At 44.6% G+C, this 144,179-nt stretch overlaps 1 protein-coding gene across 4 annotated transcripts; it reads left to right on the top strand.

Moving 5' to 3' along the window:
- The first annotated feature begins 26,957 nt into the window (after positions 1-26,957).
- On the top strand, positions 26,958-112,533 carry KIF20B (kinesin family member 20B). Of its 4 annotated transcripts, XM_038744108.1 has the most exons (31): positions 26,958-26,984; positions 32,557-32,704; positions 34,672-34,758; positions 34,842-34,955; positions 35,698-35,836; positions 40,056-40,240; positions 42,789-42,825; positions 43,855-44,085; positions 44,702-44,813; positions 47,536-47,607; positions 47,689-47,835; positions 49,568-49,730; positions 51,882-52,181; positions 56,442-56,569; positions 56,846-56,969; positions 58,866-58,950; positions 63,228-64,602; positions 71,823-71,949; positions 73,278-73,397; positions 75,633-75,693; positions 80,193-80,318; positions 80,547-80,686; positions 87,187-87,342; positions 90,113-90,283; positions 93,058-93,225; positions 95,967-96,089; positions 98,088-98,288; positions 101,366-101,461; positions 103,757-103,901; positions 104,383-104,525; positions 112,277-112,533. In XM_038744108.1, the coding sequence occupies exons 2-31, from the start codon at positions 32,558-32,560 to the stop codon at positions 112,352-112,354; spliced, it is 5,301 nt and encodes a 1,766-aa protein (XP_038600036.1). In that variant the 5' UTR covers positions 26,958-26,984; position 32,557; the 3' UTR covers positions 112,355-112,533. The 4 variants fall into 4 exon arrangements, with proteins under 4 accessions (XP_038600036.1, XP_038600034.1, XP_038600033.1 ...); XM_038744106.1 differs by lacking the exons at positions 26,958-26,984; positions 32,557-32,704; positions 34,672-34,758; ... (1 more) ...; positions 35,698-35,836; positions 40,056-40,240 and adding an exon at positions 42,511-42,530 and having other exon boundaries at positions 103,799-103,901; XM_038744105.1 differs by lacking the exons at positions 26,958-26,984; positions 32,557-32,704; positions 34,672-34,758; ... (1 more) ...; positions 35,698-35,836; positions 40,056-40,240 and adding an exon at positions 42,511-42,530.
- The last annotated feature ends 31,646 nt before the right edge of the window (positions 112,534-144,179 follow it).

Genomic DNA, 144,179 nt, shown 5'->3' with positions numbered 1-144,179 from the left:
ATCTCCCTTTTCTCCAATCAGTCAATCAATCAATCAGTCAATCGTATTTATTGAGCGCTTAACTGTGTGCACAGCACTGTACTAAGCGCTTGGGAAGTACAAGTTGGCAACCCTTCTTCTCTCCTGCCTCCTTGCCAACCACCTGCCTAGACTTGGATATTTGAAGGAAGTGATGTGGGGAATCTGCTGGGAACAGGCATGAGAGTGAAGAAGAAGGCAGGAATTGGACCAGAAGCCTTCAAAAACTTGGAGTGCCTCACTTTCAAAGGGGCCGTAACAAAAATAGCGGGCTGGTGCCGGCCAAATTTGGTTCCGGTCCACAAATAATTGCGGTATTTGTGAAGCACTTACCATGTGCCAGGCGCTGTACTAAGTGCTGGGGTAGATACAAGCAAATCAGGTTGAACACAGTCCCTGTACCACATGGGGCTCACAGTCTCAATCCCCATTTTACAGATGACGTAGCTGAGGCCCAGAGAATAATAATAATGATGGTATCTGTTAAGTGCTTACTATGTGCCAGGAACTGTACTAAGCTCTGGGGCAGATACAAGCAAATCAGATTGAACACGGTCCTTGTCCCAAGTGGGGCTCACAGTCTCAATCTCCATTTTACAGATGATGATGATGATGATGATGGCTTTTATTCATTGATTCATTCATTCAATCATATTTATTGAGCACTTACTGTGTGCAGAGCACTGTACTAAGCTCTCGGAAAGTTCAATTTGGTAACAGATAGAGACAATACCTACCCAACAGTGGCTCACAGTCATAAATGCTTACTATATGCAAAGCACTGTTCTAAGCGCTGGGGAGGTTACAAGGTGATCAGGTTGTCCCACTGGGGCTCACAACCTTAATTCCCATTTTACAGATGATGTAACTGAGGCCCAGAGAAGTTAAGTGACTTGCCCAAAGTCACGCAGCTGACAATTGGTGGAGCCAAGATTTGAACCCAAGACCTCTGACTCCAAAGCCCGTGCTCTTTCCACTGAGACACACTGCTTCAAAAACTAAAAAAGAAAATGCTGGGGAGCTTACAAGGTGATCAGGTTGTCCCGGGGGGGGGGGGTCACAGTCTTCATCCCCATTTTACAGATGAGGGAACTGAGGCCCAGAGAAGTGAAATTCCGGGCCTGGAATGCCCTCCCTCTGCCCATCCGCCAAGCTAGCTCTCTTCCTCCCTTCAAGGCCCTGCTGAGAGCTCACCTCCTCCAGGATGCCTTCCCAGACTGAGCCCCTTCTTTCCTCTCCCCCTCGTCCCCCTCTCCATCCCCCCGTCTTACCTCCTTCCCTTCCCCACAGCACCTGTATATATGTATATATGGTTGTACATATTTATTACTCTATTTATTTATTTATTTATTTATTTTACTTGTACATTTCTATCCTACTTATTTTATTTTGTTGGTATGTTTGGTTCTGTTCTCTGTCTCCCCCTTTTAGACAGTGAGCCCACTGTTGGGTAGGGACTGTCTCTATGTGATGCCAATTTGTACTTCCCAAGAGCTTAGTACAGTGCTCTGCACATAGTAAGCGCTCAATAAATACGATTGATTGATTGATTGATTGAAATGACTTGCCCAAAGTCACGGAGCTGACAAGTGAGGCCCAGAGAAGTGAAGTGACTTGCTTAAGGTCACACAGCAGATAAGTAGCAGAGCCAGGTTTAGAGCCCATGACCTTCTACCTCCCAGGGCCGTGCTCTATCCACTGTGCCAGGCTGCTTCTCGGCTTCTGCTTCACAAATCTGGGCAAGCTCCTCGTGGAAGTGTCATCCTCCCCTCAAAGCCCTACTGAGAGCTCACCTCCTCCAGGAGGCCTTCCCAGACTGAGCCCCCTCCTTCCTCTCCCCATCCTCCCCCTCCCCATCCCCCACCTTACCTCCTTCCCCTCCCCACAGCACCCATATATATATGTATATACGTTTGTACAGATTTATTACTCTATTTTACTTGCACATATTTATTCTATTTATTTTATTTTGTTAATATGTTTTGTTTTGTTGCCTGTCTCCCCCTTCTAGACTGTGAGCCCACTGTTGGGTAGGAACCGTCTCTATATGTTGCCAACTTGTACTTCCCAAGCGCTTAGGACAGTGCTCTGCGCACAATAAGCGCTCAATAAATACGATTGAATGGATGAATGAATGAATGAATCCATTCTCACAAACTGGTGGCTTTTATAAGAAATTAGAAGCCTCAATGTGTACATTTGCCAGCAATTTTGCAACAGTTGAACGGCATGAGGATCCACACGCAAGAGCCAATGAAAACAGGGAGTGGGGGGCTCTGTGAGATGCCAATCAGTCCTGGGGGCACTGTGTGAGCAGAGATCACCGGGCTGGTTTGATGACCACGGCATTAGGATTGAGAGCGTCTTGCAATGAAACAAGAAATGCACTGCCGGCGATTTCCACCTCCCTGTATAAAGAGCAAGAGGGAAATATATAGGGTAAAAGTCTGCATTGGGACGTGCTTAAGAAGTATAAATAAGCGGTGGTAGGAAGCCAAAAACAGACAAATTCAGGTCCAGAATAATAATAATGATGATGCTATCGTGGCTCAGTGGAAAGAGCACGGGCTTTGGAGTCAAAGGTCATGGGTTCTAATCCCAGCTCCGCCACTAATCGCCTGTGTGACTTTGGGCAAGTCACTTGACTACTAAATGCCTCAGTTACCTCATCTGTAAAATGGGGATTAAGATTGTGAGCCCCACATGGAACAACCAGATCACCTTGCTTAGAACAGTGCTTTGTGCATAGTAAACGCTTAACAAATACCATCATTATTATTAGAGAAGCAGCGTGGCTCAGTGGAAAGAGCCCGGGCTTGGGAGTCAGGGGTCATGGGTTCTAATTCCACCTCCGCCACTTGTGTGCTGGGTGACCTTGGGCAAGTCACTTCTCTGGGCCCCAGTTACCTCATCTGAAAAGTGGGGATTAAGACTGTGAGCCCCATGTGGGACAACCTGATTACCTTGTATCCCCCCCAGTGCTTAGAACAGTGCTTGGCACATAGTAAGCGCTAAACAAAAGCCATTATTATAATTATTATGTGCCAAGCACTGTTCTAAACTCTGGTGTAGATACAAGGTTGTCCCATGTGGGGCTCACAGACTTAATCCCCACTTTACAGATGAGGTAACTGAGACTCAGAGAAGTTAAGTCCATGAAGGCATTTAGACAGTATTGACCCAAACCTTCCCACTTCCTACACACCCACACATACACACAAACACACACAAACACAAAATCAGCTACTGAAAAGCCAAAGCGGCTTTACCGTTCAGAAAGACCGTTCTTTTGACTCTCCATAGCCCGAAAACTGCTAGGATTCCATTGTCCTGGCTACTTTTCAGCATAAAGAATGAATCTTTTCTGGAATCAGTGTGTGGCTTCGTCTCTCAACTGGACCAGTGACTATCCTCTTTGAAGGGAAGCAGCGTGGACCAGTGACTATCCTCTTTGAAGGGAAGCAGCGTGGCTCAGTGGAAACAGCCCGGGATTTGGAGTCAGAGTTCATGGGTTCGAATCCCGGCTCCGCCAATTGTCAGCTGTGTGACTTTGGGCAAGTCACTTCACTTCTCTGGGCCACAGTTACCTCAACTGTAAAATGGGGATTAAGATTGTGAGCCCCCCGTGGGACAACCTGATCACCTTGTAACCTCCCCAGCGCTTAGAACAGTGCTTTGCACATAGTAAGCGCTTAATAAATGCCATCATTATTATTATTATTATTATTAAATATGGGAGAAGTGAAGGGCATGACATCCAGAAGTCTCCATTCCCCTACCTTACGCCAGAGTTCGGGAGATGAACACTTTCTTCACCCCAAACCATCAGTCTTCATCGTCTGTTACCCAAGAGAGAGAACGCAAGTCGAGTCTGCCGTCTCTCATAATTCTGATAGACACTCGGCCAGATGGAGCAAAGGTTAAAGTTTTGCCTCCATGGACGCTGAGATCCCAAATGCATCAAGCTTTGTAACTATCAATAACTAAATCCCTATCAATTCCCTGTGGGGGAAAAGGGGAAGGGGCAAAAGGGCAAGCCGTCCCTCTCCCCCCACCCCCACCTACACACTAGTAGAAAGAGCCGGGGCGTGGGAGTCGGAGGTCGTGGGTTCTAATCCCGGCTCTGCCACTTGTCAGCTGTGTGACTTTGGGCAAGTCACTTAACTTCTCTTTTCCTCAGTTACCTCAACTGCAAAATGGGGATTAAGACTTTGAGCCCCATGTGGGACAACCTGATTACCTTGTATCTGCCCCAGCGCATAGAACAGTGCCTGGCACACAGTAAGTGCTTAACAAATACCATAATTGATTAATTAATTTATCTGGACTCACCTTACCTATCCCTTCTCTTCACCTTCTATTCTCCATCAATCAATCAATCAATCAATCAATAGTATTTATTGAGCGCTTACTGTGTGCAGAGCACGGTACTAAGCGCTTGGGAAGTACAAGTTGGCAACATATAGAGACAGTCCCTACCCAACAGTGGGCTCACAGTCTAGAAGTCTCACTGTCTTCCTCCCAAGCCGACCTTATTCATTCAATCGTATTTATTGAGCGCTTACTGTGTGCAGAGCACTGTAGTAAGCACTTGGGAAGTACAAGTTGGCAGCATATAAGGACGGTCCCAAAAAACAACGGGCTCACAAACCTTACTCTCCACTCTTCAGCCTCTGACCCTCTGACCTCACTCAAACTCTTCCCCTGGCCTAGAACCCACACTCTCCCCACATCCCCTACGTCTCTCCCTAAATTCAAAGTATTCCTGAAATCCCACCTTCCCCAAGAAGTCTTCCCTGATTAATTTCTACTATTAAATAGTATACTATGGTATACTATTGAATAGTATATTACTAGTATGCTATTAGTATATTACTATACTACTCCGTTTATTTTGTTAATGATGTGCACCTAGCTTTACTTCTATTTATTCTGGTGATTTGACACCTGTCCACATGTTTTGTTTTGTTCTCTGTCTCCCCCTTCTAGACTGTGAGCCCATTGTTGGGTAGGGACCGTCCCTATATGCTGCCAACTTGTACTTCCCAAGTGCTTAGTACAGTGCTCTGCACACAGTAAGAGCTCAATAAGTACGATTGAATGAATGAATGCATGAATGAGGCACAGAGAAGTGAAGTGATTTGCCTAAGGTCACACAGTAGCCAACTGGTAGAGCCAGGATTAGAGCCCAGGTCCCTCCAACTTTCCAGTAGGCCACACTGCTTCCCTCTAAGAATAATTGAATCAGAAAGGCAAAAAATGAAAAGAGGGTGAGATGGAGAAACAGGGGTTAGGCACTGTTCTATCCCTCCAGGAAGGCAGGAAATCCTTGATTATGCTAAAGGACAATGAAACGGGGGCAAAAAGTGAGGATTTGGAAGGGAGTCAAAAGGAGGAAGGGGGCAGGGATAGAGCACAGACATGGGAGTCAAAAGGTCATGGGTTCTTATCTCAGCTCTGCCACTTGTCTGCTGTGTGACCTTGGCCAAGTCACTTCACTTCTCTGGGCCTCAATTACCTCATCTGTAAAATGGAGATTAAGACTGTGAGCTCTATATGGGCCAGGGACTGTGTCCAACCTGTCTACCTTGTAACTACCCCAGCACTTAGAACAGTGCTAGGCACATAGTAAGTGTTTAACAAGCGCTTAGTACCATGCTAAGTGCATAGTACGGTGCTCTGCACACAGTAAGTGCTCAATAAATACAATTGAATGAATGAACAAGTATTGTTATCACACCCCTCCGCCTCCCAGACTGTGAGCCCGTTGTGGGCAGGGTTTGTCTCTGCTGCTGAATTGTTCTTCCCAAGAGCTTAGTACAGTGCACTGCACATAGTAAGCGCTCAGTAAATACGATTGAATGAATGAATACTACATCAGCCCAGATTAGTGGGAAAGCTGGAGTGTAATTTGGTTAGAGTTCTCTTCACTGTTAGCAGCTGGTGGGTAGGCTGGAGTCCTCTCCGGAGGGAATGGAAATAAAGCAAGCTGTTTCCAACTCCTGACTCAGCTGATCCCTCCCAGAATTGGCCCTGATACCTAACCTTTTTGTAATCCAGTTTCATCTCCTTTCCCCCACTTCATCATCATCATCATCAATCGTATTTATTGAGCGCTTACCGTGTGCAGAGCACTGTACTAAGCGCTTGGGAAGTACAAGTTGGCAACATATAGAGACGGTCCCTACCCAGCAGTGGGCTCACAGTCTAAAAGGGGGAGACAGAGAACAAAACCAAACATACTAACAAAATAAAATAAATAGAATAGACATTTGTCCACCCAAATCCACCCAATTTTCCTTCTCCACCTGCCCCACATTGCTCTCTGATTTCTTTATTTGCCTACCCCCACCCCGCACCCTTCTTCTTCCCACTTTATTCCGACCCAGCCCTCCTTTCTCTTTCTTCCTTTTGGCTACCAGGGGATGGTGTGGACATTCCTCCCTTGGAGAGGGTGGTGACTATTTTGTGCCCAGAGTGCAACAGGTGTTCTCCTTTTTGGGGGATTGCCACAGCGTGGCTCAGTGGAAAGAGCACGGGCTTTGGAGTCAGAGGTCGTGGGTTCAAATTTTGGCTCTGCCACTTGTCAGCTGGGTGACTGAGCAGGTGACTGGGGATTTTTTTTTTAATGACATTTATTAAGCGCTTACTATGTGCAAAGCACTGTTCTAAGCGCTGGGGAAGTTACAAAGTGATCAGGTTGTCCCACGGGGGGGCTCACAGTCTTAATCCCCATTTTACAGATGAGGTAACTGAGGCCCAGAGAAGTTAAGTGACTTGCCCAAAGTCACACAGCTGGTAATTGGCAGAGCTGGGATTTGAACCCATGACCTCTGACTCCAAAGCCCGTGCTCTTTCCAACTGAGCCACGCTGCTTCTCAATTAAGACTGTGATTAAGACTGTGAGCCCCCCGTGGGACAACCTGATCACCTTGTAACCTCCCCAGTGCTTAGAACAGCCCTTTGCACATAGTAAGCACTTAATAAATGCCATTATTACTATTATTAATGAAAAAAAGTAACTTCTCTGTGCCTCAGTTCCCTCATCTGTAAAATGGGGATGGAGACTATGAGCCCATGTGGGACAACCTGATAACCTTGTATCTACCCCAGCGCTTAGAACAGTGCTCGGCACATAGTAAGCACTTAAATACCAACATTATTATTAAAGTTAGAATTTTACTGTGGGGGGATATTTCTCAACCTCCCCTCTCCCTCCGGTGGGGAAGGGGTGATTTCCTAGAGAAAATCACAAGAACCAACATTAACTTTGCACTAAAAATGTGGAAATGCATACCCTTCTGTCACCTTCCTTCTCCTGGGGTGATAATACTGCTTTGCTTTTCATGAAAACAATAGACTTCCCCCCTCTATCCTGCTGTCTTGGGTCGTTTAGTGAGTCACTTGGGCCACACAGAGGTAACACCAGGTAGCTGTGGAAAGTCTTGTTTTGCATATAATCCCGAATTAATTGGGGGCTTTACGAGTATTTTGACCCCCACCCTCAAGGCCCTAGGGGGATTTTTGAGCTGCTGACTTGCTCTCAGGGACCAATCAGTGATATCGGAGTGCTTACTGCGTGCAAACCACTGTATTAAACATTTGGGAGTGTACAATACAATAAAGTTGGTATTTTCTTGCCTATTAAGAGCATCTCAGAAAGCTCTAGAGCAGGTTTATTTTTTAATGGCATTTGTGAAGCACTTACTATGTGCCAAGCTTTGTATTAAGCACTGGGGTAGATGGCCAATTAGCTTGGGACACAATCCATGTCCCACATGGGGTCACAGTCTTAATCCCCATTTTACAGATGAGGTAACTGAGGCACAGAGACGTGAAATGGCTTAACCAAAGTCATACAGCAGACAAGTGGTGGCGGCTGGGATTAGAACCCCGGGTCCTTCTGATTCCTCGGCCCACTGGGCCACGCACGTCTCTGATTGAAAGTCATCCACAGAGAGGTGGGATTTGAAGCCAAGGAAGCAGAAGAGCTCCCCAAGAGAGGGAGTGCAAAATGAGAAGAAAAAGGGAGTTGGAGTTAGGATTAGAACTCGGGTCCTTTTGACTCCTAGGCCACACTGCTTCTTAGGTGGTACTTCTAAGTGTTGTGCTTCGTGCTTTCCTGTTTGTCTTACAGCTGTGTTTCCTGGTAGCCCACGTGGGCCCGGGACAGTCTCCCAAGTAAAAGACAAGTATAAATAGAGGGAGTTTGGGCCATGTTGTTTTGGGGCAGCGATGGGGGAAATGAAGGTGAAAGTAAGAGACAATAGCTCTGGGCCTGATGGCTCACAATTTGTCCAGAGCTGTTGAATGGAGGGGAGGAAAACTGCTCAGTGTTGCTCTCCCAAGACTCCCCAAAACATTCCAGTTGGATGACAGCCCGTGATCCTCATGTGGACAAGGGACTACATCCAAACTGATTATTCTGTACATGGCCTAGTGCATACAGCATGAGCCTTGGAGTCCGAAGGACCTGGGTTCTAATTCCGGCTCTGCCGCTTATCTGCTGTGTGACTTTCGGCAAGTCACTTCACTTCTCAGTGCCTCAGTTACTTCACCTGTAAAATGGGGGTGAAGAATGTGAGCCCCAGTGGGACAGGGACTGTGTCCAACCTGATTATCTTGTACCTACCCCAGTGCTTAGAACAGTGCGTGGCACCTAGAGAAGCAGCGTGGCTCTGTGGAAAGAGCCCGGGCTTGGGAGTCGGAGGTCATGGGTTCTAATCCCGGCTCCACCACGTGTCTGCTGTGTGACCTTGGGCGACTCACTTCACTTCTCTGAGCCTGTAAAATGGGGATTAAGACTGTGAGCCCCATGTGGGACAACCTGATCACCTTGTATCCCCCGCAGAGCTTAGAACAGTGTTTTGCACATAGTAAGCGCTTAACAAATGCCATCATCATTATTATTACCTAGTGAATGCTTAACAAATATCATTATTATCACCTCAGCACATAGTACACCTGATAATAAGTGCTTAATAAGCACTATTTTTTTAAAAAAGGAGAATGGGGGCAGCTCTGGAGAGCAGGTCTGGCCTGACCTTGTGGCAGCACCCCCGTCCCCTGCAATGGGTGAGAAATGGAGAGTAGATTCTTTCCCTTTCAGTTATTGGCACGAACGACCCTCTCCGCTGGATTAAATGCGGGAATTGAAATTTCCAAGTTTTGGGGGGAAGAAAAATAACATGAAGCCCAGCAGCGCCACCTGGTGTCCTTTTTCAGCAATGCAATTCATTCTTCATTCATTATTTCATTCATACCTTAATTCATTAATAATAATAATAATAATAATAATAATGGTATTTGTTAAGGGTTTACTATGTGCAAAGCACCGTTCTAAGAGCTGGGGGGATACAAGGTGATCAAATTGTCCCACGTGGGGCTCACAATCTTAATCCCCATTTTACAGATGAGGTACCTGAGGCACAGAGAATCAATCAATCGTATTTATTGAGCGCTTACTGTGTGCAGAACACTGTACTAAGCGCTTGGGAAGTACAAATTGGCAACATATAGAGACAGTCCCTACCCAACAGTGGGCTCACAATCAATCAATCAATCGTATTTATTGAGCGCTTACTGTGTGCAGGCCACTGTACTAAACACCTGGGAAGTACAAGTTGGCAACACATACAGTCCCTACCCAACAGTGGGCTCACAGTCTAAAAGGGGGACAGAGAACAAAACCAAACATACTAACAAAATAAATTACATAGAATAGATATGTACAAGTAAAATAAATAAATAAATAAATAAGTAGAGTAATAAATATGTACAAACATATATACATATATACAGGTGCTGTGGGGAAGGGAAGGAAGTGCCCAAAGTCACACAGCTGACAATTGGTGGAGCCGGGATTTGAACCCATGAACTCTGACTCCAAAGCCTGTGCTCTTTCCGCTGAGCCATGCTGCTTCATTCATTCGTATTTATTGAGCACTTACTGTGTGCAGAGCACTGTACTAAGCGCTTAGGAAGTACAAATTGGCACCATATAGAGACGATCCCTACCTAAAAACGGGCTCACAGTCTAGAAGGGGGAGACAGGCAATAAAACAAATAGGTGTCAATACTATCAAAATAAGTAAAATTATAGCCATATACACATCATTAATAAAATAGAGTAATAAATATGTGCAAATATACACAAGTGCTGTGGGGAGGGGAAGGGGAAGGGCAGAGGGAGGGAGGGGGCGATGGGGAGGGGAGGAGGAGAGGAAAAAGGGGGGCTCTGTCTGGGAAGGCCTCCTGGTGGAGGTGAGCTCTCAGTAGGGCTCTGAAGGGAGGAAGAGAGCTAGTTTGGCAAATTTGTGGAAGGAGGGCATTCCAGGCCAGAGGTAGGACATGGGCCGGTGGTCGATGGCGGGACAGGTGAGAACGAGGCCCAGTGAGGAGGTTAGCGGCAGCAGAGGAGCGGAGGGTGCGGGCTGGGCTGGAGAAGGAGAGAAGAGAGGTGAGGTAGGAGGGGGCCAGGTGATGGAGGGCCTTGAAGCCGAGAGTGAGGAGTTTTTGCTTGATTCGGAGGTTGACAGGCAACCACTGCAGATTTTTGAGGAGGGGAGTGACATGCCCAGAGCGTTTCCGTACAGAGATAATCCGGGCAGCAGAGTGAAGTATAGACTGAAACGGGGAGAGACAGGAGGATGGGAGATCAGAGAGGAGGCTGATGCAGTAATCCAGTCGGGATAGGATGAGAGATTGAACCAGCAAGGTAGCGGTTTGGATGGAGAGGAAAGGGCGGATCTTGGCGATGCTGTGGAGGTGAGACTGGCAGGTTTTGGTGATGGATTGGATGTGTGGGGTGAATGAGAGAGCAGAGTCGAGGATGACACCAAGGTTGCGGGCTTGTGAGACGGGAAGGATGGTAGTGCTGTCTACAGTGACAGGCAAGTCAGGGAGAGGACAGGGTTTGGGAGGGCAGAGAAGGACCTCCGTCTTGGACATATTGAGTTTTAGGTGGTGGGCAGACATCCAGATGGAGATGTCCTGAAGGCAGGAGATAGGAGCCTGGAGGGAGGGAGAGAGAACAGGGGAGGAGATGTAGATTTGGGCATCATCATCATAGAGATGATAGTTGAAGCCGTGGGAGCGAATGAGTTCACCAAGGGAGTGAGTGTAGATGGAGAACAGAAGGGGACTGAGAATTGATCCTTGAGGAACCCCTACAGTAAGGGGATAGGAGGGGGAGGAGGAGCCCGCAAAGGAGACTGAGAATGAACGGCTGGAGAGATGAGGAAAACCAGGAGAGGATGGAGTCTGTGAAGCCGAGGTTGGATAAGGGATGGCTGACAATGTCAAGGGCAGCTGAGAGGTCCAGGACAATTAGGATAGAGTAGGAGCCATTGGATTCATTCATTCAATCGTATTTATTGAGTGCTTACTGTGTGCAGAGCATTGTACTAAGCACTTGGAAAGTACAATTTGGCAACAGAGACAATCCCTACACAACAACGGGCTCACAGTCTAGAAGGGGGAGACAGATACCAAAAAAAAACAAGTAGACAGGCGAAGCCGCATGGCTTAGAGGAAAGAGCACGGGCTTGGGAGTCAGAGGATGTGGGTTCTAATCCCGACTCCACCACTTGTCTGCTGTGTGATCCTGGGCAAGTCACTTCACTTCTCAGGGCCTCAGTTACCAGTCTGTAAAATGGGGATTAAGACCGTGAGCCCCATGTGGGACAACTTAATTACCTTGTAACTATCCCAGTGCTTAGAACAGTGCTTGGCATATAGTAAGTACTTAACAAATACCATAATTATCATTATTATTATTATTATTAAATCAGGATGGGCAGAGTCCCTGTCCCCCAAGGGGCTCACATCCTTAATTCCCATTTTACAGATGAGGTAACAGGTTTCTCGCCTATCCTGCCGTCGACCCCAGGCCCACATCCTCTCCCTGGCCTGGAATGCCCTCCCTCCGCACATCCGCCAAGCTAGCTCTCTTCCTCCCTTCAAAGCCCTACTGAGAGCTCACCTCCTCCAGGAGGCCTTCCCAGACTGAGCCCCCTCCTTCCTCTCCCCCTCCTCCCCCTCCCCATCCCCCCCACCTTACCTCCTTCCCCTCCCCACAGCACCTGTATATATGTATATATGTTTGTACATATTTATTACTCTATTTTACTTGTACATATTTATTCTATTTATTTTATTTTGTTAATATGTTTTGTTTTGTTGTCTGTCTCCCCCTTCTACACTGTGAGCCCACTGTTGGGTAGGGACCGTCTCTATATGTTGCCAACTTGTACTTCCCAAGCGCTTAGTACAGTGCTCTGCACACAGTAAGCGCTCAGTAAATACGATTGAATGAACGAATGAAAGTAACCGAGACACAGAGAAGTTAAGTGATTTGCCTGACGTCACACAGCAATGAAGTGGTCAAGTCCGGATTAGAATCCAGGTTCACTCCCGGGCCCATGCTCTATCCACTAGATTTGGGCGTCGTCATCATAGAGATGATGGTTGAGACAGACAACAAAAAAAAAACCAAGAAGACAGGCGAAGCAGCATGGCTTGGAGAAAAGAGCACAGGCTTGGGAGTCAGAAGACGTGGGTTCTAATTCCGACTCTACCACTTATCTGCTGTGTGATCCAGACTGAGCCCCTTCCTTCCTCTCCCCCTCGCCCCCCTCTCCATCCCCCCCATCTTACCTCCTTCCCTTCCCCACAGCACCTGTATATATGTATATATGTTTGTACATATTTATTACTCTATTTATTTATTTATTTTACTTGTACATATCTATTCTATTTATTTTATTTTGTTAGTATGTTTGGTTTTGTTCTCCGTCTCCCCCTTTTAGACTGTGAGCCCACCGTTGGGTAGGGACCGTCTCTAAATGTTGCCAACTTGGACTTCCCAAGCGCTTAGTACAGTGCTCTGCACACAGTAAGCGCTCAATAAATACGATTGATTGATTGATTGATTGATCCTGGGCAAGTCACCCTCCTTTTCAATAGCGGCAGTGTCTTAAGCTAGCGCTTAGTACAGTGCTCTGCACACAGTAAGCGCTCAATAAATACGATTGATTGATTGACTGATTGATTAAGCTGATGATTTTATGATTATGCTGACGATTGGATGTTATGAAAGCACAGTGGTCAAGGCCCTGCATTGCTCCACCTTCTCTCTGAGCCATTTCAGTTCTAGGCCTGTGTGATAATATCGTCCACTCTTCTCCACTCAGAAGAAATGGGTGGCGTCCACTCCACTCAGAAGTACTCTTCTGAGTGCTCCGGCAGAAGAGGCATTGACTGCATTTTCCCTAAAGGCTTAGCATAACCGACTCCATTGTATGCAGGGCTCAACTGCAGGATATGTGAGGAATAAGCGCCAACCTCGAGGAAGATTCTGTAATCTTTATTAAGATTATTAATTAATCTTTATTAAGATTAAGATTATTTATTAATCCTCATTAAAATTTATTAAGCGCTATGAACAGTGCTTTGCACATAGTAAGCGCTTAATAAATGCCATCATCATTATTATTAATCGAGGAGGGCTGATACTGATCAAAGCGGCTAAGCCCTGTCTGAAACAACCCCATCCTTTGTGGGTCCTGCTAACATCTCCTGCTAAAAGCTCCTCACAACGGGGTGCCAAAGTTTCGCAAGCGCGGTAATCCTTTGTGTAGCTCGGGTGGGGAACCAAATAAAAGGGAAGAAGCGGCTGGAATTGGGGCTGTTCGTCCCTCGTATCTCTCGGGAGGTGAACGGGTGACCAGTGAGCTTTCCTACCTCTTCTGCTCCATCTGAAGTCATGTCTCCTAGTCGTTATTCCTCTCCTTGTCACCACCCTGGGTTCTCGAACCCTGCGGCCGACTTAAACCGGCTAACTTATTTTTCCCCCTACTTGTCGATAACAATAATAATAATAATGGTATTCGTTAAGTGCTTACTATGTGCAAAGCAGTGTTCTAAGGACTGGGGGGATACAAGGTGATCAGGTTGTTCGACGTGGGGCCCACAGTCTTAATCCTCATTTTACAGATGAGGTTAACTTATTTTTCCACCTACTTGTCGACAACAATAATGATAATAATAATGGTATTTGTTATGTGCTTACTATGTGCAAAGCACTGTTCTAAGGCCTGGGGGGATACAAGGTGATCAGGTTGTTCCACGTGGGTCCGACAGTCTTAATCCTCATTTTACAGATGAGGTGGTTAACTTATTTTTCCCCCTACTTGTCAATAACAATAATAATGGTATTTGTTAAGTGTTTACTAGGTGCAAAGCACTGTTCTAAGGCCTGGGGGGATACAAGGTGATCAGGTTCTTCGACGTGGGGCCCACAGTCTTAATCCTCATTTTACAGATAAGGTGGTTAACTTATTTTTCCCCCTACTTGTCGATAACAATAATAATAATAATGGTATTTGTTAAGAGCTTACTATGTGCAAAGCACTGTTCTAAGGCCTGGGGGGATACAAGGTGATCAGGTTGTTCCATGTGGGTCCCACAGTCTTAATCCTCATTTTACAGATGAGGTAGTTAATTTATTTTTCCCCCTCCTTATCAATAACAATAATAATAATAATGGTATTTGTTAAGTGCTTACTACGTGCAAAGCACTGTTCTAAGGACTAGGGGGATACAAGGTGATCAAGTTGTCCCACGTGGGGCCCACAGTTTAATCCTCATTTTACAGATGAGGTAACTGAGGCACAGAGAAGTTAAGTGGCTAGCCCAAGGTCACACAGCTGACAAGTGACGGAGCAGGGATTAGAACCCATGACCTCTGACTCCCAAGCCCGGGCTCTTTCCAGTGAGCCACGTTGATCGCCTTTGGGTGTGCTTGATTACCATAGCAAGCACTTCACACCACATGTGCCCTTTGTTCTCTGGTCTTCATGAAAAGAGTAGCTGAAAACAAGATGAAGCTACTCCCTTGAGCTAATCAGGAGCCCTGGTCCTGCTGTCCAGTGGGATTTGATCATCTGGAGAATAATCATAATAATATTAATAAATATGGTATTTGTTATGTGCTCACTATGTGCACTGTACTAGAGAAGAGAAGCAGTGTGGCTAAGAGAAGCAGTGTGGCTCAGTAGAAAGAGCCCAGGCTTTGGAGTCAGAGGTTGTGGGTTCAAATCCCAGCTCTGCCAACTGTCAGCTGTGTGACTTTGGGTAAATCACTTAACTTCTCTGTGCCTTAGTTACTTCATCTGTAAAATGGGGATTAAGACTGTGAGCCCCCTGTGGGACAATCTGATCACTTTGCAACCTCCCCAGGGCTTAGAACAGCGCTTTGCACATAGTAAGTGCATAATAAATGCTATTATTATTTATTATTTTTATTACTAAGTACTGGGTTGGGTACAAGCATTTGGGTTGGATGCAGTCGCTGTTCCACGTGGGGTTCACAGGCTCAATCCCCATTTTACAGATGAGGTAACTGAGGCCCACAGAAGTGAAGTGACTTGCTTAAGGTCACAGAGCAGACAAGTAACAGAGCCATTCATTCATTCAATCGTATTTATTGAGTGCTTACTGTGTGCAGAGCACTGTACTAAGCGCTTGGGAAGTACAAGTTGGCAACATATAGATATGGTCCCTATCCAACAGCGGGCTCACAGTTGAAAAGGGGGAGACAGACAACAAAACAAAACAAGTAGACAGGTGAGTCAGAGGTCATGGATTCTAATCCTGGCTCCGCCACTTGTCAGCTGTGTGACCTTGGGCAAGCCACTTCACTTCTCTGAGCCTCAGTTCCCTCATCTGTAAAATGGGGATGAAGACTGTGAGCCCCACGTGGGACAACCTGATCACCTTGTATCTCCTCCAGCGCTTATGACGGGGACCCCATGAACCATGGAAAATTGCAGATATTGTTTGAATGTACGGGGTCCTGTTCTCATATCTGATATGGGCCTTAGACCCTGCAGCCTAAGGGCTGGGTCCAGGAACTAAACCAGATAAGGAGATAGACTCTGCCCAGCTCTGCACCAAATCTGGTCCTTGCTGTTTTCAAATCTACCAATCACTGTGATCAGCGACAGCAGTATATAAGCTCGTTGCATCGGGCACTCGGGGCCTTTTCCCTTAACGAAATGAGCCCACCGGGTGCGTTACCCCCTATTCGGTCTTCGGCCTTACTAGTAAAACTTTATTAAAACTTTCGGTAGTCACATGCAGTCTGACTAATTCTTTAGTCTCCCGGCAACCTTGGTGGCCATCCGGAATAACCGCCGCCATCATTTTGGTGGCCCGTACGGGGAACCCAGTAGATGTGACTGCTGCCGTCCTGGCTGACCACGGCACAGCCTGAAGCTGTCTTGAGTGGTGATCCCTCTTTTGGATCGTTCTTGTCTGCTCTCGTGGAGGCACCCTCTAGTTCCCCGGTACACTAGGGGGGAAGGAAGGACCGACCGGGTCAGTCCGGGAAAAGGACCGCTCGTCAGGAGGTGGTCCGTGCGAAGGACCTCTTGTCAGGGGACGCCCTGAGGTAGAGGGACCGCAGCTTGAGCCAAGGGGATGCCACACGGAGCATGGGCATAACCCGAGAGACACAGAACCAGAATTGTTCTTGTCTGCACTCACAGAGGCACCCTCTAGGTCCTGGAGGGAACTAGTACACTAGAGGGGAAGGAAGGCCGACCGGGTCAGTCTGGGAAAAGGACCTCTCATCAGGAGACGGTCCAGGCATTTCAGTGCCAGTGGGATGCCATGCAGCGCTTGGACATAGCCCGAGAGAGACACAGAGCCGGAATTGTTCTTGTCTGCTCTGGCGGAGGCACCCTCTAGTTCCTGGGTACACTAAGAGGGAAGGAAGGCCGACCGGATGGGTCATAGCCCAAGACAGACACAAAAAAGGAATGTTTTCCACCCATTATGGGACAAATTTTTTCCATCACCTCAAAAGAGGAACGTTTTCCACCCATTGTGGGACAAGTTTCCTCCATCCCAGGCGACTCCCCACTGGGTTGCCTGCTGGACACCAAGAATAAGGACAAATTTGGTTTGGCCGATTTAAAATGCCAGCAACTGATTTTCTTGTGCACCACAAAATGGCCCCAGTATAAATTAGAGGATCAGGCGTTCTGGCCCGAATATGGGTCCTTAAGTTATAATACCATTCTCCAGCTGGACTTATATTGCAGGCAGTTAGAGAAATGGTCAGAAGTCCCGTATGTCCAAGCTTTTATGGCTTTGTCCCAGAGCCCTGAGGGAAAGAACTGCCACATGTGTTTTTCTTGGGCCCCTCCCGGGGGCCCAGCCCTAATGTCCGATTCCCCAGATGTACTGGATGATCCTCTCCTCGGCCGGGGACCCCGGGAGGATGAATCTCCCCCTCCCTCTGGCTGGGAATCTCAGGTGCCTTTGGCACCCTCTCAGCCCCCTGAGCGGATGGGGAACACCACCACTACCAGGTACAACTCGTTGTTATGTCCTTCTCCATACCAGTCCACCTCCTCCTGGGCCCTAAGCCATTTCAGCACCTGGGGAGGCACACGCTATGCCCCTCCAGAGAGAGAAGAAATGATACTCCCCTTGAGGGAGGTCACAGGGGAGAGGGGACAGATAGTGCGGGTACAGGCACCCTTCTCTTTGAGCGAATTGGAAATGGCAAAACGGAAATTGGGACAATGTTCTGCGGACCCCGCGCGCTTTCGGGACGAATTCCGGAGCCTGACTTTGCAGCACGACCTGTCATGGGAAGATCTTAACCTGTTGCTTTCCTCCTGCCTGACGGTAGAGGAAAAGAGAGTAGTTTGGGATTATGCCGAAAGGGCGGGGGATGAAGCTGCCATGAACAGTCATGGGAGGCACCCACTGGGAGCGATAGCTATCCCTCGCTCCAAACCAGATTGGAATTATCAGGGAGACAGTACCGACAGACAGCTCCGGGATCATATGATTACATGCCTACTGATGGGCATGGAGAAAGGAATTAGGAAGCAAGTTAACTACGATCGGGTCCAAGCTGTGACCCAGGACTCTACCGAGAACCCCGCCATGTTTAGACTCAGACTGGCGGAGGCAATTCGAACGTACACCCAGCTTGATCCCGACTCGGTAGAGGGAAGCGTCTTTCTGAATATGCATTTTATTAATCAGTTGGCTGAAGATATCCGCCGAAAATTACAGAAGGAGCAGCTTGGGCCACAAACCCCCACGAATCAGTTGATAGAGGCTGCCTTTAGAGTTTTTAACAACCGTGACCAGGCAGCCCGTGATGAGAAGGACCGCAGGGCCAAAATGAAGGGCAGAGAGCGGGCCCAGTTTCTTGTGGCGGCCCTGATGAAGGGTCAGTTTCACCCTGGAAGGTCACTTGATGTGGCCACGGCCTGTGGCCCAGGGCCCGGGAAGCCCTGTTTTGCGTGCCACCAGTCCGGCCATTGGGCTCGGGCGTGCCCCCAGGCGCGGAGGCCTGGTCCCAGCTGCCAGCCACCTGGACCGTGCCCCCTCTGCCAGGGACACGGGCACTGGAAGCGGGGCTGCCCACTACTGGAGGTGAGCGCCGACCCTGAGGCTGGCCAGTTTCCGGCTGTTGGCACGTCTAAGAGCCGGGACTGACGGGGCCCAGGGAACAGCCGGGTCCCCGCAGGAACCATCTCCATGGCCGAACCCAGGGTGAGCGTGGAAGTGTCTGGTAAGATTATAAATTTTCTTATCGATACGGGGGCCGCCTACTCTGTCCTTCCCAGTTTTCGCAGTCCTACCCATCCATCTGGCGTAAGGATGGTGGGGATCGAGGGCATCCCGAAATCTTGTCACCAAACTGACCCCCTACCATGTCTATACCAGCAGGAATTGTTTGAACATAGATTCCTTATTATTCCCTCTACCCCCGCACCCTTACTGGGGAGGGATATCATCATCATCATCAATCATATTTATTGAGCGCTTACTATGTGCAGAGCACTGTACTAAGCGCTTGGGAAGTACAAATTGGCAACATATAGAGACAGTCCCTACCCAACAGTGGGCTCACAGTCTAAAAGGGGGGAGACAGAGAACAAAACTAAACATACTAACAAAATAAAATAAGTAGAATAGATATGTACAAAATAAATAAATAAATAAATAGAGTAATAAATATGTACAAACATATATACATATATACAGGTGCTGTGGGGAAGGGAAGGAGGTAAGATGGGGGGATGGAGAGGGGAACGAGGGGGAGAGGAAGGAAGGGGCTCAGTCTGGGAAGGCCTCCTGGAGGAGGTGAGCTCTCAGCAGGGCCTTGAAGGGAGGAAGAGAGTTAGCTTGGCGGAGGGGCAGAGGGAGGGCATTCCAGGCCCGTGGGATGATGTGGGCCGGGGATCGATGGCGGGACAGGCGAGAGCGAGGTACGGTGAGGAGATTAGCGGCAGAGGAGTGGATGGTGCGGGGTGGGCTGGAGAAGGAGAGAAGGGAGGTGAGGTAGGAGGGGGCGAGGGGATGGACAGCCTTGAAGCCCAGGGTAAGGAGTTTCTGCCTGATGCACAGATTGATAGGTAGCCACTGGAGATTTTTGAGGAGGGGAGTGATATGCCCAGAGAGTTTCTGGACAAAGATAATCCAGGCAGCAGCATGAAGTATGGATTGAAGTGGAAAGCTGGGATCGTTCTTTTCATTGGTCCGTCCAGTTGGCATCCATATTGCCACAGCCAATAGGGAGGACTTACCTGAGTACTTTGTGGAAAAAGTTGACCCCCTCGTTTGGGATAAAGGTCTCCCCGGCCGAGCCATTAATGCAATCCCAGTCGAGGGGCGCCTGAAGGATCCCTCCGATTTTCCACACCAACGCCAGTATGCACTCCCAATGGAGGCACGGGCAGGGATCCAACCAATTATCGAGCGATTTCTCGAACACGGGTTACTTGTGCCATGCTGTTCTCCCTGCAACACCTCTGTCCTCCTGGTAAAGAAACCAGATGGGACCTATCGCTTTGTCCAGGACCTGCGGAGGGTGAATGTGGCTACCATCCCTATATACCCGATAGTCACGAACCCTTACACTCTCCTTGCACAGGTACCGGGGGTCACTAACTTGTTCTCGGTAATAGATTTGAAGGACGCCTTCTTTTGTATCACCTTGAGTAAAGGGTCCCATTATATTTTCGCTTTTGAGTGGACCGGACCAAGGGAAAAGTTGGGACGTCAGTACACCTGGATGGTCCTTCCGCAAGGATTCCGGGATAGCCCTCACCTTTTTGGGGAGTGTTTGGACCGAGATTTCCATGACCTTGAATTACATGAGAGCACCCTCATTCAATACGTGGATGATCTCCTCATTTGCAGCCTGACTGAGGAGGGAGCGAAGGAGGACATTGTCCGGACACGTAACCACCTGGCCTGTTGTGGGTACCGAGTCTCCCCTTCGAAATTACAGGCCTGCAAAGAGGTTCGATATCTGGGTCATGTATTAAGCCCTTTAGGGAAGACCCTAAGCCCAGAGAGAAAAGACGCTATCCTGCAAATCCCAGCCCCCCAGACCAAGCGCCAGTTGCATGCCTATTTAGGAATGACCGGTTTCTGCCGCATCTGGATTCCAAACTACGGGATCCTGGCCAAGCCTCTGTACGATGCCCTTGCTGGGCCAGAGGACGAGCCGCTGGAGTGGGGTGGAGAACAGATGGCCGCGTTTCGAACTCTCAAACGGAAACTTTCCTCGGCCCCAGCCTTAGCCTTGCCTGACCTAGCCAAACCCTTTGCCTTATATGTAGACGAGCGGCGACACCACTATGCTGCGGTTCGAGGTCAATCTTTGGGACCAGACTTTCGGGCGGTAGCATATTTTTCCAAGCGGTTGGATAGTGTCGCCTCTGATTGGCCAGCATGTCTCCGTGCGGTTGAGGCCACCGCTGTGGCGGTACAGGAGAGCAGAAAGCTGATTTTGGGCCAACCCCTTACCGTCTATACTCCACATCGAGTTCTAGCGGTGCTAGGAAGTAGGGGTGAGTGTTGGCTCATGGAAAGCCACTTGCTGCAATACCAGGCCCTCCTTCTTGACACCCCTGAGGTTAACTTAAAGACCCGTAACTCTCTGAACCCAGAAACCCTTCTCCCTCTCCCGGAAGATGGGGAAGGGGACTGGCCGGCCCCAGTTCATGATTGCCTAAACGAAATTGACGAGAGTTACTCTAGCAGACCAGACCTTAGGGACTTACCCCTTGAAAACGCAGATGCTAACTGGTTCACGGATGGGTCCAGTTACATGGACTAGGGAATCCGATATGCAGGGTACGCGGTAGTGAGCCGCCATGAGGTCACCGAGGCATGGACCCTCCCTCCAGGGACCTCTGCGCAGAAAGCAGAACTAGTAGCCCTATCTCGAGCTATGGAATTGGGAAAGGGGATGCGTCTTAACATATTTACTGTCTCCAAATATGGCTTCCATGTCTTCCATGCTCATGGGACTATTTGGAAAGAGCTGAGGTCTCCTCACTGCCCGAGGCACCCCTATCAAACATGCAGAGGAAATCCTCCAGCTACTCGCAGCAGTTTGGGAACCCCGGGAGGTGGCTGTAATTCACCGTCGGGGACACCAAAAGGGGAATACAGAAATAATCAAGGGAAATCATTTTGCGGACTCAACTGCTCGACAGGCAGCCCGCATCAGAACCGAGGCAGCCAGCGCGCTGGCTCTTGTACCGACCCTCTCGGAGCTTACGGGTGCCCCAGTCTACTCCGAGTTGGAGTTGGGCAAAGCGGACGAGGAAGGCTGCATCCTCCGGACGGATGGATGGCTAGCAACCCCAGAGGGAAAGCTCCGCATTCCCCAAGCCTCCGCTTGGAAGTTATTGAATGGAATGCATCAGGCTACCCACCTGGGTCAGGACGCCTTACATACCCTCTTAGAACCCATTTTTGTGGGACGAGGTATGCGGGAAACCATTAAGAGGGTTTGCCGCGCTTGCCCAATCTGTGCCAGAGCTAACCCTAAGGGAGCCGTGAGGAAGCCTCCCTTACGGCCAGCTGCCTTGGGGGGACTCGCAAATGGATTTTACCTACATGCCTTCTTGCTCTGGATACCGTTATCTGCTAGTCCTGATCCTTCACGGGATGGATCAAGGCCTTCCCATGCCGCACTGAGCGTGCAGTAGAGGTGGGCAAGTGGCTCCTTAGGGAAATAATCCCTCGCTTTGGACTCCCCCGCTCTCTCCAAAGCGATAACGGACCTGCCTTCACCTCTCAGGTGACCCAGTCCATTGCCCGTGGCTTAGAGATTACCTACTACCTGCATGCCTCCAGGCACCCACAGTCCCCAGGGAAGGTAGAGAAGGCTAATCACACTTTAAACTGGCTAAGCTCCGCCTCGAGACCCGACAATCCTGGGTTCAGTGTTTGCCCTACGGGTCTCCGACTCCATATGGCCTGGGCCTCAGCCCCTTTGAGCCGCTGTACGGCCGCTCCTTTCTCACTTCTGATCTCATGCTGGACCCAGAAGCACAGATTTTAGGGCACTTTGCTTCCCAGCTAGGAGCGGTACACCTGGCCCTTCGCAGGTTTGCGAATTCTCATTTGCCAGCCCTCGATGTAGACGGGGCTCCGGCGGGCACCACCATAACATCAGGCTCGCTTGTTCTCTTGAAAACTTGGCAGACGGCGGGGGGGGAAGGCAGATTAAGAGCCAAAATGGGCAGGTCCTTTCTGGGTGATACTTGCTGCCCCCACTGCTGTGAAACTGGAGGGCCAGTCCTCGTGGACTTATAACTCACGCATTAAACCCTATACACCTCCTGTCCCAGATTTTTCTGATTCCCCCCGGGAGGACACTCCCTCACAATACACCTGGGACTGAATCGGCGACCTCCGGCTCCGCAGGGAAGAGCACCAACCCACGGGACAGAAGCCAACTGAGGAAACTGAGGGGGACGCTGCCCCCATTTTACAGGCTCTACGAGAAATCACCCCAACTGTGACACCACCGCCATCTCGCCCTCGGGCTCATGGCCGGTTTGCGGTACACCCATACGACCCCGAGCGCATCTAGTTATGAGTTCATTGCCCACTGTCAGCATGAAGCCGCTCCAGAAGACGGACCGTCGACCCTCAGCAACCCCTTAGGAATAAGGGTCGTATGTCTTTGAGGGGGGAATGATGGGGGTCCCCATGCACCATGGAAAGGTTGCAGATATTGTTTGAATGTACGCGGTCCTGTTCCCATATTTGGTGTGGGCCTTAGGGGTCCAGGAACCAAACCAGATAAGGAGATAGACTCCGACCAGCTCTGCACCAAATCTGCACCAAATCTGCACCAAATCTGGTCCCCGCTGTTTTCAAATCTACCAATCACTGTGATCAGCAACAGCAATATATAAGCTCGTTGCATCGGGCACTCGGGGCCTTTTCCCTTAAGGAAATGAGCCCGCCGGGTGCGTTACCCCCTATTCAGTCTTCGGCCTTACCAATACAACTTTATTAAAACTTTCGGTAGTCACATGCTATCTGACTAATTCTTTAGTCGCCCGGCGACCTTGGTGGCCATCCGGAACAACTGCTGCCATCAACAGCATTCATTCATTCAATCGTATTTATTGAGCGCTTACTGCGTGCAGAGCACTGTACTAAGCGCTTGGGAAGTACAAGTTGGCAACATATAGAGACGGTCCCTACCCGACAGTGGGCTCACAGTCTAGAAGTGTGTATATGTATATATCTATAATTCTATTTATTTATATTGATGCCTGTCTACTTGTCTTGATGTCTGTCTCCCCCTTTCTAGACTGGTGAGCCAGGTAGCGTGGCTTAGTGGCAAGAGCACGGGCTTTGGAGTCATTCATTCAATCGTATTTATTGAGCGCTTACTGTGTGAAGAGCACTGTACTAAGCTCTTAGGAAGTACAAGTTGGCAACCTATAGAGACGGCCCCTACCCAACAACAGGTTCACAGTCTAAAAGGGGGAGACAGACAACAAAACAAAACAAGTAGGCAGGTGAGTCAGAGATTGTGGATTCTAATCCTGGCTGTGCCACTTGTCAGCGGTGTGACCCTGGGCAAGCCAATTCATTCATTCATTTAATAGTATTTATTGAGTGCTTACTGTGTGCAGAGCACTGGACTAAGTGTTTGGGAAGTACAAGTTGGCAACATATGGAGACGGTCCCTACCCAACAGTGGGCTCACAGTCTAGAAGGGGGTGACAGACAACAAAACAAAACATATAAACCAAATAAAATAGAATAAATATGTACAAGTAAAATAGAGTAATAAATATGTACAAATGTATATACATATATACAGGTGCTGTGGGGACGGGAAGGAGGTAAGGCGGGGGGATGGGGAGGAGGAGGAGAGGAAAGAGGGGGCTCAGTCTGGGAAGGCCTCCTGGAGGAGGTGAGCTCTCAGTAGGGCCTTGAAGGGAGGAAGAGAGCTAGCTTGGCGGATGGGCAGAGGGAGGGCATTCCAGGCCCGGGGGAGGACGTGGGCCGGGAGTCAATGGCGGGACAGGTGAGAACGAGGCACGGTGAGGAGATTAGTGGCAGAGGAGCGGAGGGTGCAGGCTGGGCTGTAGAAGGAGAGAAGGGAGGTGAGGTAGGAGGGGGCGAGGTGATGGACAGCCTTGAAGCTGAGAGTGAGGAGTTTTTGCCCGAAGCGTAGGCTGATTGGCAGCCACTGGAGATTTTTGAGGAGAGGAGTAACATGCCCAGAGCGTTTCTGGACAAAGACAATCCGGGCAGCAGCATGAAGTATGGATTGAAGTGGGGAGAGACACGAGGATGGGAGATCAGAGAGAAGGCTGATGCAGTAGTCCAGATGGGATAGGATGAGAGCTTGAACAAGCAGGGTAGCGGTTTGGATGGAGATGAAGGGTGGATCTTGGCAATGTTGCGGAGCTGAGACCGGCAGGTTTTGGTGACGGCTTGGATGTGAGGGGTGAATGAGAGAGCGGAGTGGAGGATGACACCAAGGTTGCGGGCTTGTGAGACGGGAAGGATGGTAGTGCCGTCAACAGAGATGGGAAAGTCAGGGAGAGGGCAGGGATTGGGAGGGAAGACAAGGAGTTCAGTCTTGGACATGTTGAGTTTTATGTTTGTACATATTTATTACTCTGTTTATTTTACTTCTACATATTTATTCTATTTATTTTGCTAATATGTTTTGTTGTCTGTCTCCCCCTTCTGGACTGTGAGCCTGCTGTCGGGTGGGGACTGTCTCTATGTGTTGCCAACTTGGACTTCCCAAGCGCTTAGTCCAGTGCTCTGCACACAGTAAGCGCTCAATAAATACGATTGAAGGAAGGAAGGAAGAACTTGTACTTCCCTTCTTTCCTCTCCCCCTCGTCCCCCTCTCCATCCCCCCGTCTTACCTCCTTCCCTTCCCCACAGCACCTGTATATATGTATATATGGTTGTACATATTTATTACTCTATTTATTTATTTATTTATTTATTTTACTTGTACATTTCTATCCTACTTATTTTATTTTGTTGGTATGTTTGGTTCTGTTCTCTGTCTCCCCCTTTTAGACTGTGAGCCCACTGTTGGGTAGGGACTGTCTCTATGTGATGCCAATTTGTACTTCCCAAGCGCTTAGTACAGTGCTCTGCACATAGTAAGCGCTCAATAAATACGATTGATTGATTGATTGATTGATTGATTGTACTTCCCAAGCGCTTAGTACAGTGCTCTGCACACAGTGAGCGCTCAATAAATACGACTGACTGACTGCCTGAATGAAAGAATGAATGAATATATATGTATATATTTTTGTACATTTTTATGACTCTGTTTATTTTACTTGTACATATTTATTCTATTCATTTCATTTTGCTAATATGTTTGGTTTTGCTCTCTGTCTCCCCCTTTTAGACTGTGAGCCCACTGTTGGCTGGGGACTGTCTCTATGTGTTGCCAACTTGGACTCCCCAAGCGCTTAGTCCAGTGCTCTGCACGCAGTAAGCGCTCAATAAATACGATTGAATGAATGAATTAATGATTGAATGAATACATGAACGAACGAACGAATGCATGAATGAATACATGAAGGAAGGAAGGAAGGAACGAACGAACGAATGAATGATTGAATGAATACATGAATGAATGAACGAACGAACGAATGCATGAATGAATACATGAAGGAAGGAAGGAAGGAACGAACGAATGAATGATTGAATGAATACATGAATGAATGAACGAACGAACGAATGCATGAATGAATACATGAAGGAAGGAAGGAAGGAACGAACGAACGAATGAACGAATGAATGATTGAATGAATACATGAATGAATGAACGAACGAACGAATGCATGAATGAATACATGAAGGAAGGAAGGAAGGAACGAACGAATGAATGATTGAATGAATACATGAATGAATGAACGAACGAACGAATGCATGAATGAATACATGAAGGAAGGAAGGAAGGAACGAATGAACGAATGAATGATTGAATGAATACATGAATGAATGAACGAACGAACGAATGCATGAATGAATACATGAAGGAAGGAAGGAAGGAACGAACGAACGAATGAACGAATGAATGATTGAATGAATACATGAATGAATGAACGAACGAACGAATGCATGAATGAATACATGAAGGAAGGAAGGAAGGAACGAACGAACGAATGAACGAATGAATGATTGAATGAATACATGAATGAATGAACGAACGAACGAATGCATGAATGAATACATGAAGGAAGGAAGGAACGAACGAACGAATGAACCAATGAACGAATGAATGAATGAATGAATGAATGAATGAATGAATGAATGAATGGCAGCCCTCCGCTAACGCTCCCAAAGCGCCGCCTCCTCCCCCCTCCGGCTCCGCCTCAGGTTCGACTTCCGGTCTCCCGCCCCAAGCCCCGCCCCCTGCCCGCCCTCAGCGCCCTCCCATTGGCCGCCGCGCCCCAGTCCCCGCCCCTGTCCCGCCCTCCGCGCCCTCCCATTGGCCGCCGCCCCCGTCACTCGGGGCTGCGGGCTCCGGCGCGGCCCTCCGCCTCCCATCATGCACCGGGGCCCGGGGCCGCCGGCGTTTGAATTTGAAAGCGGACGGCGAGGCGAGCGCATCGACGGTGAGGGGGACGGGGATAGATAATAATAATAGTAATAACGGCATTTATTAAGCGCTTACTATGTGCAAAGCACTGTTCTAAGCGCTGGGGAGGTGACAAGGTGATCAGGTTGTCCCACGGGGGGGCTCACAGTCTTCATCCCCATTTTACAGGTGAGGGAACTGAGGCCCAGAGAAGTGAAGTGACTTGCCCAAGGTCACACAGCAGACATGTGGAGAAGCCGGGATTAATAATGATAATAATAATAATAATGGCATTTATTAAGCGCTTACTATGTGCCAAGCACTGTTCTAAGCGCCGGGGAGGTGACAAGGTGATCAGGTTGTCCCTCGGGGGGGGCTCACAGTCTTCATCCCCATTTTACTGATGAGGGAACTGAGGCCCAGAGAAGTGAAGTGACTTACCCAAGGTCACACAGCAGACATGTGGAGAAGCCGGGATTGATAATGATAATGATGATGGCATTTATTAAGCGCTTACTATGTGCAAAGCGCTGTTCTAAGCGCTGGGGAGGTTACAAGGTGATGAGGTTGTCCCACGGGGGGCTCACAGTCTTCATCCCCATTTTACAGATGAGGGAACTGAGGCTCAGAGAAGTGAAGTGACTTACCCAAGGTCACACAGCAGACATGTGGAGAAGCCGGGATTGATAATGATAATAATGATGGCATTTATTAAGCGCTTACTATGTGCCAAGCACTGTTTTAAGCGCCGGGGAGGTTACAAGGTGATCAGGTTGTCCCACGGGGGGCTCACAGTCTTCAGCCCCATTTTTCAGATGAGGGAACTGAGGCACCGAGAATCAATCAATCAATCGTATTTATTGAGCGCTTACTGTGTGCAGAGCACCGGACTAAGCGCTTGGGAAGTACAAGTTGGCAACATATAGAGACGGTCCCTACCCAACAGTGGGCTCACAGTCTAGAAGGAAGTGAAGTGACTTGCCCAAGGTCACACAGCAGACATAATAATAATAATAATAATAATAATAATGTTGGTATTTGTTAAGCGCTTACTATGTGCAAAGCACTGTTCTAAGCGCTGGGGGAGATACAAGGTAATCAGGTTGTCCCACGTGGGGCTCACAGTCTTCATCCCCATTTTACAGATGAGGGAACTGAAGCCCAGAGAAGTTAAGTGACTTGCCAGAAATGTGGATAAGACGGGATTATTAACAATAATAATAATAATAATGGCATTTATTAAGCGCTTACTATGTGCAGAGCACTGTTCTAAGCGCTGGGGAGGTTACAAGGTGATCAGGTTGTCCCACGGGGGGCGCATAGTCTTAATCCCCATTTTACAGATGAAGTAACTAAGGCACGGAGAAGTGAAGTGACTTGCCTAAAGTCACACAGCTGACAATTGGCGGAGCCGGGGTTTGAACCCATGACCTCTGCGGAGGGTGGCGGGGCTGGTTCTTACTTGTACTTCCCGAGCGCCTAGTACAGTGCTCTGCACTATATATGTATATATATATATATATATTTGTGCATAGTTATTACTCTATTTTACTTGTACATATTTACTATTCTATTTATTTTATTTTATTATGTTTTGTTTGTCTCCCCTTTCTAGGCTGTGAGCCCGTTGTTGGGTAGGGACCGTCTCTATATGTTGCCAACCTGCCCTTCCCAAGCGCTTAGTACAGTGCTCTGCACACAGTAAGCGCTCAATAAATACGATTGAATGAATGAATGTATATATGTTTGTACATATTTATTACACTATTTTACTTGTACATATTTATTCTTTTTGTTTTATTTTGTTAGTACGTTTTGTTTTGTCTGTCTCCCCCTTCTAGATTGTGAGCCCGTTGTTGGGTAGAGACCGTCTCTATAAGTTGCCAACTTGTACTTCCCAAGCGCTTAGTACAGTGCTCTGCACACAGTAAGCGCTCAATAAATACGATTGAGGCTGTCCATCCCCTCGCCCCCTCCTACCTCACCTCCCTTCCCTCCTTCTCCAGCCCAGCCCGCCCCCTCCGCTCCTCCGCTGCTAATCTCCTCACCGTGCCTCGCTCTCTCCTGTCCCGCCATCGACCCCCGGCCCACGTCATCCCCCGGGCCTGGAATGCCCTCCCTCCGCCCCTCCGCCAAGCTAGCTCTCTTCCTCCCTTCAAGGCCCTACTGAGAGCTCACCTCCTCCAGGAGGCCTTCCCAGACTGAGCCCCTTCCTTCCTCTCCCCCTCGTCCCCCTCTCCATCCCCCCCATCTTACCTCCTTCCCTTCCCCACTGCACCTGTATATATGTATACATGTTTGTACGTATTTGTTACTCTATTTATTTTACTTGTACATATCTATTCTATTTACTTTATTTTGTTAGTATGTTTGGTTTTGTTCTCTGTCTCCCCCTTTTAGACTGTGAGCCCACTGTTGGGTAGGGACTGTCTCTATATGTTGCCAACTTGTACTTCCCAAGCGCTTAGTCCAGTGCTCTGCACACAGTAAGCGCTCAATAAATACGATTGATGATGATGTGTATATATCTATAATTCCATTTATTTACATTGATGCTATTGATGCCTACTTAATTGTTTTGATCTCTGTCTCCCCCTTCTAGACTGTGAGCCCATTGTGGGCAGGGATTGCCTCTCTTTGTTGCCGAACTGTATTTTCCAATTGCTTAGTCCAGTGCTCTGCACACAGTAAGCACTCCATAAATACGATTGAATGGATGAATGAATGAACAGTAAAGTGAGGGGATTAATGAGGCAGCTAATAGGAAGAGCCTGGGCCTTGGAGTCAAAAGGTCGTGGGTTCTAATCCTGGCTCCGACACTTGTCTGCTTTGCGACCTTGGGCAAGCCATTAACTGCTGTGTATCATTCAGTCGTATTTATTGAGTGCTTACTCTGTGTGGTTACCTCATCTGTAGAATGGAGATTGAGACTGTGAGCCCCACATGGGACAGGGACAGTGTCCAACCTGAGTTGCTCGTATCCGCCCCAGCGCTTAGAATGTCGCCTGGCACATAGTAAACGCTTAATACCATTATTATTATTATTATTCTAATCCCTATTATTATTCTAATCAACTTTGTCAGTTGCTTGCTGCGTGACCTTGGGCAAAACACTTAACTTCTCTGCTGTTTCCCCAACTGTAAAATGGTGATTAAATACCTGTTCTCTCTCCTACACACACCCCGAGCACTTAATGCAGTGGTCTGCGCACAGTAAGCGCTCAGTAAATGCGATTGGATAGTTGTAAATTATTTACATTAATGCTTGTCTCCTCCAGACTGCAAGCTCGTTATGGGTAGGGAACGTTTGCTTAATTTTGTTGTATTGTGAAGTGCTTAGTACTGTGCTCTGAACTTTTAGACTGTGAGCCCACTGTTGGGTAGGGACTGTCTCTATACATTGCCAACTTGTACTTCCCAAGCGCTTAGTACAGTGCTCTGCACACAGTAAGCGCTCAATAAATACAATTGATTGATTAACAAATACCATAAAGAAAGAAGCTTGGCTTAATGAACTACTTTAGGATTGGGAGCTCAGTACAATAGAGAAGCAGCGTGGTTCAGTGGAAAGAGCTGAACCCCCCGGGCTTTGGAGTCAGAGGTCATGAGTTCAAATCCCGGCTCCACCAATTGTCAGCTGTGTGACTTTGGGCAAATCACTTCACTTCTCTGTGCCTCAGCTCCCTCATCTGTAAAATGAGGATGAAGACTGTGGGCCCCCAGTGGGACAACCTGATCACCTTGTAACCTCTCTAGCACTTAGAACAGTGCTTTGCACATAGTAAGCGCTTAATAAATGCCATTATTATTATTATTATTACAATGTTCTGCACAGTAGTATTTATTGAGCACTTACTGTGTGCAGAGCACTGTACTAAGAGCTTCGGAGAGTACAATATAATGATATAACAGAATTGGTAGGTACATTCTACATTCTCTGCCCTAAACGAGCTTAGAGTCCCGAGGGGGAGACAGACATTAATATAAATAAGTTACGTCTAAGTGCTGTGGGGATGAGGGAGTGGTGAATAAAGGGAGCAAATCAGAAGGGCGTGGAAGAGGTGGAAATGAGGGCTTAGGGAAGGCCTCTTGAAGATTTGGTTTTCATAAGGCTTTGGAAGGCGAGGAGAGTGGTCACCTGTTGGGTGTGAGGAGGGAGGGTGTTCCAGATGAGATGCTGGACTTGGTGAGGGATCAGTAGCGAGATATACGAAATCTAGGTACAGTGAGTAGGTTGGCATTAGAGAAGCGAAGTGTGAAGGCTGGCTTGTAGTAGGAGAACCGGGATGTAAGATAGGAGGGGACAAGCTGATTGAGTGCTTTAATGCCAGTGATAAGGAGTTTCTATTTTTGGAAGTGGATGGGGCAACCACTGGAGGTTCCTAAGGAGCGGGGAAACACCGACTGGATGGTTTTATAGAAAAATGATCCAGGCAGCAGAGTGAAGTATGGACTGGAGTGGGGAGTGACAGGAGGCTGGGAGGTCAGTAAGGAGGATGATAGAGTAATCAAGGCGGGATAGGATAAGTGCTTGGATGATCAGAGTAGCAATTTGGACGGAAAGGAAAGGGCGGATTTTAGCCATGTTGTGAAGGTTGAACCAAAAGGATTTAGTGGTTGGTTGAATGAGAGAGAGGAGTCAAGGAAAACACCATGGTTGTTTAACAGTGCTTTGCAAATAGAGCTTAATAAATGCCATTATTATTATTAACAGGAATGATAGTGGTACTGTCTCTAGTGATGGGAAAATCAAAGTGAATTGCCCAAGGTCACATAGCAGTCTCATGGTAGTACATGATTAGGACTCCCAGGGGCTTGCTCTTTCTACTAGGCCACACTGCTTCTGCAGAACAATGTTTTAGAAAAAAATGATCTGGGCAACAGAGTCAAGTACAGTCTCCCAAGTGCTTAGTACAGTGTTCTGCATGGAATAAGTGCTCAAGTATGATTGAATGAATGAATGTGGACTGGAGAGGGGAGAGCCTGGAGGCAGGAAGTTCTTTGGAGACACTGATGTGTTAGAGCCAGCATGGTTTGTCATCAGCTGCCCTCCCCCTCGCTCCCTCCCACTTTTAGTTATAGATTTTAAGCCACCTGTGGTCAGGGACTGTCTGAATTTCATCCTTGTACCCTTTCTCAGCTCTTTTTCTTTTTTAATGGTATCTTTAAAGAGCTTACTGTATTCCAGGCACTGTATTAAGAGCTGGAGTAGATACAAGATAATCAGGTTGGACACAGTCCATGTCCTTTGAGGGGCTCACAGTCTTAATCCTCATTTTACAGAGGAGGTAACTAAGGCACAGAAAAGTTAAGTGACTCGCCCAAGGTCACCCAGCAGATGTGGCAGAGCTGGGATTAGAACCCAGGTCCTTGTGACTCCAACCCGTAGGCCACACTGTTTTAATAAAGATATCTGCACAGAGTAGGCACTCAATTTACATGGATGGACGGATGGGCAGACTTCACAGTTCTTGTGCTTAGGACTCCGTGATTGAGGCTTGCTTTCTTTTTAATTCCGCTTCTTTTTTCTGTATTCTGGATACTTGTAGAAAGAGGTGGCTCTTAAGCGGATGAGGTAAGGTTGTCTAAATTGGCTTCATTTCTTGCAGGATGGAATCGTTTTCGGGGGAGGCGGCGGCCCCCAGGCCATCGTATGTTGTTAGTGCTGATCCGGTTGAAAGGCCCGTTGGAATCAACGTTGAAGACATTAAACTTGATCTCTCCCATGAATTTTCCTTTGTTGCATCCAGTTGTAAAGTAAGTTGAAGTAGGACACAGTACCGGTTACTGCTAGACCCGGGCCAGGGTTTTGTTACCAACAGGTGTAGACCCTGTATTTTCACAAAAGGGGCTTTCCTAGCTAATTGTCTGAGGACAAAGAGGATCAACATCAGAAAGGTAGTCCTGTATTCATCTTTTCATCTGGGTAGATTTGGAAGTTCTTGGTTTAGAAAGGCCCTTAAAGAGTAGCCACCCCATGCTTAGTACAGTGCTTGACACAGAGTAAATTCTTAACAAATAGCACAATTCTTATTACCAGAGCTGAGACACCGCACGGAGTTTTCACTGCTCTCTTTGTACAGTTAGAGAAGCAGCCTGGTGTAGTGGATAGAGCATGGGAGTAGAAGGTCATGGGTTCTAATCTTGGCTCTGCCGCTTGTCTGCTGTTTGATTTGGGGTAAGCCACTTAACTTCTCTGTGCCTCAGTTACCTCATCTATAAATGGGAGATTCATTCAATCATATTTATTGAGCGCTTACTGTGTGCAGAGCACTGCACTAAGCGCTTGGGAAGTACAAGTTGGCAACATATAGAGACAGTCCCTACCCAACAGTGGGTTCACAGTCTAGAGATTGAGACTCAGCCCCATGTGGGGCAGGGCCTATGTCCAACTCAATTTGCTTGTATCCACCCTTGTGCTTAATACAGTGCCTGGCACATGGTAAGTGCCTAACAAATACCATAATTATTATTATTAGTACAACTCCCTTCTCCAACTCCTTTCTTGCACAGCCTCCGCCTCTCCCCCTCCCACACACATTGGGGCAAGGAAAATGTCTCTCAACCGCATTGCATTATTCTCTCCCAAGCACATTTGTACATTGCTTGGCATAGAGTAAGTGCTCAGTACAACTGACGGACTGACAATTCAGCCAAGGCAGGATCGTTAGTCTACTAAGCTCACAACCCTCTGCCCTCCATCCTCATTACGGATCTTAGCATCCACAGGCAAAGATGAAAGAACATAAGTAGCGCTGTGCAAACTAGGCAATTCCTTAGCACAGGTTCTCAGTCCTAAAGTTTCCCTGACTGGGCCAAGCCTCTCTTGTTGTTTATAATGACAGACTTTGTCTTGCTTCTTTAGGCCCGTTCTGTCTGAGGCGTGCATTTCCAATAGTTACATCAACTGAATCAACTCCATCATAATTTCTTCCCCAAAATAATAATAATTTGGAATTGAAGTGCTTACTACTGGACTAAGCACTAGGGTATGTACAATACAATCAGGTCAGACAGTCCCTGTCCCTCCTTTTTTTAATGCTATTTGTTAAACTGTACTTATGAAATATTAAATACGGATGAGGCAACTGAGGCCCAGAGAAGAGAAGTGGCCGAGCTGAGATTAGAACCCAGGTCCTCCTGACGCCCAGGCTCTATCCACTGGACCCCCACTGCTCCCTTACTGACTAAGCGGGGAGCGGGGCATCGTCCTAAGGCATTAACAATTATTACATAAACACAGTCCTTTATAGTTCTTTTTCAAAGATCGCCAAAGCAGTTTAGTACCGCTTGGGTTGTGTAGCACTCACTCCATCAATCAGTGGTATATACTGAGTGCTTAGCGTGTACAGAGCACTGTACTAAGCACTTGGGCAAGGTCAGTAAAACAGAATTAGCAGACACATTCCCCACCCACAGCGAGCTTACATCCTTCCCGTTGGCTTGAGGAAAAGTGTGTTAAGTAGTACTTACCTCGAAGAGGAGCTCCCCTTGATTCATTGGGCTTGTACTTCCCAAGCGCTTAGTACAGTGCTCTGCACACAGTAAGCGCTCAATAAATACGATTGATTGGGCCTGTTTTCTCTGTCTCCAAGAAGCAGCAGCAGGGAAGCAACTGGGCTTCCCGTTGTAGTGAGAATTAGAAGCGTGAACTAATAATGGGAAGGTGGAAAAAATACAGGCAACCTTGTGCAACTCTCCCAACGCCCTCTTTCTTTTTTAAGGGAAGCAATTTGGACTCCAAAGAACACCTACAGATTTGCCTTCGAATAAGGCCGTTTACCCAATCAGAAAAGGACAATGATTCTCAGGTTTGTGTTTTGCCCGAGGTTGTAAAATTTGCCATCCTACTAGGAGAAAGATTCAGATACTAATTTTCTTTCTTTGGCTATAGAGCTGTGTGATCATTCTTGACTCGACTAGCATCGCCCTGAAGGATCCCAGAAATGTAATGGGACGGCCGAGTGAAAAAAGTGGACAGATGGCCCAGAAATTCACTTTTTCAAAGGTGAGTGAAGATGTTGACAGGTGGTAGTATCTTTTTTTTTCTTTTTTTCTTTCTTTTCTCTCCCCCTTCTAGACTGTGAGCCCACTGTTGGGTAGGGACTGTCTCTATATGTTGCCAACTTGTACTTCCCAAGCGCCTAGTACAGTGCTCTGCACACAGCGCTCAATAAATTGATTGATTGATTTTTTTGAAGAGGACAAATTAAATCCGCGTTTTGGATTTAAACGAAGTAGATTCATGGCAATTAGTAGTGTTTAGAGTGTGATGCCTGAAGGGTTTATTTAGTTCCTTCTCCTCCTCTCCACCCTGATGTGCCTTCAAAGGATGTATTTTTCCACTAACAGCAGCATCTTAAGACTGAGAGGACCCTTTGTTGTTTGCATGAAAGAGGGGAGGAAAAGGTCACCGGTCCCAATTTTCCAGTCTGGGGGAGTGGTGGAGGCCTGGATTAGTGGTGTGGGTGGCAGCAAGTAAGCAAATGTACCAGGTGAAGTACCCAAAGTGTCGGACACTGTTCTAGACTTACTAGACTTCTTGGTACCACATTCAACACAACACTCTGCACAACTGGCCATTTACAAACAAATAGCTTCCTAGTTCTTAAGTGACTTCCAGTTTTACTTTGAAGTCATTTAATAGTGGAGGCATTTAATGATTCCTAAATAAGTGACGAAGCTTCTTCATCATTAATGACTGAAAACCTTTTTTTTTTTTTTGGTGGTGGCGTGGAATGATCATATAGGTTTTCGGCCCAGAAACTACACAGAAAGAATTCTTTGAAGGTAGTGTGATTCAACCGGTGAGGGATTTCTTGAAGGGACAGAGTCGTCTGATTTTCACTTACGGAGTAACGAACGCGGGAAAGACATTCACCTTCCAAGGTAAGGTGCCATTGTTTGCTTTATTATTGTTTATTATTTATTTGTTATTGTTGCTGTTCTTCCTCCATAGATTTGCAGCCCATTCATCATTGTGTTCTTGTTAAGCCGGGTTGGGTGCCCAGAAAGGAAACAATTTTCCAAAACTCATCTATATATGGTTGTGCCGAAGTAAAGACCACATTACAGTCATTAATTTTCTAGGCTAGGGGTTGTGCCCTCGATGATTTCCAAATTATGGAAAATTCCCTTTACAATATGCAGAGCGGTTTCTTGAGAAATCTCACCTCGTTCTTTCCAAACAGGTGCGCTGTAAGTAAGAACGTTCCTAATCCTCCAACAGCGTTTAATCCTCAATAAGAGGTAAAAACACACATTGTGGAAGAACTGAGTGTATATTCTCTTTAAAGTTAAGTAGGGAGGAAAATTATTCATTCATTTATTGAGCGCTTACTGTGTGCAGAGCACTGTACTAAGCACTTGGAAAGTACAATTCGGCAACAGATGGAGACAGTCCCTACCCAACAACGGACTCACAGTCAATTTTCCATTTCATTTAAGTCCATTTTATGATTAAACTGGTCATGAATGATCCTTCAATAAATCTTGAATTGGATCAGCAGCTGAAGTGGTGAATGAAACGTTGGAGAGTGCAATTTTCTTTTAAATCATTTTTTTCAACCCGGGGAAGCCTCAGATTTGTGCAACAACTGTAGACTCTACAGGATCCCTTGCACCAGAGAAGCAGTGAGGTCTAGTGGGGTTAGGGGATTTGGATTCTAATCCTTGCTCCACCACTTGCCAACTGTGTGACCTTAGGCAAGCCACTTCTCTGTGCCTCAGTTTCCTCATCTAAATTGGGGATAAAATACTTGTTCTCCTTTCTCCTTAGACCGTGATCCCCATGGGAGACAGGGACAGTGATTGAAGCTGATTGCATTGTCACTATCCAAGTGCTTAGTACAGTGCCTGGCACTTAGTAAGCACTTAGCAAACACCACAGTTGTTATTATCAATCATTCGTATTGAGCGCTTACTATGTGCAGAGCACTGTACTAAGTGCTTGAGAGAGTACAACACTCATTCAATCTTATTGAGCGCTTACTGTGTACAGAGCACTGTACTAAGCTCTTGGAAAGTACCGTACAGCAATAAAGAGAGACAATCCTTACCCACAATGGGTTTACAGACTGTGAGCCCCCTGTGGGATAACCTGATCACCTTGTAACCTCCCCAGCGCTTAGAACAGTGCTTTGCACATAGTAAGTGCTTAATAAATGCCATTATTATTATTATTATTATTGTGAGCCCCCCGTGGGATAACCTGATCACCTTGTAACCTCCCCAGCGCTTAGAACAGTGCTTTGCACATAGTAAGCACTTAATAAATGCCATTATTATTATTATTATTATTATTATTGTGAGCCCCCCGTGGGATAACCTGATCACCTTGTAACCTCCCCAGCGCTTAGAACAGTGCTTTGCACATAGTAAGCACTTAATAAATGCCATTATTATTATTATTACAGTCTAGAGGGATTATTAACAGATACATTCCCTGCCCACAATGAGCTTATGATGATTATTTTGATATAGCACTTTTTGCCAAATCTGGAAAAGGTCAGTGCTAGCTGTTATGACCATTAAGCACTTAAACCACTCCACTCTTTCTAGAGAATTGTCATTAGCTCTACAAAACAAGGTCTCTCTCTCTCTCTCTCTCTCTCTCTCTCTCTCTCTCTCTCTCTCTCTCTCTCTCTCTCTCTCTCTCTCACACACACACACACACACACACACACACACAACCCCCCCCCCCCCCCCCCCATACCCCCCTGCCCTCTATTTGGGAAATATTGATATAGGGCTACGTGGTCTTTGGGATCTTGGCCTAGCATAGAGGAAGACTTTCTATGAAGGCTAAACTAAACTGACAGTGAAGGTTTTCTGCTTTATTCTAATCTAGTCAGCCTCAGAGATTTTATTGCCTAATAATAATAATTACGGCATTTAAGTGCTTACTCTGTGCCAGGCACTTGACTAAGCTCTGGGCTGGGTACAAGCAAATCGGGTTGGACACAGTCCCTGTCTCAAGTGGAGCTCACAGCCTCAATCCCCATTTTCCAGATGAGGTAACTGAGGCACGAGCAGTTAACTGTGATAAGTAGCAGAGCTGGGATTAGAACCCATGACCTTCTGACTCCCATGCCCTACTCTATCCACTACGCCATGCTGCTACCCATATCCATCCAATGAAAGATCGCAGGAGATCTTTCCATTTTCCTAATACGATGTCTCGCATGCCATTGGAGAGTGGCTGAAAAATAGTTTACTCCTCAGACATAGAACTTGTCTTTTTCAAATCTCCCCCAGTGAACGGCATTCCCTCCTACTCCCCTAATCCTATCCTGTACACTCCACCCTACACAAATGGCCAGACCTCTAAATTGCAACGGTGATCCCTATGCAAAACTATGTGCTGATGGTGGACTCAATCAGTGGTATTTATTGAGTGCTTGCTGCCTACAGAGCACTGTACTAAGTACTTGGTAGAGTACAATATAGCACTTGGTAGACTAAGCGTGTAGGGACAGGGAACGGGCCTGCTAATTCTCTTGTACTTTCCCAAGCACTTAGAACAGTGCTCTACATGTATTAAGCACTCAATAAAGACCATTGATTGATCAATCACTAGACACGTTCCCTGCCCACAATGAGTTTACAATCTAGAGAACTTATTAAGCGCTTACAATGTGCTAAGTATTAATGAAAGATCAAGCTGATCAGATCAGGCGGTGGCATTGTCTCACTCAAGGTTCTCAACTCCACGTCTAAACCCTTCACAGCCTGAAATAATAATAATGATAATTGTGGTATTTAAGCGCTTCTTATGTGCCAAGCACTGTTCTAAGCACTGGGGTAGATACAAGGTAATCAGGTTGGACACAGGCCCTGTCCCACATGGGGCTCACGGTCTTGATCATCATTTTACAAATGAAGTAGCTGAGGCACAGAGAAGTTAAATGACTTACCCAAGGTCACACAGCAGACATGTGGCATCGTCGGGATTAGAGCCCCCATCCTCCGACTCCCAGGCCTGTGGTTTTTCCACTAGGCCATGCCCGCTGTCTCCTGTGGCAGATTTGGGGGTCTTGAATGAGGGTGGCCTCCCTGCTGGCATTCAGCTTCTTCTTGATCGTAAGCTCACTGTGGACAGGGAACGTGCCTGCCAACTCTGTTGTGTTGTACTTTCCCAAGTGTTTAGTCCAGTGCCCTGCAGTATTCCTTAACTATTTTGTAATACTTTTACAAAACCCGTGGAAAACTATTCGGTTCAGTCAGTTCTCGGGGAACCCAGGGGGGACGTTCTCGATGAAGCCCATGTTAATAGGAGCTGGCGTGGTGAGCCGCCCATCGAGGCCGACAGCACCAGCATTCCGTCCACCGTCGCTCCGTGTTGGGATTCAGGTAGGCCCATGTTGTGGGAGAACGCTCCCTAATTCTTTCACCATGGGCTATTGAAAGTATGTAATGAAAACTTTCCTCCACTCCCCATTTCCCAAACTCCAGCGACCCCCTCAACACTTAGGGCCCTCCCCGCCACGGCTTCTTGGCCGGACCGTAACCAACCGCTGCTCCGAAGGATCCCCGAGGAGAACAGAGGGCCTGAGTTATGACCTGTGGAGAACTGGGGATGCAGGGCTGATGAGAGAGGGGCGGGAGGAGGAAATGAAACCAGAAAGCAAAAGTAAAATCTGCACCCGTCAAATGGAAACCTAATATAAAGCCTTGTGGGTTCCCAAGATGAAGAACAATAAAACTACAGGGTAGTTGGTGATACTTCATTGACCCGGCACAGGTTGGACCCTGTTAAAGACTTTGTCAAAGGTTTCTGAAGCCTAAGTATGTCCTTAGTTGGGCAGAGGAGGGTCAAGGCCAAGCCAACGAATGTGTCCTCACCAAAGGTACCCTCTGTTCTGGGATAGACCTTTCCCGGCTCGCTGCGGTTTATGCTCAGCAGGCCTGGAGTTGCGCTAAAGGAGCGTGACTTTTCTCCAACCGACAATGCATTGGCCTCTTAGGTGCGAATGCCAAAATGAGGTGGCGGCGGGCTCTCGCCTCATCACGAGCCTGACGACGGAGCGTCAAGTTGGGGCAGATTCCGTACCCGAACATTCTTCTGGCACTACGATTTATTTGTTTTTTTTAATGCTTTTGTTGATAGGTACAGAAGAGAATCTTGGCGTCTTGCCTAGGACAATGAACATGTTGTTTAATAGCCTCCAAGGTAAACTGTATCAAAAGATGGACTTCAAGCCACATAGAAGTCGAGATTACTTGCGGTTGACTCCGGCCCAGGTGAAAGAAGAAGCTGCCCTTAAAAGCGCACTGCTTCAACAAATTAAAGAGGTACGGTCCAGAGTGAGTACAACCTGCATAAGACTCTGAGTCCGTGAAACTCCTCAGTTACACCCAGAATCCTGGAACCCACGAGGGGCCGAGAGCGGAAGATGCAAACCGTACCCTTAAGCGTTAACCGGTAAGCGTGGCTCAGTGGAAAGAGCCCGGGCTTTGGAGTCAGAGGTTATGGGTTCAAATCCCAGCTCCGTCAATTGTCAGCTGTGTGACTTTGGGCAAGTCACTTCACTTCTCTGGGCCTCAGTGACCTCATCTGTAAAATGGGGATTAAGACCGTGAGCCCCCGTGGGACAACCTGATCACCTTGTAACCACCCCAGCGCTTAAAACAGTGCTTTGCACATAGTAAGCGCTTAATAAATGCCATTATTATTTTAAAAGGTAACAGCCAGTGCAGTTATGAGATTCCTAGGATGCAAGTGGAGGATTGGTGAAAAACCTTATTCTTGGGGCGCAATTTGATAGGCAAAACTTTTTCAGTGATGTAAAGTTATTCCTTCAGTGTGAGGCATTCATTCATTCAGTCGTATTTATTGAGTGCATACTGTGTGCGGAGCACTGTACTAAGCGCTTAAGGCAATACAATCCTACTCTAAACTGTAAAGTCGTTGTGGGCAGGGAACGTTTCTACCAACACTGAAATTGTAAGCTCATCTCTAAACTGTAAGCTCATTGTGAGCAAGGAATGTGCCTGTTTATTGTACTGTACTCTCCCAAGCCCTTAGTTCAGTGTTTTGTACACAGTAAGCTCTCAAGAAATTCAGTTGAATGAATATCGTACCAAGAGCTTAGTATAGTGCTCTCTACATAGTAGGTGTTCAATAAATACAGTTTTTGGAGGCTTGAATTGGAAATAACATATTTAGGAGGTTAGAGGATGGCAAGCTTACGTGGGATAGACGTGTAAACCTTTGTGCCTAATAATAATAATAATAATAATAATGGTATTAAATTCTTATTATGTGCCAAGCACTGTTCTAAGCACTGGGGTAGATACAAGGTAAGCAGGTTGTTCCACATGGGACTCACAGTTTTAATTCCCATTTTACAGACAAGGGAACTGAGGCACAGAGAAGTTAAGTGACTTGCCCAAAGTCACACAGCTGACAAGTGGCAGAGGCGGGATTAGAACCCATGACCTTTGACTCCCAAGCCTGTGCTCTTTCCACTGAGCCACGCTTCTTAAGAAAAAGGCCTATTGAATGTCTTTGTATTTTAGTCATGAACATTCCCACAGAGCTTTTTTTTCCCCTTTTTTACCCTGAAAACCATTCCAGGGATTGTTAATTATTTACTGTTCAGTAGGATTGGTTGGAGAACCATTATTTTTGAAAATAAAAATAACATCTTTCGTTGAAGATGTGAAGTTCCTGCTGCAGAGTTTCTTTTCATTGGAAAAGTCAATTCCTTCATGAAAATAGAATAATTGTATTTTTCCTTGTGAAATTAGGGGAAAGCACAGCTCTTTTTTTATGGCATTTGTTAAGCACTTACTATGTCAAGCACAGTTCTAAGCGCTGGGATAGTTACAGGATAATCAGGTTGGGCACAGTCCTTGTTCGAGAGTGTAAGTAGGAGTCGGGGAGAAGCAGCATGGCTCAGTGGAAAGAGCCTGGGCTTTGGAGTCAGAGGTCATGGGTTCAAATCCTGGCTCCGCCAATTGTCAGCTGTGTGTCTTTGGGCAAGTCACTTCACTTCTCTGAGCCACAGTTACCTCATCTGTAAAATGGGGGATTAAGACTGTGAGCCCCCTGTGGGACAACTTGATCACCTTGTAACCTCCCAGCGCTTAGAACAGTGCTTTGTACGTAGTAAGCACTTAATAAATGCCATCGTTATTATTTTACAGTTAGGGAAACTGAGGCCCAGAGAAGTTGTGACTTGCCTAAGGTCACAGAACAGGCAAGTGGTGGAGCCGGGATTAATAACTGTGGTATTTGTTAAGCGCTTACTAGGTACCAGGCACTGTACTAAGCTTTGGAGCGGATACAAGCAAATTAGAACCCAGGTCCTCTGGCTCCCAGGTCTGTGGTCTTTCCACTAGACCACGCTGCTTTTTTTACTCCCACTACCCACATATATATATATATATATGGTATAGCTAGGGCTGATGAGATCTCTGCTTTCCTCTTCTCCCATCTTCTCATTTCGACCATTAGCCCGGTGAGATTAAAATGGTGACCTGCATTGGGCTCATGTTGACTTCCCACCGTCACGGATCTGAGTCCCGTGGAAAGGACCTTAAATTAATTAAAAGATAATAATGATGATGATAATTGGAGGTGTGAAGAACTGCAGTCCATTATCTTCGAGGGCAGGGAACAAGTCTAAATCTGTTGTACACTCCAAAGTGCTTAGTGTAGTGCTAAATGTGGTAAGCACTCAGTAAATACCATTAATTGATTATCTCCACATCACAAGTGTCCCAGCTTGGGTGGGTGAACAGATGCTGACTGACCACCAGGTCAACAGCTGTCGTTTTTTTAATTATTATTAAAAGTTGGTAAAATTACAACTTTTTGTCCTGGTTCAATTTTTAGGTAGATACTCAGAACAGCAGTTGGAATACCTCTGAGGGTAAGATTTTCTATCTCCTTGCTACCTTCCTGTCATTTCTGCACACACTGAACATTTAGAATAGAAAGGCAAGAATCTCTAAGTCTGAGGCCTAGACCTGTCAAAACAGGAAGACATAACTGCTGATTCCTCTTCTGTGAGAAATTGGAGACAAATGTCCAAATCACACTCACACCATCACCAACAACTTTCTTGAACAAATTCTGAGAAGACAAATCCTTGGTCGCTGTAGGAATCACTTAGTTTGGGAGTACGCTCTTCACTTGTTCCTCCAGATGCCATTTAGTAATAATAATAATAAGGATGGCATTTGTTAAGCGCTTACTATGTGCAAAGCACTGTTCCACCACCACCAGTGGAAGAGCAGGGAAGGGATTTTAGGTAAAATATTAATCAGTGGATTTTGGCCCCGTATATTTGCCCTAGTATTGGAGGCAGCAGCAAGCTTCTTGGTTAAACTGAGTTTTTTTGTTATCCCGCACTCTTAGCCTCATTACATTGAGCGTTGCCCGCCTTGGTTTTAGAGGCGGTTTTCAAAAATCTCTATGGAGTGCTTCTGCAGCAAATGTTAGTGTTTGGCACTTTCTCACTACTGAAAGTGTGCTACCTTTCAGAAGCACCTGAACAATAAAATAAAATAAGCACCTGAACAATACTAGAACTTTGTTCAGTATTGTTTCAGGAGAAAGATCAAGTAGCGGTGAGAGGTTTGGCATTTTGTTCTAGTGTCTTATGAGCTTTGCCCTGAAATACCTTAAACAACCATTTGTCCTAAAGTCTTGGGTAGCAGTGACTAGTTTATGGGTGAAAACATGTGGGTGGATTTTCCAGAAATGGGTTTTTCTCAGCAGCATACCATTATAGTAGTTTCTCCTGCTAAATATGCTAGGTATTAGACTGTCAAACTCTAAAATGCCAGAACTTGTTCCAAAAAGCCTGGCTTCAGTTCATTTATCAGATTTTCATGAAACGGTCTCATATTTTATTCAACTCTTAACTAATTAAAATCTTTCCTGTTTTTCTGTGTAGGAAACTTAATGAACTCCGTGAATGTCTCAACAGATCTCGAATCCGTGAAAGATTGTGAACAGCACAGTTTGAATGCAGAAAATTATGTCAAATTTTCTGTCTGGGTTTCTTTTTGTGAGATTTATAACGACTGTATTTATGACTTATTTGTTCCCGTGTCAAATGACAAGTTCCAAAAGAGAAAGGTGTTACGCCTTTCTCAAGACATAAAAGGCTGCTCTTTTATAAAAGGTAATAGCACATGAATCTCCAAGTCATTTTTATTTCAGTTTGAAATCTGACACATCATCTCCCCACTTTGGGTACCTACCCAGCGGTTAATGCATAATAGCGTATTTGTATAGTTGTATAGCTGTCAGCTTGGGAATTTTTTTTGATGTTCTTAATGATACTTTTTATATAGCTGAGTCAGTGGCATAGAAAGAAAATGTTTTGGCTCCAGTAATTAAGCAGTAGAGGAGATTATGGTTTTGTTGTGTAATTGCTCTTTTTTTTTAAGTTAACGTGCAATCTACCTAGGCTAGCAGGGATTATTTTACAAACCTACATGCATTGGTTAGGCGGGGTCAGCTAATTGCTTGTAATTTTAGTTGTGGTGCTGTGCTGTATCTTAGAAATGTCTAGGAGCTGATGAATAGGGTGGCAACAGCTATTTAGTAGGAGGCCCAGCTAGTAGGTATTATAATAAAATCTTTCCTTTTCTCTTACTGCTCTTCTCAGAGAGCTTGCCTTACTGACTCCTTTTTCTTCTTGAGGGATTTCCTTCACAGTACTTGGGAGGATTGTATGACTTTTTGGCGTGTATTTACAAGTCATCTCCTTACTACCCCCTCTTTTTTCCTTAAAGATCTCCAATGGATTCAAGTTTCTGATTCCAAGGAAGCATACAGACTTTTAAAATTAGGAATAAAACACCAGAGCGTTGCCTACACCAAGCTAAACAGTGTCTCCAGTAGAAGGTAAGGGCTGAATGGTACTCTTTCCCTCTTCCAGGCCCAGACTAGTCAATGATTTGGGTTCCATTTTGGCAGGTGACTCGTTTTAGGGTGGAATCAGCAGCCCAGCTCTTTCACATAGTGAAAGATAATCAGGTCCCTTGTAGGACTCACAGTCTAAATAGGAGGGAGAAGCAGTGAAAGAAGCCACAGAGAAGTTAAGTGACTTGCCCAAGGTCACGCAGCAGACAGGTGGCGGACCTGGGGTTAGTACTTTCAGGCCCAGACTCTTTCCAGAAGGCCATGCTGCTTCTCTAGGGATTTGCTTCAGTTAACTTCATGGATTTGTAGTTGTACTAAGTGCTTCATTGGCTCATTGGCGACAGGCTGCGTGTGACCTGTGATAGACTTGAGAGTGGCAAGAATGCTCACAGAAATCTGTCAGAAAAACATTTGTGTCTTGTTTCTGTTCTTTCCCAAGCACAGAGAGGTAGCAGAGCTGCTAACTAACTAGCCCCCACTGAATTCTCACCTCTAGGTGCCCCAGACATGAGAAAATCATGGGTGAAGTCGACGTTACCTTTTTAGTTGAAATGCATTAAAGCATGCCTTTGCACACAGTAATAATAATAATAATAATTGTGGTATTTGCTAAGCACTTTCTATGGGCCAGGCACCGTACTAAGTGTTGGGGTGGATACAAGCAAGTCAGATTGGACACAGTCCCTGTCCCACAGGGGGCTCGCAGTCTTAACCCCCATTTTACAGATGAAGTAACTGAGGCACAGAGAAATTAAGTGACTTGCCCATGGTCACACAATAGAAAAGTGTCAAAGTCAAGATTAGAACCCAGGTCCTTCTGACTCCGAGGCCCATGCTTTATCCACTAGAGAACACTACTTCTTAATGCAAGCAATCAATAATTTAATAATAATAATAATGGTATTTAAGCGCTTACCATGCACTGTACTAAATATTGGGGTAGAGACAAGATAACAAGGAGGGGTATAGTCCCTGTCTCACATGGGGCTCATGAGCTAAGTAGAGGGATAACAGGTAACCAGAATTATCACCATTTTTCTGTTTCTAATGAACTTTTTATGTAGCTGAATGATTTTTCCTCTAAATAATAACAGTACTGATACATTAAGCACTTAGTATGTCAGTCCGCAGCCGGTTAGAGCTCCACAAAGAAAAGAGGAATAATAATCGTGGTAGTTGTTAAATACTATGTGCCATACACTGGACTAAGTGCTGGGGTAGATGCAAGATAATCAGGTTGAATACAATCCCTGCCCCACAAGGGGCTCACAGTCTAATTAGAAGGGAGGACGGATATTTAATCTCTATTTTCAGATGAAGAAACTAAAACACAGAGAAGTTAAGCGACGTGCCCAAAGTCACCCAGCAGGCAGACGTTGGAATTGGAATGATTTTCTGACACCCAGGCCTGTGCTCTTTCCACTAGGTCATGCTGCTGTCAAAGCATTTTTAGGAAGCATTTGTTTTTTTGAAATTCCCTGGCTAGTACCCCGGAGCTGTCTTTTTGACTTAAAGCAAACATTTGAGAGCTGCTAGTAATAATAATAATAACTGTTGTATTTAAGCGCTTATTAAATGTCAAGCACTGAGCTAAGGACCAGATAATCGGGTCCCTCATGAGGCTCACAGTCTTGCCAACTTGTACTTCCCAAGTGCTTAGTACAGTGCTCTGCACACAGTAAGCGCTCAATAAATATGATTGAATGAAATGAATGAATAAGTAGGAGGGAGAAGAAGCAGGTGAGTGAGCGAAGCCACCGAGAAGTTAAATGACTTGCCCAAGGTTACGCAGCCGACAAGTGGCAGACGCGGGATTAGAACCCAGGTCCACTGACTTGCAGGGCCAGACTGCTTCCAGTAGGCCACGGTGCTTCTCTTGGGGATTTGCTTCAGTTAATTTAATGGATTTATAGTTTTAATAAGTGCTTCATTTGGCTCAGTGGTGACAGGCTATGTATGACTTGTGATAGGCCTGAGAGTGGCAAGAATGCTCACAGAAACCTAACTTCAGAAACATTTGTGTCTCGTTTGTGTTCTTCCCCAAGCACTTAGTACAGTGCTTCCTACTCAGGTGCTCAAGTAATATTCTCCCAAGTGCTTAGGACAGTGTTCTGCACACAGTAAACCCTCAATAAATGCGGTTGAATGACTTTTAATCACGTTTACTGAGGGCTTATGTGTGCAGAGCACTGTACTTAGCGCTTGGGAGAGGACAGTGCAATAACGGATACATTCCCTGTCTACAGCAGTCTCACAGTCTAGTCATTCAATCTAGTCTGATTGAGTAATATTGAAGATTTCATTAATACTGGCAACAGAAGTCAGTTCTTGAGTAGAGAAGGCTCAGTAGTGAACCGTTTGTGGATCAAGTGTGTGCGTGTTGCGTCCTACACATGGGCTGAATAGAATTTAAAAAGCCTGGACATTTAAGCTTAAAATTACAATTTGAAGCTTAAAAGTTTGAAACTTAAAATCCTTGGCAGTTCCCTGTTTCACCTTTCCAGTGGGGTCCTTTCACTGTGGTCAGGGTACGTGTTTACCAACTCTGTTGTGCCGTACCCTCCCAAGTGCTTAGTACAGTGCTCTGCACACGGTAAGTGCTCAGTAAATACGATTGATCATATCTTGCAGGAATTGGTAGGGTGCGTTGCGGGGTATCGACCTTAGAATGTAGTGACCAAATGTGTTCTGTTTTTGTTTTTAGTCACAGCATATTCACTATCAGAACATTACAGATTGAAGATTCGGCTGTGCCTCGGGTAGCACGAGTCAGTGAGTAAGTGTTCTTAATGGTGACCGGCTTTTACAATTCTTTTAAAGACAAAATCACCACCCAAAAATGTTCCTTTTCTTTTAGATTATCCTTGTGTGATCTCGCCGGTTCAGAACGTTGTACGAAGACCCAGAATGAAGGCGACAGATTAAGAGAAACAGGAAACATTAACATTTCTTTACTGACGCTGGGCAAGTGCATTAATGCCTTAAAGAATAGTCAGCAGTCAAAGTAAGTACTTCCGTCTGTGGATCTTTGTGAAGTCTTTCCCGAAGCTAAGTATATAAGAAATGCAGTCTGAAATCCTTGTCCCAGTGTCCCTATTAATTCAAGTATTTCTTAACTTACTGTTCGTTTTGAACCTCGGTGCTTTTTGTCACAACCCTGTGAAGGCTGTGGTTCAAATGTTTTGATATCTTGAATGAAAAGTGCTGTTTAAAGGCAATATCAGTTCCATTATCGTCTTAACTTGCACAGAGTAACCAAGGAACCAAATTGTAAATTCTAGGATTTCTTGTGCAGACTGGCTATACCGATTGAGATGTGCGCGCGTTCAGGTTTGAAGCAACTTCGTCTGTACGATTGAGCAAATCACTGGAATTTCTTGGCTTTTGTCGTCTGAATTGTTGGAGATACTTCCCCGTGTACACTAGAGGCTCTTCTAGAGCCCCTGTCAGGATCAGGTCTACTTACTAATTGTTGTACTTTTCCGAGCCCCTGTCCTCTCCCAACCTATATGCGGTCGATTGATGGCACGGTCCCCTGGTGCCTGCTAATCACCCCACCCAAACCTTTGGGATTTGGGATTTCTTTCTAGTAATGGTAGCAGCCGAGGAAGGCCCAGCCACCGGGCCAGTGGGCCGGGTCACTTGAGCCCAGTTGGAGTCGATCAGCCCTGCTGTAGCCTCTAGTGACTGCTATCACTTGCCATCATTCTCGGTCTTCCCATGGCTCAAGCTCTCAATGACCATGAGCCCCTCAAAGCACTTACCCCGGACGGCTGTGCCCCTGGCAATGAGGGCCAAACTTGATTCAGTTCAGGCTCCCTCGTGGACCCCGATTAGATATTCATTCAATCAATCAATCAATCAATCAATCAATCGTATTTATTGAGCGCTTACTATGTGCAGAGCACTGTACTAAGCGCTTGGGAAGTACAAATTGGCAGCACATAGAGACAGTCCCTACCCAACAGTGGGCTCACAGTCTAAAAGGGGGAGACAGAGAACAGAACAAAACATACCAACAAAATAAAATAAATAGGATAGAAATGTACAAGTAAAATAAATAAATAGAGTAATAAATATGTACAACCATATATACATATATACAGGTGCTGTGGGGAAGGGAAGGAGGTAAGATGGGAGCCCCTCAAAGCACTTACCCCGGACGGCTGTGCCCCTGGCAATGAGGGCCAAACTTGATTCAGTTCAGGCTCCCTTGTGGACCCCGATTAGATATTCATTCAATCAATCAATCAATCAATCATATTTATTGAGCGCTTACTGTGTGCAGAGCACTGTATGGATGTTGCGGTCTGGGCAGGTGGGTTGCCAGGGCTGAGGTGAGGTTTTTGGCCCGTATCAGGGAGCAGATAGATGCGACCGCTTTAATGGACTGCCTAGCATGGCAAGCCAGTGGCCCCGGAGGGCCTATCGGATAACCAGGAGTGGTTCGGGGGTTCCCGAGGCCACTGGATTCTAGCCCTGGCTCCCTGGATGGATTCTGTATCGCCTCACCTGGTTTCTCAGTGCATCCCAGAATTCAAATAATGGCTTCGGTTGCATGCCTGCGTTGCAGAGCGTCTAGTTAGTGCCGGAAAGAGCATTTTATAATTGGCCCAAAGTCCCTACAGTCAGCCTTGGTACAGGACTTTTATCGTTATTATTCTAATTATCATTTGTCACTATTATCATTGTTCAGATTTTCTTTTAAGCAATCACTCCTTGAATCCTCCTTTTAGGTTGCAACAACACGTGCCTTTTCGGGAGAGTAAACTCACTCACTACCTTCAAGGCTTTTTCAGTGGTAAAGGGAAGATATTCATGATCGTGAACATCAGCCAGAGTTGCTCTGCCTATGATGAAACCCTCAATGTGTTGAAGTTCTCAGCAGTTGCACAGAAAGTATGTGAACTTAAAGCTAAAAAGTCTCCTTTTTCTGCTAGGCTATTTTCTTCAGACTAGTGATGGTTAATATAAACACTCAGCTCTTTCCTTGGGTGAATACCCTTAAAACACCTGCCGTGATGTATTTGTTCCCCATCAGCAATTCTTTGTTCCTGGCTTCTCTTCTCCCCTCTCCTTTTATACAAATAGGAAAATAGCCCGACTTCATCATTTGTGATGAAGCGTTACTGAAATAAAATCAAATAATTCCCGGCATGTCAGGTGGCTGACTCAGCCAGAAGTCACTGCAGTCGGCTTTATGATTTCTTCAGAATCACCAGGACAGCACTGGACCTTTCAATAGCGCTTCACTTTCACTCCTGGGATCGAAGCGGCTTTAGTGGATGCGGCTGAAAAGCGAGCAAGCTTTCAAAAGAAGAAAATCAAAGTTTTGGGATTCATTGTGTAAACTGCCTAACTTTCTTTTGACTAATGCCATGAAAAATATAAGATTATTCTTTTAGACTATTTTTCAAATCAAATCTGAAACCTTTTTTTAATTTTTTATTTGAAGAAAAAACCGAAAAGGGATAACATTATCCCCTCCTCTAGGCTATAAGCTCCTTGTGGGCAGGGAACAGATTTACCGACTCTGTTACATTGAACTTTCCCAAGCGCTTACTTCCCCACTGCACCTGTATATATGTATATATGTTTGTACATATTTGTTACTCTATTTGTTTATTTTACTTGTACATATCTATTCTATTTATTTTATTTGGTTAGCATGTTTGGTTTTGTTCTCTGTCTCCCCTTTTAGACTGTGAGCCCACTGTTGGGTAGGGATTGTCTCTATATGTTCCCAACTTGTACTTCCCAAGCGCATAGTACAGTGCTCTGCACACAGTAAGCGCTCAGTAAATACGATTGATGATGATGATGATTTGCACATAGTAAGCACTCAGTATTGATCCTTAATACTAAACCTGAATTAAATGGCAAGTGCTGGTAAACATTCATGTGGTTCTGCACCACAGGAACATTCCTGAAGAAGAACCTTATGTCCTCACCCCACATCTGGCCGCGCGCAGTGTAGAACCGTTTCTTCCAACCTCCCATTGTTATAAGTGCTTAGTACAGTGCTTTGCACGCAGTAAGTGCAGAATAAATATGAATGAATGAATATGTAGCCTACCCACACTTGGCCTCCCAGCTGGAGGAAGAATTAGTCAATCCAACAGTATTGATTTAGCACTTACTGTGTGCAGAACACTGTACTAAGCGCTTGGGAGAGTACACTGTAACAGGAGTCGGTAGACACATTCCCTAAGCCCTTTAGCCAACTTAAGCATTTATGAACTTTGCATCCTTTTCAGTACTTATAAAGATATATTTATTTTGACGGCTGTAGTCATAAATATTTTAAGGTTTGTCTTTCTCTTTTAGAGTGTAAGGTACTGGGCAGAGCACATGGTGCTGTGATATTATGTACTTGAGAGAAGCAGTTCCTGCTTAGTGGATACAGCACAGACCATGGAGTCATAAGGTCATGGCTGTGTGACCTTGGGCAAGTCACTTCACTTCTCTGGGCATCAGTTACCTCATCTGTAAAATGGGGATTGAGTGAGCCCTATGTGGGGAAGGGACCTGTGTCCAACCTGACTAACTTGTATCGACCCCAGTACTTAGAACAGTGCCAGACACATAGTAAGTGCTTAACAAATATCATAATTATTATTATTATAATTCCCAAGTACCTACTGTGTACCAAGTAGAAGCTCAATCAAGTACTGCTGCTGCTGCTCCTACTAAGCTCCTTGAGGGCAGGGATATTGTATCAAACTCTCCCAAGTGCTCAGTACAGCATTCTGCATAGAATTAAGCACTCAAAAAATGCCACTGGTTACTATTCCACAGTAAGGCTCTCTCCAAAATGTGTAGTGGAGAACACATGTTTTGGGAACACTGAACGTTAGAAGTGTTTGCTTAGGTTTCCCCCAGGTGAATTTCAATCTTCATAAGTTAAAGCCTTCCCAGTCTTTTGAGTTGGAAAAAATGAGTTCCTCAAAATTGTGAGGGGTGGGGGTGGGGGGCTGGGGCCCAGGGGAGTGTTTGTGTGTGTATATATATTGTTTTTTTTAAAAATATTGACACTGTATTTCTTAACAGGTATTTGTTCCAGACCCCATACAATATTCTCAAGAGAAACTGGTCAGTCAGATCAAATCTTCCAGAGACGTGTCATTCATCATTAACAACGCCAAGAGTAAAATGTCATTGGCAAATACGAGAAACTCCATAGAATGGGAGAGGAGTCTTGAGGATGTCTGGGAAGATGACGATCTGGAAGCAGATGTAGGTGAAACTGAAGAAAGCCATATGGAAACGGAGATCCAAGAAGAGGAGTTAGAAGAAAATTTGGAAGAGGGGAGCGATGATGACTTTATCATTAGCAAAGAGAAATACAAGGTAAGTACATTTGGTTCTGCTAAAACCCAAAGGGTTACATTATTGACAAACCTCACGTAAAGGCAAAGATGCATTATGGTTTGTGTGTTTTCCCACAACTATTACATGCTACAATCCCAAAACATTTTATCCAGTAGAAGTGCTTTTTCAGAAGACAGTTTCCTGATTTTCCCTAACCGTATTCCACCCAAAATACATAGTGTAGAGGCGTGGCCTACTGGAAAGAGCCTGGGCTGGCTCTGATCCCGGCTCTGCCACTAGTCTGCTGTGTGGCCTTGGGCAAGTCACTTAACTTCACTGTGTCTCAGTTCCTTCTGCAAAATGGGGATTCAATACCTATTCTTCCACCTACTTAAACTGTGAGCTCCATATAGGACCTGATGCTCTTGTATCTATCCTGGCATTTAGTTCAATGCTTGGCACATAGAAAGTGATTATCAAATACCACAGGTGTGATTGTTAATGAAATTATGCCTTGTGGAAGAAAGAACTGGGCGAAACACAAATAAAGGATGTATGTACGTGATGTCAGAGTATATTTTACAGATTCAGTGGAGCTCAGGGAACGTCTTCCGAGCCACAAAAATATCCACCAACTCCCGAAATATTTCAAGTCCAAGCAATTGTATACCTTCTAATTTGAGGTAATTCCTGCATTAATGTGTTAACTGACTGCTCTCGCATGGGAAAAGAAGGCTTGGTTGTTTTGGTCTCTAACCTCGTGTGATTCACAAAGGGGATATTTTTATTTGTAAACAACCTTCCAGCATTGAAAACTCAGGGCTGTCGGGGATGGTAGCGTGAGGAATCTTTCTCTGCCTCTAGTCTAAACTGTCAACCAGCATAGGACTGTCCATCCTACCAACCTCCCTGATTCACATGGGGTGGCGTATGCTTGGGTCTGGAGCAGTCTTCCCTGTGTCGGAACGAGTTGGAAGTTTTGGGATGGGCTCACCATGTTATTTGAATAACTGGAATTGTGTCTGATCAGAGAAATGTAGGAAAACAGACTTTATAAAGCTTTCAAGAATTGAAAACCTGAATAATGTTAATTCTTTCAATTGTATTTACTAAGTGCTTACTGTGTGCAGGGCACTGCACTAAGTACTGGGAAGAGTACAGTATAACAGTAAACAGGCACATTCCCTGCCCACAGTGAGCTTACAGACTAGCAGGAGAGACAGACATTACCATAAATAAATTACAGATACGTACATAAGTGCTGAGGGGCTGGCGGGGGTGGAGAATAAGGGGAGCAAGTCAGGGCAGTGCAGAAGAGATGGGAGAAAAGGAAAGGCCTCTTGGAGGAGATGTGCCTTCAATAAAGTTTTGAAGGCGGGAAGAGTAATTGTCTGTCAGATTTGAGGAGGGAGGGCTTTCCAGGACAGAGGGAGGACACGAGTGAGGGGTCGGTGGCGAGATAGACGAGATGGGGCTACAGCTAGAAGGTTAGCACCAGAGGAATGAAGTGTGCGGGCTGGGTTGTAGGAGAGAAGCGAGGTGAGGTAGGAGGGGCGAGGTGATTGAGTGCTTTGAAGTCAATGGTGAGGAGTATTTGTTTGTGGAGGTGCTGCTGGAGTTTCTTGAGTAGGGAAAATGCCCTGAATTTTTTTTGTAGAATAATGATCTGGGCAGCAGAATGAAGTATGGACTGGAGTGGGGAGAGGGAGGTCAGCAAGGAGACTGTTACAGTAATCAAGGTGGTTTAGGAGAAATGATTGTATCAGCTTGGATGGAGAGGAAAGGTGATGTTGAAAAGGTAGAATCAACAGGATTGAGGGATGGATTGAATATGTGGGTTAAGTGAGAGAGAGGAGTCAAGGATAACGCCAAGGTTATGGGCTTGACGGACAGGAAGAGGGGTGGGAAAGTCATGGGGAGGACGGGTTTTGGAGGGAGGGTAAGTTCTGTTTTGGACCTGTTAAGCTTTGAAGTGATGGGAGGACATCCAAGTAGAGATCTTTTGAAGTCGGGAGGAAACACGAGGCTGCAGAGAGGGAGGGGGACCAGGGCTGGAGATGGCGATTTGGATGTCAACTGCAAAGAGGTGGTAGTTGAAGCCATAGGAGCGAGTGAGTTCTCCAAGGGAGTGGGTATAGATGGAGAATAGAAGGGGACCCAGAACTGAACTGAGCCTACAGTTATTGAGGTAATTAAGATAATGCTCCACCCCAATCAACCCCACAGCACTTATGCACGTATCTGTAATTTATTTATTTATATTAATGTCTGTCTCCCCATCTAGTCTGTAAATTGGATCTAATTTGTCACCTTAATTACCTCAATGACTGTGGGGGTGCCTCAAGGTTCAGTTTTTTGGCCCCCTTCTATTCTCCATCTACACCCACTCCCTTGGAGAACTCACTCTCATAGCTTCAACTACCACCTCTATGCGGTAGTTGAAATTAAGGTAATTTTTAGACAGATTGAATCTAATTTGTCACCCCCTCCCAAAAAAGCTGTTTACTCTTAAAAAATTGATTTTTAAATCTTCATATATAAAAATGCCTTTCAACCTCAAAGTTCCATGAAGCATGCCCCTGTGCTATAGCTTTTCTCAAAAAGATACAAAAGCCGAAATGGAAATCTTGCAGCCTACGCATGATGAATTCAAATCTCAGATTTCAGCATGCCGCTAGTCCTGCCGGCCAGATTAAATGTTCATTTAATCAAGTGAATGTTTTATTTGGCCAGTGTCGTTTTAAGAGGTATCAGACTGGCAAAAGGGAAACTGGAGAATAAGGTGAATTGGGTTGAAGACACATCTCAGTGGGCCTGCAGTGCTGTGGAGCTGAACACGCTTATTATGGGTGGGGAAAGCTTCCACCAACTCAGTTTTATTGAATGCTCCCAAGCGTTTAGTACAGTGCATGGTAAAGTGCTCAAATATGATTAAATGAATGAATAATAGATCCAATAACAGGTGATCCAAGTTAGGGATCTATGAGAACGAGCATTAAGGAAGACCGCTGTTCTACTGAGCTTCTTTTGGTGCCACTGATAGGGAGAAAATCCTGGGCGTGCAAGATGGGGGGTGGTTTTTTGAGTGGTTTTTCAAAGAATAATTGTAGAATTCATGTTATGGTAAAGTAGGATTTTTTTGTTCGTTTCAAGTGCTGTAATTTAAAATGTAAGTTGTGTTGAAAAAGCAGCCACAAAAATTATTTTTTGCTTTAATTAACTGTAGAATGTAAACCTAATAATTTTGTCATGGTTTTTCAGTTTCGCATATTTGTTTTACTTTTCTGCTGCTTATCCTTTATTTACTGACTTTGCAAGATTTGTTTTATCAAAGCACTAATGTGGTGAGTTACCCCTATCATGAATTATTTAAGATTTTTTTAGGTCTTCTGATTTGTGATTCTGATGACTAATTACAGTAGCATTGCTTATGCTTTAATGACTCCTTATTTGGTAAAGCCCAAATTGATTTCCAACGTCAACCATCAATGACCTGGCTCTATTGGTATTAAATGCCAGGTGGGCTTCTGTGGTGAATTGACACTGATTGTCACCATTGGTTGTCTCTCCTTCCGTGACATTTTGTTGCTTTAAGGGTTTTTTGGAGCTGGAGCCCAAGAAGTGAGAGATCTAATGGGGTGTGACCCAAATTTCTAAAAACTTTTTAGTTCTAAGAAAGGGCCTCACCTTTGTCGGTAACTGGGGAGTGAGCTGTACTAGCTAGTGCTGGTTGGTGTTGGGCTAATTTTATTTTTACCAATCTGAAAATTGGATTATTTTTGCTGAACTGTGCTGGGGTTTGACTGACACCTGGATGGCAGTTGGTATATCAGCTATCGGAGTCAGTCAGTGGTATCGATTGATTGCTTACTGTGTGCAGAGCACTGTACTAAGTGCATGGGAGAGCACAATTTAGCAAAGTTGGTACATATGTTCCCTGCCCACAGTGAGTTTACTGTCTAGAGGAAAACCTCTCCCTGCAATCTGGGATTCATTCAATCATATTTATTGAGCACTTACCATGTGCAGAGCAGTGAATGCAGGAAAGCCCATCGGCAGGGTGAGGAAAGTGGATTCTTCTACCTGTTTCCTGATGGGTTTTGGACTTCTTGAGACTGTGGCTAGGGTAGCAGGGAAAATTATCTTTTTCCCTCTTCCCTTCCCCTCATTCTCTGTGGGTTAAGCTGGAAGATGCAGACATATCACTGATGAATGTCCAGTTTAGACACTGCCATTTTATTTTAAAATGTATTCTTTCAAGGAGTTTTTAACAATATATGCTGCCTTTGCCTATTTTAGAAACTAATTGATGTAATAGAAGACCTGAAAAACAAGTTAATAATGGAAAAAAGGGAAAAATTAATTATGGAACTGCAAATCCGTGATGAAGTCATCCAGTATTTTTCTCAGCGAGAAACTGATTTTAAGTAAGTGTTTTGGATTTTTTTTTAACTATGGTATTTTCTTGCCATTTTGGTAGATTTTGTGAATTGTCCTACGTTATAGTTCCAAGCATTATCCCTGTGAACCTTTTAAATGTCTTTTCTTTCTAAATATTTTTTTGGGAATTAGAAAAGAATACAGTGACAGAAATATTCCCTGGGAATAGATTGCACCCAGGGATTTATGGAGTGCAATTTTCAATGCGAATCAATTCTGCTCATTTGAGAGAAGCTGTAAATGAGATTTGTTTGCCCTCTCAGGGAATGCCTTCTTCAAGAAAGAGAGCTGCTCGAAGAAAGTTCTGAACGGCGCTTGGCAATCTTAAAGGATTTGGTTGACAAGTCTAGAGCCTCAGAAGATGTGGCTACGACATCTGATGTAGAGGTAAGACTTTTCTTTATGAGAGAAGTTATTACATGTGGGAATTCTGGGGGCTAAGAAATCATAAATAATAAAGGATTGAAAACCAATGAGCCTAATGTTCACAAACATCTAAAATTCAGAGCCCCAGGCATCCCCAAGCACCACCTGGTACAGTTTTGCATTTATTATCCATCCTTCCATGTATCCATCCCTTCCTCCCTCCCTCCCTCCATCCATCCCCAGGTGGTTCTCCCTATGTCCTTTCTTCTATGGTCAGCACCAACTCAACCACCACAGGCCTTTGCCCTCCACACAAAAGAGCTGCAGAGTCTCTTAGGGATGGGGCAACCGTGATAATAATAATAATAATAATAATAATAGTTTTTGTTAAGCTCTTACTCTGTGCCAGGCACTGTACTAAGAATTGGGGACGATACAACCAAATCAGCTTGCACAAAGTCTCTGTCCCACGTGGGGCTCACAGTTTCAATCCCCGTTTTACAGATGAGGTAACTGAAGCATGGTGAAGTAAGGTGACTTGCCCAAGGTCACACAGTAGACAAGTGGCAGAGGTGGGATTAGAACCCATGATCATTTTTATTCTTTCTCCCATGCCCGAGCTCAATCCAGTACACAAGGCTGCTGATCTCCAGCCTTGGGTATTCTCTGTTTTTTGCCGTGCCTCTTGAAGATTTTCTCAGTGGGAGGTGCTTAAGCTTCCAGACACATGCGTAATGCTTGGAAAACTTAGCTTTCTAATTTGAAATTATGGATTTTAAGTTATATTTCTTAAAAAACCAAGGCACCTTCAGGCTATTTCCTTGATACTCTTGTATCAGTCCAGATTTCTGTCCTCTAATATTTAGAATGCCCACTGAAATACATAATTCAAGCGCTTAGTACAGTGCTTTGCACATAGCGCTCAATAAATACGATTGATGATGATTTACTGTTTGGAAAGGATTTCCACAGATGTGAAGCTTTATTTGACAACATTTTTTTTTAAAAAGCATGTGCTTGTATCCAGAATACTGTATGTCACAAATCCTTTTGTATATGAAGACAGCTTCACCAAGTGCCAATTTTCTAGGGCAGCGGAACTCTAGCATGCTGTTTGAAATCCTGTCCAAAAGAACCATAAAATACTATTGCCACAGATGGCCAAGTTTTTGATCGTGGAAGCCACTGTTAAGTGTATTTCAGATGACAGCTCAGGGAGTTTTCCTCAAGTACAGCAGGGATGTGTTCCGGAGGAACTTGGAGTTAAAAAAGAATCCTATAATAGCCACTGGTTTGATGGGTTGGGGGCAGATGTTTTGAAAATCCCTCCCTACTGATATTTTTCCCCAAGTATTACTCAACTGGGAAGGCCATCAGTGATCGAGTGCTTTATACCTTAGCCCTCGTGGTCGTCTTCCTGTATGAAAATAACAACTGTGAAGTGGCAGAAACACAGCAGAAAAAGTATTGAATGGTGCAGTAAGACAGGTAGGAGCTGAGATAGTAGAGGGGCATCCCAGCTAGGTAGCCGCAGCTGTTTCTTTCCTCATTAAACCTACTTACTCTAGTTTGCGGAGCATGATATACTACAGCAGACTCACACCTATTGAGCTATATCTAAGTTGTCTAGTGAAAACACATGTTACGACAGAACTGAGTGTACATGGCTCATTTTAGAGGCCAGTAACTGCATAGAAACTGGAGGCCTTGTTGAGTTCCAAAGTAGCACAGATGTTAAAAAGTGAACAGAAGCCGCCTCCCTCTAGGATATAAACTTGTTGTGGGCGAGGAATGCATCTACTGATTCCGTTGTGTTGTACTCTCCCAAGCGCTTAGTCCAGTGCTCTGCGCGTAGGAAGTGCTCAATAAATACCATTGATTGATTTACCTCTTATGTCATCTCTTGCTAACCCTCAGGAAACTTCTGCTTGTTCGGAACAAAAGCCTCATCAGATGACACCTAAGTTAAATGCAGCCCAAGAATTGACAGAGAGACCAAACGGTGAGTTGAAATAGGCCTTTTTTTTTGAAGTATAAAAATGTACACTGCCAGCAGTTCCATTCTTTACCCAGGTAGACCATGTGGTCTTCTTCTTTCTCCCTGTTTCTCTTCCTTTCCTCAAATTGCCTTTTTTTAAACGGTCTTCCTTTAGCACCTCTCCTTGTTTTTTCCCTTTCCCTCTCCTTTTTTAAAAAATGGTATTTATCAAGTATTTACTGTGTGCCAGGCATTGTGCTAAATCAGGTTGGGCATAGTCCATGTCCCACATGGAGCTCACAGTCTTAATCCCATTTTACAGACGAAGTAACGGAGGCACAGCAAACAAGTGCCGGAGCCAGGATTAGAACCCAGGTCCTCTGACTCCCAAGTCTGGGCTCTTTCCCCACACTACTTCTGTTTGTTCTCCTCTCAATCTGTACTTTTGTGATTCTCTCTCTCTCTCTCTCTCTCTCTCTCTCTCTCTCTCTCTCTCTCTCTCTCTCTCTCTCTCTCTCTCTCTCTCTCTCTCTCTCTCTCTCTCTCTCTCTCTCTCTCTCTCTCTCTCTCTCTCTCTCTCTCTCTCTCTCTCTCTCTCTCTCTCTCTCTCTCTCTCTCTCTCTCTCTCTCTCTCTCTCTCTCTCTCTTTTTCCTTTAACTTTCCTTTTTCCTCTCTCCTAACTTGGTTAGTCGGGGTGGTTCAGAAGTGGTGTCTTCTGCTTCTCTTTCCCAGGCTTTGCTCATCCCCGGTTTTCTGCAAGGGGCAGATTGCATTTAGTAGTAGGCCGGACGCGAGTCTGAATGAATCAAGCACATGGTACAGTGCTTTGCACACAGTAAGCGCTCAATAAATGCAAATGAATGAATCAGGGTGGGCCCAATCCAAACCTGGAATGGTTTGGAGTTGGACGTAACGCTTCCCAACTTCTTGCAGCTTCCGCCTTTCAGGAGAGTAGCAGCCTGGCCTAGTGGATAGAGCCCGGGCTTGGGAATCTGAAGATCATGGGTTCTAATCCCGTCTCCACCACTTGTCTGCTGTGTGACCTTGGGCAAGTCACTTTACTTCTGGGCCTCCATTTCCTCATCTATAAAATGGGTATTGAGACTGAGCCCCACGTGGGACAGGGACTGTGTCCAACCCGATTTGATCGTATCTGCCCCAGCTCTTAGTACAGTGTCTGGCACATAGTAAGCGCCTAACAAATACCACATTTATTACCCCTGGGGGCTCCTGGGCATGTATGGCTTTTTATATTTGTGTGAGCTTGCATTACGGAGGACCGCTGGACATAATTAATAATGGTATTTGTTAAGCACTTATTATGTGCCAAGCACGGTTCGAACTCAGCACTGGAGCAGATACAAGGTTATCAGGTTCGACACAAGTGCCCGTCCCGCGTGAGTCTCCCTGTCTAGGTAGGAGGAACTAGGATTTATTCCCCATTTTGCAGGTGAGGGAACTGAGGCACAGAGAAGTGAAGTGACCTGCCCAAGGTCACAGAGACGAGAGGTGGCGGAGTGGAGATTGGAACCCAGTCCCATACTCTTTCCACTAGCCCCACTGCTTCTCAAATTACCAAAAGAAAGGGGAGGGAAATAGTCCATCAACCCACGGCACTAGTTCTCTCCGTCGCTTGGGACACTCCTCTCTGCTGAGATTCACACTGCCCACAGATGCCACATCCTACGCCTTTCCCAATTCCACAGCATTACAGGCTACAGTCAGTGTGCTACACGCTTAGTACAGTGCTCTGCACACTAGAAGCACTCAGTAAATACCATTGATTTGACTGAATGGCTGGACAGGCTCACCACACACAAGGTCAGTCACCCGTGATTAAAATTATGCTTATCTCCAGACAGCTATTTTGGGTAGTAGTTGTAGCATTTACTGAACACCCACACGGTGTGTAGGGCACTGTGTTAGATGCTTGGGAAGTCCAGAGGCACTTTTCCTGCTAACACGCAGCTAACACTCTAACCGGGGAGACAGACATAAACATATTCATAAGTGGTCAAAATGAATGTTGAGCAGACATCTATGCATGAGCCTTAAAATAGGTGTAAAAAATTCATGTGGGCCAAAGAGATGATTCTGCCTCCAACATGGGGCAGGTGAAGAGAAAAGATGACAGGATGCCCCGACAACTGCTGAATGGTGACCTGAGATTAGAAGCAAGGGGGATAGAGGACACACTTGAAAGATACAGTAAAACCAAACCTTCTGGTAATGCTGCATCCCTGCTGAAAATAATGATGACATTTATTAAGTGCTTACTATGTTCAAAGCACTGTTCTAAGTGCTGGGGAGGATACAAGATTATCAGGTTGTCCCACGTGGGGCTCACAGTCTTCATCCCCGTTTTACAGATGAGGTAACTGAGGCACAAAGAAGTCAAGTGACTTGCCTAAGGTCACACAATTTTGTTTTCTGTTTTTAAATGGTATTTGTTGAGCAGTTATTATGTACCAGGCAGTGTAATAATTGCTGGGGTAGATACACATCAGTCAGGATGGACACAGTCAGTCCCTGTCCTGCCATCCCCCCCAGCGTGCCCAGGCGGGATGTCCTCACAACTCCCACCACCCCCCGAATGCTGCCCATCGCCGCGGCGGGCACGGGTTAGCCCCACCGCGGGCCCCCTGGACCCGAATTGAGACGTGGCCCGGCCCGGAGGTTAAAACCTGGGCCTGGGAGTGCTTAGAACAGTGCTTGGCATGTAGTAAAGCCTTACTGGGCAAGTCACTTCACTTCTCTGGGCCTCAGTTCCCTCATCTGTAAAATGGGGATGAAGACTGTGAGCCCCCCGTGGGACAACCTGATCACCTTGGAACCTCCCCGGCACATAGAACAGGGCTTGGCACACAGTAAGCGCTTAATAAATGCCATCATTATTATTATTCTCTGGACATCAGTGACCTCATCTGTCAAATGGGGATGAAGATTGTGAGCCCCCCGTGGGACAACCTGATCACCTTGTAACCTCCCCAGCGCTTAGAACAGGGCTTGGCACATAGTAAGTGCTTAATAAATGCCATCATTACTATTATTATTATTCTCTGGACATCAGTGACCTCATCTGTCAAATGGGGATGAAGACTGTGAGCCCCATGTGGGACAACCTGATCACCTTGTAACCTCCCCAGCACTTAGAACAGGGCTTGGCACATAGTAAGCGCTTAATAAATGCCATTATTATTATTCTCTGAACATCAGTGACCTCATCTGTCAAATGGCGATGAAGACTGTGAGCCCCCCGTGGGACAACCTGATCACCTTGTAACCTCCCCAGTGCTGAGAACAGTGCTTGGCACATAGTAAACGCTTAATAAATGCCATTATTATTATTAAGAGAAGCAGCGTGGCTCAGCGGAGAGAGCCCGGGCTTTGGAGTGGAGGTCATGGGTTCATCATCATCATCATCAATTGTATTTATTGAGCGCTTACTGTGTGCAGAGCACTGTACTAAGCGATTGGGAAGTACAATTCCGGCTCCGCCCATTGTCAGCTGGGTGACTTTGGGCGACTCACTTCACTTCTCTGGGCCTCAGTTACCCCCTCTGGAAAATGGGGATGAAGACTGTGAGCCCCCCGTGGGACAACCCGATCACCTTGTAACCTCCCCAGCGCTTAGAACAGTGCTTTGCACATAGTAAGCGCTTAATAAATGCCATTATCATCATCATCATAAGGGGTTGACGGTCTTAATCCCCATTTTCCAGACCAGGGAACTAAGGACCAGATAAATTAAGTGACTTGCCCAGGGTCGCACAGCAGACAAGTAGCAGAGCCGGATTAGAACCCAGACCCCCAGACTCCCAGGCCTGTGTTCTTTCCACTAAGCCATACTGCATCTCAGTACTTCCCCCGTAGTTCCCAGTAGCTCCCAACTTCCCAGTAAGTTGTTGGAGGTAAAAGAGTGGGGCACTCTGCCACCAAGAAAAGAGCATCTCTCTTCGAGCAGAAGCAGCATAAGGATTCTGAAACAGAGGCAATAGTGTAAATAGCGTCAGACATCGAGCATAGACGTGCAAGAACCCACCTTTGTGTGTGCACAGTGTAGTTAGGACTTTGGTCCCGTATTGACTTGTTCAGCCACATGGACCTCGTGGTTCAGTTTCACAGTCAACAGAGCCGTCTTCTGAATACCAAGTATATGCATAATTAAAAAAAACCCATTCTTCTAGAATAAATGATTATAAAAGGTTTTAGACTTCCATATGTTTCTTTCTTGTATGTAGTTGTGTGATTTTTTTGCCTTTTGGCTGGAGTAATCAGAACAACGATTGTATTTTTACAGAGTCTGCTGATGTTCACACCTTTCCTGAAGAAATGCAAACCAGACTTTCTGAAAAAGAGACCGAAATTAGAGCTCTGCAAGAAAAAAACAAAGCACTTGAAAGTCATTTAATGGTGCTCGAAAGCGAACTTAAAAGTGAAAAGACAGCGAAAGCAGAATTGGGGGAGCAAATGGCAAATTTACAAGAGGAACTCTCTTCCTCAGAAGACAGGGCCTTTAAGTTAAGAGAAGAGATGCAGCAAATTCAGTCTAATTATGAGAGAGCAGTTTCTGAATCTCACCTCCAGAAAGTTACAATGGAAGAACAGGAAGAAAAAATTATGAAACTCTCCGAAGAGGTAACCGCTTCCAGGCAAAGTATCACGGACCAAGTGTCAGCAGTCAAAGCAATACAGGCCAAAATAGACCAGCTGTGTATGTTGGGTTCAGTGGCGCAAACTGTAAAGGGAGATTTTACCAGTCTAAAGGACCCTCCAGAAGATTCGATGAAAACCAACGACCCTTGTTCCAACACACAGGATGAAGACTCTAATGTTGGAGGTATAAGACGAGCGAGTTCTTTCCACTGTAGTATTGAAGCCATTTGGGAAGAGTGCAAGGAGATGGTGAAGACCGCCTCCCAGAAAAGACAACAGATCCGGGAATTGGAACAGCAGATGGAAAAACTGCTCAGAGAAGTGAGAAACCATGAAGATGAGAACAACCAACTCAAATTGAAAATAAGAGAGACTTTGAATCAGGAGAGCCTTCTAAAGGAAAAAGAAAGGCTTGTTAACCAGTTAAGAGAACAGTTAACAAACCAGGAGGCCCTTCTAGCGGAAAAAGAAAGTCTCGTTAACCAACTTAAAGAAAAAAATACGAATCAGGAGAGCCTTCTGAAGGAAAGAGAAGGTCACCTTAACCAACTAAAGGAAAAATATACAAATCAGGAGGTCCTTCTAAAGGAAAAAGAATGTCTTATTAACCAACAAAAAGGACAAATTCAAGAAAAAGGAGACAATCTTGACATTGAAATCCAGAATGCGCTTAGAGAAAAGCAAGCATTTTCAGACCTTGAAAAACAAGTTACCAGCTACAAGGCAAAAATAGAAGAAATGGAAAATATTTTAGGAACCAGGAGAGCTAATGAAAGCCATCTAGCCAGGTTAGAACAATTGGTTCAGGAAAAGGAATCTCACATTTTAAAGGTGGAGACGCATCTGAAAGATTTGCAAGAAAACCATCAGAATTCAATCAAAGCCATCAAAGAGCTAAATGACAGAGAAATCAAGTTGAAAGAGGAAATCAACCAATTGACAAATAATTTGCGATCTGCTAATGACTCACTTCAGTTAAAGGATAGAGAAAATGAAACCAGGATGCAGAAAACACAAAAGTAAGTATTTTAAAATATGAAGAAAATAACCACGATAGGAATTTTAAAAATTTAACAACTCTTTTTGGAAGAAAGGCTACATCAGCAATAGCTAAGTGTTCATCTTATTCACTCAAGCTATGAATTTATTTGAAGTCTCTTTTAGTATCCAATACAGATGGATATCTAACCAAATGAAAATATTTTAGAGTAGTTGTCCTGTTTCATTTGCAAATGCACACATGAAAAAGTTTACAAGACAACCAAGAGCCTTCAAAACTATATAAATTTACTCGCCTAGCGAGCATTCAATTTTTTTTTAATGTAAAGATTTAAAAATAATCCTGTTCCGGTTTTCCCATGGTTATGAGTCCTGAGTGCACAGGCAAATACTTTTATCATCTGTTGTCTGACAGGTAAGAAGCAGGATTGTGTATTAAGTGGTAAAGTCAATCTTTGCTAGTTATTGATATTGGCGTTACCATTCAATGAGACATTCACTGAGATTTTAGCATTAGGTTTTCATCAATCAATCAGTGATATTTATTGAGTGCTTACTGTGTGTACTGTACTAAGCACCTGGAAGAGAGTTGATGGGCACATTCCCTGCCCACCAGGAGCTTACAATTTTGAGGGGCAGACATTAATATAAATAAATGAACTATGGAATTTGTACATAAAATGCTCTGGGGGTGAGGATGGGGTGAATATCGAGTGCTTAAAGGGTGCAGTTCCAGGTACATAGGTAATGTACAAGAGAGGGAGGAGGGGAAAAGAAGTCTTAATTGGGGAAGGTCTCTTGGAGGAAGATGTGATTTTAATAAGGTTTTGAAGCTGAGGAGAGTAATGGCCTGTCATCTACGGAGGAGAAGAAAATTCCAGGTCAGAAGGAGGTTGTTTGCAGGGGATTGGTGGTGAGATAGATGAAATTGAGGTAGAGTGACTAGGTTGGTGTTCGAAGAGCAAAGCGTGCAGACCGGGTTTTAGTAGGAAATCAGCCAGGTAAGGTGGGGAGATCAAGTTGATTGAGTGCTTTAAAGCCAGTGGTAAGGAGTTTCTGTTAGATGGGGAGGCAGATGGGCAGCCACTGGAGGTTCTTGAGCAGGGAGAAGTGGACTGAACGGTTTTCTTGAAAAAATGTGATCCGTGCAGCAGTGTGAACTATGGACCGGGGTTAGGGGACACAGGAGGCAGGGAAGTCAGCGAGGAGAGTGATGCGTAATCAAGGCAGGAGAGGATGATGATAACGATGATGGTATTTGTTAAACACTTACTATGTGCCAGGCACTGTTCTATGCGCTGGGATAGATACAAGCTTATCAGGTTGGACACAGTCCCTGTCCCTCTTGGGGCTCACAGTCTTAATCCCCATTTTACAGATGAGGGAACTGAGACACAGAGAAATTAAGTGACTTGCCCAAGGTCACGCATCAGGCAAGTGGCTGAGCCGGATAAGTGCTTGGGTCAACACATTGATAGAAAGGAAAGGGAGGATTTTAGCGATGTTTTGAAAGTAGAACACACCAAATTTGGTGACATTGAATACGTAGGTTGAATGAGCGAATCGAGGATGATGCCTTGGTTATGGGCTTGTGAGACAGGGAAGATAAGTGGTGATGTATACAGGGATAGATTTCATCTATCAAATAATTACCTGTTGCTTTGTGGAACTCCATCAAAATGTTAATAGTAAAGCATCAGACATGTACTTATAGCATTAGGAGAGCCAGGGAAGGAGAAGAAAAAATATAAACATACTGAAGTCAGGATTCAGATCAAAAAAAGAAGACAGTCATCAATAATTTCTGCAGGCACTTCAAAGGTGAACCGAGAGCAGAAAATACTGAGATAAAAGGGAAGATACCAAGAAAATAAAAAGATACCACTGGGACTAGGAAGAGAAGGGGTCAGTTGCGAAATGATGAAAAACCACCAGCACAGAAGAGAAGATTAAAGAACAACATGAGAGTCCATGCTGGGAAGCAGCTTGGTATAGTGGATAGACCTTCTAATCCCAGCTCTGCCACTTGTCTGCTGTGTGACCTTGGGCATATCACTTCACTTCTCTGTGTGTCAGTTACCTCATCTGTAAAATGGGGATTGAGACTGTGAGCCCCAAGCGGGACAGGGACTGTATCCAACCTGATTTGATTGTATACACCCCAGCGCTTAGTATAGTGTCTGGCACATAGCAAGCACTTAACAAATGTTATTATTATTATTATTATTAATAAAACTGGGAGTGTTGGAGGGGGTAGGTCAAGGAACGAGGAGAGATTGTCATAGTGGAAAGCCAGGGAGACCAGAGCCCTTACAGAGAGATTATTAGCTCCCTGAGGAGCGTTGGAATCGTGTCTACCCACCCTTTTGTTCTTTGTGGTAGGATATTAGGTGAGGTAGGATGGGGGAAGCTGATTGACTGCTTTAAATCAATCTATCAATCAATCGTATTTATTGAGCGCTTACTTTGTGCAGAGCACTGTACTAAGCGCTTGGGAAGTACAAGTTGGCAACATATAGAGACAGTCCCTACCCAACAGTGGGTCCCACAGTCTAAAAGTGGGCTCACAGTCACAGTTTAAAGCCAGTGGTAAGGAGTTTCTGTCTGATGCAGAGGTAGATGTATAGCTTTAATTCTATTCTGACGATTTTGACACCTGTCTCCATGTTTTGTTTTGTTGTCTGTCTCCCCCTTCTAGACTGTGAACCCGTTGTTGGGTAGGGACCGGCTCTATATGTTACCGACTTGTACTTCCCAAGCGCTTAGTAGAGTGCTGTGCACACAGTAAGCGCTCAATAAATATGAATGAATGGGCAGCCTCTGGAGGTTCTTGAGGAATGGGCAGATGTAATTGGCCTAGGAAGCGCTTAGTACAGTGCTCTGCACACAGTAAGCGCTCAATAAATACGATTGATTGATAGGAAGCATAGCCTAGTGGAAAGGGCCCGGGGCCTGGGAATCAGAGGGCCTGGGTTCTCACCCTGGCTGTCCCAGTTGCCTGCTGTGTGACCTGGGGTAAGTCAGTTCACTTCTCTGTGCCTCCCTTTCCTCATCTATATAATGAGGAGTCAATGCCCAGTCTCTCTTCTACTTAAACTGTGAGCCCCATGTGGGGCAAGGACTGAGTCCGACCTGCTTACCGTCCACCTACCCCAGCACTTAGAACAGAGCTTGACACATTGGAAGCAGCATGGCCTAGTGGGAGTCAGAAGGTCATGGGTTCCAATCCCCGCTCCTCCACTGTCTGCTCTGTGTCCTTGGGCAAGGCATTTCAATTCTCTGTGCCTCAGGTACCTCATTTGGAAAACGGGGATTGAGACTGTGAACTCCACATGGGACAGGGACTGTGTTCAACCCTCTTTGCTTGGATCCACCCCAGCGCTTAGTACAGTGCCTGGCACATAGTAAGTGCTTCACAAATACCATCAGTATTATTACTATATAGTAAATAACATAATCATGATAATGTTAAATAAAACCTCACCGATTCTTCCACTCATTTAAATTAACTAATTGCTAATAACTAACTGCTAGCCCTTCATATGCAAGGAAATGCTAGAAATGTGGCTCCTCCTTTGAAGAATTCATTAAAATTCAAAGGTGTATATTTTGCATAATGTCTCATTGAATGGTAACTCCTTTATCAACGATTAGCAACAGTGTGGCTCAGTGGAAAGAGCAGGGGTTTTGGAGTCAGAGGTCATGGGTTCAAATCCCGGCTCCGCCAGTTGTCAGCTGTGTGACAAGTCCCTTCACTTCTCTGGGCCTCTGTTACCTCATCTGTAAATTGGGGATGAAGACTTTGAGCCCCCCGTGGGACAACCTGATCACTTTGTAACCTCCCCAGCGCTTTGAACAGTGCTTTGCACATAGTAAGCACTTAAGTATCCTTGGACCATCTTTGAAATGCATGTGCGCACAGGTTACAAGATGGTCAGCACTGCCTTGTACAAGCGTGGCCTAGTGGAAATATCTACAGTGTGGTCTACTGAAAGCTCACCTCCTCCGGGAGGTCTTCCCAGCCTGAGCCCCCCTTTTCCTCTGCTCCTCCTCCCCTCCCCATCACCCTGACTCCCTCCCTCTGCTCTACCCCCTTCCCCACCCCACAGCACTTGTGTATATATGTACATATTTATTACTCTGTTTTATTAATGATGTGTACATATCAGTACTTCTATTAATTTATTTTGATGCCGTTGATGCCTATTTGCTACGTTTCGTTGTCTTTCTCCCCACTTCTAGACTGTGAGCCCATTGTTGGGTAGGGATTGTCTCTGTTGCCGAATTGTACTTCCCAAGCGCTTAGTACAGTGCTCTGCACACAGTAAGCATTCAATAAATACGATTGAATGAATGAATGTAAGAGCATGGGCCTGGGAGTTGGAGGATCTGGGTTCTAATTCTGGCTCTACCACCTGCTTGCTACCTGCCCTTAGGCAAGTCACTTAATTTCTCGGTGCTTCTGTTTCCTCAACTGTAAAATAAGGATTAAATACCTGTAATACTGACTCCTTAGGCTGTGAGCCCCATGCAGGACAGGGACTGTGCCCGACCTAATTAACTATTCCAGTGCTTAGAACAGTGTTTGACACATAGTAAGTGCTTAACAAATACCATAAAAATTATAAAAAGTCAGATATTGAAATAAGTTCTTAAGGGATACTTGGAAAACTGGTATCAAACAATATCAGTTATAATAGAGTTGCTAAACCTGATTGGTTCCTTCAAGGAGCTTACAGTCTACCCCGGGAGGCAGACATTGAAATACACTCCAGATAGGGGGAAAGGACAGCGTATCGGGATTTGTGCACAAGTGCTGTGGGTTCAGGATTGTGATGGATATCCAGGATTTAAGGGGGACAGATCCACGTACATATGTGATGCAGTAAGGAGGAGAAGGCAGGCTTAGGGTTAAAAGCAGTGTGGCTTCGGGGAAAGAGCATGATTTTGGGGAGTCAGTGGATCTGGGTTTTAATCCTGGCTCCACCACTTTGCCTGTTGTATGACCATGGGCACATCACTTCTTGGGGCCTCAGTTTCCTCATCTGTAAAGTGAGGATTCAATACTCGTTCTCCCTTTCATTCATTCATTCAATTGTATTTATTGAGCACTTACTGTGTGCAGAGCACTGTACTAAGCGCTTGGGAAGTACAAGTTGGCAACATATAGAGACGGTCCCTACCCAACAGTGGGCTCACAGTCTAGAAGTCCCTTCTGAGACTGTGAGCCCCAAGTGGGACAGTTTCTGACCTGATTATTTTGTATCTACCCCAGTTCTTTGAGCAGTGCTTGTCACATAATAATAATAATAATAATGTTAGCATTTGCTAAGCGCTTACTTAACAAAGCACTGGTCTGAGCGCTGGGGAGGATACAAGGTGATCAGGTTGTCCCCCTTGGGGCTCAAAGTCATAATCCCCATTTTTACAGATGAGGTAACTGAGGCCCAGAGAAGTGAAGTGACTTGCCCAAAGTCACACAGCTGACAAGTGGCGGAGCCGGGATTTGACCCCATGACCTCTGACTCCTAAGTCCGTGCTCTTTCCACTGAACCACGCTGCTTCTCATGCGCTTAACAGATGCGATCAACATTTTTCTTGGTGGAGATGTGATTTGAAAGTGGAGAGAACGGTGGTCTGTCGGATTTGCGGAGCGAGGAAGGAACTCTGACCCCATCCCTTCAGAACTTATTAAATCACTTGCCCTCTCCCTTCTTTCCACCCCGACCTCCCTGATCTTCAGTCACTCGTTTTCTAATAGGTCTCCCCTATCTTAAAAAAAAAAAAGCCTCCTTTGAGGAACTCCAGTTAACACCCCGTCTCCGTCCTACCTTTCCTCTTCAAGCTCCTTGAATGAGCTGTCTACCTCATCTGGTTTCTGCCCCCTCCACTATATGAACACTGCCCTTTCTGTGCCAACGAATGACCTCCTTCAAGCCAAATCTTAGTAGCCTCTACTCCATCCTAATCCTCCTCAAACTCTCTGCTGCCTTTAACACTGGACCACCCCCATCTCCTGAAAACATTATCTAATCTTGGCATCAGTGACAGTGCACAGTAGAGTAAGTGGACGTGATCCCTCACTCAAGGAGGTTGCAGTCTAGCAGGAGAGATGATTGCGAAAATAAATTGCAAGTTGGAGAAGTAACCAAGTGTAAAGAAATCTGCGAAAATGCTATGGGGATGGGAGAGGGCCGAGTACCTACTGCTTAAGGGTTCAGACTCAACCAGCAGGATTGGGCGATTGGCTGGTTGAAAGAGAGGAGGTGTGTTAAGGACAAGAATAAGATTGTGGGCTTAGTCATTTATTAATTCAGTCGTATTTATTGAGCACTTACTGCGTGCAGAGTACTGTGAGACAGGAGGATAGTGGCGTCAAAGGTGATGGGAAGTCTTGGGGAGGAGAGGGCTCAGGGAAGTTGAGTTCAGTTTGGGAAATGTCAAGCGTGAGGTGCTGGTGGGAAATCATTGTAGAAATGTCCCGAAGGCGGGAGAAAAGGATATCAACTTGAATGGTATGTACAGCACTTGTATACGTATGCTTACATTCTGCCATTTCCCCTATATGTAATTCATTTTAATGTCCATCGCCCCTTCTAGGCCATAAACATGTATATATGTTTGTACATATTACTCTATTTATTTATTTTACTTGTACATATCTATTCTATTTATTTTATTTTGTTAGCATGTTTGGTTTTTTTCCCTGTCTCCCCCTTTTAGACTGTGAGCCCACTGTTGGGTAGGGACTGTCTCTATATGTTGCCAATTTGTACTTCCCAAGCGCTTAGTACAGTGCTCTGCACATAGTAAGCGCTCAATAAATACGATTGATGATGATGATAAACCCTTTGCGGGCAAGGATCATGCCTCTACTAACTCTGTTGCATTATACTCTCTCAAGCACTTACTACAGCGCACCACACACAGTAAACGCTCAATAAAGACCATCGATCAATCAAATGATTGGAAGAGGAGAGCAAAACAGGAACAAAATGCTAATCACGCTTTCAATAGTCTGAATTATTTCTGTGCAATATCAGAAGCGTTCCTAATCATGACTCATCAGTGTGTAAAATTACCGAACCGTAAATGTGATTAAATTGCACATTGCGTAATCATGCTCTAGAGATTTGTCAAGAGTATTAAGAGGCTTACACTGTTTTGAAATACAAATATTGCATATGTTCTGTATGGAAAACCAATTTTCGTAATGGTGGTCACTTCTGATGTTTTGAAGGTTGGAGGAGGAACTCTCTGCTAGCTGCGCTGTTGCCCAGAATTTGAAAGCGGATCTTCAGAGGAAAGAAGACGAATATGAAGATCTGAAAGAGAAACTGGCTGATGCCAAAAAGCAGATTCAACAGGTACAGAATGGGGCAATAGCTTCCCCTCTACCTTTTGCCACACTAGCCTTCCTATTGTAAATCACTCTGTAGCAACCAGTGTGTGAAAACAATATGGTCTTTGTCCTTAATTAATCAATGGTATATATTGAGTGCTTACTATGTGTGTAGCACTGTACTTGGGAGAGTATGATACAACAGAATTAGCAGACCCCCTGCCCGTGATGGGTTTAAATGGCTTATATTCTAAAGTTTTATTAGGGAAAGAAGGGTAGTCCTCACAATAATGTTTTTATTGATTCTGACTCAAAAATGTAGTAGTCGGATTTATTGAGTGCTCAACAAAGTTACAGCTAGACTGTGAGCCCGTTGTTGGGTAGGGACCATCTCTATATGTTGCCAACCTGTACTTCCCAAGTGCTTAGTACAGTGCTCTGCAAACAGTAAGCGCTCAATAAATACGATTGAATGAATGAATCTCCCCTGGCCATATAGAATTTGCATGTCATGGGCACCAAATGGAAAAATTAGTTCTGTCATTGCTTCAGCCGGTGAAATGTTCCGAAGGAGAGGCCTCAGGTTAGAAATTGTATATGCCTCAAAATGATTTAAGAAGGGGAAATGGAATCATTTTTATCCACGTGAACAGAAAAGCCTATAGAAACCGTCAGCAGCTTGCTTGAGGAATTGGTTTAAACCCATGTCTTGAGTTCTTTAGCTGCATTTTGAGAATAAGACTAAATGGTACCTTACATTTGCAGTTTCACTAAATTTGGGAGTTGCCTAAATTTGATCCAGACAAATGAACTTAATTTGGAACTTTCACCCATGCTGATGAGAATTTTCCCCGATTTTTTTCCTTGATTTTTGTCTTCATTTTCTAATTACTCAAACTTCACTGCATATAGTAGTATAGTGTTGAAATTCCTGAGCACAAAAGTGTCTCCGATTATTCCTCTGATATTCCTTGTCATTCTGGAATGTACTATTATTATTGTTGCTAATAGTAATAGTAACGATCATATTTATTGAGCACTTACTGGGTGCAAACACTTTCCTTGCCCACATTGAGCTCACAAGCTAGAGGAGGGCAACTACTTGACAGTCTTTTGTTTATCCACCATGGACCATCTCTACAGGGAGAAGAAACTTCTTAAAATCGTGTAAGATTAAAGTATAGTTGGCTTCAACTGATCATTTAGAGTAAAGGAAAATGACCTGATAATTTGAAACCCCAGCAAATAATTTTGCAGTCTGTGCTTTTCTTTTAATGGCTTTGAAAGAAATGCTCAAATCTCCTAAAACAGCCAAAATCTCTAGGAAGATTTGTTTTTAATGTTTCTCCGCAGGTATCTGCAGTATGTGAAGAGGAGAAATTATTGAGGAGCAAAGTTAATGATCTAGAGAAAATTAAAAAACAATTTGCTCAGGAACTTATTGTCAAACAACAAGTCATTCAACAACTTAAGGTAATTAAAAAAAATTCTTTTTAAGATCTCCTTGGGGATACGTGGGCAGGTTCTTTGGCCCTTTGTATCTCTCACCCACTTGGTCATGCTGTTTTTCTGAAGGGGGAAGAAAAAGAGGATTTTTATCCCTCAGCACTTTTGAGAGTGTTTTCTATTGTCAGTCAGTCGGTGTTACCTTAAACAGAGCTCAAAACTAAATGACTGGAAAAATACAATAAAGTAGATATAATAATAATGATGGTATTTGTTAAGTGCTTACTATATCAATCAATCAATCAATTGTATTTGTTGAGCGCTTACTGTGTGCAGAACACTGTACTAAGCGCTTGGGAAGTACAAGTTGGCAACATATAGAGACAGTCCCTACCCAACAGTGGGCTCACAGTCTAAAAGCGGGAGACAGAGAACAAAACCAAACATACTAACAAAATAAAATAAATAGAATAGATATGCACAAATAAAGTAAATAAATAAATAGAGTAATATGTACAAACATATATACATATATACAGGTACCGTGGGGAAGGGAAGGAGGTAAGATGGGGGGGGATGGAGAGGGGACGAGGGGGAGAGGAAGGAAGGGGCTCAGTCTGGGAAGGCCTCCTGGAGGAGGTGAGCTCTCAGTAGGGCCTTGAAGGGAGGAAGAGAGCTAGCTTGGCGGATGGGCAGAGGGAGGGCATTCCAGGCCCGGGGGATGACTTCTAAGCGCTGGTGGGGGGTGGGGGGTGGTACAAAGTGATCAGGTTGTCCCACGTGGGGCTCACAGTCTTCATCCCCATTTGACAGATGAGGTAACTGAGGCCCAGAGAAGTGAAGTGACTTGCCCAAAGTCAGACAGCAGACAAGTGGCGGAGCCAGGATTAGAACCCACGACCTCTGACCCCCAAGCCCAGGCTCTTTCCACTCAGCCACGCTGCTTCCCTAGCCACGCTGCTTCACTAATCTCCTAGTCCAGCCAAGCCCGCACACTCCGCTCCGCTCTAGCGCTGCCTCAGTGTGCCCCCATCTCATCTATCTATCCAGCGCTTAGAACAGTGCTTTGCACATAGTAAGCGCTTAATAAATGCTATCCTTATTATTACCTATCTCACCGCGGACCCCTTTCTCACGTCCTCCCCCCAGCCTGAAATTCCCTCTCCCTCCATATACGCCAGACCCCAACTCTCTCCACCTTCAAAGCATTACTGAGGTCACATCTCCTCCAAGAGGCCTTCCCCGATTAAACCCTCTGTTCCCCCGCTCGCTCCTCCCATCTGTGTCATCTATGCACCTCAACCTGTGACCTTTAGATACTTGCCATTTGCCCCACCTCCAACCCCACAGCACTTATGTACATGGCTTTAAATTATATATTTAAAATTATTGATTCATATTAATTGAGAAGCTGCGTGGCTCATTGGAAAGAGCCCGGGCTTGGGAGTCAGAGGTCATGGGTTCTAATCCCGGCTCCGCCACTTGTCAGCTGCGGGACCTTGGGCAAGCCACTTAAACGTCTCTGTGCCTCAGTTCCCTCATCTGTAAAATGGGGATTAAGACTGTGAGCCCCACGTGGGACAATCTTGATTACCTTGTATTCCCCCAGCACTTAGAACAGTGCTTGGCACATAGCGCTTAACAAATACCAACATTATTATCATGATTATTAATGTCTGTCTCCCTCTCTAGACCATACGCTTGTTTAATGGGCAGGGAGTGTACCTGCTAATGCTTTCGTACTCTCCCGAGCGCTTAGTACAGTGCTCTGCACATAGTGACCACTCAATAAATACCATTGATTGATTGACAGTGTTGAATGACTCAAGCTAATGAATTACTTTTAGCTCTGTGGTAATTGGTCTCTCCCCCATCCAAACCCTCCATGCTTAAGTCAACCTTAAGCTTGTTGTGAGCAGGGAATGCATGTTGTTTGTTGTATTGTACTCTCCTAAGCACTTAGTAGAGTGCTCTGCACACCGTAAGTGCTCAATAAATATGATTGAGTGAATGAATGATTCCCTTTTGGCACCAGGGTTGCGTCAGCCATAGAGGTAACACATCCCGCAGTCCCAGATCTTATTCCTAGTATTATTCCTATGTGATTGGCATAGGATTATAACAAATACCGCAATTATTATTATTATTGTTATTATTAACCACCATCCAACCCAGTTTTCCAGCTTTAGGCTCAAATGATGCCGCCCATGTTTCTGAGGAGGTTATGGAATATATTTAATCTGTTTTTGTGGATCTTTGTAGGATCAGCTGAAGAACGAGAAGGCGGAAGAGACCGTCGAGCAGTACCGCAGCGCATGCAAAGGTTAGGAGCATCCCTTTCTCCCCGTTTAGGAGAATGCAGTGAAATGGGGGCCACAGATGAGCTTCGGTTAGACATTGCTAGGGTAAAAGAGGGAAACCCAGAGTAGCTGCTTTTAAAAGTGGGGGGAAATTCTTGAAAGGATTGACTTGGGCACCCAAATCGAGGGACTAAATTGAGAACCAATCATGGAAATATTGAGAAGGGCTTCAACATAGGTCAGTGAAAAACTAAGCCCTGTCACACTGATCTGGGAAGAGTGAAGGGACCAATAGATCAAGAGGAAACAGAAAATAAGATTTCTTGGAACTGTTAGCAGCCTTAAAAGATAATAATAATGTTGGTATTTGTTAAGCGCTTACTACGTGCCGAGCACTTTTCTAAGCGCTGGGGTACGTACAAGATCATCAGGTTGTCCCCCATGGGGCTCACGGTCTTCATCCCCATTTTACAGATGAGGGAACCGAGGCACAGAGAAGTGAAGTGACTTGCCCAAGGTCACCCAGCAGACAGGTGGCGGAGCCGGGATTGGACCCCGCGACCTCTGCCTCCCAAGCCCAGGCTCTTTCCATATCTGAGTCTGAGCCCAGCTTTCCCACCCTCTTCCTTTTCTTCTTATGGTATTTATTATTCATTCATTCATTCAGTGGTATCAATCAATCAATCAATAAATTGTATTTGTTGAGCGCTTACTGTGTGCAGAGCACTGTATGTATTTATTGAGCGCTTCTAGACTGTAAGCCCAGTGGGGGCAAGGATTGAATTGAACTTTCCAAGCGCTTAGTGCAGTGCTCTGCACACAGTAAGCGCTCAGTAAATGCCATTGAATGAATTCATTCATTCACTCGTATTTATTGAGCGCTTGCTGTGTGCAGAGCACTGTACTAAGCGTTTGGGAAGTATAAGTTGGCAACATAATGAATCCTACACACACATGTGCGTGCGCACGCGCGCGCACGCACACACACACACACACACACACACACGACCACCCCCTGCCACTGTCTGCAGGATCCCTCTGGATCCCTCTTAGAGAAGCAGCGTGGCTCAGTGGAAAGAGCGCGGGCTTTGGAGTCAGGGGTCATGGGTTCGAATCCCGGCTCTGCCATATGTCTGTTGTGTGACCTTGGGCAAGTCACTTAACTTCTCTGAGCCTCAGTTACCTCATCTGTAAAATGGGGATTAAGACTGTGAGCCCCACGTGGGACAACTTAATCACCTTGTATCCCCCCCAGCGCTTAGAACAGTGCTTTGCACAGAGTAAGCACTTAACAAATGTCATCATCATCACCTCTAAAGCGTGGTCTGCTACCTGGTCTAGTGGATGGAGCGCGAATCTGGGATTAAGAAGGACCCTGGTTCTAATGCGGGCTCTGCCACTTGTCTGCTGTGTGACCTTGGGCAAGTCACTTCACCTCTCCGTGCCTCAGTTACCTCATCTATAAAATAGGTTTAAGACTGAGCCATATTTGGGACAGGGACTGTTGAATCTGATTATCTTGTATCTACCCCAGCGCTTAGAACAGTGCCTGGCACATAGTAAGTACTTATCAATACCACAAGTATTATTATGATTATTCCTCCTTGAGCTGCTGTCCTCAGCAGCTTAGTTTTAAGTTTTAAAACCCAATCTGCAGCCATCTGAGCAACATATTTGTTCCTCTCTGACTTAGCCCAAGTTAAAGTGTCATTTTGTAGGCCGGCCCTTCTTCACTTCTATTGCCGATTTGTACTTCCCAAGTGCTTAGTACAGTGATCTGCACACAGTAAGCGCTCAATAAAGACGATTGAATGAATGAATGAACTTCCTTTGGTACAACTTGCAAATGTGTTTTAGAAGCCAAGTTTTCGATCTCTACAGAATGCAATGCATGTGCCCTTTCTTCTTTTAGAACAGCAGCCAGGAAGTCATCAGCCAGTGATATTTATTGGGCAAGCTTTAGGTGACGAGCACTGTACTAAGCAACCGGAAGAGTAAAATAGAGGTAATGAACATGATCCCTGCCTTAAGGAGTCTGGAGTCTAGTGAGGGTGACCAACGCTAAAATAATTACCAGGTAGGAGGATAAAGGAAAAGTAGTTTTTCGGTCAGGGACTGTGCTCAACCCAATTTGCTTGTATCTGTCCCAGCGCTTAGTACAGTGCCTGGCACATAGTAAACACGTAACAAATACTATGAAAAACCCTCACTACAATCGGCTTAACGAGATTCTACTTTGGCAGTCTCCTGCCAAGAGTCATAAGCACATTACAACTCCTCATTTACTTAATATGATTACGTTCTGTAATTTACTTTAATAAAGGTTAACCAATTGTTTAGTACTGTCTATCATTGCAGTATTCATTCATTCAGTCGTATTTATTGAGCACGTACTGTCTGCAGAGCACTGTACTAAGCGCTTGGGAAGTATAAGTTGTATAGAGACGGCCCCTACCCAACAACGGGCTCACAGTCTAGGAGGGGGAGACAGACAACAAAACAAAACATGTAGACAGGTGTCAAGTCGTCAGAACAAATAGAATTAAAGCTAAATGCATATCATTAACAGTATATAGTTGTAATGGAGTTTCATAATGCTTTTCTAGAGTTTCTGGTACTGATTTAGTATAGTGGTGAGTCTCCCCACCTGTCACGCGGGAGACCGGGGTTCGATTCCCCGACGGGGAGGCTTCATATATTTTCTTTTAGACTGTGAGCCCAATGTTGGGTAGGGACTGTCTCTATATGTTGCCAATTTGTACTTCCCAAGCGCTTAGTACAGTGCTGTGCACATAGTAAGCGCTCAATAAATACGATTGATGATGATGATTTAATAAAATGGAAATCCACTGGAAAAGGTAGTTCAGGGTACAATCACATTTTCAAAGAGCATAACCCAGGTGTATCAACTGGTATGCTTTCATTCATCTATACATCTGTATCTATCCTTGAGGTTTTTGACGGAAAGTTGCAGTTCAGCTCTTAATATGGGTGCGTGGTTCTTTTTAAAAAGCATCCATGAATATTGAATTTTCAGCTTAGCACAGTGCATCTCTTCCCTAATCTTGAAGGGAGAAAAAAGCTTATCAAACACCAACTTTCCTGGGTGTGTTGCAAATTTGAAAATGCCATTTTCCAGAGAACCATACCTTCGTATTTGCACTGGATCGTTAGCTCCTATAGGACAGGGAGCCCGCCTATTAACCAGACCTGTATTGTGTTCAGCAACAGTGTGAGAGCAGAAGAAATGGTAGTTGGAGGGGAGAGAGAGAGAGTGCCTAAACCCGTTTTCTATGGAGAATTGTACTAATGGAATAAGCATTACCATCGTTTTTAAGTTCAAGCTCTCCCCCTGGAATTCCAAGCCGAAGTCTGGAATGACTTCTGCCGTTGCCTGTAGGTTGAGCGGGGGACTCAGTCTGGGGCAATGCAGACTCTGGAAATGTTGGCGTCTACACTGAAGTGCAGCCAAAAGGGCAGAGGACGCAGGGCTGGTCGCAGCAAACCGGGGCTAGAGAGTCGGACGTGTCAGCCCCGAGATTGTGGCACTCCAGTCTGACATGTATGTTCTGATTCAGCATTGTTTCATTGTCCTCAGGGCTTCTACTCAAAATAAATGCTGTGTGTTATTGTTAAGTGTCTTATAAAGAGGAACCCTTCCTAGCCAGGAAGGAACACTCCATAGGTTTGCTTGGGTTAGAGTAGACTTGCCGCCTAGTGTGTTCAGGCTAGACTGTAAACTCATCCTCCAGACGGTAAGCTCGCTGTGGGCAGGGAATGTCTGTTATAGTCTTATTTTGTACTCTCCCTCGCGCTTTAGTACAGTGCTCTGCACTCAGTAAGCGCTTAATAAATACCATTGCTTGATAGAAGAGTTGAATTAAGAATAGAAGATAGTCTTATTCTGTATTCAGATTTTTCTCTTCAATGGGTTGAACAGACCAGTTGAGAAGAGATAACCATGGAGTAGCAATTTTTTTTTTTAGCTTCATCTCGGGCCCAAGTTGAAGTATTGTATCAACATTGCACCTAAGATTGTTTTTAGAAATGAGCAGTAAGATACTGAAGACAGAATTTTGTTGTGTTAAATATGGGTGTTTTAAGGAGTTTCGGTAATAGCTTTTGAATAGATACATTGATGTCGGCAAGGGCCTACATTATTCATCTCAAAATTTTAGAATTTTGATGAGTCAAAATGTTTAAAATATAGATTTCATTTGAAATTTACAAGGCGTTGCCGCAGTTAAAACTCTTTTCTGGGGTATTTGGTGTTTGATTGTTGGACCAAATGTATTCATTCATTCAATTGTATTTATTGAGCTCTTCCTGTGTGCAGAGCACTGTACTAAGCGCATGGGAAATACAAGTTGGCAACATATAGAGACAGTCCCTACACAACAACGGGTATTCGAAGGTGTTCATTTTCCTAAGAACGCTTATTTCCCAGAGCATTTAGGTCTGCAGGACTAGAGGAAAAAGAAACAATGCTAATGGCATAGAGAATGTCTGCCTGCGTTTTCAGATTTGAAAATTAAGGAGAAGATTATCGAAGACATGCGAATGACGTTGGAAGAACAGGAGCAGACCCAGCTGGAACAGGATCGAGTGCTGGAGGCTAGAATGGAAGAAGCCGAAAGGCTGGCGGCAGGTAACGGATGTGAAAGTCGCTCAGCATCTCAACCACACTGCTTAGTTTTCTTTTGTTTCCCATTTCTTTTGTATATTCATTGATACTGTAGTTTTAAAAATATTGGACACTCTTGCTTCCTATCTGGAGAACTTTGGAATAGGGACAAATTAGGGAAATGGAGTACTTATGGTTGCAATTAGAAAATGAAAAAAATATTATTTATAGCCCCCTTATTTTTATGAACAGAACTGGAAAAGTGGCAGCAAAAATATAAGGAGTTGGAGACCAAGAGCAGAGATGAACAGCGAAAGACATATCAAAACTGCGAGGAGACGAACACCGCGACACTCAGTGAAGAGCTTATCAAGTTAAAAGAGCAGTTGGAGGTAAGACCGCTTTAAAATTTGTTTATTTTAAATTTTATAACCACCGTCTTTACCGCTGAGATTTTGAGGCCTGTGTGGTCCAGGGACTGGGTTCGATCTGATGATGAGGTATGTATCGCAGTGCTTGACACATATTAAGTGCTTTACAAGTACCACACTTTTTAAGCTCCTCAAGCAATCGTATTTGTTGAGCGCTTATTGGTACAAAATACTGTGGTAAGCTTTTGAGAGAGTAATAATAGTATGTATCGCAGTGCTTGACACATATTAAGTGCTTTACAAATACCACACTTTTTAAGCTCCTCAATCAATCGTATTTATTGAGCGCATATTGGTACAGAATACTGTGGTAAGCTTTTGAGAGAGTAATAATAATAATAATGATGGTATTTAAGTGCTTACTATGTGCCAAGCACTGTTCTAAGTGCTGAAGAAGATACAAGATAATCAGGTTGTCCCACGTGGGGAGCTCAGTCTTAATCCCCATTTTTCAGATGAGGGAACCGAGGCACAGAGAAGTTTAAGTGACTTGCCCAAAGTCACACTGCTGACAAGTGGCAGAGCCGGGATTAGAACCCACGTCCTCTGGCAACCAAGCCCATGCTCTTTCCACTAAGCCATGCTGAGCCCCTTCCTTCCTGTCCCCCTCATCCCCCTCTCCATCCCCCCATCCTACCTCCTTCCCTTCCCCACAGCACCTGTATATATGTATATATGTTTGTACATATTTATTACTCTATTTATTTATTTATTTATTTATTTATTTTACTTGTACATATCTATTCTATTTATTTTATTTTGTTAGTATGTTTGTTTTGTTCTCTGTCTTCCCCTTTTAGATTGTGAGCCCACTGTTGGGTAGGGACTGTCTCTATATGTTGCCAATTTGTACTTCCCAAGCGCTTAGTACAGTGCTCTGCACATAGTAAGCGCTCAATAAATACAATTGATGATGATGATGATGAGTACAATACAGCAGAGCTGGTAGACACATTCCCTGGCCACAACGAGCTTACAGTCTAGCGGGGATTCCTCAAAGGCAGCAATCTTGTCTACCAACCCATTGTATTGTATTGTCCCAAGGCCTTAGTACCCTGCTCTGCCCAGAGAGAGGGCTCAGTTCCTCGGATAGATTCATCCAAGTGACATAGAATTTAATAAAATGCAAGCAAATTAAGGATGGATGGATTTACAAACGGCCTATTTACTAAGGGAGAACTCGGAAAAAAAGGTTCCTATCATTACATCGTGTAAAAATGATCAGGGAAATGTGAGTGTAGTTATAAAACTACAGAGAAGCAGCGTGGCTCAGTGGAAAGAGCACGGGCTTGGGAGTCGGAGGTCATGGGTTCAAATTCCGGCTCAGCCGCTTGTCAGCTGTGTGATTTTGGGCGAGTCACTTCACTTCTCAGTGCCTCAGTTCCCTCATCTGTAAAATGGGGATTAAGACTGTGAGCACCACGTGGGACAACTTAATCACCTTGTATCCTCCCCAGCTCTTAGAACAGTGCTTTGCATGTAGTAAGTGCTTAACAAATGCCATAATTATTATAAAATGATGAAAAGAAATCTCAAAGTGGAATATAAAAGTAGGCTGCAGCTACCAAAACCTGGAAATTGAGATTCTTGTTGGCTCCACGAATGATGCAAATGGTTTTGTCCAGGCAGCTACTACCCTCCCCTTCCTTTGTTTCTACACTCCTGTGGTACTCTTTTTAAACAATTTTTCTCCAAGAACTTCTATGGAAGGTGCCACCTGTGGAATTGAATGTGTGTTTATTTTCACATTCATTTTAGAGGGAATTTTGAGAAAAATAAAATTGCAGCAATTTCCATGTAATCTGAACCCTGGAGTCTAAATGTGGTTTTCCTGTTCAATGTGCTATTTTGGGCAATTCTATTAAATGATAAACATAACTCTAAATTGGTGTAGCTGAAGATTGCTTAGCTACAGAAGCTTTGGAAACATTTTGCTTCCCGAATTCTGACTGCCATCTGTCAGAAAAAATGGGAAATCACTTATTCTGTAAAGGAGAATTATTTTATATAAAACTACTTTTCACTGTCCTGTGTCTGTTTCCACATTATATTGTAGTAATTAGATAAATCAAGTGTAAGAATCAAGTGTTTTGGAATTACGCTGAGATAATACTCCAGTGTTTTGATTAGCCAAATAAAATATTTTCAAAGTGCTTATTTCTAAGTAAAGTACTATTTTAAACACTTTCTATTGCAGTACTATTCATAGTTGTAAATCAGATACCTTGGTTAGAATAATAGTAGTGACAGCATTTACTGAGTGTCATGCACTTAGCCGTTGCAAAGTATAAAACAAATGACCTCTAATAATTATAATAATTGTGGTATTGTTCAAGCACTTACTATGTGTTATGTACTAAGCACTGGGGTAGACATGAGCAAATCGGGTCGGAAACAATTCCTGTCCCGCATGGGGCTCACAGTCTCAATCCCCATTTTACAGATGAAGTGACTGAGGCACAGAGAAGTTATGTAACTTGCCCAAGGCCACACAGCAGACAGGTGGTGGCTCTGAGATTAGAGCCCATGTCCTTCTGACTCTCACGCCTGTGCTCTATCCATTAGGCTACACTGCTTCTCTCATTCTCTGCCCACAAGGAGCTTATACTTTCTAATTAGACCCACTTCCAATTCCACTTACCTAAAGTCATCTAATATAGCACTTTTTCTTATCCTAAGTAGGGCTATACCAAGCTAACTGCAACAGTTAAAAATATTTACAGCTCTCCAGTATTTAATGTCCCTTCTAATCAGGAACTTTTTGTAACCAACGGTCTGGAAAGAACCTCAAGAAGCCAGTTATTCATGTTTCAGGAGACTTCAGTGAAAGGAGAGGGAAGCTCAGATTTGCCGGTGGACTGAATTTTTTTTTCTTTGAAGAGCTGGAGGTCAGACTGATTTGTGCTGAACTTAGGGGAGGACTAGGGAAAGGATGGCAGAGCTAACTCTTGGATGCTATGTTTTGGTCTTATTTATTCATTCAATTGTATATATTGAGCACTTACTGTGTACTGAGCACTTGGGAGAGTGCAATACAACAGCAGACACATTCCCTGCCTACAACGAGCTCGCGGTCTAGAGGGGCCGCACAGTCTCCAGAGCATCCAACCACTATTTGTCCCCTGTGCTTCTGCTTTTCTTAGAATGGGTTCAGAGCTATTGGAATAATTCGGAAGGGGAGAATACCTGGGTCCAAGTGTTGCACACACTTGATAGACCGAACCACGGAGTGAACATTGTCCAAAATACTAGGGAAGCAGCATTTCCTAGTGGAAGGAACACAGGCTTGGAAGTCAGAGGACCTGGGTTCTGATCCCAGTTTCGCCTCTTACCTGCTGTGTGACCTTGGTCAAGTCACTTAGCTTCTCTTTGCCTCAGTTCCCTCATGGTGTGTGGTGTATCTGCCCCGGTGCTTAGTAATAATAATAATAATGATAATGGCATTTATTAAGCGCTTACTATGTGCAAAGCACTGTTCTAAGCGCTGGGGAGGCTACAAGATTATCAGGTTGTCCCTCATGGGGCTCACAGTCTCAATCCCCATTTTACAGATGAGGTAACTGAGGCACAGAGAAGTTAAGTTACTTGTCCAAAGTCACAAAGCTGACAATTGGCGGAGCCGGGATTTGAACCCATGACCTCTGACCCCAAAGCCCGGACTCTTTCCTACTGAGCCACGAGTACAGTGCTTGGCTTATAGTAAATGCTTAACACATACCACAAATTATTATTTGGTTTACCTGCTTTGCTGTCTCGTGTCTCCCACGCTGAGAAGCAGCATGGCTTAGTGGAAAGAGCATGGGTTTGGGAGTCAGAGGACGTGGGTTCTAATTCTGGCTTCGCCACCTGTCTGCTGTGTGACCTTGGACAAGCCACTTAACTGCTCTGTGCCTCAGTTACTTCATCTGGAAAATGGGGATTAAGATTGTGAGCCCCACGTGGGACAACCTGATTACCTTGTATATACCCCAGCGCTTAGAACAGTCCTTGGCACATATTAAGTGTTTAAATACCATACAGACCAAATGCCATAATTGTTATTATTGCTCTGATCTCCCTCAGCTTGCTCCTTTACCCTGGACAGACTGTAACCCAACCGCCTTCACCCCACTCATGTCATGGTTCCTTTCTCCCTGCGCTGTGGGGAGGCAGCTTGGCCTAGTGGATTGGGAGCCAATAATAATAATAATAATGATGAAGATAGTGTTTAAGTGCTTACTGTGCCAAGCACTGTAAGACCTGGGTTCTAGATCTAGCTCCGTTGCTTACCTGCCCTGTGACCTTAACCTCTCTGTGCCTCCATTTCATCATCTGTAAAATGAGGATTACATACTTTTTTCCCCCCCATACATTTTCAAAGGAAGGGCGAACTCTTAGACTGTAAGCCTCATGTTGAACAGGTTCTGTATCTGATTTGATTACCTTGTGTGTACCCCAGTGCTTAACACTGTCTTGGCACACTGTACGCACTTAGTAAATAATAATAATAATAATAATTATGGTATGCACTGTAATGAGCGCTGGGGTTGATACAAGTGAATCGGGTTGGACACAGTCCCTGTCCCACATGGGCTCGCAGTCTCAATCCCCATTTTACAGATGAGGGAACTGAGGCCCAGGGAAGTGAAGTGACTCACCCAAGATCACACAGCAGGCAAGTGATGCTTGCACATAGTAAGCGCTCAATAAATACGATTGATGATGAAGTGGTGGAGCTGAGATTAGAACCCATGACCTTCTGACTCCCGGGCCTGAGCTCTATCCACTATGCCATGCTGCTTCTCCGATACCATCTGTAGTGGGAGGCAAGGGTGAAGGTTCAGTCTCAACTCCTCTATGGAATCCAGAAGCTCTGCCAGTGTCCAGTTACTTCTTTGGGATAGGTTAAGCCCATTTCCACAATTCCACACCCCGAGAAGGAGAAAAGGAAGGAGGTTGGAGGAGGGGGATTTTACCATTTTCCTTTCTCGTCAATCCTTCCGTCTCGCTTTTCTTAAAGGTAACAGTGCCCTTTCTCCATGTGCTTATTAGCCACCTTTCCGTCCATCAGAGTCACTGTGGCCACTCTCACTCTTAGTCCCGATTTACCAGGGAGGGCAAGATCTAGCTCGAGTCAGCTGGGGTGAGCAGTGACACAGAGTGTGGGACAGCTGGGCATGGAGCCACGATGGGGAGAGGTCCCTCAGGATGGAAGGACCTAGGCCGTCAGCTCCTCGTGGGCAGGCAATGTGACTATTTATTTTATTTTGTTAATATGTTTTGTTCTCTTTCTCCCCCTTCTAGACTGTGAGCCCACTGTTGGGTAGGGACTGTCTCTACACGCTGCCAACTTGTACTTCCCAAGCGCTTAGTACAGTGCTCTGCACACAGTAAGCGCTCAATAAATATGATTGAATGAATGAACACTCTGTTGTTCTCTCCCTAGTAAGTACGGCACCCGACACACAGGAGATGCTCAAAAAATACCACTGATTGAAAGAGCCTGGCGGGCCGCAGCAGGAACGGAGTTGAGCTAGAGGGGCGGCAGCATGGAAGGGCAGTCAGCATAGAAGAGTGGAGTTCGGATGGCGACCGGGGGTCGGGAACAGCGCAGGCTGCGACTGCAGGATGGAGCCAGTCGAGCCAAGTTGTTGTAGGGAAGGGTAATCCCAGCCCGAGAATCGGTTAGCCCAGGATGGATCTCGGCTGCTGGGCTGGACCCCTGGCCTGAGGGAAAACTGAATGAAAACGTTGGAGATATACTGCTTAGTATAGTGCCTGGCACATAGTAAGCGCTTAACAAATACCATTAAAAAAAGAAAAAAAATGAGAGCGAGGCAAGGGCATGCTTGGCGTTCCTGACTCTCTTGTTCTTGAACCTCTCCAATGAAGGAAATTTCATGAAATCCTTCTCTGTAATTAATCAGTGGTGCTTATTGAGCGATTATTGTGAGCATTGGTAGACACATTCCGTGCCCACATGAGCTTAGTGTCTAGGGGAGGGGAATGTATCAATCAGTGGTATTTACTGAGTACTTACTGTGTGCAGAGCACTGTACTAAGCGTGTTGGGAAGTGTAGTATAACCAAGTTGGTAGACATGCTTTCTGCCCACTACAACCTTAGTTTAGAGGTGGAGACAGACATTAATATAAATAAAAAATTATGGATATGTGCCTAAGTGCTGTGGGGCTAGGGGTGTGGTGATCTATTCATTCTGTAGAGCTGAACTAACTTGGAACAGTAGAAAGCTGTTGAAAATGGGAACTAATTATGGAAAATGCTGTCCAGAGAAGCAGGCTAGCCTTCAGTTTCTTAAACTGCCCATCTGGTAATCACTCTTTCTGCCAACGCAAGGGCCAGAGTGGCACAATTTTTCCTGCCCACTGGTTTCTTTGCATTTATCTTCGTTGAAAACCCAATAGGTACATGATAGAATACTAAACATATCACGTGCTTAGCACTTCTTTTGGATCATCTTAGGAATCTGAAAAGAAGCATACGGCCGATAGAAGGAAATGGGCAGAAGAAAAAATGGGGCTTATCACTCAAGCAAAAGAAGCTGAAAACCACCGAAACAGAGAAATGAAAAAATATGCCGAAGATCGAGAGCGCCATGCGAAACAACAGACTGAAGTGGTAGGTCACCGCTCTCTGAACCTGATTTATTCTACTGTTGAAATCGTACTCTCCCAAGTGCTTAGTACAGTGTTCTGCACATCGTAAGAGTGCAGAGTTATTTGGGCTTGTTATTTCAGAACCTTGCTGAACCATTTTGCCCCCATCCCAGATATTTATAGATGGCTGTGGAATATGTTCACTTAGAGTGAGTGTTTTTATCTAAATTTGCCACATCTTAAGTACTCTAAAGCCTCTGAAAAATAATTCTGTGCCCCGCCTCGCAAAAAAAATGCTGTAAGGTAGAGAATCTGTATATCCAAGAACAAAGTGTCGAAATCAAATCCACCTGTTAAAATAGCTCATAATTTCAAATTATCATGCTTCAAGGGAAGGAGCAGTCAAGCATCACCTCTTGAAAATGCTTGTATTTTTCTATCTTGGCTACTTCAGATTTTAGATTCTCCCCCCTCTGCCTCCATTTTACTTGATTCCGTATCCCCTGTGGAGGAGGAAATGAGCAAGATGGAACAGCATGAGCAAGGAGTCGGAGCTGAGTGAGTGAAACTAGGCACAGTGGGAAGGTTACTGATGTATAGCTCCTTATACTCTGTTGTTTCCCCCCTACCTGAGCCTTATTTTACTATCTGCCTTCTTTGCTAGATTGCAAGGTCCTTTAGGGCAGGATCATGTCTATTTATTCTCCCATGTGCTAAGTTCAGTGCTCCACACACATTAAGTGCTTAATAAATATCGCTGAAGCTGAAGAGGGTATTGACAAGATGTTTTTGACACCCAGGGTGGCTTTCTAATAAGCAAATCGAAAGTGATCATAGCTCTGTTCCAGGAAAACTGGAGTAATAGCTAGAATTGAATATCCAGCAAAGATGGCTCTTACCTTGGTTCCTTGATCAATCAATTCTATTTTTTGAGCACTTACTGTGTGCCGAGCACTGTACTAAGTGCTTGGGAGTGAGCCCACCTTCTAGACTGTGAGCCCACTGTTGGGTAGGGACCGTCTCGATATGTTGCCAACTTGTACTTCCCAAGCGCTTAGTACAGTGCTCTGCACACAGTAAGTGCTCAATAAATACGATTAATTGATTGGGAGAGTACAGTACAACAGAATTATTCGTTCATTCAGTTGTTTTTAAGCACCCGATAATAATAATATTAATTATGGTACCTATTAAGTGCTTACTGTGTGCTAAGCACTGGGGTAGATACAAATCCCGGTTCCGCCTCTTAGCTGTGTGATTTTGGGCAAGTCACTTAACTTCTCTGTTCCTCAGTTCCCTCATCTGTAAAATGGGGATTAAGACTGTGAGCCCCACGTGGGACAACTTGATCACCTTGTAACCTTCCCAGTGCTTAGAACAGTGCTTTGCACATAGTAAGCGCTAATAAATGCCATTTTAAAAAAAAAAAGTTAATCAGGCTGGACACAGTCCCTGTCCCACATTGGGGCTCACACTCTTATCCCCATTTTACAGATGAGGGAACTGAGGCCCAGAGAAGGGAAGTGACGTGCTCAAGGTCACAAAGCGGATATGTGACGGAGTCGGGATTAGAACCCACGTCCTTCTGACTCCCGGATCTGTGCTCTATCCACTAATCCACGCTGCTTCTCAGCATATTTTAGCAGACCATCTGACATACGGCAGAGCTGGGATTAAAACTCAGGTCCTTCTGACTCTCAGGCCCATCCTCTGTTGGTCTGGCAATTTAGCTAAGAGCCTTAACAGTGCTTATTACTAAATCTATACATAGTTTACAGCAGTTTTCGAAGACTGAAGACGGTTAGGCACACTGAAGATCTCATGGAGATTTTGCGATCAGGCTCAGTGGTGGCACACCCGTTTTCTTCAGTGGCAGCAGAGATCCAAAAATAATATGGCATCCGAAGCCCAGTGGAATTCTAAGCTTTCCTCCCATTTGAGTCATGTCCTTTTAAGAAAGAAAAATCTCATTTTCTTTTGGGCATGACAAATTTTTGACTGAAGTAATGCTTCTCTGAGAAGTGTTGGAGGAGGCCAGCGACCCAGTGCTTTCGGGAAGCTGCCAAACTTTATAGCTGGGCCGCTGAATTCGTATACAAAGTCAGTTCAGATTCTTGTTCCAGGTAGCGGGAAGAAGGCAGAGCACCAAAGATGTTGCAAAGAAGGCAAACGGCCCGATTTTCGACCTCCTTCTCCAGACTGAGCATAGGGTCAAGTGGGCAGTTCCTTGCAACTCTGCTTCTGCCCTCACTCAGTCTTGTGGCCTCACTGTTTTCTTCCAGGAATCATAACACTGGTGATTTACGTCCTATAATTTTACAGACAGTGTCTTTCCAGACTTGGTATCTAAACTATTAATTCTTTCCAAATACTTACCAGAATCCAAATTGTACTTTGTGTGATTTAACTTCAGTGTACTAGACACCTAAAATTGTAATGGAGTCCAGGTTTCGTTCCCCCCCACCAGAAAATCAAAGCAAAATAGTTTAATCTATTTGGGAAAGTAAGAGAGTTACTATTAAACCACTGGAAGTAAACTGAAAATGAAAAAAAAAAATCCATATTCCGGTCCTTGATTTCTTCTTATGGATTAACTTGAAAAAGTGACATTTTAGTCAGTTTAAGTGAATTCAAGTTCTTGGTGCAGGCGAAGGTGGTGTTCTGTTTTTTAGTGAAAGTATTTAAGTGGACTTGATTGCCTTACCCGTATTTCTTTCTGAGGTGTCCAAAGTATGTTTCAACCCAAGCAGTTTCAGAATATTTTGTCCTAACTGCTGCACGTTTTTGTTTAGGAAAGGCTTACTGCTCAGCTGGCAGAGAAGGAGACCGACCTTCAGAAGTGGCGTGAAGAGCGAGATCAATTGGTTGCAGCCTTAGAAATACAGCTCAAAACTCTGGTATCCAGTAACGTGGAGAAAGATAGTGAAATCGAGCAACTCAAAAAGACAATATCAGAGAACCTGGTAAATCCTTTATTGCCATTCACCGTACTAAGCGCTGGAGTAGGTGGTAGATATTTGGGTTGGACACAGTCCCTGGGGCTCACAGTTTTGATCCCTATTTTACAGGCGAGGTAACTAAGGCCCAGAGAATTGAAGTGGGCAACTCAGCAGACAAGTAGAGGAGCCGGGATGAGAGCCCAGGTCGTCCGACTCCAAGGCCCGTGCTCTTTCCTCTAGGCCACGCCACTTCCAGCTAAGTGGGGAATGCCTCCTGGAGGAAGTGCTAATGCTGCTTCACCTTATTCCCTCGTCAGTGAGACCTGAGCTCCCATTTTTAAAACCTTCTTAAAAACACACCTCTTCCAGGTGGTATTCCCCAAATGGCTGCACCTTCACAGGTCAAGCCAATTCAAGAGCAAACCTCGCTAATCATGGCTCTGCCGCTCCCCTGCAGCGTGACCTTCACTGGCCTCAGCTTCCTCATCTGTAAAGTGGGGATTCAGTACCTTGTTAAGCGCTTAGTACAGTGCTCTGCACATAGTAAGCGCTCAATAAATACGATTGATTGATTGATTGATTGAGCCCCTTCCTTCCTCTCCCCCTCGTCCCCCTCTCCATCCCCCCATCTTACCTCCTTCCCTTCCCCACAGCACCTGTATATATGTATATATGGTTGTACATATTTATTACTCTATTTATTTATTTTACTTGTGCATTTCTATCCTATTTATTTTATTTTGTTGGTATGTTTGGTTCTGTTCTCTGTCTGCCCCTTTTAGACTGTGAGCCCACTGTTGGGTAGGGACTGTCTCTATGTGTTGCCAATTTGTATTTCCCAAGCGCTTAGTACAGTGCTCTGCACATAGTAAGCGCTCAATAAATACGATTGATTGATTGATTGATTGTCTCCCTCCCACTTAGACTGTGAGCCCCATATGGGACAAGATTTCTAGGGTGGAATATGTAAAATGGACTCATCTGCCTTAAAACTGCTTCCCGGTTATCCCTTGTTTCTGGGAGACTTGTGTCTACTCCAGCAGGGTATAGAATGAGGTGGGAAAGAGACTTAAGAATCTTCTTATGCCATTTTGCCCATTGTAAGCAAAATGGTCTTTGCCTGGTTGTGGGTTGTTGGATTGCCAAATTACAGAAATTTGTCCTCGGGGGTGGAGAAAAATATTAGTCTAGGCATTATAATAGAAAATGTCCCAAGGATTTAAAACCGAGTGTAAATGCTCCTTGTAAACAAGGAAGTCCAGTGGGGGCTGAATTTGGGAGCTGCACCTCACCTGAGCTAAGCCCCGGGACAAGTTATATGCTCCAAAGCTCAGGTAGGGCCCTGCCTGGCATGGTCACAATAATTTACATGGGAAGTAGAGCATATGGGCTTGACTGTCCCTGGAGGCATGTGAAATCGTTCTGTGCACGTGTCATGACGTGACACTGTTAGACTTGCAAGGAATCGTGCTTCCTAATTCTGGCCTGAGCCCGGCTTCATTCCACGGCTCAGCCTGTTCGGAATTCTATTGTCTTGGCAAATCTGCTTTATTGGTGTCTAAATTGTCAGACGAAAACTCCTGACCATCCATTTTAAGCCTCTCAGTTAGCTCTCTCTCCCTCCTACCTTGCCTCACTCCTTTCCCGCTACAACCCAGCCCACCCACTTCACTTCTCAAACACTAACCTACACACTGTACCATCTCTTCTGTCTCACTGCTGACCCTTCTCTTCAATGGTTCCTTTGACTTGGAACACCCTCTCCCTATCTGACAGACCACCACTCTCCCCACTCCTTGATTTATAATAATAATGGTATTTGTTAAGCGCTTACTATATGCCAGGTATTGAACTAAGCACTGGGGTGGATGGATACCCGCAACCTGGGTTGAACACAGTCTCCGTCCCATGTGGTACTCACAGTCGCAACCCCCACTTTACAGATGAGGTGACTGAGGCCAAGAGAAATAAAGTGACTTGCCGAAGGTCACACAGTAAACAGGTGGTGGAGCAGGGATTAGAACCCATGACATTCTGAGTCCCAGGCCCGTGCTCTATCCACAACCTCTCATTTCCCCATTACCACAACATCTCAACTCATCACCTATGCTCTGGATCCATACCCCCTAAGCACTTTGATACTCACCCCACTCCCATCAGCGCTTAATACAGTGTCCAGCATTTAGTATAGTGTCTGGCACAAAGAAAATGCTTAACAAATACAATTATTATTATAGCACTTCTACTCTGGCCCATCCCTTATCCATAACTAATTTTAACTCTCTCTCCCCCACTAGATCATAAACTCCCTGAGTACTGTTGCATTTTACTCTCCCAAGCACTTAATACACTGTTCCGTACCTAGTGAGCACTCAATTCCATCGATTGATAGCTTTACAAATTAAGTTAAGATCAATATAGTATTGCTATCAATCATATTTATTGAGCGCTTACTGTATGTAAAGCACTGTACTAAATCATCATCAATCGTACTTATTGAGCGCTTACTGTGTGCAGAGCACTGTACTAAGCACTTGGGAAGTACAAGTTGGCAACATATAGAGACAGTCCCTACCCAGCAGTGGGCTCACAGTCTAAAAGGAGTGGGCTCACAGTCTAAAAGGACTAAATACTAATACTAAATACTAAGTACTAAATGCTTGGAGAATAAAATATAATAGAGTTGATGACCTGTTCCCTGCTCACAGTGAGCTTACAGTCTAGTGGACTGTAAGTTTCTGTATGTAAACACTTGATTAACGGATTTAAAATTCTCTCTGTATGTTGGATCTTAACAGGGTGATGCAAATAGAACGAAAGAACTGAGTACACAGTTGGCTGAGAGAGAAAATGACATTAAGAAGCCCGAAGAACTAATTTGTCGGGAGAAATCTAATTCTAGAAAAGTAACAGCATTGACAGAAGTAGAGCAGAATAATATGGAAGAGCTCCGTTGCCCTCAACAGGTAATTTGATGTTTGGTGGGTTTCCCTGCTTTCAATTAGTGAAATTGCTATGAAATGGTTTTACTTCCTTCCCTGAACTTCCAATTATAATGTCAAATTGTCCTTCGTGTGGGGGACGCGGGGTGAAATGTTTAGCTGAGTGTTAATGTGGAATGCCTTTTACAACTCCACCAGATACATTCTGGTCGTATCTTCGAAAAGCAAGTGTTTTCAAACTGCACCTGCGAGTGTGCCTATCTATAATATGCCTCCCTTCTCTGTAGGTAATGCTAGCCCCATGTGGACAGGGATTAACCTGATTATCTTATACCTACCCCAGTGCTTAGTACAGTGCTTGGCACATTGTGCTTAACGAGAACCTTTAAAAGAAAATATAATGCTACTGACTGAGATTGCACTCCGGAGTGTGACTGTGGCCAGAAAGGTCATCTGAACTCACATTAAATATATAAAGCTAGTAGGGCACCCTTTCTGGTTCCTTGTCCATTTGTCACGAATAGAAGTGCAGTAGGGCCGACCAGACCGTCACAGGACTGATTCTTCATCTGCAACTCGGGGATAATCAGTGGTATATTTTGAGCGCTTACTATGTGCAGAGCACGATACTAAGCACTTGGGAGAGTACCATACAACAGAATTAGTAGACACATTCTGTGCTCATAATGAACTTACTTTCTAGAGGGTAATATTGGGTGCCTGTTTATATGGGACTTTGGGTTGGGTCATTAATCAATCAGCCAATAGTAATTAATTCATTCAATTCATTCATTCATTCAGTTGTATTGAGTGCTTACTGTGTGCAGAGCACTGTACTAAGCGCTTGGGAAGTACAAGTTGACAACGTATAGAGACGGTCCCTACCCAACAGTGGGCTCACAGTCTAGAAGGGGCAGACAGACAACAAAACAAAACATATTAACAAAATAAAATAAATAGAATAAATATGTACAAATAAAATAGAGTAATAAATGCGTACAAACATATATACATATATACAGGTGCTGTGGGGAGGGGAAGGAGGTAAGGCGGGGGGGATGGGGAGGGGGAGGAGGGGGAGAGGAAAGCGGGGGCTCAGTCTGGGAAGGCCTCCTGGAGGAGGTGAGCTCTCAGTAGGGCCTTGAAGGGAGGAAGAGAGCTAGCTTGGCGGATGTGCGGAGGGAGGGCATTCCAGGCCAGGGGGATGATGTGGGCCGGGGGTAATTTCAGTAATGAGCTAAGAAAAAATTGCCTGGGTTCACAAGATGGAGAGAGATTTTTTTGGCAGTAGAATGGAACTGGATGCAGCGTATCCTAGTGGAAAGATCCTGGGCTTGGGAGTCAGAGGACGTGGGTTCTAATCCTGCTCCACCATTTGTCTGCTCTGTGGCCTTGGACAAATCACTCCACTGGGCCTCAGTTCCCTCATCCATAAAATGGGGATGGAGACTGTGAGTCCCTTGAGAGACAGGAACTATATCCATCCTCATTAGCTTGTATCTACCCTAGCACTTAGTACAGTGCCTGACACATAGTAAGTGCTTAAATCTCACTTTAAAGAAATGTTGGAAAAAGTGGGAATTTCTTAAAATTTCTTAAAATTATTGAGCATTTTCTGTGTACAGAGCACTGCCCTAAGCACTTGGGGGAAAGTACAATATAACAGAGTCGGCGGACGTGACCCTGCCCACAAGGAGCCTACAATCCTTCCCCAGGGTGCTGGCCCGCCACTGCAGCCCTGAGCCTCACACAGTCCCACGGGGGTTTCTTACCGTACTATACCATAACCATACTTTTTCTTCCGTATTGTTTTGTCCCCGAGAATTGTAAGAATTCATAAATAAGGGAGAGTGTTAACCTAACCAATCGAAAGGTAATCATCAGGAGACTTCTGTATAAAGAAGCAAGAAATAGCTCTGAGTAAAGGTTGGAATAAAATGGAGCTGTTGAATGTTAAGACAGTACATCCTGTCTAGTTGCTTTTGGTGGAGGTAATCATCACCGTTCTCTTTCTTTTAATTTGAATTAAAATTAGTATCTGTTAGTGGCAAGATGCAAAGGTTGAAATTGCCAGCAATGCAGTTTGTCTCTGGGACTCGGATTCCAATTCTCTGGGCCTGGAGACTCCTGATATCGGGGGGCCGTTTCACATCCCGGGTTTGGAGCAACATGCTGCTGCTGCTCGCCCAGGAACAGCGGCAGGGGGAAACCAGAAAAAATCAGAAAAGAGGAAATCCTGGCAGTAGTGAGGTTCAGTTTTCAACTACACGGTGTCCTGTGGGGGTTTGGCTTGGCTTCGGCAAGATGTTAAAAAGCCCGTTTGGGCAAGGCGATGTTCTGGATCTGGACGTTAACCTGCACACCCTGAAAACTCAGCAAGTTGGGTATCTCCAACACGCATTTCAGAGGACAAATGGTTTTAAGTATTCTATACCAAGCATGATTTATCTATAGTAAGATGCATGTTTCCTATTCGTATGTTTTTTTGTATACAAATTATTTGGATTCATTTGCATTTCCTTACTGATGAAACTCCGCTTTGTTATAATTGCTGGTGGTGCTGGTAGCCCTACTGATTTAAATTTAATTCTTAAAATAAGAATGAATGCTGAAGTAGAAATGACGGCAATCAGATTGAAATACTCAATATCGGCCCATGCTTTGTTCATAGTTTGTGCCTGTAAATCTTCACTTAGAAATTTTTTCAGCCGTTGAAATATGTACGTGAACTTTAAAAGTTTCATTGTTTTAATCTTTGACTTGAGGAAAAGCAAACCGCGGATGACGATAAAGCCGGACAGACTATTCCTATTAGCTGCGACACAGTTGAAAACTCAACTAAATCATTACAGTGTCCAAGTAATGCATCTTCCCTGGATGAAACTGGGGTGCGTAGAGCAATTATCTTTATCTTAGAAATTATACTTGAAGGCGCAATGTAGTTGAGGCCTAGATGAAAGAAACATTAGTGTTGAATCATACCATGTTGCGAATAATTTGGGACCACGGTGTAGAGCCATGTAATAAGGAAATGACCAGCCTAAACGAATGTCATCAAAGCTCTCTTGTTCTAGACTTTTCCTTCTCTTCCCTTTGTTCTTTGTATCTTTTTTCGTGGAGAAGAACAGCATCTCTGACAAGGGTTGAGGAATTTGTGGATGGTGTTGAGTAAAAGGCCCCAGGGAAATCAACATCATCATTAAAGGTATTTATTGAGCAAGTACTGTGTGTAGAGCACTGCACTAAGCACTTGGGTGGGTACAATGCAGCCGAGTTGGTAAACACAGTCCCTGCCCACAGTGAGCTTACAGTCGAGAGGAGGATTCGGACATTAATATAAATAAAAATTCATAACAGAGAGCCACGTAGTCAAATCAACTCCCTTCTGCTGTTGATTGTCCAACCTCAGTGGCCTGTCTTGTTCCTAAGGGTGACAAACTGAGAGCCCACTGTTGGGTAGGGACTGTCTCTATATGTTGCCAACTTGTACTTCCCAAGTGCTTTGTACAGTGCACTGCACACAGTAAGTGCTCAATAAATACGATTGATTGATTGACATTGTTGTTTCCGAATATTCCCAGTGGGGTCAGGCGCTCCCACAGCCTTTTGAGCTTGACTCCCGGAGTTGCTCATCCCAGGCCGGTGTCAAGATCTGAGAGAAGTTGAGTGACTTGCGTGAGCGTTCAGTAAAATAGTAGCCAGTCAATCACTTAGTGGTATTTACTGAGTCCTTACTATGTGCAGAGCACTGTATTGAAAATTTCGTCTAGACTGTGAGCTTACTGTGGGCAGTGAATATGTCTACCATCTCTGTTATATTGTACTCTCCCAAGAGCTTAGTACCATGTCCTGCACATAGTAAGCACTCAGTAAATACCTTTGATTGTATTAAGTGCTTGGGAGAACTGAGTACAGTACAGTTTATAGACACAATCTCTTCCCTCAAGAGGAGCGTACAGTCTAGGGGGGAGATAGACATTAAAATTAAATTATGGGTATGTACATCAGGGCTGGGAAGCTGAATGAGGGGTGAATATCAAATGCTCAAAGGATACAGCTCCAACTGCATACGAAACGCAAAAGGGAGGAGTGGGGGAAATGAGGGATTAATTGGGGAAGGCCTCTTGGAGGAGGTGTGATTTTAGTAGGACTTTAAAGGTGGGAAGAGCAAGGCCCCAGCACTGGTGGTCTGAGCAGGAGAGAAGGTAGTGGAAGGAAATGTTCTGACCACTTGCCACCTGTCCACATGTTTTGTTTTGTCTGTCTCCCCCTTCTAGACTGAGAGCCCGTTGTTGGGTAGGGACCGTCTCTATATGTTGCCGACTTGTACTTCCCAAGTGCTTAGTACAGTGCTCTGCACACAGTAAGCACTCAATGAATACAGTTGAATGAATGAATGAATGAAATTTATTTTCAATTTTCTTTCTCCTTTCTTTTGCCTTTCCCACTTCGACTCCTAATTTGGCAGCAGATTCTAGTTATGCAGAAGAGCACTGTCTGTGCTTTTACTTTGAGGAAATGAGTTCGTGATTTGTTCTGTCTTTTGGTAGGTTTTTTTTTTTTATAACATCCTCCCCCTCGGCTCATTGACCGTGTGGTCAGAGCCTCCCGTAGAGTCTGGATGGGTAGCTGCCCAAAGGATGCAAGCTGTGGGATATCATCCCTGCTTATAGAGCAAAATTGTCTCTCTCCCTTGGCCCATATGTAGTTAATTTTTAGATGGTTTTCAAAATATTGCTGTTACGATGGCAGTTTCACGACATGAGCCTGAGGGCATAAGGAACGTACTCAGGAAACATTAGAAATAGTATCTTGTGCTGTAAATAAGGTTTTAATATGTGTGTGTGTTTGTGTGTGTCTTTTTAACTCAAACTCTGAAACTACAGGACAGTCCAGATTTAGTTCTTGAGTCTTCTGAAGTGTCTACTGAAAATGGGAAAACTAGCCGGTTTCCAAAACCAGAATTAGAAATTCAGTTTACGCCTTTACAACCTAATAGAATGGAAGTGAAGCACTCCAGTAGCACTTTGCCAGTAACGGTTAAGATCACCAGATCAAAGAAGAGGAAGAGTCACGAGATGGATGAGGTAAATCCGTACTTAACTGATGGCTAAAAAAAAAAAAAAAGCCCCAAATTCAATCACCCTTTTTAAACTGTCTGATTCTTATTTCATTGAACTTGATTGTTGATTTAATTACATTTTTCGAACTAAAATGTCAGAAAATCCCTGATTTTAAGGGTTTTTTTCCAGGTGGGGTTCTCATGGCTCTTAATATCTCTTAATTCAGATAAATTCTGCCTTGAGCTCAGGAAAAAAGGTCCTGACTATCAAGGTTCAATATACTTGAATACGTTAAGGTGATGTTGTGAGGTTTCCAACTTCAAGAAACGGTTAGATGCCCATACTGTTCTGTGTAGTTCAAGCATTCACCTGCTTGGGAACAAGAAACTGAGTCAAATGATCTCTTGGTCCTTTCTAGCCTTATGATTCTTTGTCTTAAAACAAAATCCGTCACTGTAATGCCTAGACCTTCATACACATTTGAGCTGGAAATAGAACTTCAGAAAGGCTATTATGGAAACATTCACTTATCTAAACCAAATAAATGTGGGTAGCCAAACAAAATGGAGCTTGTTCCTGTCCAAAATTTCCATTATCCAAATTATGCCAGTAGTGTTTTCTGGTAATTGGCTTTCTACTGAAATTCAATCCTTCCTTGAGTTTGGAGTCGCACATAGTCAAATGACGGAGCTGGTGGGCAGCCGTGATCAGTCGTCTCTTGCTGTGATAAACATAAAACCGATGTCTTTCTAGGCATAAATTTCTGTTTAACAGTTTCCTAGCCTTTTGGCAAATTTAAAAAAGTAAAAGTTCTCACTGATTCCTTTCCCTCCCCTAATTCCCTAACCCCTCTCCACCCCTCTCTCCGTAATGTGAAATTAAATTGTGGTACTTGTAAAACGTTTACTATGTGCCAAGCACTGTTCTAAGCACAGGGGTAGATACAAGTTAATCGGGTTGGATACAGTCCCTGTTCTACGTGGGGCTCACACTCTTAAACCCCATTTTACAGATGAGGTAACTGAGGCTCAGAGAAGCGAAGTGACTTGCCCAAGGTCACCCAGTAGACATGTGGCGAAGCTGGGATTAGAAACCAGGTCCTTCTGACGCCCAGGCTCTATCCACTAAGCCATGCTGCTTCTCATTGTACTCACCAAGTACCACGTCTTGAAGATGTACAGTGGTGGGGACGGGCAGGAAGTAAACCGTGGGAGAGGGGTACTGTGTGCAGAGTATTTGGGTGGAAATTAGACATGGACCCTATTCATCGAAGGGGCTCACGGGCTATATTCTAGACTGTGAGCCCACTGTTGGGTAGGGACCGTCTCTATATGTTGCCAACTTGTACTTCCCAAGCGCTTAGTACAGTGCTCTGCACACAGTAAGCGCTCAATAAATACGATTGAATGAATGAATATATGAAGTGGGACGTGTTCTTCCTTCCCATTCCCGGAGAGGTGACTAAGAGATACTGTCTGTGTTGGAGGTCAAAGAGGATGCCAAGCAATTTCCTTGCTTCCTACTATAAACAAGCCTTCTGGGAAGGCAGGAAAATGGCTGTTTTCATGGCTAGTCCAAAGTCTCCTACAGTTCATTTAGGACTTTGAGGGGCTTTGTTGTTCTGTATCTGCAAAACTGATATTCTACTTGCTCAACTCCTCAGCAGTTCTCTTTTTTTTTCATTTCAAACACACTTGCAGGCATCCTCTGACCTCCAAGTGTGCTCTGAAGTTGAGTATTCACTGAACTATGACTCTGTCTTTAAAAGTTCCACAGTTAAATAATAATAATGATGGTATTTTCTAAGCGCTTAGTATGTGCAAATCACTGTTCTAAGCGCTGGAGGGGATGCAAGGTGATCAGGTTGCCCCACGTGGGGCTCACCATCTTAATCCCCATTTTACAGATGAGGTAACTGAGGCACAGAGAAGTTAAGTGATTTGCCCAAGGATACACAGCTGACAAATGGAGGAGCTGGGATTAGAACCCATGACCTCTGACTCCCAAGCCCCTGGGCTCTTTCCACTGAGCACGGTTTTATTATTAAATGATGAAACTGACCAAAATTGTCACTTAAGCGTGCCCCTCCTGCCCTTTCCCCCCCAAAAAACCAAACCTCTTGAGCTGCATGTACATTTTAACAAACCAGCTCCATCTGCCATTCATTAATTTTCCTCACACTGCAAGTGCCTTTCAGTTCAGTTCATTTTGACCCCTGAAGACAAGTCATATATTTCACCTGTTGGATTGTGCATGTCCCCACTCTTCAGCTCCTCTGGTCAGTCACGTCTCCTTGCTGCTCCCAATTCTCAAGAACCACAGTTGTTCTGGCCTCTTGTGTGAGTAACCAGGGATTTTCCAGTCGCTTACATGGGAGACAATGGATTCTCCCAACACTTCCAGACAAGTCGGGTCTCTCCAAGCGTCCCTCAATAAGGGGTTGGACGGAAGACGATTCTGTGAGGGAGTATTGGAATGGTTGCTAGTCTGCTTCTTTTTCCAATATTTCCAACCCCCCGACATGGACCCAAGAAGCCGGTCACATTTCCAGATGACCATGGGGTCATGGGGGCTTCAAAAGTGGCTATAATTAGGCAATGGGACCCCTTCATGCTGGGACTGTTGGGATGATTGAGGAAAGTAAAGCTTCAGGAAAGCTACCACCTTGGTTCAAGAGGGAATGCAGCAGAGAGTCGAGCTTGTGAAGAACTCAGTAGTTGCGACCGTGACACCTAATCAACTTTCAAGACCGTCTTCTCTTTCTCTGTGTGGACTGCCCATGGAGGCTTGTGTCCCCAGCCACGGTATTAGCTATACAACCCAATCTGCTGCAGCACAGTTGACTGGGGTAGATTAGCCGTTGGCTTGGATTTTTTCCATTTGTCTTTCGAACTACCTTTTCTGAAGAGTAATACTTTTCAGTGGTCATTCCTTGTGAAATGTCTCTCCTCAAGTCTGTACTTGATGTTAGTGATGCAGTAGTGACTAAAATTGGGGACTTCTTGTACTTCGTTAGTTTTAAGGGGAAATATCTTTTTCCTAGGAGAAAGAGAGGTATGCCCTATGAACCTAACTGGCGTGGGAATTGTTTGTATTTTCAGGAATTTGTTAAAAGTGAAAATAAGAAGAATACTTCTGGAACTAATTTGAACTCTCCTTTCTCAAAGTTCAGTTCTCCTGTCCAGAGGGAGCAAAAGGTTTGTGGGTGGTTCACTTGTGGTAATAATAATAATGGCATTTGTTAAGTGCTTACTATGTGCAAAGCACTGTTCTAAGCGCTGGCACTGTTCTGGTATGGTGAGGGTGGAGTGGTGCCTTGTTTTTTGTAACCTTGACTCACCCAGGTCCCAATAAAAGATAAAGCCCCAGAAAAGATCCCTAGACCCCCTGTGCATGTTGAGTAAAATGGTTGGTGGATTCACTGATAGCAAGAACAGAATTCCAAGCAAAAATTCCTCCCAAGTCCAATTAAAGAATAATAATTGTGGTGTTTAGGCACTTACTGTATGGCAGGCACAGCCATAAGCCATAAACTCTGGGGTAGATTTAAAATAATTGGATTGAACAATAATCCCTATCCTTAATAGGCCTCACAGTCTTAATCCCCATTTTACAGATGAGGTAACTGAGGCCCGGAGAAGTGACTTGCCTGAGGTCACATAGCAAACAAGTGACTTCCAGTCCTGCACTCTATCCACTGGACCACATCTCCCATTTGTGGATTTATCATTTAACGGACAAAGCCAAGATCTCTGGCTTGATTTGAACTAAGCCACCCGCATGATTTGGAGGGAGAAATCTACCTGGCCCAGCCCATAAGTGTGTCTTATCTTTTCCCAAGAGGGCAAAATTCCCAGATTGGCAAATCCCTAAAAGGCGTCAGAGGTTCCAAGTGTTTGTAGAATATGCAAACTTTCTAGTCCTGGGGCTATTCTTCAGCCCTAAGAAATTGGAGGAGTTTCTTTTCAATAAAAACACCTGTGTTTCTCACCATTTTATGTGAGGAAATGTAAAAGGGATGTATTTCTAAAGGCGTACAGTTAGAAATAATTATAGAGTGCTTACTTGGTGCAAAACCCTGAAATAAGTGCTTTGGGAGACTACAATAGGTTTAATAGACTCCTCCCTGGCCTCAAGGAACTTAAAGTCTAGCAAACTGTAAAAACCTAATTACCCCAATGCACTGGCCATGATCAATCTGACCATATTAATCGTATTTCAGTTAATCAGTGGTATTTATTGAGTGCCAACAGTGTGCAGAGCACTGTACTAAGGGCCTGGGAGAAAACAGGATAACAGAGTTGGTAGACACATTCCCTGCCCACAACGAGCTTACAGCCTAGAGGCTATAGGATCATTCTGGGTAACCAAATGTTCTACTTTTGTTAAATGCCATGGCATTTACTTGTCCCTAGAGAATGAGGCGATGACATTTCAAAGTAAAGTGGTAGAAAAGAATCCATGCAGTGTTTTGTTCTTGATCCACTTACCGGGTTTCCAGGCATGGAATTATCTGTTCTTGTTTTATCTTAGAGCATTTGTCCGGCAATTACGGGGACCCCAGAAAGACCTGAGTTCTAATGCGGGCTTTGCTACTTGTCTGTTGTTTGACCTTGCAAGTCACTTCACTTATGTGTGCCTCAGTTACCTCATCTTTAAAATGGAGAGGAAGACTTTGAGCCCCATGTGGGACGAGGGACTCGGTCCAGCCTGATTAGCTTGTATCTACCCCAGCGCTTACAGCAGTGTCTCTTGCTGAATAGTGCTTCCCAAGCACTTAGTACAGTGCTCTGCACACTGTAAGCGCTCAATAAGCATGATTGAATGAATGAACAGTGCTTGACACAGAGTAAGCAAGCCCTTAACAAATATTATTAAGATGGAATTGGACTGGCTCAGATTTCCACCACACAGGGCTCTACTACCTTGTGTTAGTAGTAATGGCACTTATTAAATGCTCGCTGTGGGCAGAGCACTGAACTAAGCGCTGGGAGAGAACACACAGGTGGGCATATACTACAGTGCCCTTAGTCCCAACAGCAGGGATCCCATACTTTTTACATGCCCATTCAGCACTTGGGCTTTTACACTTATTATGCAGTCTGTGATTTATTTTGAATACTTTATTCACTAGTAGTTTTATGTCCGTGTCCTCCATTTGAGTGGAATTTCACTCCCTATGAGCAGGGACTGTGACGCTTTCTTGTTTTGTACTGCCCAAATCCGTAGTGGTCTGATCTCCACCCGGCCCTAAGCACGGTGCTCCTCACACAGTAAGCGCTTAATAGATACTATTATTACAGTACCATCAATGCATTCATTTTCATATTGAGCTTAAAACATCACAGTCCAGATCTATTGGGCAAGCAAAGATATCCTGGAAAAAATCTAGATATGATAGCAGATGTTTTTTTTAAAGTATAACTTCAATTGTTGCTGTTAAATGTATCTAAATAATTTTTGCTAAGAAATGTTTTCTGTCTGCTTATTAGAGTACCACTGCACTCTCATCAAAAAAGGGGCATTCTTTACAGAAACAAACTACTCTCCGCACCGACTCAGCGTCCGTGAAAAAAGATGGAGCACTACAAAAGCTTGGAAGCTTCTTGCATAGTTCTCCAGCACTTCACTCGAAGGGTATGCAGAGAACTAACGGATAATGAAATTGTTGTGGGAATTGGGATTTTTCTCCTCGATTGGGAATTAATCTCTTCTTTCTCTCGCACTTTTCCCAGTTTTTAGTGCAGTGCTCTACAAATAACATTTGCAGCCTAGGAATTCCCTCCTTTTGCTTCCATTTCTCTCCAAATTACACCCCGGTCCTGGATTTTGGCCTCTTCCCCTCTTGACCAGCACTACTGCCCACAGAAGTGGAGTCTGTCTTTTGAGGTTAGGTTTGCTCTAGCAATCGGTAGCCAGAGCAGAAAGAACCGCAGTACTCCTCTGTGATTGATTTAGAGTTATCAGGTTTAAAATCAAGTTCCTTCCCCACTTCCACAAGGAAAAATTTGAAACCAAAGCAAAAAGAACCCATTTTGGAATTGTTGCAGAAGTCATCTACTCATTGTGACCTCTACTGTTTTTTGAGAATTTTGATGAAGCCAATTTTTCTGTCTAGCCAAGAAACTGATTGAAACAATAAGCTCTCCGAAGTCTACAGAAGTGGAACCGAGTAGCAGAAATAAACCCAGGACAAAGAGAGCCAAACGAAAGCTGTATTCAACGAATATTTCCTCTCCTTTAGATATTCCTGGTCAGGTGGTAAGTAATGCTTCAATATCTTTGCCAATTGTCAGCTGTGTGATTTTGGGCAAGTCACTTAACTTCTCTGTGCCTCAGTTACCTCATCTGTAAAATGGGGATTAAGACTGTGAGCCCCTCATGGGACAACCTAATCACCTTGTATCCCCCCCAGCGCTTAGAACAGTTCTTTGCACATCGTAAGCGCTTAACAAATACCACCATTATTATTATTATCTGTGGTTTTATAGCTGCGGGAGTGTCAGTGTTCTTGAAGCAGTTCACATTTTCATTCTTCCAATGGGAAAAAGGCCCATGTTGTTAAAGGTTGTGACTTGTGGCTCAGGTCTATTCATTTTATGGTATGGAAATTTTAAAAAAAGCCTGAACCTGGGCCACCAGCCATTCCCCGCTGTCTCTTATAAGCATAATGGCGACCAGTTGGTTCTCCAGGTGCCCCAGGTCGTAGCAGGCAGGGGATATCTCCTCACAACCACAGCCCTGCTGCCTTCCACCTACCCCCTTGTCCTCTTCTGATGCCTTTCACCTTCCCCGCAACACCCTCCTTGGTCAACTTGCCCTCCAACCCCCGCCCGCCAGCCTGCGTGTCCTCCCATTTCCATTTCCATCCTCCAGGCCCAGCATCACTGCCATGTTCCAAACCTAACTCCACTCCTGCCCCGGTATTAAGGAGTGTTGGGTGGGTGTAGGGCGTGGAGGGGACGTGGGGGAGAGTTGGCTTCCAGAAATAGGATGTCAGTTGTGGGCTGGCAGAGGCTTGGTGCAGAAGCCCACTGTGGTGACGAGAGAGGAAGCTGTAATGAACCCATGTACTTCTTTTCACTCACTCCCTCAATCAATCGTATTTATTGAGCGCTTACTGTGTGCAGAGCACTGTACTAAGCGCTTGGGAAGTACAAGTTGGCAACATATAGAGACAGTCCCTACCCAACAGTGGGCTCACAGTCTAGAAGGGATCAATGATCGCATTCAGACGTAAGCGTGGCTTAGTGGATAGAGCACGGTCCTGGGAGTCAGAAGGATTCTAATCCCACCTCTGCCACATCATCATCAATCGTATTTATTGAGCGCTTACTGTGTGCAGAGCACTGTACTACCACATGTACTGCCACATGTCTGCTGTGTGACCTTGGGCAAGTCACTTTACTTCTCTGGGCCTCAGCTCGTCTGTAAAGTGGGGATAAGAATGAGCCCCATGTTTCCAACCTGATTAACTTGTATCCACCCCAGCACTTAGAACTGTGCTCAACACATAGTAAGTGCTTAACGATTACCATAATTGTTATAATAAGATAATAATGATGGCATTTGTTAAGCGCTTACTATGCACAAAGCACTGTTCTAAGCGCTGGGGGGGGATACAGGGTGATCAGGTTGTCCCACGTGGGGCTCACAGTCTTAATCCCCATTTTACAGATGAGGTAACTGAGGCTCAGAGAAGTTAAGTAACTTGCCCAAGGTCACACAGCAGACATGTGGCGGAGCTGGGATTAGAACCCATGACCTCTGGCTCCCAAGCCCATGCTCTTTCTACTGAGCCACGCTGCTTATTTAATGAGAGAGATGTGCTCTAAGGCCGTGGAAATCCCGGGGAGATATTCCGGGGAGCCACTTGGGACAGTTGTAACGACGGCCCGGGCCGCTCCCATGCGACTAGCCCGGTTACCAGGGCCACGACAAGTTAGCAGGAGGTAGCCACCTCTCAGCCTGCCTTAGAGTTTAGTCTTTTAGACAGTCTTTTGGACTGTGAGCCCACTATTGGGTAGGGACTGTCTCTATATGTTGCCAACTTGTACTTCCCAAGCGCTTAGTACAGTGCTCTGCACACAGTAAGCGCTCAATAAATACGATTGATGATTAGAGTGGCCTTGGTGGCCAGCTTCTGCAATTTTTTGACTTGTCAGTCTCAGTGCAGGGTTTAATTTTTATATAAAGGAGAAAGGTCTCTAGAGGGCCAGGAAGGTTTATTAGAGGAGTGAGGGTAGATTCCAGAACCCATGATCGCCAAGCAGATAAGAGGATACTGGTGTCCCCGCAAGAAGGGGAGGCTGACAAATGGAGAATGCAGCTTTTTCTTTTCTTCCTTTTTTTAATTAAGCACCTGCAATGCGCTGCGCTAAGTGCTGGGATAGATACAAACTAATCAGGTTGGACAACGTCCCTGTCCCACATAGGGCTCCCAGTCTTCATCCCCATTTTACAGATGAGGTAACTGAGGCCCAGAGAAGTGAAGTGACTTGCTCAAGGTCACACCGCGGACACATGGTGGAGCCGAGATTAGAACCCAGTTCCTTCCGACTCCCAAGCCGGCGCTCTATCCAATAGGCCTCGCTGCCTTCTTTTTATAGTGGCAGGATTAACTCTGCAGCCCCCGTTGGGCCAACACGCCTCCATCACAGGCAGCAGGCTGTGCTAGGTTCAAGGGACCCCTGGGAAAAGTACCTCCCTGCCATTGTAATCCCTGGGATTTCCCCAAGGAGAGTGTAATAATCCCTGGGATTACCCCAAGGAGAGTGTAACAAGAGAAGCAGTGTGGCTTAGTGGAAAGAGCAGGGGCTTGGGAATCAGAAGTCCTGGGTTCTAATCCCGGCTCCGCTACTTATCAGCCATGCGACTTTGGGTAAATCACTTCACTTCTCCATGCCTGTTACCTCATCTGTAAAATGGGGATTAATAATAATAATGATAATAATGATGGCAAGTGCTTACTATGTGCAAAGCACTGTTCTTAGTGCTGGGGAGGATACAAGGTGATCAGATTGCCCCAAGTGGGGCTCACAGCCTTCATCCCCATTTTACAGATGTAATTGAGGCACATAGAAGTTAAGTGACATGCCCAAAGTCACACAGCTGACAATTGGTGGAACCAGGATTTGAACCCATGACCTCCGACTCCCAAGCCTGTGCTCTTTCCACTGAACCGCACTGCTTCTCTGATTGAGACTGTGAGCCCCACATGGGACAACTTAATTACCTTACATTTCCCCAGAGCTTAGAACAGTGCTTGGCACATAGTAAGCACTTAAATACTGGTATTATCATTAGTATTGTCGTATTTAAGCATTTACTATATGCCAAACACTGTGCTAAGTGCTGGAGTGGATATAAGGTAATAAGGTTGGATACAGTCCCTCTCCCACACGGTTCCAGTCTTGGTAGGAGGGAAAACAGGTAATTCATCCCCGTTTTGCAGATTCATTCATTCAATCGTTTTTATTATTATTAGTAGTAACAATAATGATGGTACTTGTTAAGCACTTACTATGTGCCAAGCACTGTTCTAAGCGCTAACTGTGCAGAGCACTTTACTAAGCACTTGGAAAGTACAATTCAGCAATAGAGACAATCCCTGCTCACAACAGGTTTACAGGCTAGAAGGGGGGAGACAGACATCAAAACAAGTAAACAGGCATCATCATCATCATCAATCGTATTTATTGAGCGCTTACTGTGTGCAGAGCACTGTACTAAGCGCTTGGGAAGTACAAATTGGCAACATATAGAGACAGTCCCTCCCCGACAGTGGGCTCACAGTCTAAAACATCAATAGCATCAATATAAATAGAATTGTAGACATATGCATATCAAAAAAAGTAAACAGGTCTTAATATAAATAGAATTCTAGATATGTACATATATGCACACGTGCTGTGGGGGCGGGGTTTATTTTTGTTTTTTTAGTGGCATTTATTAAACGCTTACTATGTGCAAAGCACTGTTCTAAGCGCTGGGTGGGGGGTGTTACAAGATGATCAGGTTGTCCCACGGGGGGCTCACAGTCTTAATCCCCCATTTTACAGATGAGGTAACTGAGGCACAGTGAAGTGATTTGTCCAAAGTCACACAGCTGACAATTGGCGGAGCCGGAATTTGAACCCATGACCTCTGACTCCAAAGCCCGGGCTCTTTCCACTGAGCCTTGCTGCTGCCGGTTAGAGCAAAGGGAGGGAGTTGGGGTGATCGGGAGGAGAGGGGGAGCTGAGGAAAAGGGGGGCTTAGTCTGGGAAGGCCTCTTGGAGGAGGTGAGCCTTCAGTAGGGCTTTGAAGGGGGGAAGTGTGATTAGCGGATTTGAGGAGGGAGGGCATTCCAGGCCCAGGGGATGACGTGGGCCGGGGTCGATGGCGGGACAGGTGAGAACGTGGTACGGTGAGGAGATTAGCGGCGGAGGAACGGAGGGTGCGGGCTGGGCTGGAGAAGGACAGAAGGGAGGTGAGGTAGGAGGGGGCGAGGGGTTGGAGAACTTTGAAGCCGATAGGAGTTTTTGCTTGATGCAGAGGTTGAGTTTCAGAGAATAATAATAATAATCTTGGTATTTGTTAAGCTATTACTATGTGCCAAGCGCTGTTCTAAGCGCAGAGGAAGATAGAAGATAATCAGGTTGTCCCACGTGGCGCTCACAATCTTAATCCCCATTTTACATTCATTCATTCAATCGTATTTATTGAGCGCTTACTGTGTGCAGAGCACTGGACTAAGCACCTGGGCAGTACAGATGAAGTAACTGGGGCACGGAGAAGTTAAGTGTCTTGCCTAGGGTCACACAGCAGACAAGCGGCGGAGATGGGATTAGAACCCACGTCCTCTGACTCCCAAGCCCGGGCTCTTTCCACTGAGCCACGCTGCTTCCAAATTGTGACGTGCCAAGGGCACACAGCAGGCAACTGGTGGAGCCAGGATTAGAATCCAGGTCCTCCTCCCCTGGGGCCTGTGCTCTTTCCATTAGAAAGTCACACTCTTCTAGACTGTGAGCCCACTGTTGGGTAGGGACCGTCTCTATATGTTGCCAACTTGGACTTCCCAAGCGCTTAGTACAGTGCTCTGCACACAGTAAGCGCTCAATAAATGCGATTGAATGAATGAGTATAGAAGGATAACTATCTGACAGGGAGACCCCTGCACCTGTGGGAGGGTGAGGCGGGTAGAGAAGCACCCGCTTGTTTTCCAGGCCAACCCTCTCCTTCCCCGCTACTGAGAAGCAGCGTGGCTCGGTGGAAAGAGGCCGGGCTTCGGAGTCGGAGGTCATGGGTTCAAATTCCAGCTCCGCCACTTGTCAGCTGTGTGACTTCGGGCAAGTCACTTTTTCATTCATTCATTCAATCGTATTTACTGAGCGCTTACTGTGTGCAAAGCACTGTACTAAGCCCTTGGGAAGTACAAGTCGGCAACATATAGAGATGGTCCCTAACCAACAACGGGCTCACAGTCTCCATCCCCATTTTACAGATGAGGGAACTGAGGATCAGAAGAGTGAAGTCCTCTCCCCCTCGTCCCCCTCTCCATCCCCCCCATCTTACCTCCTTCCGTTCCCCACAGCACCTGTACATATGTATATATGTTTGTACATATTTATTACTCTATTTATTTATTTATTTTATTTGTACATATCTATTCTATTTATTTTATTTTGTTAGTATGTTTGGTTTTGTTCTCTGTCTCCCCCCTTTTGGACTGTGAGCCCACTGTTGGGTAGGGACTGTCTCGATATGTTGCCAATTTGTACTTCCCAAGCGCTTAGTACAGTGCTCTGCACATAGTAAGCGCTCAATAAATACAATTGATTGATTGATTGATTGGTTGAAGTGACTCGCCCAAGAACACACAACAGACAAGGGACAGAACTGCCCCAGCACTGGGCATAATAATAATAATAATAATGGCATTTATTAAACGCTTACTATGTGCAAAGCACCGTTCTTTGTGCTTCACTTCTCTGTGCCTCAGTTTCCTCACCTGTAAAATGGGGATTAAGACTGGGAGCCCCACGTGGGACAACCTGATCACCTTGTATCCCCCCAGCGCTTAGAACAGTGCTTTGCGTATAGTAAGCTTTTAACAAATACCATCATTATTATTATTATCATCACTGCCATCAATAGCAGCTTTTCTCCCCCGCCAACTAGATCCAGTCAATCAATCAATCAATCGTATTTATTGAGCGCTTACTGTGTGCAGAGCACTGTACTAAGCGCTTGGGAAGTACAAGTTGGCAACATATAGAGACGTTCTCACCCGTGCTGGGACAAACCCTGGTTTGTTCAATAAGAGAAGCAGCAGGGCCTAGTGGATAGAACCCAAGTCCTGAGAGTCAGAAGGTCATGGGTTCTCATCCTGGCTCTGCCACAGGCCAGCTGTGTGACCTTGGGCAGGTCACTTCCCTTCCCTGAGCCTCAGTGACCTCATCTGTAAAATGGGGATTGAAACCATGAGGCCCCATGTGGGACAGGGACTGTGTCCAACCCAATTTGCTTGTGTCCACCCCAGCGCTTAGTACAGTGCCTGACACATAGTAAGCGCTTAACAAATAATAAGTGCTTAACAAATACCAAAATTATTATTGTTATTGTTAAATCTTTCCTCATTCCTAGCATGGAAATGCACTTCTGTACCCCGGGAAGCACAGTTTTTACGAAGTACGTTCCCTGCCTCAAGTGTTGGCTCAATTTGAGGTACCATGTTAATTATAGAGTCCCAGCTATATCATATTCAGCATTCACTTTGCATCCTCTACTTTCTTGAAACTGTGAGCCCACTGTTGGGTAGGGACTGTCTTTATATGTTGCCAACTTGTACTTTCCCAAGTGCTTAGTACAGTGCTGTGCACACAGTGCTCTGCTTAGTACAGTGCTCTGCTCAATAAATACGATTGATTGATTGATGATGCCAGAGAAACCTGAAGTGCAATGCAGGAAGCACTTGCCAACTTGGTTCTCGGAGGCCTTCCCAGACTGAGCCCCCTCCTTCCTCTCCCCCTCGTCCCCCTCTCCATCCCCCCCGCCTTACCTCCTTCCCCTCCCCACAGCACCTGTATATATGTATATATGTTTGTACATATTTATTACTCTATTTTACTTGTACATATTTATTCCATTCATTTTATTTTGTTAATGTGTTTGGTTTTGTTGTCTGTCTCCCCCTTCTAGACTGTGAACCCGCTGTTGGGTAGGGACCATCTCTTTATGTTGCCAACTTGTACTTCCCAAGCACTTAGTACAGTGCTGTGCACACAGTAAGTGCTCAATAAATACGATCGAATGAATGAATGAATGAATGAATCCAGTTGTGGGGAGGATATTTTAGGGACCAAGGTGGCAGATCCAGACAGGGAACCCCAGAAATCATCATACCTTTGAGTTTAGTACTCTAATACCTCCCCTGACTGAGCCCCTTCCTTCCTCTCCCCCTCGTCCCCCCTCCATCCCCCCCATCTTACCTCCTTCCCTTCCCCACAGCACCTGTATATATGTATATATGTTTGTACATATTTATTATTCTATTTATTTTACTTGTACATATCTATTCTATTTATTTTATTTTGTTAGTATGTTTGGTTTTGTTCTCTGTCTCCCCCTTTTAGACTGTGAGCCCACTGTTGGGTAGGGACTGTCTCTATATGTTGCCAATTTGTACTTCCCAAGCGGTTAGTACAGTGCTCTGCACATAGTAAGCGCTCAATAAATACGATTGATGATGATGATGATGATGCACAGTTCAACCCTATTTTAATCTGTTCTGGATTGCAGCGGTTAACAGAGTATACCCTTCATCTGTAGTGCAGGTTGACTAAATTCTACCGGTCCGGGCCCATTCAAACTAAGAATTGGTCCAATAAGACATGAGAAAATTGGGGGAGATTGCATTGTCGCGTGTTTAGTAATTTGAGATAAGACACTTGTTATTCAGAACCTGAAAGTCGGCTTTTCCTCTGAGGTTTCGTAAGTTAATTTCATATGATATGTGATTTCTATTTCAGATAATTTGGGATCAGAAGAACAAAGAAAGTGATCACCAGACCCTCAAACGACAACTCCGGCCCAGGCTAGCCAAATAACTTTGAAGTGGATAACATTTTAAATTCAATTCTTAGTGTGATTGATTGGGTCAGTTTTCTCTGGCTTTATCATTGTAAGTTGTATAATAATTTGATCATGCTTTAACTATCTTTGTAAAGGTGCCTTTTATACATGTACATATAAATATACTGCAATTAAAGAGGAATGTTTCAAGAAACATTTTATTGTAATTTTTAGGGGTGTGTTTGTGTATGAGGTTCAATGAGGGACCACAGTCAATCAATCAATCAATTGTATTTATTGAGCGCTTACTGTGTGCAGAGCACTGTACTAAGTGCTTGGGAAGTACAGATTGGCAATATATAGAGACAGTCCCTACCCAACAGTGGGCTCACAGTCTAAAAGGGGGAGACAAAACCAAACATACTAACAAAATAAAATAACTAGAATAGATATGTACAAGTAAAATAAATAGAGTAATAAATATGTACAAACATATATACATATATACAGGTGCTGTGGGGAAGGGAAGGAGGTAAGATGGGGGGATGGAGAGGGGGACAAGGGGGGGGAGGAAGGAAGGGGCTCAGTCTGGGAAGGCCTCCTGGAGGAGGTGAGCTCTCAGCAGGGCCTTGAAGGGAGGAAGAGAGCTAGCTTGGCGGATGGGCAGAAGGAGGGCATTCCAGGCCTGGGGGATGACGTGGGCCGGGGGTCGATGACGGGACAGGCGAGAACGAGGTACGCTGAGGAGATTAGCAGCAGAGGAGTGGAGGGTGCGGGGTGGGCTGGAGAAGGAGAGAAGGGAGGTGAGGTAGGAGGGGGCGAGGGGATGGACAGCCTTGAAGCCCAGGTTGAGGAGTTTCTGCCTGATGCGCAGATTGATTGGTAGCCACTGGAGAGTTTTGAGGAGGGGAGTAATATGCCCAGAGCGTTTCTGGACAAAAATAATCCGGGCAGCAGCATGAAGTATGGATTGAAGTGGGGAGAGACACGAGGATCGGAGATCAGAGAGAAGGCTGATGCAGTAGTCCAGACAGGATAGGATGAGAGCTTGAATAAGCAGGGTAGCGGTATGGATGGAGAGGAAAGGGCGGATCTTGGCAATATTGCGGAGCTGAGACCGGCAGGTTTTGGTGACTTCTTGGATGTGAGGGGTGAATGAGAGAGCGGAGTCGAGGATGACACCAAGTTTGCGGGCTTGTGAGACGGGAAGGATGGTAGTGCCGTCAACAGTACTTTCTCAAGAGCTTAGAACAGTGCTCTGCACAAAGTAGATGCTTAAAAAATGTGAATGAATGAATGAAAAAATCCCTCCTTCCAGGCCCCACCCCTCCCCTATTGGTTCCTTCCATCCAGGCTAGACCCCTGACCCTCCCCACCCTGGCTCCTCCCCTTGACCCACCCCATCTGCCCCTTCTGGCTCCGCCCCGCAGACCAGATGGATCTTAATAATAATGATGATGGTATTTGTTAAATGCTTACTATGTGCCAAGCACTGTTCTACACACTGGGGGTGATACAAGGTAATCAGGCTGTCCCATGTGGGGCTCACAGTCTTCATTCCCATTTTCCAGATAAGGTCAGTGAGACACAGAGAAGTAAAGAGACTTGGCCAAAGTCACATAGCTGACAAGTGGTGGATTTGGGATTAGAACTCGGGTCCTCTGACTCCCAAGCCCGTGCTTGTGATGTTATTTGTTAAGCGCTTACTCTGTGCCAATCTCCATTTTAAGCCCTGGGGTAGATACAAGGTAATCAGGTTGTCCCATGTGAGGCTCACAGTCTTAATCCCCATCTTACAGATGAGGTGACTGAGGCACAGAGAAGTTCATTCATTCAATCATATTTATTGAGCACTTGCTGTGTGTGTTTCCAAGTACCAAGCACTTGGAAAGTACAAATCGGCAATATATAGTGATGGTCCCTACCCAACAATGGGCTCACAGTCTAGAAAGGGGAGACAGACAACAAAACAAAACAAGTAGACAGGTGTCAATGTCATCAGAATAAATAGAATTACAGCTGTATACTCGTCATTAATAAAATAGAGTAATCAATATGTACAAATATACACAAGTGCGGTGGGGAGGGGAAGGGGGAGGGCAGAAGGAGGGAGTGGGGGTGATTGGGAGGGGAGGAGGAGCAGAGGAAAAGGGGGGGCTCAGTCTGGGAAGGTCTCCTGGAGGAGGTGAGCTCTCAGTAGGGCTTTGAAGGGGGGAAGAGAATTAATTTGGCAGATGTGAGGAGGGAGGGCATTCCAGGCCAGAGATAAGATGTGGGCCAGGGGTTGACAGTGGGACAGGCGAGAACGAGGCACAGTGAGGAGGTCAGCGGCAAAGGAGTGGAGAGTTCTGGCTGGGCTGGAGAAGGAGAGAAGGGAGGTGAGTTAGGAGGGGGCGAGGTGATGGAGAGCTTTGAAGCCAATAGTGAGGACCTTTAGCTTCAAGCGAAGGTTGACAGGCTACCACTGGAGATTTTTGAAGAGGCAAGTGACATGCCCAGAATGTTTCTGTACAAAGATAATCCAGGCAACAGAGTGAAGAATAGACTGAAGCGGGGAGAGACAGGAGGATGGGAGATAAGAAATTGATTGATTGATTGATTGATAAGAAAGGAGGCCGATGCAGTAATCCAGTCAGGATAGGATGAGAGATTGAACCAACAAGGTAGCTGTTTGGAGTGAGAGGAAAGGGCGGGTCTTGGCGATGTTGCAGAGGTGAGATCGGCAGATTTTGGTAACAGATTGGATGTGAGGGGTGAATGAGAGAGCGGAGTCAAGGATTCATTCATTCATTCAATCGTATTCATTGAGCATTTACTGTGTGCAGAGCACTGTACTAAGCGCTTGGGAAGTACAAATTGGCAACAAATAGAGACGGTCCCTACCCAACAGTGGGCTCACAGTCTAGAAGGGGGACTGTGGAGCACTGTACTAAGTGCTTGGGACAGTACATCAGAACAATATAACGTTCACATTCCTTGCCCATAACGAGCTCACAGTCTAGAGGGGAAAAAATTTAAGGCCCCACTGAGATTTGAACCTGGATCATAGGATTTAGAGTCCAGCATGCTAACCATTCCACCACAGGGCCCTTAATCCTATGAGCACCATGTGGGAATGGATGGAGTCCAACCTGATTAGTTTTATCTTCCCCAGTGCTTAGTACAGTGAGAAGCAGCGTGGCTCAGTGGAAAGAGCCCGGTCTTGGGAGTCAGAGGACATGGGTTCCAATCCAGACTCCGCCACTTGTCTGCCGCGTGGCCCTGGGCAAGCCACTTCACCCCTCTGGATCTCAGTCCCCCCATCTGCAAAACGGGGACTAAGACTGACACCAAGGTTGCAGATTTGTGAGATGGGAAGGATGGTAGTGTTGTCCACAGTAACGGGAAAGTCAGGGAGAGGACGGGGTTTGGGAGGGAAGATAAGGAGCTCAGTCTTGGACTTGTTGAGCTTTAGGTGGCGGGTGGACATCCAGGTGGAAATGTCCTGAAAGCAGGAGGAGATGATACGAGGTTGGAGGGAGGGAGAGAGAACAGGAGAGGAGATGTAGATTTGGGTGTAGATTTGGATGTAGATGTAGATTTAGGTGTAGTTAGGTGATTTGCCCAAAGTCACATTCATTTATTCATTCAGTCATATTTATTGGGTGCTTACTGTATGCAGAGCACTGCACCAAGCTCTTGGGAAGCACAATTCAAGAACAAATAGAGACGATCCCTGCCCACAAAGGGCTCACGGTCCATAGTCTATATATGCAGATTGTTGGAACGACCCTGTTAACATGCAGTCTGTTTTCTGGTACATAGTCCCTTTATTCATTCATTCAATCATATTTATTGAGTGTTTACTGTGTGCAGAGCACTGTATTAAGTGCTTGTCACACAGCTGACAAGTGGCAGAGGCAGGATTAGAACCCACATCCTCTGACTCTCAAGCCCGTGCTCTTTCCACTAAGTCAGAAGAGTTGGGCTGCTCTGAATCAACTGACTTTCTTGGCCTCCAAGTTGCAGGAACGGATCAGCTTCTTCACCACCTCCCGTAGCCCCCAACCCTGATTCTGCTTTCTAGTTCTGGGCTTTGCACTCAACAAATGCTCACCAAGTTCTATCATTACAGCATCTTTAGAATCCACCCCTTCCTCACCATCCCAAACTGGTCCAAGCACTTGTTATGTCCCTTTTTTTCTTATCGTTGTTATTAAGCACTTACTATATGCCAAGCACTGTACTAAGCGCTTGGGGTACCTACAAGCTAATGATGTTGCTCACAGTCCCTGTCCCACATGGGGCTCACAGCCTTAATCCCCATTTTAGAGATGAGGCACAGAGAGAAGTGACTTGCCCAAATCACACCGCAAAGAAGTGATGGAGCAGAGATTAGAACCCAGGTCCTTCTGACTCCGAATGACCTTGGCCAAGTCACTTAACTTCTCCGGGCCCTCAGTTCCCTCATCTGTAACAAGGGGATTAAGACTGGGAGTCCTCTAGGGAACGTGGGACTGTGTCCAACCTAATTAGCTTGTATCTACCCCAGTACTTGGTACAGTGCTTGTCACATAGTAAGTGCTTTATAAATACCATTAAAAAAAAGCTTCACAATCAATGGTATTTGAGGACTTACTGTATGCAAAGCACTGTACTACGCACTTAGGAGAGTACAGCACAACAGAGTTGGTAATAATGATGGCATTTATTAAGTGCTTACTATGTGCAAAGCACTGTTCTAAGCACTGGGGAGGTTACAAGGTGATCAGCTTCTAGACTGTGAGCCCGCTGTTGGGTAGGGACTGTATGTGTTGCTGACTTGTACTTCCTAAGCGCTTAGTACAGTGCTCTGCACACAGTAAGCGCTCAATAAATACGATTGATTGATCAGCTTGTCCCACGGGGGCTCACAGTCTTAATCCCCGTTTGACAGATGAGGGAACTGAGGCCCAGAGAAGTGAAGTGACTTGCCCAAAGTCACACAGCTGACAAGTGTGGAGCCGGGATTTGAACCCATGACCTCTGACTCCAAAGTCCGTGCTCTTTCCACTGAGCCACGCTGCTTCTCTGGTAGACACATTGTCTGCCTGTCGACAAAAATCTTCTGGTCTATGAGGAATAAGCAGGATGGAGCCCATTCTGAGGCATTGTTCACCAGAGATAGTTTTGCGGCAGGGCAGTGTGCTTCCATGGAATCATTGGGGAGCAAGAAGCGGTGGTGCCTTTCATTTCTCTTCCGGCGCTTAGAACAGTGTCCGGCACATAGTTAAGCGCTCAATAAATAGCTCAGTGAAAAGAGCACAGGCTTGGGAGTCAGAGGTCAATCAATCAATCGTATTTATTGAGCGCTTACTGTGTGCAGAGCTCTGTACTAAGCGCTTAGGAAGTCCAAGTTGGCAACATATAGAGACGGTCCCTACCCAACAGTGGGCTCACAGTCGGAAGGTCATGGGTTCTAATCCCAGCTCCACCACGTATCGGCTGTGTGACTTTGGGCAACTCACTTAACTTCTCTGTGCCTCAGTTACCTCATCTGTAAAAGGGCTTAGTACAGTGCTAAGCGCTTACTACAGTGCCAAACGCTTAGTACAGTGCTCTGCACACAGTAAGCGCTCAATAAATATGATTGAATGAATGAATGAATAAAATGGGGATTAAGATTGTGAGCCCCATGTGAGACAACCTGATCATCTTGTATCTCCCCAGTGCTTAGAACAGTGCTTTGCACATAGTAAGCGCTTAACAAATACCATCATTATTATTATCATTGTTAGCTCTCTCATTCCAGACAAATTTCATTCTTGAATCTGTGAACATCGGTCATTTATGTAGTTTTATAATAATGATGGCATTTATTAAGCACTTACTATGTGCAAAGCACTGTTCTAAGCTCCGGGGAGGTTACAAGGTGATCAGGTTGCAGTCTTAATCCCCATTTTACAGATGTGGTAACTGAGGCACAGAGAAGTGCAGTGACTTATCCAAAGTCACACAGCTGACAATTGGCAGAGTTGGGATTTGAACCCATGACCTCTGACTCCAAAGCCCATGCTCTTTCCATTGAGCCACACTGCTTCTCTATAAGTTGGGTTGTGTTTATGGGCAATGATGAAGATGATGGGAGGACCTGGGTTCTAATCCCGGCATTGCCACCTGGCAGCTCTATGACCTTTGGCCAATCATTTCTCTGTGCCTCAGTTACCTCATCTATAAAATGAGAATTAAAACTGCAAGCGCCATGTGGGTCATGGACTGTGTCCAACCTGAGTACCCCAGTGCTTAGTACAGTGACTGGCACATAGTAAATGTATAAATAATTAGCTCTCTTCCTCCCTTCAAGGCCCTACTGAGAGCTCACCTCCTCCAGGAGGCCTTCCCAGACTGAGTCCCTTCCTTCCTCTCCCCCTCGGCCCCTCACCTTCCCCCATTTTACCTCCTTCCCTTCCCCACAGCACCTGTATATATGTATATGTGTTTGTACATATTTATTACCCTATTTATTTATTTATTTTACTTGTACATATCTGTTCTATTTATTTTATTGTGTTAGTATGTTTGGTTTTGTTCTCTGTCTCCCCCTTTCAGACTGTGAGCCCACTGTTGGGTAGGGACCGTCTCTATATGTTGCCAACTTGTACTTCCCAAGCGCTTAGTACAGTGCTCTGCACACAGTAAGCGCTCAATAAATACGATTGATTGATTGATTGAAATAATAACATAAAGAAAGGATGTACACTGTGAAGTAGTATAAGTATAATAACAATGATGGTATTTGTTAAGAGCTTACTCTATGCCAAGCACTGTTCTAAAACACTGGGGTAGATACAAGGTAATCAGGTCATCCCACGTGGGGCTCACAGTCTTCATCCCCATTTTACAGATGAGGTAACTGAGGCCCAGGGAAGTGAAGTGACTTGCCCAAGGTCACACAGCAGACAAGTGGCGGAGCTGGGATCAAAACCCACGACCTCTTACTCCCCAGCCCGGCTCTTTCCACTAAGCCATGCTGCTGCTCCTCGTGTGCGAGTCTGTCTTGAAACAGAATAGTTGGAAAGGTTGGGGAATCTGCAGTATTTACAGCACCTGCAGATATACAGCACCTGTATATATGTTTGTACATATTTATTACTCTATATTTATTTATTTTACTTGTACATATCTATTCTATTTATTTTATTTTGTTAATATGTTTGGTTTTGTTGTCTGTCTCCCCCTTCTAGACTGTGAGCCCACTGTTGGGTAGGGACTGTCTCTATATGTTGTCAACTTGGACTTCCCAAGCGCTTAGTACTGTGCTCTGCACACAGTAAGCGCTCAATAAATACGATTGATTGATTGATTGATTGATTGATTGATTGATTATTTATTGAGCAACGACTGTGTGCAGAGCAGTGCTAAGCGCTTGGGAAAGTACTCTACGACTGACTTAGACACGGTCCTTGTCCTCATCAGGCTTATGGTCCGGCGGGGAACTCGATCCTGGGAAAAGGCGAAAAGTGGCTTCTGAAGGCGGTATGGATCCTCAAGTTGAATTTAGAACCTAGGGGATTCTTGGCGCCGTACTGAAGTGTTTGGATTTTCCCAGGGACCCAGCAGAGGGAGTCCAAAGACTGCATCCCTTATTGCAAAGGGTCTCAGGCCGCAGCCAGACTGCACAAGCAGAAAGGAATAAATGATCAATCAATCAATCATACTTATTGAGCGCTTACTGTGTGCAGAGCACTGTACTAAGCGCTTGGGAAGTACAAGTTGGCAACGTATAGAGACAGTCCTGACCCAACAGTGGGCTCACAGTCTAAAAGGGGGAGACAGAGAACAAAACGAAGCATACTAACAAAATAAAATAAATAGAATAGCTATGTACAAGTAAATAAATAAATAGAGTAATAAATATGTGCAAACGTATATACATATATACAGGTGATGGGGGAAGGGAAGGAGGTAAGATGGGGGGATGGAGAGGGGGACGAGCGGGAGAGGAAGGAAGGGGCTCAGTCTGGGAAGGCCAATCTGGGAACGATCATCCAATTATATTTACTAAGCGCTTACTGTGTGCAGACCACTGTACTAAATGCTTGTCTCCCCCTTCTAGACTGTGCGCCCGCTGTTCGGTAGGGACTGTCTCTATGTGTTGCCGACTTGTACTTCCCTAGCGCTTAGTATAGTGCTCTGCACACAGTAAGCGCTCAATAAATACGATTGATTGATTGATTGATTACAGTATAACAGAGTTGGTAGCCATATTCCCAAGTTGTCCTTCCGCAGGTAAGTTCCTGCTCCCAATCAGTAGTATCTCTTGAACTCCTACTGTGGTCAGAATGTTCATTCATTTATTCATTCATTCAATCGTATTTATTGAGCGCTGACTGTGTGCAGAGCGCTGTTCTAAGTGCTTGGGAAGTACAAGTTGGCAATGTATAGAGATGGTCCCTACCCAACAGCGGGCTCACAGTCTAGAAGGGGGAGACACAGAGGTGCTCCAAGATATAGTTTATTATGCCCTTGCTAAAGTACTCGGATCAGCGTAGTATGTATAATAATAATAGCAATGGCATTTATTTTTATTTATTATTATTATTAATGGCTTACTGTGCGCAAAGCACTGTTCTAAGTGTTGAGTGTGTAGTTGGATGGAGAGGAAAGGGCAGATTTTAGCGATGTTGTGAAGGTAGAACCAACAGGATTTGTTGATGGAACATGTGGGTTGAATAGGAGAAGAGTCTAGGATAATGAACATGTGGGTTGAGTAGGAGAAGAGTCTAGGATAATGAACATGTGGGTTGAGTAGGAGAAGAGTCTAGGATAATGTCAAGGTTTACAGCTTGTGAGACATGGAGGGTAGCAGTGTTGTCTCTGGTGATGGGAAAGACGTGGGGAGGAAAGGAATTGAGTGGAAAGGATGAGGATTTTGAGTGTGTTAAGTTCGAAGCATCCGTGGGACATACGAATAGAGGTGTCCTGAAGACAGGAGGTAAGGTGAGACTGCAGAGGAAAGAGATCAGGGCTGGAGAGGTAGATTTGGGAATTATTCATGCAGAGATGGTAGTTGAAACTATGGGAGTGAATTCATTCATTCAATCGTATTTATTGAGCGCTTACTATGTGCAAAGTACTGTACTAAGTACAAGTTGGCAACACATAGAGATGGTCTCTACCCGACAACGGGCTCACAGGAAGGGAGAGACAGACAACAAAACAAAACGTCTACAGGTGTCAAGTCGTCAGAACAAATAGAAATAAAGCTAGATGCACATCATTAATAAATAGAATAATGAATATGTACAGTAAAATAAATAGAGTAATAAGTCTGTACAAACATATATACAGGTGCTGTGGGGAGGGGAAGGAGGTAGGGCGGGGGGGATGAGGAGGAGGAGAGGAAAAAGGGGGCTCATTCTCTATGGGAATGGGTATAGATGGAGAATAGAAGGGGACCCAGAACTGAACCTTGAGGGACTCCCACAGGAGGAGAGGTTTTGGATAGGGAAGTTGAATAATTTAGCATCAGGCATTTTGTGTTTTAATTGTCAGCTTGACATCCACGTACAGCTGTAAACAACTCCTTGAGCAAATTGTTTTCACCAGCTGCTTCCACTTCCTCTCCAATTCTGTCCTTCACCCCTTACAATCTGACTTCTGCCCCCTTCACTCCACATTCCTTCATTCATTCATCCAATCGTATTTATTGAGCACTTACTGTGTGCAGAGCACTGTACTAAGCGCTTGGGAAGTACAAGTTGGCAACATATAGACGGTCCCTACCCAACAGTGGGCTCCACAGCCACTGCCCTCTCACCATATACATCCTGGCAAAAGCCAATGGCTTCTACTCCACCGGAGTCCTCCTCGACCTCAGCTGCCATCAACACTGTGGACTCTTCTCCTGGAAATAATGATGAAGATGGCATTTATTAAGCACTTACTATGTGCAAAGCACTGTTCTAAGCGCTGGAGAGGTTACGAGGTGATCAGGTTGTCCCACAAGTGGCTCACAGTCTTAATCCCCATTTTACAGATGAGGTAACTGAAGCCCAGATAAGTTAAGTAACTTGCCCAAAGTCACACAGCTGACAATTGGCAGAGCTGGGATTTGAACCCATGACATCTGACTCCAAAGCCTTTGCCCTTTCCACTGAGCCACACGATCCTTGGCTTCACTGACACTGTCTTCTCCGGGCTCCCATCCTGTCTCTGGCAACTCTTTCAGTTTCTTAACTGTGGGAGTTCCTCAAGGATTCGTTCTGGATCCTCTTCTCCATCTACATCCACTTGGAGAACTCATTCACTCCCATAGCTTCGACTCTCATCTTTACACGGATGATTCCCTAATCTACTTCTCCAGCCCTGACTACTAATTGGAAGATCCCTGAAGGCTGAAGTATGGGTTCATTCATTCATTCAATTGTATTTATTGAGCACTTACTGTGTGCAAAACACAGTACTAAGCACTTGGGAGAGTACAATACAACAGACATATTCCTGCCCACAGTGAACTTACATTACAGTTTAGAGGGGGAGACAGACATTAATATAAATAAATAACTGAATAAATAAATAACTGAATAAATAAATGGGTCTTTTGACATCTTTGTACTCAGATCTTACCCACTCAGCTATCCCCTCCATAAAGATGAACATGCAGCATGGCCTAGTGGATAGAGCAGGGTCCTGGGAGTCCGAAGGTCATGGGTTCTAATCCCGGCTCCGCCACTTGTCTGCTGTGTGACCTTGGGCAAATCTCTTCACTTCTCTGGGCCTCAGTTACCTCATCCGTAAAATGGGGATTGAGACTGTGAGTCCCATGTGGGACAGGGACTGTGACCAATCTGATTTACTTGTATCCACCCCAGTGCTTCATACAGTGCCTGGCATATAGTAAGCACTTAACAAATACTATTATTATTATTATTATTATTGCTAGGGCTGATCTCTCACATGTTCTTCAGTCTGGCATTTCCTTAGGGCGCCAAGAGATCGTCCCTTGAATTTCTTGTCACCGTATCAATCTCCATAGGCCAAAAGGTGAACTCCATCTTCCCCTTGCCCCTGGTGCCTGAAATATTGGAATCATCTCTTGTCTCACTCACCCCCACATCCAGTCTGTTGCTAAACCATGTTCATGTTTTTTTTCAGAATATTGCACAGATTCACCCATTCCTCTTCACTCCTATAGACAGATAGCTCTTTGTCGGCGGGGAATGTGCCTGCTATACTGGTATATTGTATTCTCCCAAACTCCTAGTAAGTGCTCTGCACACAGTAAGCGCTCAATAAATACGACTGATTGATGGCTAAAAGCCACATCTCCTCATGTTCAGGCTACTGTAAGAGCTCCTTTGTTGATCAGCCTGCTTCTAGGCTCTTTCTCCTCTACTCCACACAATATGCAGCAGCATAAGGCCTGTTTCTCAAGTTATTTAAGGGACGACACCAGCCCAAAATGTCAGGATGTGGTTTGCCCTCACTCTGACTGATCAGTGCTGCTTGGATTTGGGCCCTTTAAAAAGCTGCTCTGTGTGTGTATGTATGCTTGTGCATGCATGCATGCATGCATGTGTGTGAATAAGCATGTGCATATGCAGCCAGCCAATCAGGATCCCAGGATCCCATTGCCCAGCAGCAGCAGGGCAATGATATAATAATAATAATGGCATTTATTAAGCGCTTATGATATGCAAATCACCGTTCTAAGCACTGGGGAGGTTACAAGGTGATCAGGTTGTCCCACGGGGGGCTCACAGTCTTCATCCCCCGTTTTACAGATGAGGTACCTGAGGCACAGAGAAGTCAAGTGACTTGCCCAAAGCCACACAGCTGACAATTGGCAGAGCTGGGATTTGAACCCATGGCCATTGACTCCAAAGCCTGGGCTCTTCCCACTGAGCCACGCTGCTGCTCTATAAGCAGCGTGATCGTTATTGGATTTGGTTTGTTTCCCAAGGGCCTAATTCAGAGAGCAAGTGAGATAGGCAGCCATCTCAGGGCAGCATATGGGGGAAGCAGAAGGACTTGGGTTCTAATCCCAGCTCTGCCATGTGTGTGCTGTGGGAACTTGGGCAAGTCACTTAACTTCTCTGGGCTTCAGTTCCCTCATCTGGAAATTGGGGACTGTGAACCCCATGAGGGACAGGGATTGGGTCCAAACTGATTAGCTTGTACCTACCCCAGGGCTTAGTACAATACCTGGTATGTAGTAAGCACTTAACAAATACCATAAAAAAAGCAGATGTGAACCACCCCCCCCCCCCCGTAAAGATAATAATAATGATGATGGTATTTTTTGAGTACTTACTATGTGCCAAGCACCGTTCTAAGCGCTGGGATAGATACAAGGTTATCAGGTTGTCCCACGTGGGGCTTACAGCCTTAATCCCCATTTTACAGATGAGGCAACTGAGGCATAGAGAAGCTAGGTGACTTGCCCAAAGTCACACAGCTGACAAGTGGTGGAGCGGGGATTAGAACCCACACCCTCTTACTCCCAAGCCCGTGTTCTTTCCACTAAGCCACGCTGCTTCTCAACATAAAGATGATGTTGGTGCTCTTAACTCACAAAGACGGCAGCAGGGCAGAAGTGATTTTTTTTTTTTAGCAGGGTTGGAGTCAGACGCTTGAAGAAGCCCACCCTGGGGGCTCAATAGGTGAGGGGCATCACCGACCCCTGGGCGGGCATTGTAATGTACTGGACGTCATACAGAATGGGTGCTACAGCGAGGCTTCCTCATCACAAGGCGACCAGGTGCCTGAGCCCTGGTTCTCCCCTGGAGATTGAGAGATAAAATCGAAGAATGATGTGATATAATAGTTATAGTAATAACAGTACTGTTTATTAAGTGCTTAGTATGTACCAAGCACAGTCCTAAGTGCTGGCGTAAATGCAAAATGCATAGATTGGACCCAGTCTTTATCCCACCCAGGGCTTCCTGTCAGAGGGTGAAGGAGAACAGATATTTAATTCCCATTTTACAGGTCAGGAACGGGGAAGTGACATTTTTATGATATTTGTTAAGCCCTTAATTTGTGCCAGGTACTGCCCTAAGCACTGTGGTGGATACAGGCTAATGAGGTTGGGCGCAGTCCATGTTCCACATGAGGCTCACAATTTTAATCCCCATTTGACAGATGAGGTAACTGAGGCACAGAGAAGTTAAGCAATTTGTCCACGGTCACAAAGCAGACAAGGGGCACAGCTGGGATTAGAACCCAGGTTCTTCTGAATCCCAGGCCCGTGTTCTACCCACTAGGATACACCGACTTGCCCAAGGTTACAGAGCCCACAACTGTCTTCCCAAGAGCTTACTACAGTGCTCTGCACACAGTAAGCGCTCAATAAATACGATTGAATGAATGAATGAATGGAAAGAGCACCGGCTTGGGAGGCAGAGGACGTGGGTTCTAAACCTGGCTCCGCAATCTGTCTGCTGTGTGACCTTGGGCAAACCAATTAATTTCTCTGTGCCTCAGTTACCTCACCGGCTAAATGGGGATTAAAGCTGTGGGCCCCGCCTGATTACCTTGTATCTACCCCAGCTTTGTTTGGCACATAGTAAGCGCTTAACTATCATTTGAAAAAAAAAGTGGCAGAGTCAGAATTAGAATTTAGGTGTCCTGACATCCAGGCCGGTGTTCTTTCCATTAGGCCACGCTGCTTCTCAAAGTAGGGATCAGATCGGCCAACTTGCAGCTTAGCTCTGGCAAAGAAATATGAGCAAATGAACTGTGGGCAGGGTTGTAGATAGGCAGCCCACCCCCTGTCACGCCAACCTGCCCTTCTAGCACCTTGCCAAGCTGCAGGGCCCCACGACGAGCTCGATCTTCAGCTGCTCAAGTGCTTCTGTGTATCTTATTAAATTAGTTCTACTGTTTGTCCAATTCAGTCCACCTGCCTTTTGAAATGGCTTGTTCTCATTGGAGTGTTTTGTCCCGTCTTCCCCGGTAACCGAAAGCTCCCCGAGGGCAACGGACCGTTCGTCGTTCCCTTCAGAGCCCAGGAAGGACCGTTCCAAGCAGACAATCAATCCATCCAGGCTGCTGGCGATGAAGATGAGGGTCAGGGAGTGGGAGTGTCTTTATTTGGAATTTCCCAAAAGATGCGACCGTGTTTCTCAGAACAGATTAGCATTTCTCACTTTTCAAAGACCATATGCTTTCAGCCTGAAGAATGGAAACTCTTCCAGAGAAGATATTCTAAATGGTGTGAGTTTGGGAAATTCAGAAACTTGAATTCCTGTGGCTTGGCCTTGATACTATTTCCCATCATGCTTAACGCAGGAATTTTCCATCCCAGACTCTGTTGCCACTGCCATCGAAGCAGGCGGGGAGGCAGCATAGCCTGGTGGAAATAACACGCTTCTGGGAGTCAGAGGACCTGGGTTCTCATCCTGGCTCCTCCAGTTACCTGCTGAGTGACCTTGGGCAAGTCACTTTTCTGTGCCTCAGTTTCCTCATCTGCAAAATGGGGATTCAATACCCATTCTTCCTCCAACTTAAACTGGGAGCCCCAAGCAAGCCCTGATGATCTCATATCTATCCCAACATTTGGTGTAGTGTTTGGCACATAGTAAGTGCTTCACAAAATACCATTATTATTGTTATTATTATTATTAGTAGTAGTAATAGTAGTTCTAGACTGTGAGCCCACTGTTGGGTAGGGACCGTCTCTATATGTTGCCAACTTGTACTTCCCAAGTGCTTAGTACAGTGCTCTGCACACAGTAAGCACTCAATAAATACGATTGATTGATTGATTGATAGTAGTAGTAGTATTGACCTCTTGCTCCTATCTTCCTCTGCCTGGAGATTTTTCCACTTTCATATGTGATAGACCACAGCTCTTCCCATCATCAGAGTCATTCTAAATTCACATCTCCTCCAAGAGAACTCCTGATATATTGTCTAATCTCCTCCACATATTCCTCAACTGCCACTTGAGCCTTTCCGTGACATCAAAGCACTTAAATATACACAACTCCCGGTAACACTTATGTGCATATCTTATCAAGCAATGGTATTTATTGAGTGCTTAATTTATGCACAACACTGTACTGTGTGTATAATAATAATAATAATAATTGTGGTCTTTGTTAAGTGCTTACTACGTTCATTCATTCATCATTCAATCATATTTATTGAGCACTTACTGTGTGCAGAGCACTGGACTATGAGCTTGGGAAGTACAAGTTGGCAACATATAGAGACGGACCCTACCCAACAGTGGGCTCACAGTCTAGAAGGGGATGACAAACATGTGCCAGACACTGTATTAAGTGCTGGGGTAGATATAAAATGCCCACTGTTGGGTAGGGACCGTCTCTATATGTTGCCAACTTGTACTTCCCAAGCGCTTAGTACAGTGCTCTGCACACAGTAAGTGCTCAATAAATACGATTGATTGATTGATTGATTGATATAAAATAATCGGATTGGACATAGTCCCTGTCATTCATTCATTCATTCAATCATTTATTGAGCAACAACAACAACAATCGTATTTATTGAGCACTTACTATGTGCAGAGCACTGTACTAAGCACTTGGGAAGTACAAGTTGGCAACATATAGAGACGGTCCCAAACCAACAGTGGGGCTCACGGTCTAAAAGGGGGAGACAGAGAACAAAACCAAACATACTAACAAAATAATATAAATAGAATAGATATGTACAAGTAAAATAAATAAATAAATGGAGTAATAAATATGTACAAACATTTATACTTATATACAGGTGCTGTGGGGAAGGGAAGGAGGTAAGATGGGGGGATGGAGAGGGGGACGAGGGGGAGAGGAAGGAAGGGGCTCAGTCTGGGAAGGCCTCCTGGAGGAGGTGAGCTCTCAGTAGGGCCTTGAAGGGAGGAAGAGAGCTAGCTTGGCGGATGGGCAGAGGGAGGGCATTCCGGGCCCGGGGGATGACGTGGGCCGGGGTTCGATGGCGGGACAGGCGAGAATGAGGCACGGTGAGGAGATTAGCGGTGGCAGAGGAGCGGAGGGTGCGGGCTGGGCTGGAGAAGGAGAGAAGGGAGGGGAGGTAGGAGGGGGCGAGGGGATGGGCAGCCTTGAAGCCCAGGGTGAGGAGTTTCTGCCTGATGCGCAGATTGATTGGCAGCCACTGGAGATTTTTGAGGAGGGGAGTAATATGCCCAGAGCGTTTCTGGACAAAGATAATCCGGGCAGCAGCATGAAGTATGGATTGAAGTGGAGAGATACACGAGGATGGGAGATCAGAGAGAAGGCTGATGCAGTAGTCCAGACGGGATAGGATGAGAGCTTGAATGAGCAGGGTAGCCGTATGGATGAAGAGGAAAGGGCAGATTTGGCAATGTACTTACTGTGTGCAGAGCGCTGTACTAAGCGCTTGGGAAGTACAAGTTGGCAACACATAGAGACGGTCCCTACCCAACAACGGGCTCACAGCCTAGAAGGGGGAGACAGGCAACAAAACAAAACACATAGATAGGTGTCAAAACCATCAGAATAAATAGAACTATAGCTAAATGCACATCATTAGCAAAATAAATAGAGTAGTAATATGTACAAGTAAAATAAATACAGTAATAAATCTGTATAAATATATACAAGTGCTATGGGGAGGGAAAGGAAGTAGGGTGGGGGGAGGAGGAGGAGAGGAAAAAGGGGGCTCAGTCTGGGAAGGCCTCCTGGAGGAGGTGAGCTCTCAGTAGGGCTTTGAAGGGAGGAAGAGAGCTAGCTGGGCGGATGTGTGGAGGGAGGGCATTCCAGGCCAGGGGAAGGATGTGGGCCAGGGGTCGATGGTGGGACAGGAGAGAATGATGTACAGTGAGGAGGTTAGCAGTGGCAGGGGAGCGGAGGGTGTGGGCTGGGCTGGAGAAGGAGAGAAGGGAGGTGAGGTAGGAGGGGCAAGGTGATGCAGAGCCTTGAAGCCAAGAGTGAGGAGTCTTTGGGGTACACAGTCTTAATCCCCATTTTACAGATGAGGAGATTGAGGCACAGAGAAGTTAAGTGACATGCCCAAGATGACACAGCAGACAAATGGCAGAGCCAGAATTAGAATCCAGATCCTCTGATTCCCGGGTCTGTGCCCTTTCCGCTAGGCTATGCTGCTTCTGGAGTACAGTGAGACAGGATCCCACCCTGCCTTCAAGGATTTTACAATCTAGTACTTGTACATATTTATTATTCTATTTATTTTGTTAATGATGTGCATCTAGCTTTATTTCTATTTGTTCTGACGATTTTGACACCTCTGTCCACATGTTTTGTTTTGTTGTCTGTCTCCCCCTTCTACACTGTGAGCCCTTTGCTGGGTAGGGACCGTCTCTATATGTTGCCAACTTGTACGGCCCAAGCGCTTAGTATGATGCTGTGCACACAGTAAGCACTCAATAAATACAACTGAATGAATGAATGAATAGTGGAGGAACATACAATCGATCTTATCAATCAATTAATTAATCAATTGTATTTATTGAGTGCTTATTATGTGCAGAGCCCCGTACTAAGCACTTGGGAGAGTACAACATAATTAGCAGACACGTTAGAATTTCCAAACTTCTTCTTCTAACGTCTGTCTCCCCCACTAGACCATAAACCCCCTGAAGGCAGAGATCGTGTCTTCCAAGTCTACTGTATTCTCCCAAGCATTTCATCATCATCATCAATCGGATTTATTGAGCGCTTACTGTGTGCAGAGCACTGTACTAAGCGCTTGGGAAGTACAAGTTGGCAACATATAGAGACAGTCCCTACCCAACAGTGGGCTCACAGTCTAAAAGGGGGAGACAGAGAACAAAACCAAACATACTAACAAAATAAAATAAATAGAATAGATATGTACAAGTAAAATTAATAAATAAATCATCATCATCATCAATCGTATTTATTGAGCGCTTACTATGTGCAGAGCACTGTACTAAGCGCTTGGGAAGTACAAATTGGCAACATATAGAGACAGTCCCTACCCAACAGTGGGCTCACTGTCTAAGAGGGGGAGACAGAGAACAAAACCAAACATACTGACAAAATAAAATAAATAGAATAGATAGGTACAAGTAAAATAGAGTAATAAATATGTACAAACATATATACATATATACAGGTACGGTGGGGAAGGGAAGGAGGTAAGATGAGGGGATGGAGAGGGGGACGAGGGGGAGATGAAGGAAGGGGCTCAGTCTGGGAAGGCCTCCTGGAGGAGGTGAGCTCTCAGTAGAGCCATGAAGGGAGGAAGAGAGCTAGCTTGGTGGATGGGCAGAGGGAGGGCATTCCAGGCCCGGGGGATGATGTGGATGATGTGGGGGATAAATAAATAAATAAATAGAGTAACAAATATGTACAAACATATATACATATATGCAGGTATATAGTTAAGCATTTAGTACAGTAGGCGTTCGATAAATGGGATTGATTGGTTGCTCTTGTGAAGTGATTTCTCACTGTATCGTCTACACAGCGCTTGGAGAGAAGCAGTGGCTTTCAGCCAGGATCCTCCTGCAACAAATAAACTGGGAGAATTGAAAGGCGGAATGTATTCAAGCAGAGTCAGTGCAGGTTTCCCGGCAGCTTTTCGCCACACCGCCCACAGAGCGAGGACCACCTGGTGTCCCCCTGCCTCCCTCCCCGCTGTTATCCCACCTGTGCCGAAGAGCAGGGCTCCTTCCACCAACTTTTAGACTGTGAGCCCACTGTTGGGCAGGGACTGTCTCTATATGTTGCCACCTTGTACTTCCTAAGCGCTTAGTACAGTGCTCTGCACACAGTAAGCGCTCAATAAATAAATAAAATACGATTGATTGATTGATTTAGGCGCTTGGGAAACTTTGGTTGTGGCCAAGTCTGGGCAGTCAGGGCAGCAGCAGGTCACCGTTAGTCCCATTTATTCCCAGACAGACTTCTCTGGCCTTCAGGGAGGCAGCGTGGGAAGCAGCATGGCTTAGTGGTAAGAACAAGGGCTTGGGAGTCAGAGGTTGTGGGTTCTAATCCCGGCTCTGCCACGTGTTTGCTGTGGGACCTCGGGCAAGTCGCTTCACTTCTCTGTGCCTCAGTGACCTCATCTGAAAAATGGGATTAAGACTGTGAGCCCCACGTGGGGCCACCTGATTATATTTGTACACATTTATTATATTTATTTGTACATATTTATTACTCTATTTATTTATTTTACTTGTACATATCTATTCTATTTTATTTTGTTAGTATGTTTGGTTTTGTTCTCTGTCTCCCCCTTTTAGACTGTGAGCCCACTGTTGGATAGAGACTGTCTCTATATGTTGCCAACTTGTACTTCCCAAGCGCTTAGTACAGTGCTCTGCACACAGTAAGTGCTCAATAAATACAATTGATTGATTGATTGATTTTGTTCTCTGTCTCCCCCTTTTAGACTGTGAGCCCACTGTTGGGTAGGGACTGTCTCTATATGTTGCCAACTTGTACTTCCCAAGCACTTAGTCCAGTGCTCTGCACACAGTAAGCGCTCAATAAATACGATTGATTGATTGATTGATTGATTGATTTTGTTCTCTGTCTCCCCCTTTTAGACTGTGAGCCCACTGTTGGGTAGGGACTGTCTCTATGTGTTGCCAGCTTGTACTTCCCAAGCGCTTAGTACAGTGCTCTGCACACAGTAAGCGCTCAATAAATACGATTGATGATGGATGGATACCTCATATCTACCCCAGCGCTCAGAACAGTGCTTGGCACATAATAAGTGCTTTAAAAACCCCGTCATTATTAGTGGATAGAGTGGATGCCCGGTGGTCAGAAGGACCTGAGTTCTAATCCCCTCCCTGCCACTTGTCTGCTGCATAACCTTAGGCAGGTCACGTCACGTCTTTGGGCCTCAGTTACCTCACCTGTAAAATGGGGATTAAGCCTGTGAGGCCCGTGTGGGATAGGGATTGAGTCCAATCTGTTTAGTTTGTAGAGAAGCAGCGTGGCTTAGTGGAAAGAACACAGGCTTGGGAGTCAGAGGTCATGGGTTCTAATCCTGACTCCACCACTTCTCAGCTGTGTGACTTTGGGCAAGTCACTTCACTTCTCTGTGCCTCAGTGACCTCATTTGGAAAATGGGGATTAAGACTGTGAGCCCCACATAGGACAACCTGATAACCTCTATCTACCCCAGTGCTTAGAACAGTGCTTGGCACATAGTAAGTGCTCAGCGTGGCTCAGTGGAAAGAGTGCGGGCTCGGGAGTCATAGGTCATGGGTTCTAATCCTGACTCTGCCACTTGTCAGCTTTGTAACTTTGGGTAAGTCACTTAACTTCTCTGTGCCTCAGCTCCCTCATCTGTAAAATGGGAATTAAGGCTGTGAGCCTCACATGGAACAACCTTGATTACCTTGTATTCCCCCACCCCAGCGCTTAGAACAGTGCTTGGCACATAGTAAGCACTCAACAAATACCAACATCATTACTATTATTATTATTATTACCATCTACCCCAGCACTTAGAACAGTGCTTGACACATAATAAAGGCTTAACAGATACCATTATTATTATTATTGTTATTATCATTAATATAGTATAGAATTAATTATAGTATAGTATATTATATACTATACAATAGTATATTATACTATTAATATGCTATATTAATAGTATATTAGTTAATTATAGTATAGTATAGCATTAATATAGTAATATAGTATAATGACATTATACTATTATAATATAATAGTATGTTATTAGCAGTATGGCTCAGTGGAAAAGAGCATGGAGTTTGGAGTCAGAGGTCATGGGTTCAAACCCCAGCTCCGCCAATTGTCAGCTGCGTGACTTTGGGCAAGTCACTTCACTTTTATGCGCCTCAGTTACCTCATCTGTAAAATGGGGATTAAGACTGTGAGCCCCCCGTGGACAACGTGATCACCTTGTATCCCCCCCAGCGTTTAGAACAGTGCTTTGCACATAGTAAGCGCTTAATAAATGCCATTATTATTATTACAGCCAGGGAGAGAAGCTGCCCTATGTCCAGGCCATCAGGAATTGCCATCAGCCCCTGCGCTGGCCCAGGATTCATTCATTCATTCATTCAATTGTATTTATTGAGCGCTTACTGTGTGCAGAGCACTGTACTAAGTGCTTGGGAAGTACAAGTTGGCAACATATAGAGAAGGTCCCTACCCAACAGTGGGATGACAACCAGTGGCACTCCTCCTCCACCCTGGGCAGAATCAGATGGAATTGGCATCGTCTAGTGGAGGAAACACGGGTTCGGGAGTCAGAAGGATCTCATTTTTAATCCCAGCTCTGTCACTTGGCTGCTGCTCTGTGACCTTGGGCTAGTCATTTTGCTCTGCCTCAGTTACCTCACCTGTAAAATGGGGATTAATTTTGTGAGCCCCATGTTGGGGAAAAGGACTGTGCCAACCTGATTAGCTTGTATTTACCCCAGTGCTTAGTACAGTGCCTGGCATACAGTGCTCTGCACACAGTCAGCATCAATAATCCTGGCTCTGTCACTTGGCTGCTGCTCTGTGACCTTGGCGAAGTCATTTTGCCCTGCCTCAGTTCTCTCACCTGTAAAATGGGGATGGGTGAAGAGGCAGAGCAGGGTAGGGAAGTTGCACCTCCAAGGATTCTGGACTTCACCAGATCCTCCTCTCTCCCAGCCCCCTCTGCTGCAACTGGTGGAGGCTGTGACTTGTGTCACAAATTGGGAATTTTGGACTCTGAGCCTCTAAGAGCCTGGAGCTCTGCTCCTCTAGCCTATCAATAATAGTCATCATTGTCCTTAATAATAATAATGATAGCATTTGTTAAGCGCTTACTATGAGCAAAGCACTGTTCTAAGCGCTGGGGGGGATACAAGGTGATCAGGTTGTCCCACGTGGGGCTCACAGTCTTAATGCCCAGTTTACAGATGAGGGAACTGAGGCTCAGAGAAGTTAAGTGACTTGCCCAAGGTTACACAGCAGACATGTGGAGGATCTGGGATTCGAACCCATGACCTCTGACTCTAAAGCCCGTGCTGTTTCCACTGAGCCATGCTGCTTCTCTCTTGTCTTTGTCTCTTGTCCTTGTCTTTTAGACTGTCGTGTTGGTATTGTTTCATCTTTCCTTTATTCGTATGTCACCAAAACTTCTCTCTTTCCTTTACTCTTAGATAATGAATCCCTTGGGTGTCAGGGAGCCTGTTTAATTTTCCCCCCTATATTTTTCCCTTGTCCTTGGCACACAATAAGCATTTAATAAATATTATAATAACTATGGGGTTCGTTAAGCGCTTACTATGTGCCAGGCATATAGTACCTGTTAGACACAGTCCCGTGTCCCACCTGGGGCTCACAGTCTCAATCTCCATTTTACAGATGAGGTCACTGAGGCACAGAGAAGTGAAGTGACTTGCCCAAGGTCACACAGCTGACAAGTGGCGGAGCGGGAATTAGAACCCTTCTGACTCCCAGAGCCGTGGTTCTACAGAGAAGCAGAGTGGCTCATTGGAAAGAGCCCGGGCTTTGAAGTCAGAGGTCATGGGTTCAAATCCTGGCTCTGCCAATTGCCAGCTGTGTGACTTTGGGCAAGTCACTTAACTTCTCTGTCCCTCAGTTCCCTCATCTGTAAAATGGGGATGAAGACTGTAAGCCCCCCGAGGGACATCCTGATCACCTTGTAACCTCCCTAGCGCTTAGAACAGTGCTTTGCACATACTAAGCACTTAATAAATGCCATTATTATTATTATCACACAATGCTGCTTTCCATGCTACTATCGTCGCTTCTACTACTATTACTATTCTTTCTATTAGCCATCAGTCAGATCTAAAGATCCTTTAGACTGTGAGCCCACTGTTGGGTAGGGATTGTCTCTATATGTTGCCAACCTGTACTTCCCAAGTGCTTAGTACAGTGCTCTGCACACAGTAAGCGCTCAATAAATACGATTGATTGATTGATCTAAAGCTATGTTTTATTTTCTCAAAGAAAATGCCATTTTTCAATCCATATAGAATGGTTAAAAAAAAACTTCAAAAAGTACAAATCCCCTATCGTTTAGTACTTATTTAATTTCTATTGCCACTTTTTGATTATAACTGCGACTGTGAAACCAACGGCGTGGAAGGCGGCTTAATGGAAAAGCTGGATGTATAGGAGGCAATTTTGGAATAAATTCCAGAGGTTCCTCAAGCATAGTATCAACATCAGTCTTTGTCAGATGTGTGGCGTTTTCAGGCTAAAACAAATTGCCGTCTTTGCTTCCTTTGCCCAGCTGACGTGATAGATGACATTTCTCCCTCTCTAGGCTGTGAACTCATTGTGGGCAGGGAAGGTGTCTACCAAGTCTGTTCTATTGTACTCTCCTAAGTACTGAGTACAGTGCTCTGCACACGGTAAGTGCTCAATAAATGTGACTGATTGATTAATTGATTGATTTCTCATTGACCCAGTAACATCAGCTACTTTGTAAGACTAAGACTAAGCCACCCTTTCCCCAGACTAAGCCCCCCTTTTTCCTCAGCCCCGCTTCTCCCAACCTCACACCAACTTCCTCCCTCCCCGCTCCGCAGCATTTGTGTATATATCTATAATTCTATTTATTTACATTAATTAATATTATTTATATTAATGCCCGTTTTACTTCTTCTGATGTGTATATATATATCTAATTCTATTTATTTATATTGGTGCTATTGATGCCTGTTTATTTGTTTTGATATCTGTCTACCCTCTTCTAGACTGTGAGACCGTTGTGGGCAGGGATGGTCTCTGTTGCTGAATTGAACTTGTCTCTATATCTATATACCTGTGTATATATCTATAATTCTATTAATTTATATTAATTAATAGTATTTATATCAATACCCATTTTACTTGTTCTGATGTGTATATATATATCTAATTCTATTTATTTATATTGGTGCTATTGATGCCTGTTTACTTGTTTTAATACCTGTCTACCCCCTTCTAGACTATGAGCCCATTTTGGGCAGGGATTGTCTCCCTTTGTTGCTGAACTGGGATATATCTATATATATACTTGTGTATATATCTCTAATTCTATTTATTTACATTAATTAATATTATTTATATTAATGCCTGTTTTACTTCTTCTGATGTGTATATATATCTGTAATTCTATTTATTTATATTGGTGCTGTTGATGCCTGTTTATTTGTTTTGATATCTGTCTACTCTCTTCTAGACTGTGAGCCCGTTGTGGGCAGGGATTGTCTCTGTTGCTGAATTGTAGTTGTATCTATATCTATATCTATATACCTGTGTACATATCTATAATTCTATTTATTTATATTAATTAATATTATTTGTATTAATGCCCGTTTTACTTGTTCTGATGTGTATACATCTATATATATATCTAATTCTCTTTATTTATATTGGTGCTATTGATACCTGTTTACTTGTTTTGATATCTGTCTACCCCCTTCTAGACTATGAGCCCATTTTGGGCAGGGATTGTCTCTCTTTGTTGCTGAACTGGGATATATCTATATCTATATCTATATGCATATATATACTTCTGTATATATCTATAATTCCATTTATTTACATTAATTAATATTATTTATATTAATGCCCGTTTTACTTCTTCTGATGTGTATATATATATCTAATTCTATTTATTTATATTGGTGCTATTGATGCCTGTTTATTTGTTTTGATATCTGTCTACCCTCTTCTAGACTGTGAGACCGTTGTGGGCAGGGATGGTCTCTGTTGCTGAATTGTACTTGTATCTATATCTATATACCTGTGTATATATCTATAATTCTATTTATTTATATTAATTAATATTATTTATATTAATACCCATTTTACTTGTTCTGATGTGTATATATATATCTAATTCTATTTATTTATATTGGTGCTATTGATGCCTGTTTACTTGTTTTAATATCTGTCTACCCCCTTCTAGACTATGAGCCCATTTTGGGCAAGGATTGTCTCTCTTTGTTGCTGAACTGGGATATATCTATATATATCTATATATCTATATACATCTATATCTATATATACTTGTGTATATATCTCTAATTCTATTTATTTACATTAATTAATATTATTTATATTAATGCCCGTTTTACTTCTTTTGTGTGTATATATATCTCTAATTCTATTTATTTATATTGGTGCTATTCATGCCTGTTTGTTTTGATATCTGTCTACCCACTTCTAGACTATGAGCCCGTTGTGGGCAGGGATTGTCTCTGTTGCTGAATTCTACTTGTATCTATATCTATATACCTGTGTATATATCTATAATTATATTTATTTATATTAATTAAAATCATTTATATTAATGCCTGTTTTACTTGTTCTGATATGTATATATATATATCTAATTCTATTTATTTATATTGGTGCTATTGATGCCTGTTTACTTATTTTGATATCTGTCTACCCCCTTCTAGACTATTATCCCATTTTGGGCAGGGATTGTCTCTCTTTGTTGCTGGATTGGGTATATACCTATATCTATATGTATATATATACTTGTGTATATATCTATAATTCTATTTATTTACATTAATTAATATTATTTATATTAATGCCCATTTTACTTCTTCTGATGTGTATATATATCTGTAATTCTATTTATTTATATTGGTGCTATTGATGCCTGTTTATTTGTTTTGATATCTGTCTACCCCCTTCTAGACTGTGAGCCCATTGTGGGCAGGGATTGTCTCTGTTGCTGAATTATAGTTGTATCTATATCTATATACCTGTGTATATATCTATAATTCTATTTATTTATATTAATTAATATTATTTATATTAATGCCCATTTTACTTGTTCTGATGTGTATATATATAACTAATTCTATTTATTTATATTGGTGCTATTGATGCCTGTTTACTTGTTTTGATATCTGTCTACCCCCTTCTAGACTATGAGCCCATTTTGGGCAGGGATTGTCTCTCTTTGTTGCTGAATTGGGTATATATCTATATCTATATATACCAATCAATCATATCTATTGAGCGCTTACTGTGTGCAGAGCACTGTACTAAATGCTTGGGAAGTACAAGTTGGCAACATATAGAAACAGTCCCTACCCAACAGTGGGCTCACAGTCTAAAAGGGGGAGACAGAGAACAAAACCAAACATACTAACAAAATAAAATAAATAGAATAGATATGTACAAGCAAAATAAATAAATAAATAGAGTAATAAATAAATAGAGTAATAAATAAATAGAGTAATATAGATATATAGATATATATGTATATATGTATATATACTTGTGTATACATCTATAATTCTATTTATTTATATTAATTAATATTATTTATATTAATGCCCATTTTACTTGTTCTGATGTGTATATATATCTCTAATTCTATTTATTTATGTTGGTGCTATTGATGCCTGTTTATTTGTTTTGATATCTGTCTACCCCCTTCTAGACTGTGAGCCTGCTGTGGGCAGGGATTGTCTCTGTTGCTGAATTGTACTTGTATCTATATCTATATCTATATACCTGTGTATAGATCTATAACTCTATTTATTTATATTAATTAATATTATTTATATTAATGCCCATTTTACGTGTTCTGATGTGTATATATATATCTAATTCTATTTATTTATATTGGTGCTATTGATGCCTGTTTACTTGTTTTGATATCTGTCTACTCCCTTCTAGACTATGAGCCCATTTTGGGCAGGGATTGTCTCACTTTGTTGCTGAACTGGGGTATATCTATATCTATATATATGTATATATATATACTTGTATATATATCTATAATTCTATTTATTTATATTAATTAATATTATTTAGATTAATGCCCATTTTACTTGTTCTGATGTGTATATATATCTCTAATTCTATTTATTTATATTGGTGCTATTGATGCCTGTTTATTTGCTTTGATATCTGTCTACCCCCTTCTAGACTGTGAGCCCGTTGTGGGCAGGGATTGTCTCTTGCTGAATTGTACTTATATCCATATCTATATACCTGTGTATATATCTATAATTCAATTTATTTATATTAATTAATATTATTTATATTAATGCCTGTTTTACTTGTTCTGTTATGTATACATCTAATTCTATTTATTTATATTTGTGCTATTGATGCCTGTTTACTTGTTTTGATATCTGTCTACCCCCTTCTATACTGTGAGCCCATTGTGGGCAGGGATTGTCTCTGTTGCTGAATTGGGTATATATCTATATCTATCTATCTATACTGTGCATATATCTATAATTCTATTTATTTACATTAATTAATATTATTTATATTAATACCTGTTTTACTTGTTCTGATGTGCATATATATTTCTAATTCTATTTATTTATATTGATGCTATTGATGCCTGTTTACTTGTTTTGTTGTCTGTCTACCCCCTTCTAGACTGTGAGCCCGCTGTGGGGAGTGATTGTCTCTCTTTATTGCTGAATTGTACTTTCCAAGCGCTAAGTACAGTGTTCTGCATACAGTAAGCACTCAATCAATGCGATTGAATGAATGAATGAATGTAAAGTTGTCCATCTCCTCCGCTAAACTGTTAGCTCCTTAAAGACAGGAATTGTGCCTGTTGTACTCTCTTAAGCATTTAGTACAGTGTTCGGCATACAGAAAGTGATGAACAGCACCGATTGATTGCTTTGATCCCTTTAGGCCTCTGACTGAAATGACTAGGTCTTTTCTAGGCAAGTCATACTGGGCAAGTAGAATCAAACTGAAAAATGAATAATCAGATCATTCTTGGGGATAAGGAGCAGCATGGCCTAGAGGAAACAGCATGGGTCCGGGAGTTGGAGGACCTGGGTTCAAATCCCCGTTCCACCACTTCTAGGCTGGGTGACCTTGGACAAGTCACTTAACTTCTCTGGGCCTCAGTTAGCTCGTACGTCCAATGGGGATTAAACTGTGAGCTCCACCTGGGACATAGACTATATCCAATCTGATTAGCTTGTATTCATTCATTCATTCATTCATTCAGTTGTATTTATTCATTCATTCATTCATTCAATCGTATTTATTGAGCGCTTACTGTGTGCAGAGCACTGTACTAAGCGCTTGGGAAATACAAGTCGGCAACATCTAGAGATGGTCCCTACCCAACAGCGGGCTCACAGTCTAGAAGGGGGAGACAGACAACAAAACAAAACGTATTGACAAAATAAAATCGAATAGAACGGAATAGAATATTATTATTAGTAGTAGCATTCCCTACCCGCAACGAGCTTTGTAATAGTGTAAGCTCCCAAGCGCTTAGTCCAGTGCTCTGCATTCAATCGTATTTTTTGAGTGCTTATTGTGTGCAGAGCACTGTACTAAGCACTTGGGAAGTACAAGTTGGCAACATATAGAGACGGTCCCTACCTAACAATGGGCTCACAGTCTAGAAGACTATCAGTGCCTAGCATGGTGTCTGGTGCATAGTAAGAGGTCAACTAATAACATAAATATAACATAACATAAGATAAACATAAACATAACATAACCTAAATAAAATTGAAGTTTACAGATATGACCAACCAAAGTGGCTATAATTCTCTCTATCTTCAGTGTCCTCTGAACTTTAGGGTTCGTGGTCACTTTTGTCAGTGTGAGGGAAAGTGGAAGGAAGTGATGTCTGTTCTACTCAGATTATGTTAATACACAAGGGCAGAATTCACTTAAAGCTAAAGCTTTTTAGGCAAACGAAGTACCCCCGGAATTGATAGCCAAATTAGACAGTCAGGTGCCTTAATTCAATCTGGCTTCTTCCAGAATGCTCTGGTATAGCCTTCGAATGCCTTAATGTTTGGAAGTTTAAATACTACTCAAACAGTCCAAATCCATTAGTGACCATAACAGTCCACAGAGTTAAAAAAAAATGAGAAATTAAGAGATGACTATGACATCCGTGTGCAACTCATCAGCGTGAGCAGAACTCCATGACTGATTTTGAATGATCGGGAAAGAATAAGTCCTTTTAGAGGCTCTCTAAGGGGTGAGACAGTTTTTGCAATGATATGTGTTTCAGTGGTGCTAAGTGGGCAGCCTTTAAATGAATTCACATTTTCCAGCTTCTGAACAAAATTATCTTAATAGAAACGCAACAGGCTAAGTAGATTGCAATTTCATTCGTCAATCATTTAAAAATACACGATGAAGGCAATTTGCACTGTCTTAGGATCCTGAGGATATAGTGCTGTAGGTTTTGATTAGGCAATAGAACTTGAGTAATTTCCTTGTGCAATTGTGTGGAAAAATGTATTTCTGAGAATACCAGCATGGGAGGGGCATGGGAAACTAATTGGGTTTTATTTGTCTTAACAGAAGGATAATTTCCTTGAGTCTCTCCCCGAGTCTTTGAGACTCTTTAAGCAGCGTGGCTCAGTGGAAAGAGCCCAGGCTCCGGAGTCAGAGGTTATGGGTTCAAATCCCGCTCCGCCGCTTGTCAGCTGTGTGACTTTGGGCAAGTCACTTCACTTCTCTGGGCCTCAGTTACCTCGTCTGTAAAATGAAGATTAAGACTGTGAGCCCCCCGTGGGACAACCTGATCACCTTGTAACCTCCCCAGCGCTTAGAACAGTGCGTCTCACATAGTAAGCGCTTAACAAATACCATTATTATTATTATTATTATTATTTAGATAAATCTGCACCTTTGTACGGATTATTTGCTCTGGGGATAACCCCTGCAGTGTCCCCCAGAGAAACAGGGACTCCAGCTCCTGTTCTACACTGACAGAGGAGGAGGTGGTTTCAGGGGTGCTAGGCCAGTTGAGGCCTGGCCCAGGATTTAGCCTTTTTTTTAAAAAAAAAAAAAAGATAATTGTTAAGTGCTTATTGTGTGTCAGGCACTGTACTAAATTCTGGAATAGAGACAAGCTAATAGGGTTGAACACAGTCCATGTCCCATATGGGGGTCACAGTCTTAATCCCCACTTTACAGATGTGGTAACTGAGGCTCAGAGAAGTGAAGTGACTTGCCCAAGGTCACACAGCAGACAAGTGGAAGAGCCGGCATTAGAACCCAGGTCCTCTGATTCCCAGGCCCCTGTTCTACCCACTAGGTGACACTGCCTATCATTCCATTGTATTTATTGAGTGCTTACTGTGTGTGGAGCATTGTATTAAGCACTTGGGAGAGTACACTCATCCTCTCCTGCCTTGATTAGACTCCTTACTGTCCTCCCAGCCTCCTGTCTCTCCCCCCTCCAGACCATACTTCACTCAGCTGCCCAGATCGTTTTTCTCTAAAAACATTTAGGACATTCATTCTTTCATTCATTCAATCATATTTATTGACTGTTTACTGTGTGCAGAGCACAGTACTAAGCTTTTGGGAAGCACAAGTTGGCAACATATAGAGACGGTCCCTACCCAACAACGGGCTCACAGTCTAGAAAGGGGAGACGGACAACAGAACAAAACATGTGGACAGGTGTCAAGTGGTCAGAACAAATAGAATTAAAGCTAAATGCACATCATTAACAAAATAAATAGAATAGTAAATATGTACAAGTAAAATAAATAGAGTAATAAATCTGTACAAACATATATACAGGTGCAGTGGGGAGGGGAAGGAGGTGGGGGGATGGGGAGGAGGAGAGGAAAAAGGGGGCTCAGTCTGGGAAGGTCTCCTGGAGGAGGTGAACTTTCAGTAGGGCTTTGAAGGGAGGAAGAGAGCTAGCTTGGCGGATGTGGGGATGAAGAGCATTCCAGGACAGGGGGAGGACGTGGGCCGGGGGTCGAAGGCAGGACAGGTGAGAACGAGGCACAGTGAGGAGGTTAGCGGCGACAGAGGAGTGGAGGGTGCGGGCTGGGCGGTAGAAGGAGAGAAGGGAGAGAGAAGAACATGTCTCCCCACTCCGCAGAAAACTCCAGTGGTTGCCCATCCAAACTCCTCACCATTGGCTTTAAGGCACTCCATCATCTTGCCCCCTCCTACCTCACCTCACTATTTTCCTACTATAACCCAGCCCTCACACTTGGCTCCTCTGGTGCTAATCTTCTCACCGTACTTCCATCTTGTCTATCTCACCACCAACCTCTTGCCCACATCCCATCTCTGGCCTGGAACGTCCTCCCTCCTCAAATCCGACAGACAATTACTCCCTCCCACTTCAAAACCTTATTGAAGGCACATCTCCAAGAGGCCTTCCCTGACTAAGCCCCCTTTTCCTCTTCTCCCCCTCCCTTCTGCGTCACCTGACTTGTTCCCTTTGTTCTTCCCCCAACCCAACCCCACAGCTCTCATGTTCATATCTGTAATGTATTTATTTGTATTAATGTCTGTCTCCCTACCTCAAGACTGTAAGTTCGTTGTGGACAGGGAATGTGTTCAATCTGTTCAACTGTATTCTCCCAAGCTCTTAGGACAGTGCTCTGCACACAGTAAACCCTCAATAAATATGATTGAATGAATATATGAATGAATAATAGTGGGGAACCCCTGGAAAGCCAGTACAGAATGGAGTCCTGGTTCCCTGACAACTTCCAGAGTGTGAGATGATCCCCAAACTTGTCCTGGAACCAAGACCACCTTGTCGGAGTTCCTCTGGGCTGAGAAGGGCCCAGAACAAAGTCAGACGCTCAAGAGACATGAACTGCATTTGATATGATTGTCCTGAATAATAATAATAACAATTATTATGGAATTTATTAAGCACTTACTATGTGCCAGGCACTGTTTTCAGCACTGGGGTAGATACAAGACAGTCGGGTTGGACATACTCCCTGTCCCACGTAGGGGTCACAGTCTTATTCCCCATTTCACAGATGAGGTCATTAAGGCCCAAAGAAGTTAAGTAACTTGCCCAAGGTCACACAGCAGACAAATGTCGGAGCTGGGATTAGAATCCATGACCTTCTGACCCACTAGGCCATGCCGCTTCACTAAGCCATGCTGCGCCCCTGTACAGTGTGGGCAAAGCTTCTTGTGGGCAGGGAACGTGTCGACCAACTTTGTTGTGTTGTATTCTCCCAAGCTGTTA

The sequence above is a fragment of the Tachyglossus aculeatus genome, chromosome 3 (genome assembly GCF_015852505.1).
Source record: "Tachyglossus aculeatus isolate mTacAcu1 chromosome 3, mTacAcu1.pri, whole genome shotgun sequence".
Classification (NCBI taxonomy): Eukaryota; Metazoa; Chordata; class Mammalia; order Monotremata; family Tachyglossidae; genus Tachyglossus; species Tachyglossus aculeatus.
The sequence above is the reverse complement of the archived record's forward strand: the minus strand, read 5'-3'. Positions and strand labels throughout refer to the sequence as shown.

Excerpts from the sequence above, each read along its gene's own strand:
- KIF20B (XM_038744108.1), top strand. The coding sequence starts at position 32,558 with ATGGAATCGTTTTCGGGGGAGGCGGCGGCCCCCAGGCCATCGTATGTT. Across the intron at positions 35,837-40,055 it reads AAAGACATTCACCTTCCAAG|GTACAGAAGAGAATCTTGGC; the intron begins GTAAGGTGCCAT and ends TTTTGTTGATAG. Across the intron at positions 96,090-98,087 it reads CTTCCCTGGATGAAACTGGG|GACAGTCCAGATTTAGTTCT; the intron begins GTGCGTAGAGCA and ends CTGAAACTACAG.